A 140,548-nucleotide genomic window follows, 5' to 3' on the forward strand; every position below is an offset into this window, starting at 1 on the left:
TTCTGCAGCACCCCCTCCCGCTCCCCCCTCGGCCCCCCGCGAGCCCGAAAGACCTTTCGGTGGGCGGGTGGGGACTGGCGTAGGTTCGAGTTCCACACACATCCCACTCCGCCCCCCTCCTCAGGGGGTCCTGTTCCCTGGAGGGGAGGTGGAACAAGAGGATTTTCTTTTATTTAAAAATGTCCTGCCCACCGTCCTCCTCCCCCTCCAGCGCTGCCAGTGCACGCGGAGGAGAGCAGTGTACAAAAACGCCGTTTGCACGTGTGGCCGGCCTGGACTGCGGGTGTGCGCCCGGGCGAATGTGTGTGTGGGTGTGTGTGCGCGCGCGCGCCAGAGAGAGTGTGTCTCTGTATGTGTGTGTGTGCTTTCTTGTTCTCTTACAGGGTACAATGTTAAAAAGCCACCGCTAGTCGCCCCCAGTGCTCCGACTCTCTGGGTCTTTTTGTCTCTCTAGTGCAGATTAAACGTCACGTCCGCACTTGAACTTGAATTTTATCCCATTGTACAGAGGCAGCCCCAGCCATAGAGAGACCGAGAGCTCCCAGAGAACCCGGACTCCGCCATCTTCACGTTGCAATCTATAGCTCCCAGTCCGCGCCCGCACCGACCCAGGCGCACTGGGCGAGCCGCCCCTCGGCCCAGCTCCCCCCGGGCCCGCGGCGCCAGGGGAGCGCGGGGGAGCGCTCGCGGGGACCCGGCAGCCTCTCCGGCCGGCGCCAGCCTGCCAGGTGAACTGGGAAGGAGCCGATCCTGGAGTCCCCCCAGAGCCTCGGAAGGGTCAGGCTCCGAGAAAAAAACAGGCAGCCCGCAGAAAACCCAGAAACAAGCAAACCCGGACAGTTTTACATTGCTTCGGGTTTTTTGAGGGGGCGGGGTGAGGGGGTACGAGACAAGTCCCCAAGTTTTCTTTGCTTTCTTTTCTTTTCTTTTTCTTCTTTTATTTTTATTTGTTTGTATTTTTTTTTCTTTCCCCCTCTCCTGGTAGAGGTGCGCTTTCCACCTACCAGACCCTGAAAGAAAGTGTCAGGAGCCGGTGCAAAATCCGGTTTAGTTCAAGAAGACATTTGGAAGTCCAGGAGGCCAAGCAGTTTGAAGAAGTGCAAAGGATTTTTTTTTCATTCTAAAGAACATATTTTTAAAGAAACCAGCCAGTCGGCGGCAAGCAAGCAACAGCAGATTTTTTTTTTGCCTCTTTCTCATATTTTAGATCGAGGGTTTGCTTTCCTTTTTATTATCTTTTTATTTTTGCAAACAAAGCAAAAAACAGCATAGAAGAAGGAGCAAAATAAAGAAGAAGAGGAGGAAGAGAGGGCAAGAGAGGAAGGGGGGAAAAAGCCAAAACACCAACCCGGGCAGAGGAGGAGGCGCGGCGGCGGCGGCGGCAGCGGCGGCGGCGGCGGCAGCAGCTCGGACCCCCTCCGCCGGCTCCCCTCATCAGAGCAGCTCTCCGGGCGATGCCAGAATAGATGCCGGGGCAATGTCCCGCCGCAAACAGGGCAATCCGCAGCACTTGTCCCAGAGGGAGCTCATCACCCGTAAGTGTCTGCGGCGTGCGCGCGAGGAGCCGGAGGATGGGGCTCCGGACGCCCGGGGCTGGGGACAGGGAGCCGGGCGCAGCCAGGCCGGGCGCCCGGGCGGCCCGCGAGATCGCGGAAGCAGCGGCGTCGGCCCAGAGCCTGGTGGGGGACCAGGGGGGCCATAGGAAAGTTTCTTTGCAGCCCGGGGAGTCGGGGCGCTGCGCGGTCAGACGCGCCCGGGGCTCAGGGGCCTGCGGAGCGGGTGCTGGGCCAGGGAGGGGACGCGCAGGCTGGAGGAGGTGTGTAGGTGCGCGCGGAGCCCGGCTGGACCCTAGTCCCTCCGAGCTGCGTGTGTGTGGCGGCGGCGGCGCTGGTGGCGGGGTTTGCAGAGGAGGGGGAGGGGGCTGGCGGAGAGGAGGGGGAGGGGGAGCCGGGAAGTGGGGAAAAGTTGGCGAGCGCGTGGGTCCGCGCGGACGGCGCGGGCGGAGGAGCGCGGGGTGCGCTCAGGGCCGGGGGAGACGCAGGTCGCTCGGCAGCCGTCCTCCCCAGGGCTCCCGGCCGCTGCACCAGGCCGGGCAGGGCTCCGGCGGCGCGGGTCCTGGGATTCCGCAGCCGCTTTTCTCGCCCCTCCTCTTGCTATTTGCTAAAGAATCCAGCTGCGCGGCTGTTTGCCGGGCTCTAGCAGCACCCCCACCCCCCATCTCCCCACCTCCGCGGTCTCCTGGGATGATCTGTTCTCCCCCCCCCAAAAAAAAAGAAAGGTGGGATTGGGGGCCGATGAAAAATCCTCGCCATGGAGGGGGGAGGTTGTCAGCTAGGAGTGGGAAGAGAGGGATGTGCTTGTAAAATAGTAATAAAAAAAAAGAAGAAAATGAGAGAGACCTATCAATTTCTTTCCCACCCTTCTTTCTCAGTATGTTTCATCTTTTGTATCTAAATAAACAAGGCAGGTCGCAGTGGAAATCCATCGGCCGAAATCGTGTGGATTTCAAGCCACTGGCGGGGCGGGCAAAGTCAGGCGGAGAGGCCGAGAGTTGGGCTGATTTAGCGAAGGGAGAAAACGAGCGCGAGCGTGAGCGGGTCGGTTCGGGGCTGGCCGCGGAGCTCGCCCCGGGTGCCTGCTCAGCGGCACCGGGAAGGTCGGCTCGCGGCGCTACCCGCTCGCCGGGCCGGCCGGCCAGTGCTTCGTGGCGCGGGAACATTTCCCCGCGGTCCTTGCTCTCGCTCTGCCTCGGTCGCTGTTGTTATTTTTTAAAAATTATTGCAGTAGAAATAAAACATCCTCTGGGTGCCATCGAGACAGCGGAAAGGTTGTGTCTCGGCAATCCTCCGGGCACCCCGGGCTGGGGCCAGGCTGCCCGCGCGGAGCTGGAGAGGACGGCGCGCCCAGCCGCCGCCGAGGACTGGCTGCGGGGCGGCCGAGAGCCGAATATTTATGTTATATTTTAAAAAAATTTAAATAAATAAATAAATAAATAAATCTATATATAAAGGGGTTCTCCCCTCCCCTGAAAACCCAGCATAGAAGCCATCTGCTCGGAGCAGTTGCTGCCTCCATCGCTCCTTTGTTACGGCAGATACCTTAGTAAGAATTTGCGGATTTATTATTTTTGGGGGGAGGGGAATAAATATTAAAGTGGGGTTCGCCCTGGGAGAGGGATGCCTTGGGAGGGAGGGACGAGGGCTGCCCTTTTATTTTTCACCATTCCATCCTGAGAGAAGACCCTCTGGCTGAATTTAAAACATCGCGTTTGGCAACCAAATTTGAGCCTGGTTTGACCCAGTCCTCTTTTTGGCCAGTTGACATTTGGTCTTCTACCAATAATCAATCACTTATCCCCCTGACCCCCCCCCCCCCACCACCACCTTAGATGGTGGAGTGGTTGTTAGAATGTCTGTACTTGCAGATGCCTAATTTCTCCAGGAGGCAATTGGCCCCACATAGCTTCTGTATAATTGCAAGAGTTGTTTTTGAGGAGGGGGAAGTTGGGGGGGGGGCGTCGGGGAAGGGGGAGTCGTCAGGGGTGCATTGCTAAGCTAGCAGCTTCGGAAAAGCAGCCAGGCGTATTTGCAGTTGTGTGTCAGGGGGAAGAAGCAGGTAGGTTTGCTGGGCCCTTGCTTGCTCCTCTTCTGGCATTCCTGGGACATCAGGAGAAAGCCCGGACCCGAAGAGCTGGGGGCAGCTGGGTGTGGGGGGTGAGGGGTGCCTGGTGGGCTATCCTTCCAGGCTTCATTGGCTCTGAGTCTCTCTCAGCCTCGCTCAGAGCGCTGCTGGGGAAAGCCAGCGCTGAAGCAGTGGCAGGAGGGCAGAGAGGCAAAGGAGAAGGGAGGTGGGGTCAGGGAGACAAGAGGGCAAAGGGTATCCTGCCTGCCTCTCAGGGCACGGGAGCCCAGTGCATGTGCAGGGGTTTCAGAGGGGAGAGTGGTCCAACCAGTTTCCAGACAAGGCTATTTATTATCAAAAAGCAGCTGGCTTTTCTGTCTGTCCTGTGTCACTCGGGAGGTGGGAGCACAGGCAGGGGAAAGGCAGGAACTGGGTGCCATCTCGGCTGCGTGGCCTGGGGGTGCGCTCCTCCACCCTGATGCAGGAGCTGTGGGGTGAAGGTGCTCTGGAGTCCTGGCCCGCACAGTGGGTGCTGTCACAGCCTTCACCTGGGCTTCACATTTTAGATTTTAAATGTGAAAGAAACCACCTATAACTCGGTACAGCTCCAGCTGGGTGGCAGTCCGCCGGCCTGGGGAGCGGCAGCCTGGGGTTCTTGAGGGATGATGCAACCCTAGATAACGGATGGTCTGGGAGACACCAGGAGCACACAAATAGCCTCGATGATCTTGGGGTGGGTGAGTGGATGGACTCCTTAATGAGCTGGTTAAATTTACAGACAGGACCAGTGAGAAGAGGAGGGAGGGCTGAAAGAGTGTGGGAGACAGCTGGGGAGGAAAACCTGGGCTTCTGGTTTGTTTCAGATGTTTGACCCAGATGGATATGGCTTTTCACATCGGAGGACAGACACAGCTATTAATAAAAACAAACAACAACACAGTGACAATAGTGAAGAGGGGAGAAAGGGGGACCTTGATGACCAGGCAGAGGGAAGGGCCGCGAGCCAGCTGTGCAGGACAGGGCGAGTGGAGAGGGGTGCGAACACTGGTCCATGAGGTCGCTGAGGCTTTGGAAGAGAGTGAGATGTCGATGGTGATACCACCACCCCGGTGAACGCGATTTTTCAACAACCCACCAACAGGTTTCTTGGGAAGATGAGCAATTTTCCGTCTGAATTCACGATTTTGCAAAACAACTAGAGACCTAAGATTTAACTCAGAAGTTAGGTTGTGCTAATTCCATGGTTACCTTTAAATTAGGTTTTGCCGTAGCTGTGTGTTTGGAAGGCGGCCGGGCTCACAAGGATCTTCACTCCCAGGGGGTAGTAGTGTATCTCCAGTTGCCCGCAGATCTTTCAAAATTGGGCCTCCGATAAATTTCATAGGCCCCCTTTCTTTGGTAGTTGGTGGGGTGGGGGGTGACGTTTGTGTCCCTTCTGCACAGAAGGAAACCCCATGTCATTAGAAGTGTGATATAAGTCAGCTGCTCTGATTCCACGGGAGAATAAAATGTGTTCATCAAAGGTGTTATGCCAGCCTGATTTTATTCATTTGTAATTCACACCTGAGAGAAAACAGCCGTGAGCATATTTTAACAACCCCTAATATTTTAAAGGGTATTCTTCGCCTCCCTGAAGATTACGTAGTTGCAAATTTCTTTTTATTTTATTTGATTTTTCCTTTTTTGAGGGGGAGAGGTGGCTCTCTGCCTATGCTCTGGCCTTGGTGATCTTTGGTCTTCAAAATAGTTCCTCGTAGAAGAGGAGTCACTTCTCCAGGGCTGGAGTGAACACAGTGGCTTTGGGGAGCCTGCCTTAGGGACAGGAGGCAGGCCAGGTCAGAGGGCCGGGCATGGTGCCTTGCTGACCACCGCGCAGGACCAGGACCGGGTGGGTCCTCCAGATGGAAGCAACGGCCAACTTTGGGCGCGTTTGACAGTGATCCGCGCGTTTGACAGTTCTCAGTGAAGGTGGAGCAGGCAGAGCAGTCCCTTTGCAGACACAGGCTTCCAAGGGTGGAACGCGCAGGTTTCCGGCGCCTTCTCAGAATCCAGCTCTGGGAGCTGGTTTTTGCCTGAGAACACGGCTTGCACCAGCCTTTCCTTTTTCTTTTCATCTCCCTTCTCCATCGCTTTGCAATCGCTGTTGCTTGTTGTGATAAAAGACTTTCCAAAATAAACTTTCAGTTGCATTGGCTTCTGGTGGATGGCAGGCAAGCCTGAGGAGCCGCGCCGCGCCTGGCGCCACTTGGCAGCTAGGGGGCGCTCGGCGCCCGTGTCATGGCTCGGCGCCTGGGCTGCGAGGGGCTGGGACCGGCCTTCCGCCGGCAGCCGTGGCCCTTTGCGGGGCTGCAAAATGTCTTAAGTGCGAAGTTGTAATATTGATTTTCCTGCAGGGATTTGAGCAGGGAAGAAAATCAGAATATAAGTTTGTGAATCTGTTTTCAAGCTATCAGTACTGATGTATAGGCCCTCACTCGACAGATGGGGGCTTTTTTCTTTTTCTTAAAAAAATAATTAAAATGGTTAGCTTTGAATGGTGTGTTCCCCATCCCCCGCCCCCCATTAACCTGTGGCATTGACTTCCTGAAAATTCCTTTAGGTTGCTGAGGCATCCCTGTCCCTGCGAGGGGGACTGGGAAGTGGTGCATCATTTTGTCCCTTTCTGGGCCGCACGTCGCACAAGTAGGGGACAGCTGAGAACGGGTGCTTCGGGGAATCATGTACCTAAAACAGCTCGGTGAATGGAAATCCTTTTAGCCCAGATTTTATGACACTTGGATTCTCAGTTCCGTTTATCAGGTGATGTTCCCACTGTACTTTGGGAAATGGCACCGCTCCCCAAAGATATAAAGTGCCGACTCAGATAACGTGTGGAACTTTGTTTGGAGGGGGGTTGTGCTTGCTGGACCTGGTGTTGCTGATGCCTTTCAGCCCAGTCGGGGCTCCTAGCGGGTGGCTTTTAAAGAGGCTGTTTCTCCCTAGATGTGCACCCCAGGGCTGGGGAATACGTGAGCTCTCGATCACGGGATTTCTGGGTTATTATGCCTTCTTCAAGTTCAAGGAATCTGGAGACAGCCCAGTTGACCCCGAGCCTTGGACTTGAGTTCAATGTATGGGCAGACGAAGTTCCCCTCCGACAGGAAAGCGTGCTCTCTTTTAACCTGAAAGAGAAATAAATTAGGTCAGACAAAAGCTGAGTGCGGTCCTCCGCTGCAGGAGCCTTCCCTCTCTGGCCGGCACGCTATCTGATGATTTCTCTCCTTCATTTAATGTTTGAACCGAGCCAGTTGCAAGCGTGTTGTGGCCGCGGGCTCACTCGACAACTCCGAGATGAAGCAGCCCTGTCACCTGGCTGCCTCAGGCTGGGCCACGGCCTCTGGCCTGCAGAAAACCATTAAAAACATTCTCTTTAGAAATCCCCAATCCTGTGCTTTGGAACTTGGGGGAGTTTCACGAGCTGTAACTAAACACAGACCACAGACATGACAGAGCTTGAAAAAATATATGTGTCTATTGGGGGAGGGTAAAGATGAGGTTCTTGACCTTGGGGGGCTGTCTCCTGAATCTCCTGTGGCTCAGGGAAGGACTCTCTGGTCCTGCCATTAGCTGCAACTCTCCAAGGACTTTGGCTTCTAAGTTGAATGCTGTGTCACATTTGGGAGGACAAGGGAAAATGACTGCTCTTTGGGGACTGTGCCCTGCTCTGCACGGTCAAGTTATTGATGCCGGCTGAGCATCCTTCTCTGAAGGTGGTGTTAGCTGTAGGAACGCCGACATATTTTCAACGGGGAGAGCACACAGAAGAATACTGGGGATGAATGAGTGTCTCTGTCACCCAGCTGCTCGGGGCATGGCATTGTCATTGAGGCATTCTTTATTTACTGACGACGGGGCCTGGAGTCCTGTGTGTTATGTGGTGCCCCCTCCGCCCCCCTGCTGCTCCCCACTCCCACAGATCTCTCTTTCCCAGGGAGACAGACGTCACCGAAATCTACTCCCCTTCTTCCCCTCCCCAAGAAGAGCTGAGTGTTGACTGCCTCCCCTGAGCGGTGATTTTCCCAAGACGTGAATAGAAAGCGCGGAGACCAGGCTATTTGGAGGCACAGGAGAGCTGAGGGGCACACTTCCTGCACGATCCAGGGAGGGGGGCTAGGGGAGAGGCACCGTTTTCACTGGCAAAAGTGACACCGAATATGAGATTTGATTAATGGTGCCACCTTCACGGAGACTTTTCAGCCGGCCGGCATTTTGACATATGCAAGTCTTTTGTGTAGTTGGTGAAACTCAAGAAATTCATTCGGTTTTTGTTGTTGTTGTTGTTTTGTTTTCTTTTTCTGAGGTGGCTGATAATCTGCTTGGGGGTTGAATTAGGCAGGCTGAGCTATTTCACTGTAATGAAAGCCCCGACCACACAAAATTAAGCAACTTCAAAGTTAAAAAAAAATCCTCTGTTTTACATAACTTTTTCGTGACCCTCTTCCACTGAACTGCTGAAATACAAATACGTTTGTTAATGTTGTAAAGTGAGTTCTGGATTCAAACAACACGCCAAAAAGCGGCTACAAGAAGTCGAGTGCCAGGGGTGTGGCGATTTACGTGGGCTTCGGAAATCGGGGTGCTACCGGGGAAAAGAAACGGGGCTGCGTGTGAGCTCGACCTTGAACGTGCCCTGTGGAGAGCAGCCCTGGCCCTGCAGTCTCCGTGTCTCCCTCAGAAGGTCCCCCCTCCTCTGTGAGCTTGCGGCCCATGTCCTGGATGGAGGGCCCTTCTTTTCTCCTGCCGAGCACCTTTGAGAAAGCAGGGCACTCAAGAAAACAAGCCTCTTCATTTGGCCGCAAACATGCTTTTCCATCATCTCCTTAGGAGCCCCGGTGTGCTGCAGAAGATTTAAGGCACGTGCAGCTTTATGGGATGTTCTGAATGTGTTTCGGAGGATTTCTGTGCACCGTGATCGATCCTTTTTTAAAAGAATGAAATTGACTATTATTTGTCAACACGTAGGTCACTGCATTTATTGGTGTCACGGACGTGGCTTTTTTTTTTTTTTTTTAGTAATCTTTTGGTAACTGACTGGCAGGATCTGTGAAGACACCTGGACGCTGTTTTCCTTATTTATTTGGTCCTTTTCTGCTTTTGAGTGTGTGAGACCCGGCCTCCTGAGCCCAGTTTTGGGGGTTCTGAGAGGTGTGTGCGGTGGGCACAGGGGGAAGGTTGGATTCGGCCTGTGGAGCGAGGTGAGGTGTTTTCCAGGGAGCTGGCTTGGACCAGCCGAAAAGTCCTGGCACCAGCGGGTGGGGTGTAGCACCCTGTGTGTGTCTGGGGCTCTTGGCGCCTTGCCCTAGCCCATCCGGGCCTGCCCCTGGGCTGTGTGGCCAGGGTTCTTCCTGCGCCCAAACCTCTACTTGCATCAGCCGTCTTGACTTGTGGAATGCAGGCCAGACCCAGGCCTCCGCTGCCGCCCCCCGCCCCCCCAGGCCCCGTCAGCCAGACCCCTGGTCCTTCTCCTGGAACGGGAAACCCACGTGGCAGACAAAGTCGTGTCCTGGCTGCCTCTTGGTCTTCTGCCTGGACATCAGAATCCTGAAAATTTCATCTGGAGATGGTGCACCGGTCTGGTCCCGCCAGTAATTTGAGGGTGGTGGGGAGGTGGCCTTTGGAGGATCTCGGGCGGGGGTGTGGGGCCTGGACCACTAGCCCTGGGACACCTGGAAGAGGTGGACGCCTCAGATCTTCTTGAAAGAGGGCAGGTGGTCAGGGGAGAGAGTCCATCTGTACGACGTGTCCTGCTTCGGGTGCGGCCCCGCTGTGCCCTCCCAGCGTCCAGCAACAGCCCTAATAAGCCTTGCTGGCCATGGGAATTCGGGGGGCAAATGGGCTGGGATCTGGACTGCAGCCCCCACTTCCAGATGCGTCTTCACCCTCCGTGGCCTCGGGAGGACCCTCCTATGGCCGGCCTGGTGGGGCTCTTCATCACTCCCTGGGCTGGGAGGACGCCACCCAGCCCCTTGGGCCTTCCAGCGCCCTCTGGTCCTAGATTATCCACTCCTTCTCTCTCCCATCCCCCTCTCCCGCGGTTGTTATTTTCTCTTGGAGCCAATAAATTAAAAATTGACGGCAGCGTGGCAAGTGTGGTGCTCTGTTGAGTGTGTGTGCCGGGTGTGTGCCGGGTGTGTGCCGGCCCCTCCCCGAGCCTTCTCGGGGAGGGAGGGGGGCAATCCCCGAGCAGATACCCACAAGGTGGCGAGGAGTCGTCTTCGCAGGAAGCAGGTGGCAGGTCCCCTGTCGGATGCAGGGCTCGGCGTAGAGATGCAGCCAGTTCTTGTAAACACGCGAGCACACCGCGGTGGTGTCTGTGACGTTGGCGGCATACGATTTTAAGACCCTGGCACCCCTCCCCCATGCCCTTCCCTAGCCCCCCACCCCCTGACTCAACCCCCCCACCCTGTCACTGAAACAACGGTTCCATGTGTGTTTCTCCCGGACTGTGGCTTAGCCATGGAAGGCGCAGATCCGGGTTTGAGTCACCGTAGGGTGAGGGGACAGGGGCCGTGTGCTGTGTGTGCAGCAGTGCCCTGGGGACAGCAGGTGGGGCCTCTCGCTGGAATTCCCCGAGGGCCAGGTGCAGGGGCAGTTTTCAGAGATGGACCTGGGAGGGCGGGGCCTGGGGCCCCCCTTGTGGTAGAGATCATGAGCCAGGTAAGTCCCTGCTAAGCCTGCGCAGCTGCCGGGGGCCTGTAGGCTGCCTGGCTGGGCCTGTGCTAACCATGCCTTTCTGTTTCTGTCTTCTGCCCAAACGCCTTCACAGCCGAGCAGGGGGCACGGGCGAGTGTGTCTTAGGATGAAGCGCTTCCGCGTGCACGTAACAGCCATGTCCATTATTACTTGTGAGTCCTGATTTCATTGCTTCTAAATGCATTCACCTGCTGGGAGGAGGCCCAGCACTGTACATAAAATGTGGTTTTGTTGTAAAAAGAAAATGCATGTGTGTGTAAACACAGAATTGTGTGTGTGCTTGAGGATTTAACATCTCAGGACCCACCCCCACCTGACATGTGGCTTGGGGACCAGGGGCCTGCGCACCCACCCCTTTTTCCTGTGAATGAATCAAACATCGTCGTGATCTCTTTGCCTCAGCAGCAGTATTTTCTAGGGCCACCTGGCGTGGGGCACCTCCCACGATGGCACCCGTCCTCTCCCAGAAAACCTCCTTCTGGCCTTGTTTTTGTGAGGCCTGAGTTTGCCGGACACAGCAGTGGGGCTGGGTGCAGGGCCTGGGGATTCGAAAGGCCGATTCTGTTCGCATGTGGCTTGTCTCTTTCCTGGAGCTTGCTCGTCTGCGGGTGGCAGTTGGGACCGCTCTGCCTGGCACGCAGAGGCTGGCTCTCTGAGGCTGTGCGGGGCCGTGCATCTTGGTGCCCGAGGCAGAGGAGGGAGGCTTCTAGGGGCCAGGTGTGGCCTCATCTTACCCTTCTCGGAGCTGAGCCCAGTGGCTCTTTCTCCTTTTATTTCTCCCATCAGTGATACGGTTCTCAGAAGGGACGCACACACGCACACACACCCAGCTTGGTATCCGCCTGCCAGCGGAAACGAAACCACAGCCTGACTTTGGGGGTGTCTCCCCGCGCCTTGGGTGTGAGCTTTTAAGGCTCAGTGAGCTGTCTTGGTCCCTCTGCTCTGACCCAAACGTTGGACAGTTTGGGGGCTCAGGGTGCCTCTGCTGCCTGGATGTCAGGGATGCTATTGCCACAGTCCTGGGGAAGTGTCTCTTGCAGCAGGCCCCACGCCCCGGGGTGGTGGGGGAGAGGAAGCCCCATTCTTGGAGCTGGGCGAATGCCTTCTTCATCTGGAGTTTTACTTTCAGCACTGAAAGTGGGGCTGGGGAGAGTGTCTGGTGGGTGTTTCTCTGCCTCCTGGCTCCCTGCGGAGGCGGTGAGCTGGATCCCGGATCAGGGGGTGGAGACCCGAGTTCAGAGAGGCCTGGGCACACGGGCCCACGCCGCCGCCTAGGTGGGTTGGCCGTGAGGGGACTGGAGGCGGAACCTGACCTGCGGGCAGCACAGTGAACAGGGGGGTGGGAGACTTTCAAACTCGGTTGCCGGGGCTTCCTGGGCTGGCAGGCAGGCAGGCAAGGAAAATGAAACGGCAGGGGCTGTCCAGTCAAGAAAAGCTGACCAACTGTTACAAAAAAAAGGAGGAGGATGCAGACAGAGCTGTGCAGAGTCCTTAGCAAAAGATAGAAGGGAGCGGGGGAGGGGCCTGCTTCCAAACAGGCGCATGGGACCCTTGCTAATTTATACATCAGTCTGTGCTTCTTTGGAATTACAAAATGAATCTGAAATTATGTAGCTTTACACCCCCCAGCAGAGCGGAGCTATTTGCGCTTCTAGAACTCCTTCCTGCACAGGAGGAGAGCCGGGGTCGAGGCTGGGAAAGTTCATGGAGAGCAAAGCAGCACACAGGCAGCCAGCGGAACTGAAGGTGAAGTTAAACAGCAGGTGACACCTCCCGCCCCCGGGAAGGACCATGGGGTTGGGAACGGGGGTGGGCCCACTGTCACCCTTGTTTATTTGTATCCAGTGGCCTTACGGACGACGGGGCAGCGTGCCCAGCCTGCCCAGGCTGCCCAGGCTCTCAGCGGGATCTCGTCCACCTTCCCCATCACCCAGCTTCTCCTTTTCTTTCTTTCTTTTTCTTTTTCCCTTTTTCTTTTCAGAGCATTTCCTTTGTGCTTCTCTCTCTGTCTTTTTTTTTTAACAAAACAATATTTTGACACCCTCCTTGCATTTAGTAGAGTTCCGTCTCTAGAAATGGCGCACAATACGTCCTTATATTTCTAAAGAACTGTTTTCACAGCCCTCTCCTTTGGCTCTGAAATTACGTATATGTAATTGGTAATTAAAGGTGCGAGCTCTTCAATATCAACAGTATTGCTCAATGTTAGATCATTAAAGGGGGTAGAGGCTCCGAATAATTATCTTTTCCCTCTGACGAACTGTTCACAGGAACCCAGTCCCCCCCAGAGCCGCCGTTTGGTGGGAGGGCTGCGATTACACCCTTAACCATAGCCAAGCATCTTTGCATAAAATAAATTGGTAAATTAATTACGAAGCGTTGCCTTCCAAGCCCTCCGTAAGTGAACTCCGATTTCCTTGTCAGGTGTAGTGAACGGTCATGGAGGCTGCCGGCTTGGCGAGCTCTGCGTCTCACACGCTCCAGGCTCTTTAGGTTGGAGGGAAGCGGACCCTGGGGTTCGGGTCTCCTCCTCGGCGGGGTGGTTTTGTATGTTTGTACGACCATGTGGCGAAGGTGCGTCTACGTGGAGTTCATCGAAGACTCTGCCTGCCTTTCTAGAGCCCCAAGCAGGACCTCAGATGCTCATCCCTCTTCTCAGCGGCGCCTACTCCTGGGCCCGCACACTCCGCGTTCAAGCGTGCTCCGTGTTGTGTGCCGGCTAATGGGGGATCAGCCCTGCACGCGGACTCACAGGCCCTGAGGAAGCCTGTGTCCGGAAAACACAGAGCAGTGATTTATGTGTAGGATGAAAGATGCCACAGAATTTTTCCCTTAAATTATCTGTTCTTTGGCTCTGGCCCGCCGATAACTTCACTGCCACGGAATGTGTTTTTCTCCCTTCCCTTCCTTCCCTCTGTTCTTCTGTGGTTTCCACCACCCTTTCCTAAACATTGCACCCCTTAAAATTTACCTGCCCTCTCGGGTCTCTGGCCTTCGAAGACCCCGACATGCGTGCCGTCTACCCCACCACTGACAGCTGCCCTCAAAAACCTCCTCCCGGATTTGCTTGGACCCAGGGTGGGGGGGGTGCACACAGCCTCCTGGTCCACCTCCCTGATTTACGACACTCTCTCTGCTGCCCAGCTTTCCAGTTCTCCCCTGAGGGGATTGCTGCTTTTAGGGGCATTTATTAGCTCCAAAAATATTTGGGTCCTCTGGCCCCCACAATAAAAAGGAAGTATGTCCACCGTGCAACAAATAGGAAAACACACAACCCGTTGAAAGTGTGGTTTGTCCTCTGCCAAGAAATGCTTTTGAGTCCGAAGAATTTTTTTCTCCTTTCTTTTGAAGGGAGCGAGAGTAAAACAAGGCGGAGCCGCTGAGGAGTGCCGGGAAACCTAGGAAGCACGGGGGTGTGTGCAGGTTCGGGGTGGACGGGACAGCCGGCTGCCCCTCTCAGCCCCCCGCACGCCCGCAGGGTCCCTTCTCGGGCGCTCATTTTCCTTTCAATGTTTCCTTTGGAACCGTCCCTCGCTTGTCGCTTTCTGAGCATGTGGGCTTCTTTCCGAAGGCCTGGCCCGCTGACGCCGCCTGGGTTTCTGTGTTCTTGTCTGGTGTGCAGCCAGGTCTCAGGTAGAGGAATGCAAGTCGGCCACACATGAATGGGGAAGCCATGACTGAAAGGGAGAGGAGAGGGGGGCCCAGCAGGGCCAGATGCCTCCGGCTTGAGGTCCTTGGCCTTGACTGCCCCTTGGCATCACCCAGGAGGCTGAAACAAGGACCCGATGCTTGGATCCCAGGGTCGTTCGTTGGCCTGGGTGTGGAATGTCTTCCTGGCTCCCAGGTGATTCTCAGAAGCTGCAGAGTGTGAGAGACGCGTCTCTGGCCGCTGCCGCCACGGCTGGGATGGCCACGGTGCCTGTGGAACCAGGATGTGCGGTGTGCACACGGACTCACGGGTGTCCCTATGCTTTGAGGGGGAGGGGAGTTGGAAAAGAACGAACTAGAAAGCAGTAAGGCCAGCACCGCTGAAGCCGTGGCCTCAGGGAGCTGTGATATTGCGCCTGGGGCCCCAGTGTGCCCATCCCGCCCGTGGGATGGTGAACCCTCTGCCTCCAGGAATGCTGGGCGGACTCGGTGCACCCTGGCCTCCTGAGGCCGAGGGGGGCCTGCCTCGAGGTGGGGAAGGGTTGGAATGCACGATGGGTGCTTGTGACTGCCTAAGCCCATCTCTGTCTTCTCTGCCCTCCCCTTCTCCTTTCTCTCTGCAGCAGAGGCGGACCATGTGGAAGCGGCCATCCTTGAAGAGGACGAGGGTCTGGAGATAGAGGAGCCCAGCGGCCTGGGGCTGTTGGTGGGTGGCCCCGACCCTGACCTGCTCACCTGTGGACAGTGTCAGATGAACTTCCCTCTAGGGGACATCCTGGTTTTTATAGAGCACAAGAAGAAGCAGTGTGGCGGCAGCCTGGGCGCCTGCTATGACAAAGGCCTGGACAAGGGCAGCCCGCCGCCCTCTTCACGCGCCGAGCTCAGGAAAGTGTCCGAGCCGGTGGAGATCGGGATCCAGGTCACCCCCGACGAAGACGACCACCTGCTCTCGCCCACGAAAGGCATTTGCCCCAAGCAGGAGAACCTTGCAGGTACGGAGCGTCGCCTTTGCTTGGCTGTGCTGACGCAGTCTCCCGTGTTCCATGCCTGCCTTCAGTCCTCGCTGTGTCGGGCAGTTGTCCTCCGACTGAGGGTGTCTGGGTTGGGATAGCTCAGGAGCTACCAGGGTGGCCTCTGGGTGACCACTGGGCGCGCCCTTTCCGAGGCCCTCCCTCCTGGGGACCTTCGGGAGGAGACGGGCCCGGGGTTCAGGGTGGCCTGGCTGGCTGATGGTTGGTTTGCTTTTGGCTGTGGGACTCTCGCTGTACAGGTGCTGCCGGAGGCATGGGCAGCCAGGAGTCGGCTTGGGGATTTGGGAGTGTGGTTGGCCCTCAGTCTGCTGGGCCTCGTGGCCTCGTCTCTGGCTTTGGAACCAGATAGTCTTGGGTTGGAGTCTGTTCTTTACAACTTGGCCTAGTCAGTTCCACATTTTGGGAGGTGACACCGGTGAACCCTCTTCTGTGAGGGTTGTCGAGAGCTCCTGGTCCTGGCAAAGCACCTATGAATGGCACTCACCCCCTCCCTCTCCTCTCTCTGGTCTCAGTTTCCCATCTGTGCAAAGAGGCCCCTTCTGACACTGTCTTTTCCCTATGGGTAGGTCTGGGGAAGGGCTGGTGGGCACTTACTGGACACTGTGCCTCTTAGGGAGGTAGGATGTCACCCTTGGCACACCCACTCGGCTGGTCACTTGGACTACTGGTTCTTACTACCTGAAGACTAGGTGTGGGGCCTGCGTCCTTTAGCCGCTCAGCCCCCCACAGCGGGTTTGCACTGGGTTCCTCTCTCCAGGCCGGGGCCACGGCCGGCCAGACCCTCTCCCGTGGAGCCCAGGCTCTGTGCGCCCCAGAATGCTTGCTTCTGGTTCACCCCTCTGAGCCCAGGAGACCTGGGGGGCAAAGGAGAGTTCTGCCAGCCTGTGTGCCCTAGAGTGGCAGTCTGTCCTACAGTGAGACAGCAGCAGAGTGTGTGCGGAGGAGGTTCAAATCCCCATGGCTGATTTCGGACGTGTCGCTGCTGGACCCCTGCCTCAGTTTCCCCACCTGTCGTGGGGAGTGGTAATGCCAGCACACCTTCGTGTGCATTACAGGAACAGTGGCTTTGGGAATGCTTTGCCAGTGGGGCTTTTCTTGCGGGAGGCCCCCTCTGTGCCGTGGTGTGCAGACAGGTGTAGGTGGCCGGCTGGGAAGATGTGTGGCTCTGTCTCCATTGTGTTTCAGACGTGGAAGCCAGTGGGGATGCTGGAGGGACTGAGGTTTTGTGCTCTCTGGAGGGTGAACCTGGTGAGCCGGGGTCCCCCTTGGCCATGGGTGAGACGGACGGGTGTGTGCGGACTCCCCTGTCACCAGGAGGCAGTGGGCAGGGTGATCCAGCAGGCCCGAATTCTCGGTAGCAGCCACATGGCAGCTCTGGGATCGTGGGCCTCACTTTGCCCATCTGTGCAATGCGATCAACCAGAGCTGTCCTGTGGAGAGACTATGGCGGTGGTTAATGGGGACACTCGCCTTCTGGTGTGTGTCCCAGCGTGAGCACTCACACACTCCTCAGGTACAGGGGCGTTGAGGGAAAGGTCCCAGGCCGTGCAGGCACGCACACTGTGGTTCCGAGACGTGTGCAGGCCCGCTGTGGCACTTCCTCCGCGGAGGCTGCAGCTTTCCGGCGAGAAGGGTGCTGTGTGGTCGGGGTCCCCACCCTTTGTTTCCTCCATCAGGCGCTCGAGGACTGTTCTCACCAGTGGGGTCAACGCCGGGGACCACTCAGGGGTGGCTCTGCCAAGTGGTGTGGGCCCCAGTCCCTGTCTCAGTGGGAAGGCTTTCTGCTGCTCCCTCCGGGGTCCCCGTCTCTCAGGGAAGGGATCTGGCTGCAGACCCCCAGGGGCAGGCTCATTTAAGAAAGCCAGGGAACATGGTTCCACAAAAGGCAAAGGTCGTCTCCAAGGTGCTCTGTCCCCCCCAGCCGCCCCCCCGCCCCCGCACTGGGTTGGGAGGCTGCAGAAGCTCCAGTAGCTTCATTTCCTGCGTGACAACAGGTATCCTTGCCCGTCTCTGTTCAGCAACAGGATGAATGGATTTCTTCGTTCTTGAAGAAATATGTAAAATAATCCCTTGAAGTCAAAAGAGATGTGTTTGTTCAAAGCGTTTCAATGTTATTTTAATCAAAGACACAAAACAGACCCTGCGTCAGGTCAGCTGAAGGCGACTGTCCTGTGTGTCGGCCCTTCGCTCTCTGGTCCCCTCTTTGCCCTCTCTTCTCTCCCTCCTTGGACACCAACTTTTTGTATTTAATAGAAAGGAAAGATTAAAGAATAAAACTTCAGGGGCTCCAATGTATAAAGTCACTTAATAGGGTGGGAGCATTAATTATTCTAGCTTAATTGAATTCCGAGGGCTGCAGTGGCTGCAGTTTTGCAGACGAACCCTGTTTATTCTGTCTCTGTGTAGAGTAGCAGTAAAGGAAACACAGATAACTTCCAGTTATTTATTGTAAAATAAATGTGTCAATTCATGTGTAAAGCAAGCTGCTCAAAGATAATTGAGTCTTTATATTTTAAGAGAGGGACAAGGAATCACAAGCACCCTTCCGCCTGGGCTTCCGGAGCCCCACCTGCGACGGGCTCTGCGGCCGTGCCCAGGCCTCTCTGGGGCCTGCCTCCTGGCCGCGGCTGGCAGGGGATGCTCCAGCCCTTCCCTGCACCTCTCCCCAGGCCCAGCGGCTGATAATTCCTGGGACTTCACCTCTGGCTTGGCCATCTGAGGTGAGGTGCCCACAGTGGCCAGGAGGGCCATGCTTCCCCAGAGGGCAGTCTGCGTGCTGCCCTTCTCACTGCCAGGTGCTTCTGGAAGCCAAGCTCCAGAAATGGATGGGCAGGGCTGGCTGGCAAATAGTTGGCGTCCCTTCTGCTTTTAGGGGTGTCCCCAGGGTGAGAAGTGAGTTGGGATTCTGTCAGTCAGGGTTGGACCCTCGAACGACTCTTTCCCTGGGACGGAATTCTGGAGATGGGGTGAATGGAGTAGTTACTGTTTCTTTCTTTCTTTTTTTTAAATGATAGAGAAATAGGAGAGGAGAAGGAGGAAGTTTCTGAAGCTTTGTCTCCTGTAGGGCATTCATTCATTTATTCATTCAGCACCGGCACACCTATGGCCCCCCCACCTGGCCCTCGTGGGGTGATGAGGGCTGGGAGCGTGTGGAAAGATGGCCATCAAGGCTGCTGTTCTGTCTCTCGTGAAGAACTTGGCCATGGGGTAGGCAGGTGGTGCCCTTGCCCTTGATGGGTGTAGCTATGGGCCCTGGCCCTGCCCCTGAGTGTCCGCCGTGGATGAGGAGGCACCATGGAGACTACGTCTCATCTGGGGACAGTGGGTGGAGAGGGTCAGAGGTAAGGGCCTCGGCCTAGAGGTCCGAGTCAGGCGCTGGCATACTGATTCCAGTACATGTCCGCCGATGGAGGAGTCTCTCTGCTTCTTAAGATCCCTTCCTATGGCCTCTCCCTGACTCTGTGAGTTTTTGATGGCCCTCGGGTCTGTCCTTCGAGGGAGATGGCAGACCCTGGGACGGGACACCTGTGGGCTTCGGGCTTTGCACTGCGCAGGAGTCTCTGAGCTGTTCTCCGGGACGGGCATTTTAAGGAGGGGCAAGGAGACCGGGGGTGCAGGGGTGTGGGGTGTGTGGCCTGCCGCATGCAGAGAGACCCTGCCCAGGGGTGCGCCACCCTACCTCGGGCGGTGAGACTTGACCTGCTGAGCTGCAGTCCCTGCACCTGGGAATAAACCTAACGGTAACTGTGACATCGAGTGGCACGTGCTACATGTGTGAGCGCCCCCCTTTCCTCACTCCATCATTTCCTGGGGTGAGGGTGGGCCTCCCTGGACCGCGTCCCCATCCTGCCAGCTCCCATCTTTGGTCCCATTACTGTCCTCTGGTGAAGCTCTCAAGGTGTGTCGCCTTGGGGCGGGGTCTTGGGGGTCAAAGCAGCAAGGGCTTGGGCCTCGGCCGGCCAGGGTGGAGTTCCAGTGCCCACCCAGGCGAGTCAAGTCACTCTTCTGGGCTGCAGTTTCCACGTCCGCACCTCCTCCTCTGTGGCACGCCGGGTTGCAGCCCAGGGTCCAGCGGGAGGTGGACGACAGAGAAGTGGCCTGGGCCCTGCTTGGTAGCACGAGGTGCTGGCTTTCCTCCGTGAGGGCTGGGAAAAGTCGCCTTCGGACCTCTTGCTCAGCCGTCCTCTCCAGGCGCCTCTTTAGAATTCCCGTCCTCTGGCTGCTGGAGGGGAGGCTCTTGATCGCAGGTAATCCGTTCTTGGGTTCCTTCGTGTTGCCGCCTCTTCCGTCACCAAATGAAGCTATAACGGGAGGAATGAGCCATCAGCTGTCACTCAGAAGTTTGCCTTTTGCCTTTTCTTCCTCCTCCCTCCAAACCCCAAATGTCAGATTTCTGGAGAAACGCAGGAGACAGGCAGCTGGTGACAGGAGGTGGCAGGTCCCCCTGGGCTGGAGGTGGCAGGCAGCTCCCAGCTGCGATGGCCCCGCCCGCCTCTAAAGTCTGCATCTGAGCCCCGAAGGTCAGGGGCGCGCCTGGGGCGGCGGGCGGTTCACGCAGCAGGCAGAGCACCGCTGGTGAATTTGGCTTGGGGTGCCGGTGACCCAATGCTGGGCAAACTGTTGGAGAGAGAAGGACTTCTCATCAGCTGAAGGACTTACGTGCTGCTCTGAGAAGGTTCATTTCAGACTTAAAAAAAATAAATAAAATAAATGCGAAATAAAAAAGAATATTAGCTTGGCCGGTGGCAGAAACGAAATAATTTGCTTGTGCTGGAAATGAGAGATAAACTCACTTGCAGGTTGTCTGGGAAAACTTACATTTGATACATTTAGAGTTGTTATTTTCCCTCCAAATTAAGACTGGTTAAATCCATGTGTCGTGGCATGGATTATCTTTTTCTATTATTAAATCGTGACAGCTAATTACTAGCTCTGTCTACACTAAGGAGAAGTGGCATGTTCCCAGGGATGTGGCCCTGGGCTCACGCTGGGGTGCCGGGGACTGCAGGACTGACCCCAGAGCCTGGGCAGGGCTAGTGGGTGGTAGGGAAGAGGGGACCTGCCTGGAACCCCCACTATGCTAGGGTTATCTGACTTAGATAGCAACTTTGAAACAATACCTCTGACTCCACTTTGAGATAGACATTTCTAACCCTGCTTGAACCTGGGGTTCAGAGAGGTTAGGGGACTTGCCCAAGGTCACCCAGCAAAGTGCGACCCGGATCTGCCTGGGCTCTGTGGATCACACAGGGTGTGGAGGCTTTTAGGGAGAGGCTGGCAGAGCCATTGGGGGCAGGCACTACCTCTGTACCCTTTCCAGGGGGGTCCTTGAAGCTGGTCCCAGGCTCAACCCCTGCCCATAAGGCCAGGAGCCCTCCAGCTGTCTGTCTGCACGCTTCCTGGCGAAGGGGTGGGGTTGGGAGGGGCAGGAAAGAGAGCTCTAAATGTGAAGTCAGACGCACCTGGGCTGGGATTTTGGTTTCCACAGTGACTTCCCTGACCTTCAGCTCTCCAGGTCTCTGTCTCCTGTGAAGTGGAGACAATCTTTCTCATCTTTCAGGCTTATGAGGTTTGATGGAGACAATGTAGGCACGTACCAGGCCCCTGTGTACTGTCGGCTGTTGTCAATAACAGAGAGGTGCCCGTGGGGCGCGAAGCGGGGTTCCGGCCTCCTGGCCTGGGCAGGCAGGACCTCTGGCCCACCCGCCTGTCCTCCCCAGAGAAAGGACTTGTCCGAGCGTGTGCCTCTGGTGCTGGCAGGGCTGCGTCCACACCCAGTGGTGTTGCGTCAGGACAGATGACCTTTGGCCGCACCGGGCTGCCTGGCCCCGTGGCTTCAGACAAAGCATTCCCCCCCCCCCCGCAGAGTTCCGGTTTCCTCACCTGTAAAGGGGGGCGGGGGGGCGGGGGGAGACATTCCTGTCCTGCCTGGCGGCCTCCCAGGAGGGTGGCAGGCTGAAGCTGTGTGTGACCCGTGCAGACTCGGTGAGCTGATCTAGGTGACCATGGTAGCACTGAGCTGCAGGGGAAAGTTTTACTGAATGAAAATGAGGATGGAAAGGTACTGGTCAGCTAAAGGGTCATCTTCGTCGTCTTCTTTCTAGGCCAGGGGCTGTAGGCTCTGACTTAGCAGGTGGCTCCTGGTTCCGGTTCAGGACAGAGGAAGGGAAGGGAGGAGAGTGAGAGAAAGGCACCTGGAGCCTCACCAACATCGGCCTAGCTCCTGTTATTATTATTAGGGTTTTTATTTGACAGTAAATAGTTAGCAGTTGACTTAAGTTTTTTATTAGGCATTTGACAGCTTTTTTTTTCCTTTGGTAATTTTCATGCCTGACTAATGTGTACCCACCAGCCCCGGAGTCTGTCGGGTGCGCGCTCCCTGTCAGGAAGCGCGCTGTCACCCTCGTGCCCTTGGGTTCAGCTTTTTCCAGAGCAGAGAGAGAGATTGAGTTTTTCGTATGAGGATTTTTAATTTAACACATCCTTTTAGAGCTTCCTGTGTGCCAGTCACTGTGTGAAGGGCTTTACGAATCCTAACGAGTTTAATCCTCTAACAGAACAACCCGCGAGGTGGGTGCTAGTATCAGCCCACTTTACAGAACGGGGAAACAGAGATGTCAAATCCCCTGCCCAAGGTCACACCGTCGGTGACTGGGGGCCCTGGGTGCACTCCGCAGTCACACTCTTCTCCACTGTGCGGCGGTGGCGTCCCCTGCGTGTTTCATCGCGGGGTCCCATCCCTGGTCTCCGCCCCACAAAGGAGGTACATCAGATATTCCCTTGTTTTACGGATGAGGAGACGGAGTCACGGAGAGTTTTAGGCACCTTGTACCGTCACGTTGGGAGTGAGCCTCACAGTTCTGCCCGGAAACGAGGCTCCCGGCTTCCGGCCAGTGACCTTCAGAGAGTGGTACTGGGTCTTCACTGGGTCACCTCCTTGGGGTGGTGTGGCCTCTTTACTGTCACCACCCCAGGCTCCCTCTGCTCACAGCCAGGCAGAGTGATTTCCTGTCTGAGGGTGAAGCTCCGTGATGGAACCCTGGGGACTAGTGTGGGGACAAATAATCAGGGCAGCGGGCCTCCACCTGTCCTCCCCATGCCTGTGGATCTCGTGCCGACTGCCATTTGGGCAAAGTGGGTCTTGTTAGGAGCTGACTCCTGCCCAGCACAGTCGGGCGGCAACCGACACGTGGGCATTGTGGATGCACGGTGGTGAGGAGGGGCCGTGTGGACTTGTGGACTCGGGCCCCAGATGTGCAAAGGTGTCCTCTCTCTGTGGCCAACATGTTGTGTGTGACCTTGAACAGATGCTCCCCCTCTCTGGGCCCCAGCTTCCTGAGCTGAAGAGGGAGAAGGTGCCTGCCAGTGGTTTCCGACAGCTGCAAGGGCCTGGCCGGGGGTGGGGTCTTCTGTTCCAGCTTCCCACCTAGATCCCCTTCCCGCCCAGCAGCCCCCACCCAGACCCGCCGGCGTTCCTTGTTTGTTAGATAGCGGGCGAGTATTTTCTTGGAAGAAATTGGTGGCTGGAAATGAAAGTCATTATACTAGAGGATAAACAGGGTCTCTCCGTGCTCCAAGCTGTAAAGATTCTTCTGGGAAGCTTCAGGGCACTGACTGAGGTTGAGTTCAGGCGCGGGGCCCCGAGTGTGCCCAGGCCCTTCCCAGGCACTGCCCCTAATGCTGGGTTTGCTTCGGGATTTGATTTGTCAAGAGGGCCCTCCAAATTGTGCAGACCTCAGGGCCCACAAAATCTGGACCCAGCCTGGCGCCAGCACGGCTAGGTGGCAGCTGGTGACCTAAGGGGCAGGATGTCCAGCTGCCCTAATAGAACCCAGGGAGGAGGTCTGCATGGCGGCCTGCTCAGGGCGGCGCAGGGCGCGGGGTCCAGGGTGGAAAGGCCTCTAGGCCTTGTATTCTTTCAGCGAGTGTCCTTGGGGCCCTCCAGCTGGTCTGCTGCTTTTGATGTGGAAGGGGGTGGTGGCTGAAGGAGGAGGAGCTGTGCTGGGCAGGGAGTAGGGGTGGGGAGGGAGGGTGTGAGAGGGGACAGCCTGGGAGGGAGAGGTGAGACCCTTGATGAGAGACAGGTCTGGGAACGCAGCTGCCTGCCGCTGCTCAGACAGCGTGGAGACTGGGACTCTGGGCTCCTTTGGGTGGAGAAGAGCAGGGACACGGCCTTGCCTTGGGGGACCGCCATCAGAACCTCTGCTCCTGGTGTGTAGAGAACCGCAGCCATTCGAATGGACCACAGAGGCAGCAGTGTTTGCTCAGGGCTGTTGACCCCTGACCTCCAGGGCTGAGACCTGGAGTGGCTTCCGTAGCCTTCGGGCTGCAGGTGTGGACACAACAGCCTTAGACAGGCAGATGAATCAAGACTCAGAGGTGCAAACAGGTGGGTGGGTCAGCACCCACCCAAGATGAACCCACAGTGCAGAATCCTTGGCCTGCATCCCTAGCGCAGGACTGCCATGGGGCTCGAGGGAGGGCAGCTGGCCAACCCCTCCGTGTCCAGAAAACTCGGGGCCGCTTTCCTGGCCTCAGGAGCCAAAGGGATCCCTGAATGCAGTGGAGAAGCCCTGACTTTGTTTCAAAGGCTTTTGGGGGCAGAGTATGGCATCGGGAGAGTGTACCAGCCCCCAAACGGGATCCTAGGGGGTCCTCCCTTGGGGTTGGGGGCCTGTCCAGTGCTCAGTGTGACGTCTGAGTCTTCCTCTCCCTTAAGGAGAGACAGGGCAGACCTTTGGTGACCCCTTCTCACCCCAGCAGCTGGCTAAATCGACTGAGGTTGGTAGACCCCACAAAACTGAGTTCTCCAAGAAAGCCAAGTGGATTCTTTCCCTCCCCCACCGAGAGTTCAAAGCCCGCCAATTAAGCAACCTAAACAGTGTGGTCTTCTCCCTCCATCACTGACATCATTGGCTTGTAAAACTTTCCCTGAGAAGGAAAAGAAGTCTGTAATTTTCCTGACCTGGCCTTTTCTTTGGAGAGAAGGGGAAAGAGAGAACCGTTTCCAGAAACAAACGGGCAAACAGGGGACATCCAGTGTCGCGGCCCTGCGGTCCCCAGCGCCGCGGGACCAGGGCACCGAAAACCACGTGCAGTGCAGACTCCAGACTTGGCGGCTGCCGCGGGCTTCGGGGCCTGGGTTGGCTCCTTCTAGGACTAGCAGGCCGGGGGGAGGGGCGATGGACATCAAAATCCTTCCAGCTCGGAGACTGACCCTGTTCTCCCGCTCCCACGAAACCACCTGCCTCACTAGTACAGCAATTTCCCCGAGGGCTCCGACGGTTGCAGCTCGCAAGACTCGTTTTGTCCCCGACCGGATCTCGAGCGACCCTCCCCCCGCCTGGCCCCCTCTACTCCCCTCGACCTTGCCCACCTCCGGCAAATCATCCCTTCCCCCCGCGGGAGGGGGCAGGGACTGCGCTCCTCCGGCCTCGCGAGGGGGGCGGGGGGCACTTCAGGTTCCGCCCCCTGGAGGGTGCTCCAAGGTTGGGGTCCATTAGTCTCCCTTCACTAAGTCCAAGTCCAGGCGCACGGTGGCCTTTTCTGAGGCGGGTGGAGCCGAGCTCCGGCCGGGGCGCAGGGTCTGCCAGCGACTCGCGCACCCTGCGCGGGGAAGGGTCAGCCATTCTGGCAACGTAATGGTTGCGTCGGGGGCTCCCCTGCGGCCCGTGGCGCTGCCCGCCGGTACCACCCGGGCCTTTGGGCGCGCCTGCCCTGCGTGGGGCAGCCGGCCTCGCCCGCCTGTGCCCCGGGCGCGAGGCTTTGCGACCAGCAGCCACCTCCTTCCGGCTCCCCCGGCCCGCCGCGCACGTTCATTGTGCCTTCATGGGGCGGGAGGGCCGAGGGGACTCCAGGCCCATGCATAATTCGGGGGCTTAATGGGCCAGCTGCCGGAGCGGGGCGGTGAGGGGCGGGCGGGGGCACAGCTGACCCTGCCCGCGTCTGGCCTCTCGGGGAAAGCGCGCTCCTTTCTTCCTCCGGTGACAGCTCCCCTCCCCCTCTCGGCCGGGGTCCGAGGAAGGCGGGGGGCTGGCGAGTCGTAGGGTAAGCCTAGGGGAGGGGGCGTCCATCGTGCTTCCATGCAACTTTTTCTTTGAGGGGCAGGAGGCGTGCAGTGAATCGGACCCGCCCCAGGACCCGGCTCCCGAAGGAGCCGGGGGTGGGAGGGGGGAGCTGGAATGCAGGTTTCTTGGGAGCACTCTGCTGCTCCTGAGTTTTTTTTTTTTTTTTCCCTGAGTCCCGTCCCCTGGCGGCCCCTCGCCCCGCTGCGGCCGGCGAGCTCGCCCCTGGCCCCGGGCCAGCCCCCTTCCTTGGCAGCGGGCGGAGATGGATGGAGGCGGAGACCCAAGGTCAAGGGCGGGGAGCCCGGGGTCCTGGGGCCCCTTTGTGCATGCGGGGCCGCCCCTCCTCCACCCGCCGCTCTCTCCCCGGCTCGTGGGCGCGCACCCGGGCTAATGATGGTCCTAGGCCTGGGGCATTGCATTTCAGTGTCCTGAAAACCTGCCAGAGGCTCCCTCCCCGAAACTGCCGCGCGGTAGGGGGGCGGGGCTCCTTGCTAGGGTAGCGTTCCTGAGTTCTGGAGGGCCCTGGGATCCCCGCTCCTCCTGCTGCCAAAGCACAGAAGGGTCCTCCCAGCTCACGTTGGCCCGACAGAGCCCTGCAGGTCTCAGGATCCAGGTGAGGCCCGGTTGGAATGAGCCTCAGAGTTTCCCCTTTGCATCTGGTGCCCGTTGGGGCAACAGTACAGGCCAGGACGGGTTGTTTTGGAGTTCTCTCCACACTCCCTGCCTGCGGGAGAGGGAACCTACTTTTCTAGAGGGAATCCCTGGGGCTGGGATTTTAAAACACTCAAGAACGAAAGTGTTTTCCCAATTGTGTGTGAATGGAACCCTCCACTCAAGTGGGACACAAAGCCTCGTGGAATTACAGGAAATTATTGTCGTCCTGCCTCCAGCCCCCCCTTCTTCTACAATGTGCTCCCTCCAGGAGAATTTGTATGCTAATGGTCACCTTGCTAAGAGTCTCTATTTTTGCTTCTTAAAAATTGGCCTCCAATTGTTTGAAGCCCTGCAGCCCTTTACAGACCCACAAAAGCAGGGGCTGGACGCCCAGTGGATTTACCACAAAGCTCTGAAGGAAATGTTCAAACATTTTCCCAAAGCTGTTACTCTGGAAATAAAAATGTATGCTATTCGGCTGGAGAAGATTAAAGTTTACCTTCGGTGTGACAGCTTTTCTGGGCTGGAATTGGAACCACGTCTCTATTTTTTGTAATTCAGAAATTTGCTGCAACAAGAGTCAAGGTGATTTAAAAAAATATGCATGTACATATCTATTTATGATTTGGGCCGGCCAGATCATAACAGGATACTGCACCTTCTGTGTTCTCAGAAATACAGTATTTTGTAACCGATGCCTTCGTGGCATTTCGAGTAAGAGTTGATCTTTAACAACAACAACAAAAATCTCACACTGAGTGAACCTGAACCTGGAGCAGCCCGCTTTTCTGTTGGAGGGCTCTGAAGGCATTTGTCAATTTACTTTTTTTGAAAGGCCCCGCGGAAAAGGTAAAAAATTCAGCACTTGGAAACTCAAAAGCTGCTGGCAGTCCCGGGCAGGAAGGTTTTCGTATCTGCCCGAACTTGCTGGGTGATTCTCAGCCATCCATTTCCAACAGTTCTGACAAGACAGAATCTGCCTGTGAATGTCTGCAACGGCGGGCAAAGATCACAACCCAGCCCTCAGAATGGCCCACGAATGAAAAGGCAGGTTCTCGTGTTTGATTAATATTGATGTTGCCAGATTCCTTTGGAGAAAGGGAGAGGAAACACTGGTCATGTGAGTGTGCCAGGGGCCCCGTCCCAGGTCCCTGCAGTTCCCCGACTTAGAAGGATGTCTGTTTTAGGATTTGGGGAAACAAGGTGTCTGGGGGGTAATTGTTTGTGTATTGCCTGGAAGACAGGTAACCTGTGGTTGGCTGACTTCATGGCTGTTACCCAGGGGAGGAGGAAGCCGACTTAGCTGTTTTCTTTCTTTTGATGATTCATTTGTGATAAAAATTACTGGTGAGTTCTGCTTCTAGTTTTAGGTTAAGGCTGGGGGCAGAGTGGTGAGAGCCCCTTCCCGCCTTTTCTTTCTTTGAGAGGCACACACCTTTGTGTCCCTGCAGCAGGGTGGGCTGCCCTGCGGTGTGTTGTTCTGTGCTGTGACGAGTCCCCAGGGTACAGGTGACTTGCCTGGCTTTTGTTCAGGAGCCATGTATGGGAGATTTGCTTGGGAACGGGGGATTTTGTCAGCTGGACTGTGCTGAAATAAATACCAGTGGAATTGGTAGTCAGAGGGATCCCAGCCAGGGAGGCCTCCTTTGGAGGTGTGGGTCAGCATCTTCAGTTTCATTACTTTCAGAAATCTAGATGTCTTTATAGGGTTTTCCATAAGCGTGGCCTCTCAGAGCCCCTGTGACACCTTCGATCAGAATTTGTTGTTGCTGAAACACGAGGGAGGGGCCACCTCAGTGTCGAAGCACCGATTCAACACGTGGACACTGCCTGCTGGTCTCCAATATGTCTGCTCCCCAATGGCTCAGGGCAGACTGGCTCCTAGTTTCTTCATCTGTCAAATGGGGATGTCCATCCCGGTAGGCCCCTCCCACCGTCCAGGTGTGAGAACAAACCTTTCCCTGGGAGGCGAGTAATTGCCGATTTCCAAGACACAGAGTGGGCTGTCATTGTTCAGTCCTCAGGGCAGGGTGACTGGTTTGTGAAGAACAAGGACTCACATGCTACTCGTATAGCAAGTGATGTTCAAGGTAGGGGAAAATTAGGGGATTTAGGGAGATGCATAAAAAAATTCAAGGGGAGTCCTTGAATTTTCAATTTAGTGACCGGATACCAATCGGAAACCTGTCTGTCCCGTTCCCATTCACTTTAGGGAACTGCGCCCCAGCTCCTTGTTTGGGGACCATCATGGGACTCAGAACTTGAACACAGATTGGCTTTGCTGTTGCCCTTGAGCTGAATGCACCAGAGAAGGTGTCTTTCCTGACATTTGGTGTCCGGCTCCAGGGAGATAGGACTTGGGCTGTGGGAGTGGAGCAGACTTGGGTCGGGGAGGGACGCATACAGCAGGTAGCCTTTAAGTGCACCGTCTTGCTCGTTGCAGGTGAGGAAGCAACGTGGCACAGACCGGTGAGAACCCCTTTTGCTGCCACCTCTCGAAGCGAACGGAAATTGGCATTTGTACCCACAGAGCAAGGGCACAGCTGCCTGCTCTGAAACGGCCCCTTCCCCGGGAAAGTGAGAGGCCCCCAGTGTCTTGCTGGGGCTCCATCTTACTTTTGGTGGTGGTTTTCCTTTCGAAGAGGCTTGGATTCTTTTTTCCCAGCAAATGCTGAGTGACCCGAATTGGAGTTTCAGCAGGAATCCCTCTGGCAAGGGCCCAGAACCTGTGGTTTAGACTTGCCACTTAGAAAGTACACATGCCTGCTTTGTGAATTTGGTTGGTTCACCCCCACCAGGCCAAGACCTCAGGCTTGAGTTTTGGGGTAGCGGTGGGGGAGTGTGGCCCTCTGCCTTTTCCACAGGTGACCTGTGGGAGCCCTTGTTCCCCAGCATCAGAGCTGAATTCGCGGGGGCGCTGCTACAGACCCCCATAGCCTTCGTTGGTGCAGGCTTGGAGCCAGAGGCTGTCTGGTGTTCTGTAATTGAATACAGATCTCAGTCAGTTCCATGTGGGCATGCCAGGATGGGCAGGGAGGGCAGGGAGAGTCCTTCCTCTCCCCCAGCTCTGGTCCTAGGAGCTTGGACCGCGCTGACCCTGTCCCCTGACCACCTGGCACCACCTGAGGGGCCTCCGTGCCTGTCCTGGCACTGGCCCACGTGGTTTGCAAAAAAGGAAGGGAGGTGGGCGACAGGATCGTGCAACGCCCATGTAAACACTGTTTGTATGAACTGGGTCTTCTCTCTTTTGTTAGTGGCAGCTCGTTAATTAACCAGCAGATTAGTGCTGCCTTCTTTGACACATGCATGCGTTTGGGGGCAGAAGATTCTTATTCTCCTGAAACTCTGAACGGAGCTGCTCTGGAAGTCCTTGCAGTTCTGCCACCTCTTCTCTGGGTGCCCGTGGTCCTTCCTGCTGCCCCTTGCCATTCCCTCCTCCCCAGCCGTCCCCTTCACCTGAGTGGGTGCCTGGTTGCGTGGAGGACAGACGCATTCAACACAGCTAAATAAATCATGTTTACGCTTGGCGTTCTTGGTAGTGAAGAATCTGTTGGCTGTTTTTACTTCCTTATTTCTCAGCATTTGCTTCCTACCTGTTTTTGAGCTCATGCCCAGAAATAGTAGTTTTGTCAAATGAGGGTAGAATGACAGCCAGCCTCTCTTGCTGCCAAAGAAGCTGCTGGATTTTGCAAAACAGAGTGACGTTTCTTCAGTGACACTGATGCCCCCCCCCCCCGCCACCTCAAAGAAATTAGGACGTAGAAAAAGGTTATGAAAATGCACACAGGGAAGGAAAAATATACCCACCTCCCAATCACCCCCAAGGCACAGGGACCGGCGGGGAGCGGGTCTGGAGACAGGTCTCACTTCCGTCAGCTCTTCGCGGCTCCAGGGCAGGGGGCAGCCGGCAGATCTGGAGGGGCTGCTTCTGCGTCGGCCGAGAGCTGCCTCGGTCCCTGCTCTCAGCTCCAGACTTCATTTTCTCCGCCGTTGCGGATGGAGTGGTGCAAAGATTCTCCCCCGACTCCCCTTATTTCTGGTTGCTCATTTCTGAAGAAATTCTGAAGAATTTCTCGTGTCTGTTTAATTTCTGAGGCCTCCTGAAACAGGGCTTGCTGGATTCTTGCTCTGAGCCTACAGTCAGAGTGTAGTCCCCGCCGGGGTTTGGAGCACGTTGGGATCCAGCTATGCGCTCATTGTTTGTAGAAAGAAAAGCCGGGGAGGCGTCCCTTTTGCTGCCTTTTCCTCCACTGCGTGGTGTTGGGGTATTTGACAAGTCCTTGTCATGATGGGGTGCTGGGCAGAGAATTACAGCCCGATAGAGCCTGCAGACTAAGATTTATTTTTGGTAGGAAAGAAGTATTTATTGATTACTTTACCCTTATTGTTTACACCGTTACAGATGTCCCCATTCTCCTCCCTTTTGCCCACCTCGGGCCCCCCCTCCCGCCACCTCCTCCCTTCCCTCTGGCCATCACCGCTCTGTTGCCTGTGTCTATGGGTTATGCATATATGTTCTTTGGCTAATCCCTTCATAAAATTTTTTTTAATGGTTTCAAAAACAAACACATGCCAGGAGGCGAGGCTTGACTTTTCTGGAGTCTTTGCAAGGCCTCTGGAGCGAATTCAGTCTGAGGTCCGGCACATCTGTTTCAAAGACAGCCAAGGGAAAAAATGACAGCCAAGTCAAAGTCAGCGTGCTGTGACCCCCCCGTTTCTAAGGGGGCTACTCTGCAGTAGAAATGCTGTTTCCACGGAGGAGGACCGCTACCGGTTTCTGTAATGACATTAAATAGCAGGATAAACCTCAGCCGAACGTAAGCCTCTGGTGCAGCCGCGTCGGGAGCGTGGCTCGATTGACTTGTAAGGAGCACTGTTACTCCAGTTAATGTGCTAACAATCTTTATTAAATTAATCCCGCCAAGTGTTAATTTTTACAAATTTTGTGGTGCAGGCACAGTACGTCACCGTCGGTGCGTTAGGAGATGAAAATGGGTTTCACATAAAAAAATAAAGCAGGAAGGGACCTGTCAGACGGCTCCCTTAGAAGAAAATTTGTGATTTCAGTCGTCAAGTGCTACCTGTGCTGAAAGGCAGGCCCGCCATGTGTACGTTAAATGCCATCTGCATGCAGAAAACTCAGTTAGAGGAACGACTTTGTTGGAAGTAATTACAGGCCTGTTCCATGCTTTGGTGACATTTCAGACTTGGCTTGGAAACAGAAAGAGGCCAGAGGAAAATTTTGTTCTTAGGTAATGCAAAGCACTGAGCTTCAATATTCTATATGTCTGTTAGTAAAAGGTAAAAAGAAATGAAAAGGAAAAAAAAAGAATTAACAACAAAACCCAGGGGAGAGTTGGATTTTTTAAAAAATGTATCATAATACGAGAGACCAATTGCATGTGACTCTCATAACTAGAACTGAAAACAAAAAGTGCGTTTAAACTGTAGCAGGGTCCTCTCTTCTGCCGCTTGGTTTCTTTTTCTTCCTTCTTTTGCAACCCACCTTCCAATGACCAAGTTAAAATTTTGTTCCACCTACAAAATTTTGTAGGGGTGTGCCTGTTCCCCTTCTGCTCAGGTACAACTTTACGGTCTCATGTTAAAAAACGGGGAGGATGCCCACAGCCCTGCAACCCCTCACTCCCCCTGCACCTGGGCCTGCACCCCTTTTCCTGGCTGCTCCCGGCTTGCGTCATCACAGTTGCCTCTGCCCGGCACCCCGTTCCTTGGCGTGGTTTTTCCTGGCGGGGCTGCATTGTTTTCACTCCGAATGCTCCCGGATTCTCGGAGTTCAGACCTCCCCCTCCTCCTGTGCGCCAGGCGGCTGAGCCAAAGCAGAGCTGGAGTCTGTGGGGACCACAGCGTCCTGAGCCTGCCTGCTTTTGCACATGATGTCTGAGGGGACCCGGCTTTCCACAAGTGTCTGGGGTCAGCATTTGCAGGTCATTCGGTCCTCGGGTGTCAGGCACTGTGGATGCTGCCGGGAAAGAAAAACATGCCGTTGGATGGAGTGGAGTGATCTTCTGGTTTATTTTGCTCATGTGACATGTGACTTCAGTCTTGACTATGCACCCCCTCCCCCCCAGCCTGCGTGTGTGCACACACACACACAACTACGGGGAAATGGGAACCTGTCTGAGGGCCGCCTGGCCAAGCTGGTCATTGGAGTCTGGCCATGACCTGCCGTCAGAAAGGGGCCGCAGGTTCCTGACCCCAGGCCCCCAGTTCTTCATGCCTGGAACCCAAATGGCTCATCGGGCTTTTTGTTTCAGCTGATGGGCTGTCCTCATGGTCCAGGGGTGAGTCGTGAGGGTTCACGTGGTGGGGTGTTGCTGGATCCCGACACACCCTGAGAGGAAATCGTCGGAGGAGCTTGGATAAGTTGTTTTAGGGCAGGAACTGCTGGAGGTGGAAGCAGATCAGAAGGCCTGAATCAGGAAGAAGGGGCAGTCCCTCTGCGAGGTGTTGGCCCACTGTTTTTGCTGGTGACACTCAGAAACTCTGTCACCTCCAGTTTGTCCTTGGCCCTTATTGATTCCTGGGGATGCGAACAGACACTGTTAGCATGTTCACTTTGCTGATAGACACGCGTGTGTCTGTGTGTGCGCGCATGCATAATCTCGGTGTAATAGGCGTGTAGGCACACAGTTTTCTAACTAGTGAAACTCGTGGTTTCCCCTTCTGTTGTCCCAGGGCTGGCCCATTCTTGGATCAGGGGCCCTGATTAGGTGGGCCCTGACTGATGAGATCGCCCCAGAGGACTCTTGTCTTTTTCCTGTGTGTGTCCCTGAAGCCAGGGTGCTCAGGCCTCAACTTCCGGCTGGAGTCTGAGGCTTCTGTCGTGTGTTCAGGCAGTTCAGAGAGCTCCAGGGATTTCCCCGGGCGCCCAGCATGAGAACAGAGTGGAAGCTTCCTGTTTTCCCCCCGCAGGTGCCTGCTTCGGGGTTGGACTGGTCGGCTCCCTCCACCTTCCCCTGCGTCATTCACAGAGGACGGTTGGGACACACCCTCCGGCCCAGAGGTGTCTGAAGTGCCCTCTGTTACCCCCACCACCGGAGGGCTGGGCCTTTGTGCTGTAAGCTCACTGATCCCTGACTCAGGGTGCAGAAAGGGGACCTGCTGCCCCAGAGTAGCCCCCGGCAGCTTGCATCTTGAGGAAACTGGGGTTGGCAACCTCTTGGACCTGGTAAAAGGCTGTACCCGAACCTGCTTCTAACGGCAAGACGCAGCTGCTGGGGAGGACCTTCCCTTCCTGGCCCCGGCATGGGGGGAAAACAGGTTTTGGTGGTGTTGTTGGGGGCATGATTGTTCCTGGGCCTGGCCTGTCCCTCTCCTGAGATGCATTCAATGTGCAGTGTGCCAGGGAGCCAAAATAGTCGAGGCGGTGATTCACCGCCGCTCACAGATCTCCGTGTGCGGGAGGGGAGGTGCCCAGAGGAAGGCAGCCTGGCTTAAGGTGCTGGGAGGGATGTGCCTGTTGCTTCTTCTCTGTGGCCAGGCCTTCTCGAGGAGGTGGGCAGGCGGCGGTGCCCTGTGGTACACACAGGGTTGTGGGTGGCTCGTGGAGCCTCTGGATGGTCACTGTGGAAGCCCAGAGATATTGTTGGGGGCCCCTGGCAAGCCCACCTCTCCCCCGCCCCTTCCTCTATGCCCCAACCTGGAGCGGCTCTGTCTGAGCCCCGCCAGGCCTAGGTGGCGAGCATGCGCACCAGCTCCCTCCACGGCCTCAGAAGCCCGGCTCTCGGCCACCGGAAAGGGCTGTGCCGCCAGCAGGCAGTCTCGGTAAAGGCTGTGGATTTGAACTGTGTTTCCACGGCTCCTCTGTAATGACTCTGAAGGAAGTCTTCAAACACAGCCGTGCGCGCTCTGTGGGACCCTATTTCCCCTTCCCGTTGCTCCTCTTTTAAAGGACACTTCCTCATGCACCCCCAAACCCCAACCCGTGGCAGCCAGGGCCCCAGAGACTGGTGATGGGCGCTTGACTTAGAAAAGAGAATTTGGGAGTGGGGAGTGGAACGTGGGGAGCCCCACCTCTCTGCAGAGGACTTCCGGGTCCCCCGAGAGCTCTGGTACTGCCCACGGCGCCGTGGGCACAGCACTCACCCTCTGGGCTTGCAGGTTTCACTGATTTTCTGTGCTCACTGAGATGCCTGCTTGCTTTCCCTTTCTGCTTTACTATTCTGTGTGTTTTTATAGTGAAATGAAAAACAGGTTCCCGTTTTTTGCTGGCTCCCAGACCTTGGTAGTTAAAAACTAAGAAAAAGGCGTGAAATAATACCTGTGGATTGAAGGAATTTGTGTGTTGAGTACCCCCCCCCCACACACATATGACTCCTGTAGCTCTGAAATTGAGTAACAAAGAAGGTGCTTTAGAATCCTCCTCTGTTCCTGTTGTCTTGGCCATACCCCTGTCTCCACCTGCCCCCGCCCCCGCCAGCCCCCCCCTACCCCACCAATGTCGGGTCAGGGCCAGGACCTGTCTGGGGAGCACCTAGGCTGTCTCATTTAAGGTGGCACTCCACTTCTTTCAAATAGGAAATTGCCCAAATGGATGTCATCGGCTGCTAATTAGACGTATTTTAACTGCGGGGTCGTTTTACCAGCTGATGCCGTTGCTGTGCTGCGCTTCCTCGGGAAGCGTGCTGGAGCTGGTAAAATGGGAGCCTGCAGCCCCGGCAGACAGCTAGGGGAGCCGGCAGCTGATGGAGGAGGCGCTTTCCCTTGGCGGCAGCTGGTCCCCACGTGGCCCGCCCTGCGATGGCCAGGCCAGACCCCACACCGACGTCTGAGTCCTTTCGGCTTCTCCATGGGTTTTGACGAGGGCTCTAGTCCAGAGGAGGCACTGAGCTCTCCAGATTGGGGTCCCCAAAATCACACCCCTCTCCCTTGAGGGGTCACTGCCCTCCACTGCCCCACCACCCAGAAACAACGAATGACTGGCCGGCCTTGGGTTTTTAAGCCAGAGCTGGCTTCCTTCCCTCTTTTCTCTCTAGCAAACCGGAGAAAGAGCCCCGATTTCCCGTTAGGTCGGGGGGGGGAGGGGGGAGACGGAGGCGGGGGGGGGGGGGGGGGGGGGAGGTGGGCTGGAATCAGGATAATGATCCTTAAATGTGAGCGATGCCTTTGACTTCCTGTGATTTCTCTCTCTCTCCCTCTCTCCCCGCCCCTAGCCCCTTAACACAGAGCATTTTCATCATCCTTAAGACCAAGTAGCTGGCAAAATATTTAAGCGATCTGAAAGAAATGTTTTTATTTGCCCACGTGCGAATTGGGTTATCTGCCTATCCTGTTTATGAAATTTGGGGCTGCCTTTCCTGCAGTCTGTTCGACTCTCAAATCTTTCCCGGCTCCCATTTCCATATTTCTGCGTGCATGTTCTTTGTTAATCACTTGGCAAGCGCTTATTTGAATATTAAAAATTTCTTTAATCATCAAAGGCAGGAGCACAGTCTCATGAATATTCATATTTCCCCCCTCCTCATTACCCTGCAGTAAAAGCCAAACAGCCATCAATCGCCCTCATTACAGGCTCCGGCATTTTGATTGGCTGCTGGCTGCCCAGAGCTTTTTATTTTTTTATTTTCCCCCTTCTCCTATGAGCTGTCTTGTACCTGCCAACAACCAAAAAAAAAAAAAAATCAACAATGCAAGAATAAATTTCTCTGGTTGAAAAACAACTTTGCAAACTTGTCAAACAGTCCTTGTGGCTTGCTGCTGCCAAAGCGACCACCAGTGCAACCCGCACCCCTAAAAAATAAAGACGCAGGGAAAAGTCGGGGTGGGGGAGAGGAAAAATTAAATAAATAAATAAAGAGGGAGAAACTTGAGCCTCGGCGATGAATATTTGTCAAGAGAGTTGACGTAAGTTTCATTTGCATAATGACTTTGTACTTCTGCATTAATAAAATTTGCATATGAAGCCATGTTAATTACTCCTGATCATGCTTTTTGCATTCATGCATAGTAATTTTCTCCGACTTGTGAGAATTAATGTCTTGGCATGGGGGGAGGGGGCGATGGGATCGTCAGGTTTTCTTGCCAGTGGCCTCACTCACAGGCGCTGGCTCCCCGTCTGTCTGTCGCCCTCCTGGATCTATGACTCATTTTTGCACTATCGGTAGGAGTTCTTGGCTTTAAAAAAACGCTATCAATTGAAAGGCACCGGTAGGGAGAAAAATATACATCTGCATGGAGTATTCCGGCACTGCTTTCCTGGCCGGGAGACTGTAACCCTCCCACGTGGGAGGGGACGCCCGAGGAGTCAGCGCTGGGAAAGAATCCCACCCTCTGAAACCCAGGCTGGGGCTCCGCCAGGCGAGTTTTTGTGTCTACCCGCCGGGGGGTGTGGGCGTGTTCGCTGGGGAAGTGCGCATGTGTGAGGAGTGGAGCCGGACCGTCTGCAGGGCCCTCTGGAAGGGAAACGGGGTACAGACCCCCTTGGAATGGATGCAGGGAAAATGACCTCACACCCTCCTCATCCAGAGGTTAGGAAACGTTCTGGGGGGCCTGGTGCTTGGACTTTTTCGCACCTCGCCGTGTGGGGTGCTCAGGGGGAGATTCTGACCCTAGGAGCAGCGTGGTGCTGGGCATCTAGCCTCAGTTTCCTTATTTGTGAGGGGGGGGGTCGTATTACCGACCTCCTAGGAAGGCTGTGGGGCTTGAACCAGGCGATATATGTATTCATTGTTTCTTTTTTCCTAATGAAAGTGAACTTCCATGGCAAGGAATCCGGCCAGCCAGGGGTTTACTCTTAAGCCACCTGGATCCCCCTAAAGCTGGAATGGCGTCTTGCGGCCCTTTGGCCACATACCGCCGCGCTCGTGCGTCTGCTCCAGTTTCAGAGGGGAACCTGCCCAGAGAAAGTGTTTCTTGCAGGAATGATCTGCAGGGTATGAATGCTTCATAGAGTGCCTTTCTGTGGTGGGGGCAGCCGGGGGGGGGGTAGGGAAAGTTCTAGAATGGAGAATACATGAATGATGTATTGAGTGTTTACTAGAAGTGTGGCTCTGGCCAGGCGTGTCCTGACCTCCCTATAACAGCTCTGAGAAGGTGACTTACACTGGGTCACAGGGCCAGGACATGGCAGAGGAGAAATTCAAACCCAGGCCTCTGGCTCCAAGGCCGCATCTGAGCTCCCAGTTTCCTTTGTGCCTGTCAGTCTCTCTCCACTGGGCCTCAGGTGCCCTGCCAAGTGTTCTGGGTTCCCTGGCTGCACTCTGCAAGGCCGACACCCCTCCCTTGAGGAGGAGCAGAGGCTGGGAGGTGGCCTGGGACAGGCACTGAGGCCAGGGGCAGTCCTCACTTTGACCTTTAAAAAAACATCTGGATGAGAGTTACCTAACGAATGGTTCACCACTTCAACCATTTTAAGTTGTCTAGTCAGTGGTTCTGAGCACGTTCACAGTGTTGGGCAGTCACCACCACCACTATCTAATGCCAGAGCCTTGTCACCCCAAAAGAAACCCCCCTGCCCAGGAGCCCTCTCACTGCCTGCCCTGCCTCACCCCTCCTCTGTGTCCATTTGTCTCTGTGGACTGGCCTGCTCTGGACTCTTCCTACACATGCAATCATACAGTAGGTGGCTTCTTTTGAATTCAGCACCTTGGACTTGGGTACTGGCTACAGAAGAGGATTTCTGGAGTTCCAGAAGGTTCTGAAGCTGCTCCAGCCCAGAACCTGCCCCAGAGCAGTGGGCCCTCTGGACACCCCCAAGGGTCCCCTGCAGGCAGTTTAGGATAGGAAGCCCCTTGATCTTGCTGGCCCCTCCCCTGCCTCCACTGAGGGGTGGGGGACCTGGAGAAGGTAGACTTCAGCAAGGTGAGAATTTCTAATTAGGTGTGGAAACCCCTCCGGGGGCAGCCCAGCCCCCACCCCTCCCTGAGTTGGGGATGACTCTGCCTCCACTGACTCTGGCCTAAGCCCAGCCTTTCCGGAAGGAGGCGGCACTGCTGGACCTGCCCTGTGGCTCAGAACCTCGGAGACACAGGTTCTGCTCGATTCCAGCTTGGGCAACGTCACCAAGGTCCAGGGAGGAGCACCTTTTGGTTTTCTCAGCCCTGGTACCTGCTGGTGGCTGGGTTGTGACCTCACCCAGAATCTGGGAGCCCGCCTGGATTTGCTCTTTTGCAATCTCTGATGGTTTGACTGAGCCCTCAGGCCCCCCTTAATCACCCAGGGCCCTCTCTGTCAGGTTCCTGGGGCGCCCTGGTCACTCCACCTGGCTGCAGCTTCCGGTGGAAAGCAAGGCACATGCAGGCTTTGGAGACACAACTGGGTTTAAGTTCCACACCTCCCTGAGCCTCAGCCTCCCCACTGTGGAATGGGGATGATCCACCGTGCTGAGCCGGGCAGTTGCAACAGGCGTTCAGCACAGTTAGGGATGATCCAGAGTCTTCTGCGGTCTGTAAGCAGGGCCTACATAGTGGACAGGGTCAAGCGAGCAGTGTCCAGGGGGTTTCAGGTGGGCATTGGCCAGGGTAAACTTCTGGGAGGAGGCAGGTGACACTGGTCTCAAGTGCTGGCCTTTCTCCGGGGCCCACCTTCCATCTGGGGCATTGCTTTCTGCTCAGCATTTGTGGCTGGACCTGCTTATGAGGTCCTTGGCCACATCCTTCCTGGGCCTTTGGTTCAGAAACATCTCAGGCCCTGGGCCCAGAAGGGCCCATGTTAGTGGGGTCAGCTTTGTTCCCCTGGGAGGACACTTACAGGTCTTTTCAAATGCCCAGATGCCCCTAGTCCCGGGTAACCAAGAAAGAACCCGGTTCTGAAGCCAGGCAGCCAGGGTTGGGGGGGCTGGCGGCTGGTGCGCTGGTGTGTGCAGCTGGCTGCAGCCACGTGGTTTCCTGGTCTGGGCAAGGGGTATCGTAAGCCCTGCCCCGTGGCACAGTGGGAAACTCACTCCAGGTGAACATGTGACTCCTGGCCCGCAGTGGGTTCACAGTGGCTCTTCTGGATGGGGGCCCCCACGTGGGGCCTTGGGCTGGGCGGGTTCCCCACCCCCTTCAGGCCTGCCTCCCTGGCAGCGCCGGCCCAGGGCCCAGCTGCCTGTCGTCTTGTTGATGTTTTCTTTTTGTCTCTCTGATGCTTCCCTGCTCAATTATTTACCCAGGGAATTTGGGCTTCTTCACTTGTGGTTTTGGCAAGGGCTTCACACAAATGTTTTGCCCTGGTGGTCTCTTAGCCATTTAAGATAAACGGTCAAATCAAATGCAGGCTGTGCCGAGGCGAGGCAGGCCCCCAGCCCTGCGTCGTGGCCGTCAGACCGGGGAGTCAGGAGGAGGGGTGCCGAGCAGCGCTGGAGGGTTCTTGGGGGGCATCCAAAACCCTCTGAAAGGCCTCAGGGCCTGGGTTGATGAGGACAGCGGGCAGGAGAGAAGCACCAGCCGGCCCTTCTCCAGGCTGGAGGTTGACCAGGGCCCCGGCCCTTTGAAGCAGACTGGAGGTGTCCCAGGCCTATGCAAATAGCCCATCTCGATAGAGCAAACAGTGGTGTCCAGGAGTTTCCCAGAGGGGGGGTGGCCCAGATTTTTGGGAACAGGTGCCCAAATGGAGCTTGCTCTACAGCCTTTCAGAAGCCCCCACGTTGGGGGGGCCCTACCTGGGAGTGGGCCCCCTGACCGCTCCCTGCATTAGGCCCCCAGGGATGGGAGTCTGGCCCAAGACAGCCCAACCTGGCAGCTGTGGAAGTGGCATCCCTCAGGCCCCTGCCTGTGTCCCGGGGGTCTTCCCTGCCGGGCCTGGCACCCCAGCAGGGCGGCCTGCAGCCCTTCGCCCCGGGCCCCCGTGCCGCACCCTGAGCCCCGAGTACCATGCAGGGCCCGACTGACCAGACTTTTCTATTGTTTTTTCTCCAGGGCCGTGCAGGCCTGCTCAGCTGCCAGCGATGGCCCCCATAGCTGCCTCCTCCTCCCACCCTCACACATCCGTGATCACCTCACCTCTGCGCGCCCTGGGCGCTCTGCCGCCCTGCTTCCCCCTGCCCTGCTGCAGCGGGCGCCCGGTCTCAGGTGACGGGACTCAGGGTGAGGGGCACGCGGAGGCTCCTTTTGGATGTCAGTGTCAGTTGTCAGGTAACAGACGCCGCGGTGGGGGGCGGGCTCCCGGGGGGGCGGGGCAAGGCGGGGACTCAGGGCAGCCCCTGCCCCAAAAGGCATTTCTGGGGGGGGAGGCGCCAGGGGAAGTGGTGAAGGATGCCAACAGAACTGGTTCCCATGGGTTGGGAGGTACCCCCACGCCTCCATCCATTCTGAAAGTCTCCCAGAAGGAGCACCCCCCCCCATCCTCCAAATTCCATCTCTTTGGGCTGTTTAGCTAAAGCTTAATTGGATAACGCTTAACATCTGAGGTTTTCTTCTGCCACCCCCTCCCCAGCCCCCACCCCCGCCCCCTGCCCGACCAGACACGGCCAGAAGAGTCTGTGGGCGTCTGTGTACGTTGCTGAGCCGTCCGGTACGCAGGGTTTCTTCTTCTGTGAGAATGTGTTGCCCATTAACTCTGAGGAAACAAAGTTACTCCAAAGGTGCCTTTCGGGGGGCGTGAGCCCTTGTGGGGCTTGTTGGGGGCTCAGGGCAGGGCCACGTGTTTCCCTGACGGGCTGAGTGCCCACCGTGTGCCTGGCTGCCGGTCCGTGTGGCTGCCCATTTTACAGATGGGCACACAGGGGCAGTGAGGTGACTCACCCTGTCCACCATCAATTACATTGTCCCCCCATTCTGTCCCCAAATAAAACCCAAACTCCTGATACAGCTGGGAGCTCCTGGGCTTCCCCTCCTGGCCTCTCCGGCCCAGGTTCTTGGTGTGGCCTGCCTGGTGTGAAGGGCATCGAGGCCCCCTGAGGTCCGGGTGCTGACACGCCCTGAGTGGTGGTGAGCACCTGTGGTCTGGTTGCCAGGCAGGGGCCGCGTGAGGAGAGGGTGGGTGCAGAGCGAGGGCACCCTGCAGGACTTCTTTTGACTTGGGCGGTGAAAGGAAAATGCTTTTTTAATGGCACAGGGTTTGCTTGTAGTTGTAGCTCTCCCAAGGGAAGGGCCCTTCGGAGCCACAGGTCTGCAAAGGGCCACAGGCAGTCCCAGCTCCGGGGCCCAGAGCTCGCAGGGCCTAGCTGCTGCTGAGGCAGCCTGCAGCCTTCGGCACCCTCCTGTGACAGATGGCGACGTCATAGGTTCCAGACTTAGCTTCGCCTGCACAAAGCAAAGATGAAATCACCTGGGGAGGGCGGGGGTTGCAAAGAAGCAGGCCGGCCTGGGTTCCGGGGTGCCTAGGGTGCCTGTCCAGGCTCCCTGGGTCTGTGCCGTGATCCCTGTTTGTGGGGCGCCGGGGGCTGTCCTGTCTGGGCGGCTGCCCTGCTCTCTGGCTTCCTGTAATTAGTGCTGCAGCCCCACGTGGAGGGACGAGCTCTCGTAGATCAGCCCAAGTGTTTATGACTGGACTCGGTCGAGGTCTGCGGTACAGAAACACGATCCCCCGGGTGCTCGGGGAGCGGCTTAACTCTGTGCTGGCGCTGGCTCTGCCTGGAAGCCACTGTGCCGTGCAGGGGCCGTTGCGTCCTCATCGTGTGCATGGGGGTGTCCAGGCGTGGGCAGCGTGAGCAGCTGGACCAAGGTTGGGGACCTGGAATTTCTCATCAGGATGCCTCCTGGCAGGGCCGCCCCTCCCACTGGGCCATGTGCTTCAGCCTCTGTCCAGGGGACGTGCCTCACACACTCGCTGTCAGCCGCAGTGCCACTCACTTCCTCTTAGGGACTGTGTGTTGAGGGCCTACTGCGCTCGGCATTTTGTGTGCCTTCTTGAATTTAATCCTCATGGCCATTTTATTTTAGGAGGTAGTTCACTCCCTACTTTACAGATGAGACAATGAGGCTCAGAGACTTGGAGGTCTCAGAACTCCACTCATTCATTCACTCACTTACTCACTCCTTCACTCACTCACTCATTCACTCACTCCTTCACTCACTCACTCATTCACTTACTCATTCACTCACTCACTCACTCCTTTACTCACTCACTCATTCACTCACTTACTCACTCACTCACTCCTTCACTCCTTCACTCACTCACTCATTCACTCACTCATTCACTCACTCACTCCTTCACTCACTCACTCACTCATTCACTCACTCACTCATTCACTCACTCACTCACTCATTCCTTCACTCACTCACTCCTTCACTCACTCCTTCACTCCCTCATTTGCACACTCACTTACTCACTCACTCACTTATTTACTCACTCATTCATTCGCCCTTGAAAAGCCACTTCCTGGGCACCTAGTTTGTGGACACTGCAACCAAGGCAGAGTTGGGCACATGGGCCCCTGACCCCCTGTGGCCTGGGGGTGGAGGGAGGATTCGGGAGGGGGACGTGCACACCTGTAAGGAGGACCCTTCGAAGGGGCTGGAGGAGCAGAGGCGGGATTTGGTCCTGGGCCGCTCATCCAGCACCTGGTTCATCTTTGACATCGGCTCCTCTGGCTTGGCGGCCTTTCTGGGCTTCATAACTTGACTCTGCAGGGCTCACAGCTCGTGAGCAGCCCCCACACTTGGTGGCAGTGTGGTATCCGTGCCCGGGGTCCGTGGGGCCTCTCGTTTTGACCCAGCTCTCAGCCTCCGGCACGGCACGCCGGTCCCCAGCACTGTCCCCTCATTGCGGGGTCCCCATTTGCCAGCCTGCATCAGGCTGTACCTCTGTATCTTCTGATCAGTTTTAGTACCGAAAACGTCCTATTCCAGTGGTTTCAGTCCCTTGGTGGCTTCTGTCCCTGGCACTGGGCTCTCTGCTTAAGAGCTCTTAGCGCCTGTTTAATTAGTAGCTGGAGTGGAGCCCTTGCATCCCCAGGAACTGGTGAGGAGGAAGCAGGCCTGTGTACAGCCGGGAAGGGGCCGCTGCCCCTGCTTCGCCTTGCACCTTTCCGGATCGGGACGCACGGGACCTGTCTCTTCAGATCAGTACGGAAAACCCTGTGTCTCTGCTTTTGGCTCAGGTGAACTGCATGCCCGGGAATGCAGTCGTGGTTATTTATAGAAGGGTGTGATTCTGTGGGGAAGGAGACCACACAGGTAGATGTGCTGTGGACCTCTCGGGCCGGCAGCACCCCAAATAGCCCCGCCTCCCAGGGCCCCAACCCTGACCTTCTGCCGACAGTCACGGTGGGAGAGGGCACCTCTCTGAGCTCTGCGCACCTGTTGTGCTTTGCGTCTGCTGAATAACGGGCGGCGGAGCCCAGGCGTTCCTGGACGAGGACGCTCCTTCCTGAGACACTCCGTGCGGGGGCTGCCTGGGGCGTCGAGGAGTTTGGACTGTGGTCCTGGCCCTTACTCTGCCTGGCTGGTGATCTTGAACAAGTCATTTCCTCCTCTCCGGGCCTCAGCTTCCCCTTTTGTGAACATACACACATGTAACATGCACACACACGCCTAGATCTGTGATATGTATGAAAATGACACATACATGTGTATCACACATGTGTGTGATATGTGTGTCCTTAAAAACGAGGCTCCTTGGACTGACCCCTGAAGGAGAGCACGCTGGCCTGTTTGGAGGACAGAGTCCCTGTGGCAGGCTGGGCGTGGGGCTTGGCTCGGGTCCCCAGGGCAGGGGTGAGGTGTGCCAGGAAGAGTTAGAAAACCACTGGGCTTTGGCCTGACCCTGTCTCCGTTCTGAGGCTTCTGCGATTCAGAGGCTGACATCCGCGTGTAGCAGCCTCTGAGGTGAAGGCTGCTCTGTCCTCTGTAACTGTGTGGCCTCGGACAAGTCATTTTCCTCCTCTTCCTCAGTGTCCCCACTTGTAACCAGCGGGTCACGCGAGTCGATGCTTTGGGGGATGGTGATCGGACTCGGTCCCGTGCCCGGTGCTGAGAACAGTGCCCCACACGGAGCCCTGTAGACATCGTGATTCATGCCGGAGTAGTACGGGTCCCACAGCTTCGAAAGGTCCGTGTCTGGCCCCGTGTGGGCTCTCACTTCAAGCTGGATGCCGGGTTTCTGTTCTGAAAGGCGTTTAAGCTCTCGGTCGGCTCTGACCCTGCGTCAGCATGGGGGGGAGAAGAGGAATTGAGAGGCGTGCTGCGTGTTTAAAAGCTGCAAATAGTCATCAGCTCCATTGATTAATACATGAGCTCGGTGAAGTTCAAGGTCTCCCGCAAGAACACACAGGACCTGCCTGAGCTCCGCGAAGTGGGAGTGTTTGGATTTAATAGGAGGAGTCAGTTGCCGTCATTAGTACTTTGCTGCAATCACAGGGCCATCCTGTAAGGTGAAGTTCGGTGTACTTTTCTACGGAAAGCGTGCTTGCCCTGCTATTTAACTGGTCTAGGGTTTCTTGGCTAGGGTTAAGGGAACAATAAAGAGAAAAGAGTACCTGTGAGTAAGTAGTAGGATTTACCTGTCGAATCTGTCGTTTTCTCTTCCTTCAGTTATATCCATCCCAGTGTTCATTTTGTGTCGGGTTTTATAACCGGAGCCGTCCAATGGGCTGCCGTGGATTAGACCACCCCGGCTGTGCAAGCTTGGTGCAATTAATACAGTCTGTCTGGAAAGTGGCCTTATTTCTGGAAGTTTTATGTTAATGATATGGTCTGTGCTTTGCACATTTCATACCAGAACAAGAAGCAAGCTGTAGTTTCGTTCTGGACTGGGTTTGATTAGCACCGGAGGATCAGTGGGAAGCCAAGGGGCGCTGCGGGCCAGGCTGGCAGTGCCCACCACGCCCCCGCCGGCACAGGGCCTCGGTGCTGCCGAGGGGTGCAGAGGCACCCCAGCGGGGTGTGAGAGCCTCCATGGAGACTCTGGAGGGAGGGGTGAGTATGGGGCGAAGAAGAAGAGAAGTGAGTGGGGGTGAGCGTGTGTGGACTGCAGAAGCGCTCGGAGGGGGAAGGTTCGAGACACGCTGGTGCACCTCCCTGGGCGAAGTTGTGTTCGCTGTTGGGTTGTCCTGGGCCCACTGGGGCCCAGGTCGACGGGGATTGGCCCACTGGAGAGAAGGGCTCCCAGGGGAGTTATTAAAAATTTAGAGTCATCTGCACGCCTTGTGATGTCTGCCTCACCAAAGGGGCTGGGGCTCCAGCAGATGCCACCCAGCGGGACTTCTGCATGCCAGTCCCTGAGTTCTGCTCCCGTGTCCGTCTGCTTCTGGGATCACACCACCCTGCACCACCTGCCTTTAGAACCCATAATCAGAGAAAGCGCCGGCAGTCGCCGCGGAGAGCCATGGAGAGCCTCAAGGCCCCGGGACGCAGAGAGCCACCTCTCCGGGCTGGCGGAGGTGGCCCAGGGCTTCAGGGCGTGGGCGAACTCCAGAGAAGTCTCCCGTCTGACGGAGCCTGGAAGCCACGTCTCCGTCTCCGACACCAGCCACCAGCTGAAGTTGCTGGGCAGGAAGTGGGGGGCTAGGAGAGGAGTCGACGCCGCGCAGCGGGGGCAGGGGCACCTACCAGTGTGACTGTCCTTCAATAAAAAGGTCCCAGCAACGTCCAGACGAGACCCGCAGTGAAGCCAGATCCCACCCCACTCTGCGAGCCGTTCTGAAGGCAGAGCTAAATCAAAGAATTCTGTTCAAATTCATACAAGATGTTGCTGTTTTTTCTGCTCTGACAGGAGAGGCATTTGGAAGTGCAGTTTCTTTCTTTTTTTCTTTTTTTTTTTTATAGCTGTCTTAAAAAGGAGTTTGGCTGTTTAGCACAGCTGGCGCTCATTACATTATGCACTGGCAATAAAATAGCATGTGTAATTAATTTTTAATGCAGCCTGGATGCAGCACTTTAAGGCAGTTAGTGGATGGGAATAAGCAGCCCTGGCCACCGGCACCAGAGATCTCAGAGCAAGGCCGCCACGTCCTGCCGCTCTGAAGGCCGTCCGAACGTGCTGAGGGCAGCCGGCTCCACGCGTGGAGCCGCGTGGAGCCGTGTGGCCCAGGACTGGCTGCACCTCGGTGGCCTAAAGGCTTGAATAAGCTTTAATGAGCTTGGACTTGAGGTCCCTGAGGGATCATCTCATCCAGCCCCTTCATTATCTAGATGGGGAAACTGAGGCAAAGAGTGGCGACGAGGTCACGAGACGTGTGTGGCCAAACTGACCAGGACTGCATCCTTAGGCTCTGCCCTCTGGACCACACTGCCCCGTTGAAACGTGGACAAGGAAACCCATCATCTCGCTGGGGCCACGTGAAATGTGCAGAGGGGTCGGGCAGTGGTCCTGCACAGTTAGCCTCTTGGACCCTCCGTTTTGCCGTCTGCCAACACGCCTCTGAGCATCCCTGGCATGAGACACTCTGTGGTCACACTGCCCCATCTCTCCTTGGGACTCTGTGGCATGGGCTCCTGTCTGAAACGAAATGTCACTGTGGGCACATTGGCAGGAGAGCCGCAGGCGCAGCAGGGTACTGGAGAGATGGGGCTGTGCTTGGCTCCTGTTCTCTAGGGCCCTGGGTGTGGCTGTGACCCTGGCTGGCCTCTTCCTGTCTTCAAGCCTCAGTGTCCTCACCTGTGAAGTGAGGACACTGGAACTCCCTGCTCAGCACCCCTGCACCGGAGGGTGCACTGATGGGCCTCCCAGCTGGGGTGGTGGCAGCTGGTCCCCGCACGTGGGGCTGCAGAGGCAAAGGGAAGTGTGAGAGGCAGGGGGGAGGGCATTGCTGCCGAAGAGCCTTGAGGATGGCGGGCTCTGGTGCGGACTAGGCCACCATCTCTTTGAAGGTCTCCTGCCAGGAGGTTAGCGTGAGTGGAAGAGGAGAAAGGTTCAGTGCCGTCACCGCTGCTGTGACTTGCTGCTGTGACTTGCTGCTGTATTCTAAAAGGCCTGCTCTGTGCCAGCAGCGTCCTAGGCCCTTTGTACCCCTTGCTCAGGCACCTCATATCCTCATAGCGCCCCTAAGAAGAGGGAGCCCCCTGCCTTTTCTCACGAGGATACTGGGCTCAGAGAAGTCAACAATGTATCCGGTGTCACACAGCGCAAAGTAGCAGAACTGAGGTTGGGACTCAGGCCTGGCCGGCCCTGCAGTCATGATGGCAGCTCTCGCCTCCTGGTCCCCACTGGGCTGCACGGGGCTCTGCTGCAGGTGACAGGAATGCAGCCTGCGGTGGGGACCTAGGCCGTCTTTGGACCTGGGCGCAGGCCGGTCCCCGAGCTCTTCCTTCATTCTCTGGCCGTGCTGATGTCCGATCATGGGCTAGGTGCAGAGGTTCAGAAATGGGCTCAGTGGGTCCTTGACCTGGAGGAGCTCACGGTGGTGCCGCTGTGCAGCGAACGTGAGCTACATGTCNCCCACTGGGCTGCACGGGGCTCTGCTGCAGGCGACAGGAATGCAGCCTGCGGTGGGGACCCAGGCCGTGTTTGGACCTGGGCGCAGGCCGGTCCCCGAGCTCTTCCTTCATTCTCTGGCCGTGCTGATGTCCGATCATGGGCTAGGTGCAGAGGTTCAGAAATGGGCTCAGTGGGTCCTTGACCTGGAGGAGCTCACGGTGGTGCCGCTGTGCAGCGAACGTGAGCTACATGTCCCGTGATGCTGTTCTCGGCTGAAGACCAATCGAAGGGCTGGACTTATGCGAACTGGGGGACCCAGGGCGCAGAGGGGTTTTCCTGCTGGGGAAGGCAAGGCTGGAGGCAGGGACAGACTTCTTCCAGTGCGTGGGTCAGTGACACATGTGGATGTGGGCGTTTTCTCAGGGGGGTCTGCTGACCCATCCAGCTTTCTCCAGCCGTGGGTGGCCCCTGAGGGGTCTGAGTTGTTAGCGACTTAAGGAGACACAGAGTAACTGATCCTCAGACCGCCAGAGGGAAGTTGTGACATTGAAGAAGAGGCCTGGGGCGTGGGAAAAGCTTTTCCCATCACATTGCCCTCAAATTGGATTTCCGGGGCCTGGGCAGCTGGCCCCACTCCAGGCCCCAGCGGGTTCACACGGGTTCCTGTCTTGGTCACCCCAGCTCCAGGGCCACCGCCACAGCCCTGTAGGTGCCCTGGAGATGCCGGTGGGCAGCAAAGACCCAGAAGAGGTCATGTTCACGTCTGGGAGGGGAAGCAGAACAGGCGCACAGAACGCCGCTTGTGTCTTCATTTTTGTGCATCCTCCCGGGGAGCCAATGTCTCTGCTCAGGAGAAGCTGGCTGTTGTCGTCCTTACAAGCTTGGGGTGCTTGCTGTCGCTTCTTTGGTGCGGGATCAGAATGCGCTTGTCTTTTCAAACCTGCGGGCGGGGCCAGGCTCTGCACTGTGCATATTTCACAATCAAACCCAAATAGTCCAAACGTGAAATATCGTTTACCCAAACAGCGAAGGCTGCCCAATGTCATCTGAAAAGCAGTGGGAGAAACCTCTGGTGGGCAGGGGGCCTGCGGGGTGGGGTTCCACATGCAGCCCATCTTCACCCCTGAGGGGACTGTGGCCTGCTGGTTCCTTCAGCCCCCTCCTTGGGGTTATCTGACAGTAACCAAGGGTGAGGGGCTGGTGTGTGGCCACAGTGTGTGCTCAGTGAGGATGGAAGCATGAACCATGGTTCCCTCTCCCTGTAGGCTCCTTCTCACACTTGGCAGTGGAGCCACCAGGTCACGGTCAGGTTAGCATTTCTATGTCCCCACTGTGCATCAGACCCCCCTGCAGAGGCCTTTTCAGATGTGTAAGCTCCCCAACAGCTTCTGCCTGAGGAAGGTGACCTTCTGTAGTTCACAGGTGAAGAGACTGAGACCAGAGAGGTGACATGACTTGCCTGAAGCCGCGCAGTTTGTGGGCGGCAGAGGTGGGCTTTGAACTCAGGTCTCCTTGGGTCTGGGGGGCCACAGCCTACTCCTCTCCTGTCTTCCTGGCTCCCAGTGGCCCTCCCAATGGCCTTCCTGGCAAGCATGAGTGGCTGCAGCTGAGAGAGAGAGAGAGAGAGAGAGAGAAAGGGAGGGAGGGAGGGAGAGAAAGGGGGAGAGAGACAGAGAGAGGAGCTGACGGCTCGCAGAGCTGCTGCGTCCTGGCCCAGCCAAGCCCGGGATAACGAGAAGGCCTGCCTTTTATGATTTCAGCGAAAGGGATCAGAGGGCTGGGACTTCTCCAAGGAGGTTAATGCAAACACGGAGCCCCTACCTGCAGAGACGGGGGCAGTTGGAATCTTTTCATAAATCTGGATGCTTTTAAATCATTGCCTTTGTTAATAAGAGGCAAGGGTCGGCCGGTGGGAGGAGGCCCTCTGGGCCACGAGTGTATTTAGCCAGTTCTTTCTGACTCGGGCTCACTTTTCTCTCAGTTCCTGCCACTCGATTAACAAGCACCTGGTTTTGTTCTTGCTGTCGTCGTAAAAGCAGCCATTGCTTGTGGGCCCACTGTGTGCCTCGGCCCCCGTCTAGTGAAACTGCCACTGGTACTCACGATGGCCCGAGGGCATGCTCCTGGCACGGTTTCCTTGTGTAAACTGCACACGCGCGGAGCTGACCACTGTGACCGTTTGTAGGGGCACAGTTCAGTGGTGTCAGGTCCATTCGCCGGGTTCTGGTGCCGGCACCACCATCCACTGCCCCCAGAACTATTTTGTCGTCACGGACTGAAACTTAGCCCCCATTAACCATTCACTCCCATTCTTCTCTCTGTCCCTGTGGGTTGCGTGCCCCCGCACTGGGACCTCACAGAGATGGAGTCGCCCAGTGTTTGTCTCTTGTGTCTGGCTTATTTCACTCAGCTCATCCTCAGGGTTCAGCTCGTCCTCAGGGTTCACCCACACTGCGCAGACGGGAGGACTCCCTTTTCAAGGCTGCATCATATTCCACCACGCAGGTGGACCCTGGGTCCTCTGTCGGTTCGTCTGGTGATGGGTACTGGCCTGCTTCCACCTTCTTGCCATTGTGAATGACATTGCCATGAACCTGGACACACCGTGGTCTGAGGTCCTGCTTTCAACTCTTTTGGGGGCACACTCAGAAGAGAAATTACTGGGTACGTGGCACTGCCGAGGGTAGCTCACCGGGGAGACGCCCATCCGTCCTCCACAGTGGCCCCACCATTTTCCATTCTCACCAGCCGTGCACCAGGGGCCGTTTGTCCACATCCTCACCTGCCTGTGGAGTTTGTACTTGAGGATGCTGAGTCTCAGGGTCATGGACCATGATTAGCCTAAGTTCAGCGGTTAGTACACCTGGGGGCCTGGGATGGGACAGCTCCCTCGGACTTCACACTCAGTGCCTGCAGCCACGGTCCTGGGCACCTCCTTCGGTGCCTTCGTCTGGGGGTCTCTTCCCCGTGGTGGCCCTGTCTCCCAGGATGGCTGGTTTTCAGCAGTCAGCTCTAAGCATTTCACTAGCATGAGTGTTTGGCGAAGAAAATTCTGCAAGTGGACAAGTTTCACTTTCTTTTCTGCTGTGCCCTCAGGGCGTTGATTTGGGTTTGGTTTAGCAGGAGGAGCCACGTAGGTAGGGTGGGGACCCCAGGGAGCACCATGGACCTGGCTGGTCTGGGGGTGCACCTTGTCCCCCTCAGAGCCCCTTGAGGGGGTTCTCCTAGTCGCCTGGGGCCCAGCATGCCGGCCTGCCTTCTTTGGCCGGACTGGGAGGGATGGGGGTGGCGTCTGTGTGTGCAGCTCTGATGGGGTACCATGGGCTCCTTGTTGAAGGGGACAGTGACCATGGGGCTATGCTGAGGGCTTTCTGGGGCTTTGATTGCTTTCTGTTGCCCTGTATGTGTCCCCTAGGGCTGCCCTAGCAAATGACCACAGGGTGAGTAGCTTCAAACAACAGAAATTTACCGTCTCAAGTCCAAACTGAAGGTGTGGGTGGGGCTGCACTTTTCCTGGGGTCCCTGTCCCTGCCTCTTTCAGCTTCTGGTGGCCCCAGGTGGTCCTGGAATTGTGGCTGCTTTTCCCTAGTCTCTGCTTCAGAGCCCCTCTTCTCCTCCCCTGGACAGTTAAAATCAAAAGGACAATTGTCATGGGCGTTAGCCGCCCACCCAGATAATCCAGGAGGATCCCAGATTCTGAACTTAGTCACACCTGACGTGGCCCTTTTCCCGAAGAAGGTCACGGGCACAGATTCTAGGCATTTGGTTGCAGACTTTTGGTTTTGGGTGCCACCCTTCAGCCCACTCCATGCCCCTTGCTGTATTGTGGGCCCCTGCAGGGCAGGGACCCTAGTTTGGTGTTCTCGGTGAACTCCTGAGGCCTGGGACCAGTTCAGGCGCATGTGGGCATGCCCCAGGTGTGTGCTGGGTCAAACCTGGAAGTGGTCTGTCTCCACGTGCCCCCCATCCCCAGGAATTCTGGAATGCTTAGGTGCTGCCACCTCTGGGGAACGCCCAGACCACCATGGTCAGAGCACCGTTATTAACAGAGAGCGGGGTGGCTTCACCGTTGTTATGAAGAAAAATTAGCAGAGTTGAGTAGGAGCTAAAAATAGCTGGACACATACTTGCCTATAATATAGTTTTTTAAAAAAGAAAATGTAATTATTTTTATGAACCGACTCTGAGAGGCCAGGAGTATTTTTAGTCTGCATCTTCCAAGACGTCGTGCCTCTTCGTGAAGAGCAGCGTGGAGCGCCGTGTCACTGAGTCAGGCTGCCCAGGCCTGCGGAGCAGGGTCGGAGGGGCGGGGGCCTGGTGCTGGGTGTGTATCTGATGGGAGCATCGTCGACGAGCAGCCTGGCCTGGCGGCTTGGGGTGTCTGGCCACCCCTGGTCAGGCGGCTGGTAGCATGAGGAGGACTGGGGCTGCTGGGGCTCAGAAGCCAGGAGGGTCGGGGTTCCCTCTGGGGAAGGTGACCTGACCCGCTGTCCCAGCGATGAGCTGGGCCTGAGCAGACCTGTGAGGAATAACCCAGATTTGAGGGAATGCATTCCATGGCTTTTTCGCTGGAAGCCAAACATTGCCTCATATAATTTTCTCCCCAGTTTTTCCCGTTGCCTCTGCCAGGGTCCTTGGGCTTGCCACAGACCCTGGAATGAGGGCCTGTGTGTTTGTGCATGTATGTATGTACTTGCATGTGTGTGCACACGGTGTATGTTTGTGCATGTACATGCACACACGCGCACAGACTGGCATGTGGGTGTGCCTGTGTGTGCGCACACATGCTTCTGTGTGTTGACTCGGGGGAGCCATCAGCACAGAGCCCTGCACTGCCCCTGTGTGTCCAAGGTGGGGGCATTGTGACGACTCTGTGCCCTGCCTGTCGTCGCTCTTGAGCGACATCCCTGTAGCTTGAGCTCATAGCGCGTTTCAGCGCCCAGGCCCCTGGGGCCTTTGCTTTTGCAGGCGCTTCTCTCTCTGGGGATGGACTTGCCTTCCCAGTGCTTTCTAGGGGAGACTTTGTCCCCCCACCCCACCCCTGCCTCGCAGGCCTGTCCCATGTGTCACCCCCGCCCGCAGTCCCCACAGGAATGTGCCGGGGAAGCTCTAGCTTTGGAGGCGGGCTCTGATCCTGCCTCCAGATCCTGGCTCTGATGTTCATGAGCTCTTTGACCTTGGCAAGTGACCTTGAGTCTGTGTGAGCCTCAGTTTCCTCCTCTGTGAATGAGGATGGCAGCAATGGAGTGGGACAGGCGGCTATGATAATGGGGCACTTGGTCAAACGTGGGCTTCATTCTGAACAGGTCTTGCCCCGACTCTGCGGGGAGGGCACTGCTGTCCTCCTGTGGCAGGTGCGGAACCTGAGGCCGTCCGAACTCAGAGCCCTGGGCGGCTTTGTTGTGTAGTGGAGAACCTTCCCTGCCCACTGGACTGCCCTCAGCAACAGCTGGTGCGCGAACTCGGTGAGCAGTAGCAGGTATCGCTGTCGCTGTGGCGGTGATTATTGCTATTATTACCGCCATCATCATTGCCGTTGCCCTGGGTGGAGGTATCCCAGCGTCTGCGTGGCTTTGCCCATGGTGGCCAGGACCTGCCCGGGGACACCTCTGCTCCGTGGGCCCTTTTGGTTCCTGCCATGGGGCAGGCACGGCACTCTTACCTGGCACCCCGGGCCCCCTCTGCCTCATCCTCCCTCCCCACTCGGGTTTATGCACATTTGAGGCCTCACATAGTCTTTCTCTTCCAATTGAGATAATGAACACAGTATTTCCAGAGCCGCTGCACTAAAAGTCAAGTGCAAAGTGATGGTTTTCATTTGTTGTCCCCTCTCTCTCTCTCTGAATATGCATCTCTTTACGGAGGGATTGGCTGAAAGCAAACAGCTAATAACCTATGGATTTATGGAGCCAGCGCGAGCCGGCTTAATAAGCTTTTATACCTGGAACCAGCATTCTGGCCCTTTAAGTTGAAACTCCGACTTGCTCGGTATTTTACAGTGCCTGGTTTCGTTTATGCTGGAGCCAGACTCACTATGTGAGAGTCGTCCACATGCTGGAATTAGTCTTAAGCTTGCTTCTGTGGCGTTGCCAAATTCCATGTTTGTGTTTTATTTAGAATTCTTTTCACGGCCAGCCGATTCTGTTCCGGCACACACAGGCGCTGTTGCGCCCCATGGAGAAAATAAGCAAGCTTGCGTTTTCTTTGGCAGAGGCCGCGGCCACAATAGACTGCGGTCTCCGAAACATTTTTTAAAAGCTATTTTAACCCATAACAGATGCATAAAGTCGGCACAGGCATGCCAGTTTTCTTAGTTTTAATTAAAAAATAATTACAGTCTAATGGGATGTTAGTGACACATTTGGATGAATGGCGAGTGACATTATCTGCCACTTATAAATGAGCGCCTCTCCCTTGGCCGGAGCAGGGGTGGGGGGAGAGTTGGGGTAGGCGGACTGGGTATTTGTTCGCCCTTGCAGGGTGGGGGCGGGGTGGCAGGCCCCGGCCCGGGCACGGTGGGGTCCTTTGGAGGCCTGGGTGAACGGTGTGCAGCACTCAGAAGGGACATTCCGCAGTGGCCAGCCAGGTGACAGCTGCTGGAATGAGGCTGCCATGTCCTGGAACATCCTCCACGCTGCAGTGCCCCATGGGAAATTCTCACCCGAGGGGCCCCTGGGTGGCGTGATGGTGGGATGACCATGTCTGGATGCCATGGCCTCAGGCCAGCACCTGCTCCTTGGCCCCCAGGATTCCTCCTCCCCTCCAGGAACTGCCCATCAGCCAGAAGCCCTGGGGACCGAAGGGGGACCATGTCAGTAAGAATGCACAGCCGAGAAGGTGAAGAGGCAGAAAAGTGGTGTCTGGCCAGGTCCTGCTGCTTGCGAGAAGTATGCACCCCACAAGCTCACCCTAGGCCTGTTTTCTGTGTAAAACTTGACACTCGCTGGGATTTGGAGTGGGGTGGGCTGGACAGGGGACTCCGGGCAGGGTTGTGAATCTGGCTCGCTGGCTGTGCCAGGAGGGAGGGGCCTGGTCTGAGAGGGGTGGGTCTGAGCTTCTGCAATGTGTTACTATGGAGGTAGGGGGGTGTCAGCCCCTCTGGGGTGAGGACTGGGCCTTGGGCAGAGGGGGGGCTCAGTGTCCTGGGGCTCAGCCCCCCAGGAGCCAGTTCTGCTCAGAGGTGGATGCTGCAGGGTTGGGGTGCTGAGGCTGTCCCTCTTCGAGAGGTGCTGGGAGCTACGTCATATGGGTGGGCAGCCTCATGTCCAGCCCACACAGCATCCCCTGCCCTGGGCCCTGTGCTTCCAGGTGGGCACGGCCCCCAAGCAGGGCCCCAGAGACTGGAGGGACTGGCCCCAGGCCACCAGCTGAGTTAGGACCTGCCTGGCTGTCCTCAGGCCCCATGCTTTCTGCTGAGACCTTGTGCTCTGCTCAGGCCCGTGGAGGACCCATCCTGTGGACAAGGGGCAGCGCGGGGGACCTTTGTTTTTCCCTTTGGGCTGGTGGTCCACACTGGTGTCGGTGCAGGAAAATGAATGTTTCTTAGACGATGCTTCCCGGAGCCCAGATTCCTCAGAAGTGAGAATTGGGCTCCTCTATTAAAACCATGAGTCATACCAGCCCAGATGAGAGCCGTTTTGGCGTTCCTCGAATTTTTGGAAGGGAAACGTGGCATTCATGCTAATCCTTTCAATTATACCTTATTGCTGAATAATCCACCGGGCGCTTTGCGCGGCAGCCCCTCTGCAGTCTGGTTCCAGGGGAGCTCTGCGGGCAGCCCCGGGAGGAGCGCTCTCGGGGCCCGTGCTTGCCTTTCCTGGGCTCGCCTAGTCGGCGGAGCCTGGCTGCTCAGTGCCTCGGGGCTCCCTTCCTTCCTGGGGCGCATCGGATGCCGCGCACAAGGTCTCGGGGGGTCTCATGGTGGCACATGATGGATGTCCAGGGGAAAAGGTTCCGCGTCTGTCTTCTCGTGTGAATTGGAAGCAGGTGGGAGCGGGGTGGGGTGGGTTCCTGCTCCGTGCCTGGCCTTGGCACAGAACCCCCGCCCCTCTCCCTGGGGGCTTTCCCTGCTCAGGTGAGGTTGCGGGCTGGCGAGGTGCTGTTCCCTCGGAGAGACTGGTCTGGAGATTTGCTGTTACCGTGTCTGTCCCGGAAGCCTCCCGTGACCGGGAGCCATTCAGGGAGGTGTCACGGGAGGGAGGGGCAGACCAGACACTTTGGTTTGAAGACCACGTGTCCCGCTTTGGGGGAACAAAGCTGGGAAGGAGGGGGAGGCAGGAGAGCGTGGTGAGGCAGGCTCTGCCCCTTGGCTGTGGGGTCTGAACCTCACTGTGGGCCCCAACCAGCCTGGGCTGCAGGTGAGCTGACCTTTGTCCCCAGGTGCAGCTTGCAGGGGGCAGTGGGGGACGGATGCCCTCTGGGAAGTGAGTGTCTGACCAGAGGAAACTGCATTTTTAAGAGACGTGAGGCTTGAGGCTCTGCCAGACGCAGCTGTCTGACCAACCCGGAGTCCGGCTCTCTGGCTCCGGGCATGCCAGTGGGTTTGTCGAAATGTAGCCTTTCGGCGGAGCCCATTGTTCTTTTGCTCCTTACTTGGCAGGATGCTCCAGCCCGCCCACCGCTCAGGTGAATGCCCGGTCTGGTCCGGGTGGGAGGAGCAGTGCCTTGGGACTGTGCCTGTGGGGCCGGAGGGGTGGGGGCTGCGCCGGTGAAAGTCTGCTCCCTGGAGGACGGCCCTGGCCCTCGGGTTGGATTGCGTGCAGAGCATGGCTTCTGAGTTCGGAACTATCAAGTGGATTTTGGGATGTGTGTGGAGGAGTGGGGGTGGACAGGGGTTCAAGTTCATCTCCTATTAAGTTGAAGTTTTCTCTTTTTATGAGGAGCAAAAAGCCCACATAGATGATGACAAGTGCCGGTGGGACAGGCTGGGTTTGTAACTCCTTAAATTCCCCAGACAGTAAACGAGGGTTTAGCACCAAAGGACCCGCACTGGGGGGCTCCGGAGGGTAGGAGGTGCTTCATGACAACCCCCACCTGCAGGTGTACTTCTGTACAGGAGGACAGGTGTGGCCTTGGGGAGTGAGGGCAGCGGACCCGACTGTTTGGAAGGAGGGGTGTGTGTGCACATGAGTGTGCCATGAGTGTGCACACACCTGCACACCCATTTTGCACATGTCTGTGTATGCCATGTACGCGCACATCTGTGCATGCATGTGTGTGCATGTGCACCGCCAGCCTTTCTGCCCTCTGTTCTGGGGCCCAGGCTCCGCGGCCTGCTGCCCTGCGGTGCTCTGTGAGGAGCCGGGTGGCAGGCGCACAGGACCGGGAGGGAGCAGGCGCCGAAGCACATGGAGTGTGTGAGCGCAGGCTCTCTTGGGCCCGGCCCTCACTCGCCTGGCACGCAGAGGCCGCCCTGATGCTATGTCAGAGGCAGAGCTGGGTGGGCAGGGGCCCTGCTGGGAGCCGCCAGGCCTGAGGTGGCCTGGCTCTGCCCCTTCCTAACTGGGTGACTGTGGCCCTTCGCTCCATCTCAGAGCCCGGGTTCCTCTCTCGCCGAAAGGGGAGAATGGTGTCCCCAGGTTCCAGCATGTTCCTGGTGGTGAGTACAGGGCCTGGCACCCGGAAGGTCCCAGCAAAGGGAGGTGGTACTGATCTTGTTACGACAATAGTGGCTGTCTTCAGCAGGAGGGAAGGTGTCCTCTCCTTGGTGGCCCCAGGGCAGGCCGTGCGAGTGGCTTTGTGCACTGCTGTGCTCACCTGGGCCCAGCTCCTGAGACGTCATTGTCCCCGGGGTGAGCCCTGCGCTCAGTCTCTCTGTAGGGCCTCCTGGAGCCCCTGCCCTGTGTGGCTTCCTGCCATGGCTGGGCGCCCTCTCTCCCCAGTGGCCCTTTGGACCTCGCCAGGGATCCAAACTTCAGGACGGCAGCTTCCTGGTCCTCGGGCATGAGGGGCTCGGGCACCTCCTTTGGGGGCCTGTTTCAGCCACAGAACAAAGGGGCTGGAGCCGGGCGGAGGCTAGGCGAGTAGAGATCTCTTCTCAGCTATTGCTCCCTGGAGGAAGCCTTCTAGTAAACACCTCTGTAGTCAGGGTGGACTGGAAAACTCGTGGCCTTGACTGTTGCTGATAAAGCCCAGAGAAGTATGGAAGTCCTGGGCCATTCTCCTTCCTCCTCTCCCTGGGTTGGGCCATTCTGTGGACCAGCTGTCCCAGCTTTCTTATTTTCTATGGTTCTTGCTCCACCTTTTTTGGCTTGTCTCTCACCGAAGGAATGGGGAGCTGTTGTTCAGAGATGGGGTGGGCAGGCACCTGTGTCTCACGGGCACCTTTGTCGCTCCTTCCTGTGCCCATGGCAGACAGCACTAGTCGATTGCAGCATCTCTGCACTCCGTGCCCAGGCCTGTGCGTCTCTCGGAGAGGCACTCGCTGCCGACTGGTTGCACAGGCCCAGAAGCTGGAATGTCGTTTCCATCCTGGCACCACATTCCTGCAAAGAAAGGTTGGCAGGGAAGGCACTACCTCGCACCCGTCCCCGAGCCGGTGAGGCGGGTGCCTGGGGGCTCGGGGACGGCGGGCCTGGTCCTTAAGCCCCAGGGCTCTCACCTCCCCGAGCATCACTCTGGGGGTACTGGCGTGGCCTCACCTGGTGGTATCACTCTGGCTTGGCTGCCTGCACTGAAGTGTGGGCCTGGCTACTCCAAGGCCAAGTTCTCCTGCCTGGCTGGGCCCCTGGGGACCTGAGTTCTCTGGTGCCTGGTCGAGATCGCTGTGAGTGTAAAGGGCGGTGTGAGGTTGTGGCCGCCTGCTTCTCCTCTCAGCTGTCCCGGGTGCTGCAGCTGCCGGGCTGGCCACCCTTATGCTGACCTCGTCCTGGCCCTAAGCTGGCCTGGGCTTGGCTCGTTCCATCACGTGGCCTCCATGGTCTCCATGGGTTTCCACCCCAGGGCCGCGGCCTGCTCTCCGGTCGCCTGAGAATTCCCACTGATGTCCGTGGAGGCCATGTGTTTTGATCAACAAGCTGTGGAGCTTGGGTCCAGTAGGACCGGGAGCTCTCCAGGAGGAGGGAGATGGGGGTGGGAGCTCACCCCCTCCTTCGTCCTTGTCAGGGCTCCTGGAGGTGGGATGGCCACTCCCACCTCACAGATGGGGAACCGGAGGCTCAGGAAGGTCAAGGTTCTCCCGCAGAATCGCAGGGCTGTGAAGTGACAGAGGGAGGGTCGCGCCAGGTCCCCATGGCCCCAGCCCTGCTCTTCCTGTCTCTGGATGTGGTGTGAAGCCTCCGTCCTGGGCAGTGGGCGGAGCCCTGGCTGCAGTCACTGTGTGCTGCCCCCTCCCCCACAGCACGCCCTCCTCCCTCTCGGGCCCTCGCTGTCCCCACATCTGTGCAGGTCTTGACCTGGAGGCAGCATGTGTGTACGTCTGTGTGTCCCCCACACCAGCCTGAACCTTGGCAGAGGTGGGGACTGAGGGTTGAGACCTCTATTCCCTGATAGGAGTGTCCTGCCTACCCACCGAAGGGGCCTCATGGAGTCTGGCAGATGGGTAGGTAGGCACCAAGGTGATTCTTCCAGCGACTGTCCCTCCACGCCGACCCTCTTGTGCCTCAGGACAGGAGGCCCAGATGAATTCTGGGACAGGATGGGGGCAGGCAGAATTGTGGGGTTATGAGCCAAAGAGCCCCGGAGCCCCATGCCTCTTGTTAAGGGCGGCCCCACACTTGACTTTGCTTCCTTTGGTCTCCTGTTCGAAGCGGGATGGAGCTGCCCCTTCATGACGTCAGTGTTCCAGAGACCCAGGGGAAGCCAGATGTCAGTATTAGCGCCTGCCCACGGCCTGTGGGGCAACCGTCTAACGAACTCCGAGAGAGTAAGGCGGTGGTGAGCGGGGCCACGACAGCCTCCTTGGGGGCAGGTCCCTTGCCCACACCTGGCAAGAACACTCAGTGAAGCCCCGGGGCCTGTGGTGTGGTCTGGCTGACACCTGGGCTTTTCTGTTCGGGGAGGGGACAGCAGGCTTCCGTAAGGTCAAGGTCAGACTGTAGGACAGAATGGTGAGGGCCTAAAACTGCCGGCTCCCAGGTGCCCTCTGGGAAAGCAGCTCCCCACTGCACACGCACGGCCTCGGGGGCCTCCGCACTCAGCTCTCAGAGCTGTCCGGTGCACCCCAGCACCCAACCAGGCCGCCTGTCTTAGCTTCCACTGATAAAGTGCCCCCTTGGAGGCGGGCCCGCTGTCTCACGCCCTCTGAAAGGCTGCTGCTGAACCATGCATGTGAGGAACGGAGACTCAGGGAGCCCCTGTGACTTGCTCGGGGTTGCCCAGCTTGTATATGCCTCATTTCCAGGTGGAGCAGTGGGTGGGACTTGGCCAGAACCCTCGTGGCACAGGGCTGGTTGTTACTGATCTTAGTGTCATGGGCTTGTTCCCGGGCCCTGGGTACCTTTGAAGCCCAGCTGGACCCTGCCCAGAAAGTCCCTGGGTCTCTCTGAGCATCGGGGATCCTGTTTACTCCCTGAGACCCAGGTCCCTGCAGCATCTCCAGGAAAAACTCCCTCGGGTGGCCCTCAGCACGCACCTGGGCTCAGCTGATCACGTGGTACCCTGCTTGTGGGAGCAGGAGGGCCCCCGGGGCACGGGTTGGGCTTCCAGTGGGTCTCAGCATCCGGGGCAGGCCTTGGGGCCCAGGAGGGTCTGGGTGAGTGAGAGGTGTCTTTCTTGCTCACCAGCAGCAGGTAGGACACTGGGAGTGACCAGAGCGAGTGCCTGAAGCTTGCCCAGCTTCATGCTGGCATTCCCAGCCTAGAGGACTCAGCCGGAGGGAGTTCCTTCCGATTGGCCAAGAAGGAAGTGGGGTGGGAGGTGGGTCCTTGCTCCAGGAGTATTTTGAAAGTGGGGCTTGCGAGGCCTCATCAGATGCAGAGGGACCCCTGAACTGCAGCGCCATCCTGTCTCTGCACGCTTTCTCGTCCCTCTTTATACTGTAACTGCTTCCATAATAAAGGAGTCTGAGGCTTCTTACTCTAAGTAAACTGGTAACAGAAGCACTAAAATGATGGAGCCGTACCGTGAAGGAATGGGAAAGGTTGTTCCAAGAACCTACCCTGCAGTGGAGTGTAGAAGTTGGCGCTGAGCTTCCTGGGAGCCTTGGCAAAAAGGGAACTACGGTGAATTCTGATTTGCTTATAAAAGAAAGAGTAATGGTTCCGCATAGATTTCTGCAACAACCTCAAGCCCGGGAGATTGCCTCTCATGGCTTTTTACGTAGGATGGGGCCTCTGTCGGAGGTGGAGGCCCCCACAGCCAATGTTTTGGGCTCTGTGAGCTGAATGGTTTTGTGGCAACTCCTCAGCCCTGCGGTTGCCAGGCTTGAGCGTACACGGCCCATGCACAACAAATAGATGTGGCCATTATTCCCACAAAACTCTGTTTACGGAAGCAGGCATCCTGCCCTTGGCTGATTTTTGAGAAAAGGAATTGTGAGTGTTGCTCCGAGGAGCCATCTCGATATTGGCTCACAAGGCCACAGACGTCCTCTGTCGACCCTGATGGCAGGTGAAGGCGGAGGGTCTGGTGTTCTTGTGCCTTTGGGGTTGGCCTTCCTTCAGCACCTTGTTTCTGCAAAGGAAGGTGTTTGAAGCAAGGCCTTTGTGGCTCCCCAGGGGGTCAGAACTGACCTGCTCTTGGGAACCGATACATGTGGGCTGGCGTTCTCTTTTAATTGTTGGAGGCAAAATAGGGGACGAGAAATTGCATGAAGTTTGCTCATTTCCCCTTATTTTTAAATCTGTTTCTTTACTGACTCCTGACCTCATTCCACAAGGACCATGGAAGGGTGAGACTGCGAGGGTGTGTGTCTGAGCTTTTTTCTCCCCCTCCTGAGGCACGCGAGGCGGGCCTGGCAGGAGATGTGGAGGTCCGTCTCGTGTCCTTCCCTGCCAGTGTGGCCACCGCCTTGCCCTGGGGCTGCAGAAAACACAGTTGGTAGAGTGGGAGCGTGCAGCTTTCGGGAGAACTCCCAAACTGGATAAAACGCGGATCAGGGCACCAGAGTGGGTGGGTTCTTTTGGGGTGTGCCTGGGTGCTTGTTTTTAGGGTCTGGGGCACCTCTGGCCACACCACCATGAAGAAATGGCCAAGGACAAAAGCACCATCTCTGCCAACTGCAGAATTTTCTTGGCTGCCCAGGTGGCCTTACTGGTCCTTCAAGGACCTGATTCGTTTTCCTCTCCCTCCCCATCACTGTGGGAGGTCCTGTTGCCCCAAGGTGATGGTCAAGTTGCCCTCCCTTCAAAAGGAATTTAACTATAGGTGCATGTTCTGAACGCCTGCCCATAGGTGACCTGGAACCTGGCCCGCCTGTCCTGTCTCAGGTGCCCCTTCAGGAAGCGGTGGCAGGTGCTGGGTTGTCACACCACGTGGGCTTAAATGAAGGCCCCAGCCAAGCAGCTGTGTCTTCCTTCACCCATGTGGCCTTATTGTGGGTGATGTCATTAATTTCTTTAGGTTTTTAACATTTGGGGGCAGGAAATGCCCTTCATGAGGACTGCCAGGGACCCGAGGATGGAACTAAAATGGCGGTGCTCGGTTTTGTCTGAAAGTCCCCTTGCATGCTTGGGCCCAAGCTCTGCCCTCCCTGTGTTCAGGGAAAGAGAGAGATGATTGGGGAAGGAGAAGCTTCCAGACTCTGGTAGGCCAATCTTGGCCCTCTGCTCCCAGCTGCTCAGCACTGGCCCCAACAAAAGGGGTGGGCGGCTGCGGGGTCGCTGCTGGGCCCTGGCAAGACATCTGTGGGGCAGTACCTCCGGGGCGAGGGCCCTGTGCCCCCTGCCCAGCACAGAGCAGGCACGGAACCTCTGGGCAGCAGACCCATTCGTGAAATCAAAGAGCAAATAACAAGTGAATGAATGAATGGGTTAATGAATGAATGAATGAGTGAGAGAACGATCTCCTCTAAGGCAGGGGACCTTGGTAGGATCCCCACAGCGTCGGGCACGTAGTAGGTGCTTAGGAAATGCTGTGTAACCAGTGAGCGCACAGAACCCATTTTGAACGCAAAGCCATGGCGCAGCCTCTGTGTTCCGTCCGCCACGGATGTGCCAGTCAGCGTCCCTGCTGCTGAGAGGGTGTCTGGTTCTTCTCATCATGGAAGTGCCCTGTGTCCCGAGGATGTATGTGCTGTTCCGCCTGCGGAGGTGGGATTTGCAGGCAGGGACCTGAGCCAGGTGGGGACCCTCAGCCCGTGCGTCTCTTGTAGCCTGTTCCACCCACCAAGGCCCTGGGGGTGGGGTGGGGGGAAGGGGTCTGCTGGGCAGTGGGGCGCTGCTGCCTTCCTGCCCTGTGACTGCAGAAGCTCCCTCTTTACTCTGAGCCTGTAGAAAGTGGGAGCTGATTGAGATCCCATGTGCAACAGCCCAGCCTGGTGCCTGGACAGGCTGGGGGCTCGGAAAAGCAGCTGCCGTGGGTTTTGTCCAGCTGGGCTGTGGCTGTTGGGCTGCTGAGGACAGGGCTACGGGGGCCCCTCTCCAGTCTCCATGGACATGGCTTTTCAGTGGTCACCCCTGCCACAGAGCACCTGGGCTGTGAGGCCCTGGATCCTTGGTGGAGGGCAGAGAGCTTTCTAGCCTGACTCCCTCCAGGAATGGAGACCCAGGCCCAGAGAGGGGGAGGGTCTTGTTTGGGTCACTCAGCAGGGGTGGAGCTGAGTTAGACTCTGGGCTTGTGCCACCCAGCTGCCTTGCTGTCCCCTTCGTGAGCTGGCCTCTGAGGTGCTATGGTCTAAATGTGCCCCTCTCCAAATTTGTATGTTCAATCCTAACCTCCAAGGGGATGGATGGCATTAGGAGGCGGGTCTTCAGGAGGTAATTAGGTCATAAGGCTTAGTGTCCTTATAAAAGAGGCCCTGGAAAGCTCCCCGTGTTCCTCTGCTGTGTGAAGACGCAGTAAGAAGTTGGTGTCCGTGACCGGGGAAGCGGGTCCTCCCCAGACACTGACCATGCGGGCGGCTGCCTCTTGGACACACGGCCTCTGGACCTGTGAGGATGTGTAGCTGCTAAGCATCTGGTCGACGGTGCTCTGTTAGAGCAGCCTGGACGGACTGGGATCGGGCTTCAGGAGGGAGCTGCGGGGCCATTGTCTGTTGCCCCAAATTACCGCCAGTCCCTCCCCTGCTCAAAGCGCAGCTGACTTGGTGAGAGGAGAAGGGGAGGGCCTTCCTTCTTCCGGAGTGGGTTGGAGGAGAGCCCCCGTCCGCTCCCACCGTGTACAAAGCCTTCACAAGAAACAACCAGCACCAGCCATGCTCATAGAAAAGGACAGTGTGTCCGGCTGATGCTGGTGGCGCACGCCTGTCTGTGCTTGGGACCCCCTTGGGGCCCTGCCCTGTTCGAGGCCCCAGGCCACAGGGGCACCGTCCGTTGGTGGAGGTCACCAGGGACCGTCAGGGGAGGCCAGGAGCTCTGGAAGGGGTTCTGAGCCCGGACGTGAAGGAGACAGAGACATCCCCTGGTGTATGGAGGATGGAGGGCCAATCATGTTGGGGCGCCTAGGAGAGGGTGCAGAGGGGGTGGAGGGGGCCACAGGCAGCGGATGAGGTGAGCGAGGGCCTCAGGGGGTGGAGAAAGGGTCCACAGTTTCCAGGGGCAGCCCCATCATGGGAGGCCGAGGGCTCCCAGCTGTGTGGCCTTGGATAAATCACTTCACCTCCCTGAGCCTCAGGCAGTCATCCATAAGCCAGGGCGAGCACCCCAGGGGGATGACGGTGATGGCGATATCTCAACCGGTCGTTGCAAGGCTTAGCTCGGGGTCCAGATTTGAGCATGCCTAGTACAGGGGAGGGTGTCCCTGTCCCCATTTACGTCCCCACACCCAAAAAGACTTCTCCAGTGTTTGATGTGTTAACTGTAGGTGACGCTCTGACTACTGGCCAGTTTTGGGCAGTGGGTGGTCAGCTTGTTTTCTTTACAGTGTCTTGCTGTGCTTTCTGGGATGGGCATCCCAGGCTAGAGTTGCTTTTCTTCTGTGGGAATATTTGCACAGGCTACTGGCCACCAGTCTTAGGAAACCGGGTGACCTCTGGTGTGGTTCCTGCCCTTAGGAAAATGCTGGGGCCCTGGAAAGTTGGGGTGACGTGTGATTACTCTCCAACCTGCCCTGATGCCCCCACCATCCTGGGCAAGGCTGTGCCCACTTCCCTATGACAGCTAAGGCTGGCCTGGGAGGAAGGAGGTCGGAGCGCTGCCTGAGGCCCCCGCTGTGGCTGCTGGACTCTGGCAGGCTGCTTCACCTTCCTTTTGCCTTACCTGACAGTGACTGAGGGCTGCTCTGTGCCGGGCCTGGGGGAGAGCCCCGGGCCCTGGTATGAACGACACACAGGTCCTGTAGTCCAATGGCTCCCAGCCTGGGCCTCCCTGCTTCTGATTCCATTCTGGGTTTGCCCAGCAGTGACTGTGCCAGCCTCTTGCTCTGTGCCAGGGGCGTATGGCCTGGTGAGTGTGGCCTGGCCCTGGCGCAGGCCTTTGCAGGGGAGTTCGGAGCCCTGGCTGGAGGGGGGCCGTGTGCACCCAGATGCCCCTAGCCCCAGTGTCATGGGTGAGGTGGCTTCCCTGGGCCTGCCCGGGAATCCTCCATCTTCTGCGGGGAGCAGACAAAGCGCCAGGGCCCCCAGAAAATGTGGTTGGAGGGCTTCCAGATGTGGGTTTCCCAGAACAGTGCTTCGAGTAGCCCCCTTGCCCCCGTGGCCGCTGGGGCTGGACCTCAGCACCACCCGCGTTTCCCGCTCTGGCTGTGGTATCCGCCCTCCAGGGCTGGGCTCGCTTAGCCGTGGGCTTTCTGAGCAGGGATGACAAAGCTCCAGATAGGATTCCAGCCGGTGCCCCTCCCCTGCCCACCGGGCCCAGGCTTTAGGCCCAGGGAAGTGGGCGGGCTCTGTGCCCTGGGACCTGCACCCCTGTAGCACCCGATTCCTAAACCCTCAAGGGTGGGCCTCATGGAGTTTGGCTGCTTACCAGTGCTGCGTGTTCATAAGATTGTGAGCGGAAAAAAGGGCAGGCGTCCCCATGGTGGCGGAATCTGGTGCTGTGGAAGCGGAGGGATGGAGAAGTCAGGGGGAGCTCTTTCACAAGAAATCAACTTTCCTATCTTGGGATTTGGGGGAAGAGAGCAGGAGAGGGTTTTTTTTTCCTTCCCAGGCACTGCGTATTATTAAGACACTCTGTCTTATAAGGGATGTTGGATAATTAATCCTGTAGTGAGGCAATAGCAACAAGCCTTCGAATATATTTAAATAATGAGGAAGCGCTCTTACATGGACCCGGCAAACCATCGCGGCTGTGGTGTGGTGGAGGGAGCATCCAGATTTATTAAGATGGACTTTCCCCCCTCCGAGGATGGGCCCTTTGAGTGTGCCCCCCATACGTGTGTGTGCGCGCACACACACACACACACAGACGCACACACAGAGCATTTAGCCAGAATCCTGCTAGGTCTTTTCCCTTTTCAGTGGAAAAGAATCAATTATGCCTTGTGGTCGCTTTCCAAAAACCACTTTTGATGGTGTGATTTTGTTCCAGTCGAGAGTACTCCAGTCAGCCCCTCAGAAACAAGCCGGGGTGGGGGGGCAGCCCCTCTTACCAAATATCTGGGCGCCTCGCAGATTCTCGGCAATCGAGAATATTGATGGCAATCAGAGTTCCGCGGCTGTTGAAACTTCGCCTCTAATTGAACTGGGAAAGGTAAACCCAGATTCAGGGCTCTGCACGCTGTAATTGCAATAATTTAATTTAGCTATTTAACCTGTAATTCAGTGGTATTTATTAAGAAGCATGGGAGAAAATGAGGCCATTAGGAGCCAGAGATGAATACATTGAAGTGAAAATGAACACTTCTAACTGCCAGTTGACCTCTGGTTTGTAGCAGTTTTTATTAGGCTGGTCACGGTAATTACCGGGACGTGAATGAGGGAGGAAAGCGAATAATTCCGTAATGAACATTTTTATTCATTATCTCGCATTTTCAGGAAGCGGACAAGCATCGTGCAAAAGTATTAGCGACATGCTCGTTCTGTTTGTTTTTTTAAAAAATGATTGTTTGTGGACAATAGCCCCATGCAAAGCGTCGTGCCTTGGGGAAGGAGTTGGTGTCCAGGGAGAGAGAGAGGCCCAGGTGTGTGTCTTGGGTGCGGGGCGTGCTTCTGGGGTGCGCGGGATGGCCGGCTGTCCTGGATGCAGGCGGCGTGGTCACCTTGGTAGTGAGTGGCCAGGAGAGCCCCAGGCAGGCCGGCTCAGCGAGGGAGGTTTTCCCTAAATCGTCCATTAAATGGGAAGCTTTCTTGATGCTGTCTGAGAGCGGGGTGAACTGGCTAAGCTGGGGGCCGTGAGGTTGGGTCGTGAAGCGGGGCAGCATTGGAGGGTGGGGCCACCGCAGGGAACGTGCTGCCGGGTCCTTCCCACCCGCACCCCCGGGAATTCTGCCACTGTGGATAAGTGCAAGGACACCTGCGCAAGTGTGCCATGTCCTCGTGACAGCGGGAAGTTTGGGGGGGGGAGCAAGTGGATTCCAGCAGGAGGAGCGTGGCTCAGCGAACAGGGTCCTGGTGTAGGATGGAACGTCGCAGAGCGATTAACTGGAAGATTTCACGGCCTTCCTGGGGATGTGGGAGAATGCTCCCAGTCAGTACCCAGGGAGAAGAGCCAAACGAGGATTGTAGACAGTAGGCGCCCCATCCATTGGTAGGCGGGTGTGCGCTCACAGCAGGGGGCTGAAAGGAAGCACCCACATTCCAATGCAGGTGACATGAATGGTTTCTGTTTTCTTCGTATGCTGGTGTGTATCTGCAAAGTTTTCTGCAAGAAAAAAGTGTTCCTTTAAAAATCAGAAGCTGCAGTAATATTGATTTCAAAAGTTGTGACTTCTGATTGGACAGAGAAATTGCTAGTCCCGCCCCCTCCAGCGGGCCTGGCCAAGCCTGCGGTTTCCTAGGTCCCGCCTTCGCTTCCCAGAAAAGCCTTCAGCCCTAGGTGGGCCCGGGACCCGCACTGAAAACGCCCCTGCCAGCCCAGCTGTGTGAGGGCCTCCCCACGCGGAAGGCCGGCCTCGCCTGCGTTTGGAGGCATCTTCTTATGGGCTTTATTTCCATTCACTGCTTGTTGGTTCCAACTGGGAATCGGGGCCCACATGGGGGCCCTGATCCTCCTCCCCCCGGGCTGGGGGTACATGGTCCAGAAGGGTGGGCATTTGTTGAGTTGATGGCCCCAACTTCTGCATCTGCTCCACCCCATCTCTAGCTGTAGGAAGAACTTTCTATTCATGCAGCTAGAAAGAGTGAGTAGTGTGTGTGTGTGTGTGTGTGTGTTGGTATTAGATTCTGAGAAGATATCCCCTCCCCCACCTAGGGTCTTCCTCCCTGGGGTGCCCCTCCCTCACCCTCAGTGCCCACAGGAACATCCTGGAGGCTTGCCTCCTGGAGAAAAAAATTATTCTCTTTCCAGTTTTTAATTTTCCAACTTCACTCATTCTCTTTATTGAGTGCACCGTGGGTCTCAGAGAAAGGGGTGGCTCGGCAGCCTGGCCCTGAATTCAGAGCGACTGTACCCCGCTCTGCATACAGATGGTGGCAGGCCAGCAAGGGGGAGCCGGGGGTCCTGAGGCCCCAGGAGGGGCCTGGCATGCTCCGGGCCCTCCTCTCACTGTCTGTGTCTGACCCACGGCCACCAAGTGTAATCCCACACAGTGTCCTCAAACAAGATGGGGGCAAAGGCTCTGGTTGTTAGCCCGGGAAGGGTGCGGGCCAAGGGATCAGAGAGACGTCCCTGGACACCCGGGTCAGCACCTGGGGCCTAGGTGTGCATCTGGATGGGGGAGCGAAGTTCACGAGGTCATGTGTGGGAAACCTTTGGCTAAGTTCCTCGCCCGCAGTGGGTTCTTGGTCAAGGATGTATCTGCCGCTTCCAGCCCCGAGCCCTGAGCCCCAAGCCCCTCTCACAGCGTGGTGATCAGAACACCTGCCCAGCCCCTGCCACTCGGCCTGGTCTCGGATGTGAAAACGCCTGGCATGTGCCAAATGCCCCATGTGAGAGGCTTGCTTTCGAGGAGTCCGATGTGGCCTTGGAAGCATTTTGAGTTTTCAGCGTGGAACAGCATACATGCCTTTGGCAGACAAAGCTTCCATTTCCTTGAACCTGAGACCCTTTTCCTCTTCCCCTCCACCAGACCCAAGGCATTCTCTCGGCCCAGGCACGTTTCCCAAGAGGCAGCGGACCCTGCCGCACTCCTGAGACTTTGGTCCCCTGGCATCTTGGGAGCATTTGTCCAAATAGCTGCAGACGGCCAACGGCCGAGGGGGACGGGCCCTGCAGAGTGTAGGCCTTACTGGAAAGGCCGTGGTCTGGGGCCTTTGGCTGCCGACCTGCTGGTGCTGTGGTTGTGGACACTGAGCCCTGGCCCTGCCCTGCTGGCTGGCTGGTGTGGCCAGGGCAGAGAAGGGAGAACGCCACGACACTTACGTCTTCACAGCGGGCGAGCAGCTAGGGTACCCTACCCCCTGTTTTTCATGGTATGGAAGAGGGTGTCATGTTGCTGCCATTCAGTTGCCACCAGGAGTGGGACGCGGCCGCCCGTGTGAGCTCCTGTGCAGGAACTCTGGGACCTTCCCTCAGCCTGGTTGCCTGGTTACGAGATCATCTGTCATCAGCTCCCGAGAAGGGGGCTTGGCTGGGAGACGCGGGAGGGGACGATGGGAGATAGTGTCTGCTGTTGGGGACGCAGTGAGTACATTTGATCATATCTAATTCCCATTTATATTAAGCCGGACAGCCCCACTGCCCAGCTGCCCTCTTGAAGCCTCGGACCGCTGGGGTTTTTTTGATGCATGAATGAAGACTGGGAAGTGGGCCAGGACTTGGCTCATGGGCTTCTTCATCATTTATTAGCTTCTAGTTTTAATTGTTTCCCGACTTCTTTCCAGATATTTATCTAGGAAGAATTGTCAGTTCTTGCTGCGCCGTGCAGACGCGCAGGGCAAGTGCCTAATGCAGAATTTTAACGGCTCTTCTGGGTGGCCAGCAGGGGGGCGTTTCAGTTCAGTCCAGCGGGTGTTGGTAGAGCACCTACTATGTGTTGGGTGGTGCCGTGGGGCAAAGGGCTGTAGGGATGGATGGGACAAGGCTCCTGCTCTGGAGAGGCCTGTCACCCCAGGGGCGTGGGGCAGGGTGCTGTCACGCGGAAACTTATTTACATTTGTTCTGAGCCCAAACCCATCTGGGCTGCAGGCCTTGGATGGGTCCGAACTGGGTGGCCTCAGACAGGTTGCTTTACCTCTCTGAGCCCTGGATTGTCCCTCTGGAATCTGAGGTGAGGGTCCTAGTAGTGGTTAGCAAAGGCATGCTGAGACCGTCAGCAGGTTCCTGGCAAGGGCGGGCCCTTGTCCCTCGGGTGCTGTGTCCCAGGGAAGTGTCCTGGGTCTCAGGGTGAGGGGATTGTGAGGTGGAAACTGTAGGCTGTAGGCGTGTTTTTTTCCTTCTGTGTTCTGGTCTCATCAGGGACATGGGTGTACTGGGGGGAAATGCCAACGACACTCAGAGGATGTCTCTCCTCCTTTCCTTCTAGAAGGAGCACTGGGTCAGAGTGGGCCAGCTGCGTTGGCATCTGTGGTGTGTTTGGTGGCGGGTGGCGGGGTGGGAAGAGGTGGCTCAGAAGGCTGGCTCAGGAACCAGGGCTTGGCTTACTCAACAAGTGCGTGACCTTGGGAAGACCTTTCTTCCTGATGGCAGCCTCAGTTTCCCCATCTGGTTCTGTGGGAGAGCTGGCGACCTTGCCCATTGCCCGCCCTTTGTTTCATGGTTTGGGTGGCCCTAGGCAGAGGTGAAACCCCCAGCCGCAGGCTCGTCTCTGAACTGCGGGGACTGCCGGAGGGTGAGACTGGCTGCTGGGAGCCAGGCGCGGGCCTGTCGGCTTCCCCTGGGTGGTCACTGAGGGCGGTTGTCGTGGTTAAGATGTCAGGCTCCTGAGCAACCTCATCCAGGCCTGGGTCCCTGCTCCCTCACCTGACACGGACCCTTGGCCGGCCCCACAAACCCTTCCATGCTCACTCTTCTCCCTGAAAGGCTCGGAGATGTGAGCTTCCTGTTGGCATCTTTGTGCAGCCAAGGAACGTCACACTGAAGGACAGATTGGGAGAAGCCGAGCGCCTTGTCCCCAGGGCCCCGGCTGAGAAACACAAGTCAGTGCTCCCTGGGAGTGGACATCAGCATGTCGGTCCCTTAATCAGGGGCAGGGAGCTGCGCAGCATGGTGTCCTGGGTGGCCCAGAGGACAGAAGGCAGGAGTGTCGTCCCTGCTCCCTGGTCTTGGGCTGTCTCTACCGGGCACTGACTGCCAGAAGCCCAGCTCCTTGGCAGGCCCGTCCCACCAGATCTGGGCAGGTGTTCAGAACCTGTGCAGCTCTGTGAGGCTCGGCCATTCACTGTCACCTCTGCTGCTGGGGACAGCCCGAGGCTGGAGCATTTGCTTTGTGCTCAGGCCCGAAGGTCGGGGGGCAGGCGCGAAGTGTGGCCGCCCTGGCACTGGCCCTGCGCTGCCCTGATTGTGCTGCTTCTCCGTCCCCTTTGGGAGAATCGCGCTGAAGACCAGCGGCTTCGTGTAGGGGACATACACGTGTCACATAGATTTCCCCTTTTCTTGGGAACTTGTTGAATTTACAATTTGTGGGGACACGGGGACTGGCAGAAACCGTCAAAGACCACGGCGCCTCATTCCCGTTGATGGGCCCCGGGGCCCATAAAATGGCTGGGTCTGCCTGGCGTAGGGAAGAGGGAGTCAAAAAGTGCTTCGATTTGTCTGTGTGTTTCCGACCGTGAGATTAAAAAACCCATTTCAGATTTAGGGTTTTTAAAGACAGATAGATCCCTTCCGAAATTTGGCCAAAATGATTTCAAGCACCATAATCCCAGACTTGATTAAAAAGTGGTGATAATGGCTTCTCTTCCTGGTCCGCTCCGGAGCTTCTGTGAATGGTGGGGTTTGGGAATGTGTGTGTGTGACTATTGTTTCTTCACTCAGTTTACACTTATTATGTTAGGCTTGGGCTCCACCATTTATTTTGTTTTATTTTTTAAAAGGGAAACATTTTTATAGAAGAGAGTGGTAAGGAGATGGAGGGGAGGCAACCCCGCAGCCGCCGGAATCTGAGTTCCCCAGTGTGCTGTGCTGAGTTGATGGTTGTTATTCCCCCAGAAAATAATGTCCCATTCTTTTTTTTTTTTTGACTTGCTTTCACCATGCTGCCCTTGGCATCTGTGCAGGCATTGCGGACGAGCGCGGCCTGCGCTCTGACAGCGGGTTAGAGCGAGCACTTATTGAAAAGCATTCTCTACTTAATTACATTTCCTTCTTCTGGAAGCTATTTTAATTTTTTTTATAATCACATGTTAATTGTGTATTAGCGGGGCCTTTCTGATTAGTTGAAAACATAATGAAACCTTTGTAAACAACACAGAGAGAAAGAAAGAGGAATGTGTGAAGCAGAGACAGTGAGGGTGGACCGCTCTGTGAAGGCTGAAATAACTACGTCTCTTGATGCCAGGGAGGGGCGGAAATTGTACCTGGAAGTCCCTTTTTTTTGAGTGACAACTTCCCTGACGGGGAGAGTGGGGCCACAGCTAGTAATCAGTGAAGGAGAGAGGTGGGCTCCTGAGCAATCCCTCTCCTTCTGCCTCCTAGCTCCCCCCTGCTGCCATTCATTCACTCATTTACTTGTTCATTCAACACCCACTCACTCATTCACTCACTCATTCACTCATTCATTCATTCACTCACTCACTCACTCATCTACCTTCTGACCAATCAATGGCTTCTTTCACTGAGCCCTGCGGGAGGCAAGGTTCCTTACACACACTCCAGGCCTTCGGTAGAGGTGTTAACCCCGGTTCTCAGAGGAGTCGAGCTCTCTCTTCCATTCCTGTCCGGCCAAGGCTGGGAGCTGGAGGACCCAAGCTGTCAGCCCTGGGACCCAGCCCTAGTGTGGTTCTGAAGTCCCCCTGTCCTTTCCCCTCCAAACTTCAGCAGGTTCCGGCAGAAGGGGGGTGGGAGGGGCCATCGGGGCTGGGCCTGCGAGTGTGTTGAGGGTGGGGTGGGGGGGTAGTGGGGGGGAGTTGGCAGGCAGGCGAGGTGAAAGCCTGCTGCTCTCCCCGGGGGACATGCTAGCATTGTTTTATTTTCTGCCTTTTAAACAGCTTTACTGGAAGCAGCGTCTCCCCCCTCTTCCCCCCCCCCCCCCGTTTACGATCCCTGTTGAGGGGAGAGGGTCCCCCAAAGCCCTGCTCTGCTCCGTTCCCCATTTACAGGGCTGGCCTGACAAGGAAGGACTGGCGGTTTCCAGGATGTTAGTAGGGAAGCGTGGCCGGGCACTTAAAATGAAAGTGCTACCGTGTGCGGAGCGCCAGGTCCACTGCGCGCGCTCCAAGGGAACGCCGCCAAGCCAAACACACGCACCCGGCCGGTGGAGCCAGCTCTCTTCTGCAAACAGGGGAAAAACTGACTTTCTGGTTCGGAGTGCTTCTACAACTAAGAAGAATCACTCCAGCGATTGTTCTAAAAATATTCTGGAGAAGGCACGTTCTCCAGGGCCTTGGGATTCTGAGCGGTCCTTAATTGTACTTTTTATGTCATCTCCCCGGCCTGTGTTAAAAAAAAAAATGTTTCCTCAGGCTTGCGTGGTCATCCTCCCCGCCTCCCCCCACCTAAGTGTTGCAGCAGCATTCAGAGCGGCGTACACAGCAGAAATTGTATTTTTATCTCTTTGGCTTCAGGAAGTATATTTGGGTTTTCGTCTCCTGCAGCCGCTGTTGCAAGGCACACATATGAGCAGCCGAATGTAGGGCAGCCCCTGCCCTGCCTGCGTTGGTGGCCGAGCCCAGTGGAGGGAGAGAAGCATCCTTCAGGGACTTTTTTGGTGGGGTGGTGAGCCGGGTGAGGGGGCACGTCCCCGGAGAATGCTCTGCCTTGCTGCCTGCTCAGGCTGGCTGGCACCCCCTGCAGAAGGCACAGCTCCCTGGAGCCCCCATTCCACAGCTCCAGGCAACTCTGGAATGCAAAGGATTTCTATAAGGAAGAAACTGACTGGGATGCCACAATTCACTTATTGCCAAAAGCGGATGACGTCTGCCCCTCCTCCCCGTGTCCCAGTTCCTCTCCACCCCAGGTCTCCGTCTGCCTCCCCCCAGTCTCGCTCTCTCCCTGACCCCCAATTCCGAATTTCTCTCTCGCCGTCTGTCCCGCAGGTTCTAGCTGAAGTGCCCACCAGCAAACCCGGCCTGATGCAGCCCCAGTGCCTGGTGACATTGGGGCTGGGCTGTCCTTTGTTGTGTGCCAACAGTGTCCCTGCCTCTACCCACTAGATGCCAGCAGCAGCCCCTCCCCACTGTGGCAATCAGAGATGATTTAGGGCACAGCCCGAAGTCCCAGGAGGGGCAGAACAGCCCTTGGCTGAGAGCCACTGGTGTAGCCTGCCCCCCAAAAGAATGTGCCACCAGGAAAAGGCCTGGAGAATATTAACATTAGCCTCTATTTTTAGGTTGACGAATAACCAAAAAAAAAAAAAAAACAACCCCAAAATGAAACAAAAAACCAAACAACAACAGAGTGGAATCAAAGGCCTTGGAAATGGAGAATGAGTCTCCAGTGTTGAATTTTGCCCCCAAAGTATATTTAAGAAAAACGTCACAGGACCATCTGGGTTTGAGGGCTGACCAGGCGTGGCCAATGCAGTCCGTGACCTGTGTCTCACAGTCGTAACTGTGACAGAGTCCGGACGGTCCGTCGGGGCTGTGGCCAGAGCTACATCTTCCACTAATCAAGGACTTTTCTTGAAAACATGTCCTATGCTGAGCTTGCTTATAAGATAGATTTGCTAGAATGGGGTAGCTGATGTTTTTATTGATGAATGGACACTTTGGGGGAGTTTGCCAGTGTTTTTGGCTGTGTATGTCAGGGCTTTCTTGTTTTTTTTTGTCCGTCCTTTCATCTTTCTTTCCTTTCTTTTCCCCTTTTCTCCCTGTCTTCTGTTCCCTGGGAGATATTTTTTCTCCCTAGTCTGTCACCTGCAAGCACCTCACCTGGATGACATGTCCTGTGACCATGTACTAGGTTTATATTCTGTGGCTTTAAATGTTGCCTCATTATTGGGGCACCAGTAGGGTCAGGCGACAAACCCGTCTTCGAGAAATCTAGAGTTGGGTGGTCAGTGGGTTTGTGCTGGGCTTCCTGGGCACGTCGTGTGGCCAAGCACGCGTGCGGCAGCCTGAGAGTGATTTCCTGGCTTCTGCTGGCTCCTCCCCAGCAGCAGGCCCGCCGAGCCAGCCTGGAGGTGCTGTGGCCATTTGGAACTCACAGCATTCAGTCTCCCCTGGGGCCTGGGCTTTTCGGTGTCAGGTTCTCCAGCGCGAACCCAGCAGCACCATCCCGGGCGCCTCCCTGGTCCAGATCCTATGGTCCGTTTGGGCTGCAGTTCCCCAGCTTCCACTCCCCCTAGCGTTGTCCCCACCTCCTCCGTCACCTGCCTAGCCTCCTGCCTTTCAGAGTCACAGCCCTCTGATGCCCAGTGGGCAGTACCTTGAGACCCAGCTGGTGCAGTCTCTGTGGGCCATGGTCAGGAGCCACTGGGCCACCCAGCCACCACATTGGGCCTGCTGGTGTTTGGACAGGGGCCATGTCGGGAGCCTGGGTGTGATTCTCTCCCCACCACCTGGGTGTGTGTGTGCATGTGCCAGCACATGCATGTGCGCGTGCGCACACACACTCATACACCCTTGCATTTTCGTGTGAACCTGGGCGGGGGTGAGGGGTGCTAGGTTTCTGTTTCCTGTAAGCACCCGTGGCGGCTGATACATCTCCGAACGCTCTGATTTCCTAATCGCCGGGCAGCTTGGCCGGGCCTCGGGCCCGGAAGCTCGGAGACTGTAAGCCGCGCCTGGCGAGGATGACCATCTCCCGCTGCTGGCGGGCTGGAGGGAGCTGGCACCGCAGCGGAGGCTCAGCGCTGTGCCGCAGGTTTTTCATATGGAAATGTGAAATAATGGGGTGATTAAATAGAGCTGTATATTAAAGTACATCTGACATTAGAATTACCATAATGTGCTGTAGCCCTAGGCTGAGTACTTTATTTGCCATCTGCGTAGGCCCAAAATCCCCCGGGGAAGCGCTAAAATATTCTGAATAAACTCAGCTCGAGTTCTTATTGAGAGTAAAATACCATTTGTGGCACGTCGTATTGATTCGTCTTAATTGTGGTGCAGAAAAGAACATTCCCTCGCTGATGACTTTTGTGCTCGGTGACAAGCTGGCTGGAGTCACTCTAACACCGCAGTTGGTTAACCTGGGCGGGCTGGGCGGGCACCTCCGCTCAGGGCAGGAGCTGTGTGCGGCTACGGGCGGGCACAGCGGGGTCCTCCTGCCAGCCCCCTGCTCTCCTCCAGGGGGCGCCTTTGGGAGGACTGAGGAAATTGACTCTGTGCCCCCAAGCCCCTGCGAGCCTCCGGGCCTCCCTTACCGTCACCCCCCCCCCCCCCACGCCCCGCACTGACCTGCTGGGGTTGCCCTAGAGCGACGATGGCCTCTGTCTCAGCCCTTCTTGGAGAGGGTGCTATGGAATTTTAAGAAAACAAAACTGAAAAGGAAAAGGAAAAAATCCCACCCTCCCTGACAAACCCAAGCTTGGCTGGTTCCTTGTTATTGGCGGTGGGAGCTGGTAGCAGTCCCCACAGCCCTCGTGTGTGTATGTGTGTGTGTGTGTGTGTGTTGGGGGGGATGCTTGTGTGGTGCATTAAAGATAAATGAGTCATCGGTGGGAAAACACGCGGCGAACCAGACTGCACTCCCCCATTCGCGAGGTCCAGTTTTTACCCTGTAATTGCCTATCATTATACACAATTTAAATATTCAAACATTCTCTCCAAAGCTTGGGCTAGCATGTTTTTATTACAGATTCAGAACAAGGGAATAACCTTTAACTTCAGAGACAAATGAGACAAATTTACAAGTGCGTGTCTGCTGTTTTCTTGTGTTGTATCAATCCCCGCGGACCGGAACAAAAAATTTTGGCTGTAATGCCGCTCAGAACAATATACATATATTACTACTTGTTTGTGGTGCGTCGGTAACGAGGCCCCTTTGCATTAGCAAACCTATATCACTCGGGCGGAGGCTCTCCATAACGTCAATTATCTCCTCAGGGCTAAACGCACACTCCATTAAAACGAGATTTACTGCCCCTCCAGTGCTTCTTGGGGTGCAAGGTGGAGATTCGTGCGGCTTCCAGGAGAGGCAGGGGGAGGCCTGCTCGGGGGAAGGATGCAGACCGCCTGGGTCGGCGGGCGGCGCGGCCCGAGGCCCGGCGGAGGCGTGCATGCGCGTGCACATCCGCAGGCCTCTCCCGGCTCATCTTGCCTGTTCATTTCTTAATTCACTGTTTTCCCACGAAAGGGTAAGGGTGGTTTGCTCTGTGCTTCCCTTTCATGTTCTCTGCTAAATTCCTGTCCCCAGCACCCTAGAAGCCTTTCAGAAACCCCCCTCTGTGGGGGGTTGAGGCGAGGGGAACAAAACCTCCAAAACAGCTCCCCGGTTTGCCCCCTAAACCACCGCCCCCCCCCCCCCCGGAAAAGGTAGGCCCTTTTCAGGGAACGTCAACAGATAGCAGCTTCAAGGGACTCTGGCGGCGCATGTATCTATTTCTGGGAGGACGAATCATTTCCAGCAGACTGAGTGTCTTCTGCGAAGGAGAACTCTGTAAAGATGAGCTGGAGACACGGGCCTCTTTTTCCGAGAACGTTGCATGTGTGCCGCCACATTTAAAGCTACTCCGTGTGTCCTGCCCCTGGCTCCGGCACCTTAGTGGCAAACGCTGCCGTTCTCACCCTGCCCCCGAAGGCACTCCGCGGTCACCAACGTTGCTTTGTTTCAGGGCTGGGGGCCTGTTTCCTGAGCCTGAACTGCACACCTGGTCTGACCACAGACTTGAGCAGTTGACATTGAGACGGGGGAAATCTGGGGTGCATGGTGCCTGCAGCTGTAGTTCCGTTTTACTGTGTCCCAGCTTCTTCATTAAGAACCTGGACCGCCCCATTCCTGAAGGTGGCTTCGTAGGGGTTAGGATGAGTGACTGGATGGAAGTACTGCACTGCTGGTGTTTTAGAAGCCGCCCTGCAGGGCGGTGATCCTCTGGATGGGAATTTCAGTTCTCTCCATGTGTTTTCCAGCCTCTGGTTTCATTTCTTCAAACGTCATGGGTTTGAAACCCTCTCCAAGGGTTCAGCTACATCATCCTGTCGTACTGAGATTCTGTCTCACCGAACAGTGGATCGCTGAAGTGGTGTTGTGTGTGGGCTCGAAAATGTTCATTACAAAAGTCTTTCTCAGTGCTAGATCAGACAGCTGTGGAATTTGATCTGTACACAGCTGAGTCTCTGCACATTCCAGAGCCTCCTGGGAGGAGTCCCACACCCTCTTGTCAACTCCACCTCCGGTTCCCTGTCCCCTCCGTGGCTCCAGGACCCCACCTCCGTGCCTCGGTTGCTGCAGGTGCCTCTGCCAGGCATGGCCTTTCTCTGTGCCACAGACTCGTTCCTCCTGAACTCAGTTCCAGGGGCTCCTCCCTGGAGAAATCTTCCTGAGCCTCCTGGGCAGGTGGTCTCTCCTTCCTCTGGGTCCTAGACCACGCGGCACACCCTTTACTAGTGACCCAGTGGCCCGAGCCCTTACTTGACGTCTGTGGGTGGATTAGCCTCTTGCCCTAGACTGCAGGCTCTGCGAGGGCAGACACTTGTTGCTGTGTCCCTGTGGACACTTCATGCACCTGTGTGGTTGAGGACGGGAGGAAGGAGCAAGTGGGTAAGGGGGGGGGGTGTTGAGAAGGTCCTTTCACCTTTTGCAACAAGGGAGCTGGAGCTTCTGCCGTGCCAGTGTCGTGTGACCGTGGTTGCTACCCTGGTTCACTTCCTGGAGTTCTTAGGAGGAGCATAAGAGCCCCGAGAGTGGGATGGGCTCCTCCCAGGATCCTTTAGCCCTGGGTTTGGCTGTAAGTGTGGGGGAGCGTGGACAGCCCTGCGATGGGACCCCTGGGAACGGCCGGGGCTGCACCCCTCGTGGAAGTCTCGTAGGTGTGCACCTCTCTGCCGCGTCTCCTATCCCCTCACCGGCCATGACCGGCAGTGAACAGAACTTTCTCTTCTGTGCAGCTCAGATGTCCCGGCACCTCAGGCGGGGCGCCCCACCCTGCCTTTCCTCCTTGATCTGGGCTGGGGCCGTGTTCTCCCCATGTCCGACTTGAACTCACCTCCACGCAGAGTCTCCTGCCTGCCTCCTGCCTAGGGGCCCCGAAGTCACTCAGCAGGTTCTGCTCTGCCTTAGAATTCTTTGCTTCCACAGCTTAACGTGCCCCCTCCAGCTCCTGATCCCCCACCTGTGGCCTCCTGGGGAGAGGGGTCTGGCCCGTCCTCTGCCACAGCTCGCACCGACTGCGCGGTGACTGGATGGCTGTGTGAGTGAGTGGAAGGAGAAAGGCCTGTCCCTAGAGCATGAGGGACAAGATGAGCTCTGCTTGGGTTCACTCCCTTCCAGAAAAGCCTTTTTTGCTGGAAGCAGGATTCGTGGGTGTTCTAGGGCACACCTAGCGGTCTGGGGGGCATCAGGGCGCAAGGTTGGGGCTTCGATGAAGGCGAAGGGCCTCCCACCCCGAGGCGACTGAAGACACCCAAAGTGCCAATGAAGTCCACCAGTCATGCGGACTGGTGTAGATGGACTGGGGTAGGCAGACTGCCCACAAACACTTGGAGGCTAAGCGAGGTTCCTTTACTGTGTAAAGCCCCTTTATTCTCGGCCTGGGCACACAGGGCCAAGCCTGCAGCTGCCCTCACCGGCCAGCTCGCTGGCGGTCACAGTGCAGCTGGGATAATCTGCCGCAGCTGGTTCAGGTCCCTCCCCAGGGCCCTCGGGGGCAGCATTTGCGTCCCAGTGCAGGGGGTGGTCCGGTGTGTGTCTGGACTCAGCTGGGCCCTGGGCTCAGACCAGGCTGTGTGACCTTGGGTCCCTCACGCAACTGTGATGAGCCTTAGTTTCCTTTTTTTTTTAAAAAAAAAACAAAATCTGGATGAATCCCCGTTTCCCAAAGTTGCTGTGAGCGTCCACCTGAGATGCCAACACTGGCACATGCAAGTTGGACGTGTGTTGAACATACCAAAGTCAAGGGCTAAATAGCCGATCCCTACAACGATCAGTGTCCAGCAGCGTTCCCAGAATGCTATGGGAGGAGAGAGGGCTCATACCCGGTCTGGGTCTAAGGAGGTGTGTTGCAGGTGGAGAAGGCAAGGCAGGTGTACCAGGCTAGGCAGGTGACGGACGTGTGGAAGTGCCAGGGCTGAGGAGACGACCAGGGAGGGAGTGGCTGACCCAGAGGCGGGCTGGATCCTGCAGGCTGGGTGCTGGGGGCTTCCTCAGGGGTGGCAGCTGCCATCTGCTCTGTGATTCGGGAAGATTACTGGCCCGCTTGCCCCTCTCCCGAGGTGGCTTCAAGGTGGGCAGTGGCAGTGGCCAAGTGTCTTGGCCTGTCTGGAGTCACCTGGATCCTGACAGAGGCGGTTGGCCAGCTGCCATCTGAGGGCTTGGCGTGCCGGGTGGGGCCTATGCTGGGCACGCCTGAGAAGCGGGGCTGTTTGCTGAGAGTGCCAAGCTGGAGTGGGTGGCTCCGGAGCTGCGTGGGCTCACCCAGACCCAGGCAGATGTCCTTGTCCCGAGGGTGATGACTTCTGTGATGCAGGCCACGGGGAGCAGACAGAACACACCGTTGACACAGGCCACTGACCCTTCTGCAGGCAGTGTGCTGGTGGCCCGAGTCACCAGCCCAGTGGACGAGACTGGCTAGATCCCTGTCCTCCGGGAGCTTGGAATCCAGCCCAGACAATAAATTTTAACATAAATAACCCAAAGCCAATGATGTGGCCTTGAGCAACTCGCTTATGGTTTCTGAGCGTCCTTTATTGCTTCTGTAAATGGTTGCAGTGTGTGGAGTCATGGTGGAGGTTAGAGAGGGTAATGTAAGTGAGAGGCTGGCCTAAGGCGCGTCTAGACCCCCAAATCCTGCCAAACCCCTGTGTTCTTCCTCCCAGCACCTTGAACTTCTCGCTGGCGGCACTCCTGCTTTTCATTAGACAGTTGGGAGGGCTATTACCAGGTGTCCTGTGCTGGCTGCAGCGTGAGCTGCATCCCTGGCTGCCTAATAGGACCTGGTGGATCAAAGGTCCCTGGCGCCTCTGTGTTCCGAGAGTGGAGGAGAGGCAGGTGTGGTCCTGGCCCTCAGCAGGACACAGGCTGCCACCTGGTGTACTCAGCGCTGTCTGTCCTGGTCCCCCGTGTGCCCTGGGGTCCAGGGCTGGCAAGGAGGCAGAGGCCCACCCTCCGAGGCCATGGCTATATGGAGGCAGGGCTGAAGAGGATTCTGAGTCTGGAGGGAGTGTGCGGGGATGGATTGCTAATGTCTGCCGCCAGCACAGGTGGACGAGCGTGGGCCTTGCCAGTCAAGGCCGGCTCCGCACTCCATCACCTGGGGACCGTTATCAGTGGTGAGAGTGCTGCCCAGCACCACCACCAGCACCAGCACCCAGCAAAGGGCATCTGTTACTTGTCTGCAAGAAAGATGATCGGCCTGATTTCTCCGCGTCATTGCCATCCCAGCTGACAGCAGCACGTCTCCACAATTCGGGTAGCACGGGGGCCAGAAGCGAAGGTGAAACGCCAGGGTGCGCTCAGCTGCCCCACGCCCCACCCAGCTCTGTGGGCTGTTTTCCCTCCGGCAGGCTCTCACGAGTCCAGCGAAACATTCAGGAGCTGAGCAGGCCGTGCAGCCTCCGGGAAATTGTTGTCTTCTCCGCTCCTCGCTTTGCTCATCTGTGAAGTGGTGCTGACGACAGCTCTGACCCTAGGGGTTGTTGGGAGACTCCTGTGAGGTCAGGTGTGCTCAGCCGCGGGCTGGCTGGTGGGGGGGGATTTAACAATGGTTCCTCGTTCTGCTGCTGCTGGGATTCCCCAGCGCCGTCTGTCTCTGCAAGTCTGGGCTTTGATGGACTGCATTTCAGAACCAGCAGTGATGGTCAAAGACCTCCTGGATCTCTGTGTTCAAAAATAACACAGACACCAAACTTACAAAGGCCCCCCGGGTGGCCAGTTGACATTTTCTCTCTGGGATCCTGAAAGAGGAGACAGTTTCTTTAAACTTTCTAAGAAGGGGCCTAGACAACTACGGGATAATTGTGATAACAATTATTCTCTTTTTGGAAATGTGGAGACCAGCAATGTCAGCCGTCTTAGATTCTGAGGAAGGCTGAGTGGTGGGTCAGGGATCTTCTGCTCCTGATCTGGCTGCCTGGTGTCTCGTGGCCCCTCCACCAGGTGCTGAGTGGCCTGTTGCCACCTGCAGGATCGGTCTTTCTGTGAAAGGTCCCCCCTCCAGGAGCCAGGCCTGTGGGGGCCCTTCTGGGAGGGTACACAGAGGGTGGCAGGAAATCTCTCTCTCTCTCTCTCTCTCTCTCTCTCTCTCTCTCTCTCTATCTCTCTCGGCTGTTTTCATTGCTAAACAGGCCCGGACAAGCGTCAAGGGAGTGACCTGTCCTGGGTGGGGCTGTGTGCCGGTGGGTGGCTGATGGGGCCTGGGGTCCAGAGCCTGAGGAGGGGTGAGGCCCTACCCTTGCTGGCTGGGGGACTCTGAGCTTGGTCACCCGCCAGCGGGAATGTAGTCCTTGCCTGGCCTCCCCCACAGGCCTGGGGGCAGCTTGCAATGGCCAGTGCACGAGGCAGTGCCAAACCCACTGTGAAGCACCCTGCTAGGGCCAAGGCCCAGCCCCTTCGGCCCAGAGGCAGGATCCTCGCTTTCACCTTCGGTCTTTGGAGGACCGTGGCAGCCTACGCTCCCCCGCTCCCTGCCTGAGTTGGGAGGGAGGGGCTCCGTGCTCCCTTTTGAGCAGAGGGGAGCCGCTGTCCCCCACAGCAGGATGCCTGTCCACTGGTGTCCCTCGCCCTTAGGAGGAGACCCGTTAAACCGGTGCTGTCAGCGACAGCCTGGGGATGGAGTAATGATAACTCAATGAAGGCTGCNAAGCGTCAAGGGAGTGACCTGTCCTGGGTGGGGCTGTGTGCCGGTGGGTGGCCGATGGGGCCTGGGGTCTAGAGCCTGAGGAGGGGTGAGGCCCTACCCTTGCTGGCTGGGGGACTCTGAGCTTGGTCACCCGCCAGCGGGAATGTAGTCCTTGCCTGGCCTCCCCCACAGGCCTGGGGGCAGCTTGCAATGGCCAGTGCACGAGGCAGTGCCAAACCCACTGTGAAGCACCCTGCTAGGGCCAAGGCCCAGCCCCTTCGGCCCAGAGGCAGGATCCTCGCTTTCACCTTCGGTCTTTGGAGGACCGTGGCAGCCTACGCTCCCCCGCTCCCTGCCTGAGTTGGGAGGGAGGGGCTCCGTGCTCCCTTTTGAGCAGAGGGGAGCCGCTGTCCCCCACAGCAGGATGCCTGTCCACTGGTGTCCCTCGCCCTTAGGAGGAGACCCGTTAAACCGGTGCTGTCAGCGACAGCCTGGGGATGGAGTAATGATAACTCAATGAAGGCTGCGCTTTTTATCGGACATCCCTGGCACCTTCACTGGTATTATTGAATTACAGGCATAATGAGGAGGGGGTTACATAAATGCTCATTAAAAAAAACCAGCCAGTGTCACAGCAGAAGCAGGGCAGCATCTCAGTGTAGGGCTCCAGTTGTGCGTCTGCTCCCAGGCGGCACAGTAAAAAGTGATGTTTCTGTGACGTGTGCCAGTGTCGGCTTCCCCGGAGCTTCCCACACGTTAGGTGGGCTGCATTGGAGCCCCTCCGGGGTTTTCTTACTGCCAGAGCTGCACAGAAAGACACCCCGGGAGCAGTGCTCGGTGTGAGCTGCGTCTTGAAAAACAGACCAGGCAGAGCCCAAACTGTAACGTCTGCGTAGCGACGTGCCCGTTTATCTGGGGCATCCACACCCAGGGTCGCACCTCGTCCCTCAGGTCTGTTGTTCCCGATCTACTGATGAGGAAATCTGGGCTCAGAGAGCGTAAGGGCTTGGTGGACGTCACTCTGCTGGGCATGGAGAGGTGTGAACCCACACTGCCATCTCACCCCCGGGAGACTGCAGAGGGGGTTTTGAACTTGACGGAAACACAAGGGGCCCCCTTCAGAGCCCGGAGGGCAGGGGAGTCCAACGTGTGGCCTGAGGGCTGCATGCAGCCCAGGGTGGCTGTGCGTGAGGTCCAACACAAACTCATAAGTTTACTTAAAAGACGATGAGATGTTTTTGTGATGACGTGTTGCAATGTATTTAACGTGTGGCCCGAGACAACTCTTCCTCTCCTGCTGTGGCCCAGAGGCGCCAAAAGGTCGGATGCCCCTGCAGCTGAGAAGACCTATCACGGTTTCTGCCAACTGCCATTAACAATGTCCGAGGAAGGAAGGAAGGAAGGAAGGGAGGGAGGGAGGAAGGAAGGAAGGAGAGAGGCGGGCCCTGGCTCCGAGCCACTCCATCTGAGCCCGATCCAGCGCTTCCACTGCAGTTGACATTTTTAGGTCTGTTGGCCGAGTTTCACATCGATAGGAAAGTTGCTTCATAACAATTGACCCATCAGGTTGCAACTTTAGCATCCTGTCTGGGGCCACCAGTGATGTCCTCACCTCATGGAGACCCCAATTCACCTGGGCGGGTGGACCTGGGTTGTATGTAGCACAGGGTGGCAGTGAGGAGACCTCTGGTCCTGGGAATGGCTGGGGTTGGGGCGGGGCAGCCCTGGGACCCAGGGTTTTCAGCTGCATGTACAAGTGGGCCGTCTGTGACGGTGTGTGCCATGAGTCTGAAATAGTGAGCGAGTGTCCAGATGGAAATATGTTTCCAGGGGCTCTCAGAGACTTTCTGACGTTGCTCGATTCTTAAAAGGGTGCTCAGGGCCACTTCTAGGCAGCAGAGAACCGTGACGTGGTGATGTGGGAATGAGCCTTGCGTTTAAAAAAAAAAGGGAGGTGGAGTGCAAAGGGAGTTGCCTGGAGAAGGCCTTTGAGGGCTGGGAGGGATTTTAAAAATCAGAAGCTGTCAGACCCTGGGATGGCCGGCACCGGCAGAGATTGTTGCCATTGCAAGGAGGGGAGCCCGGGAACCTGGGCAGTTTTGGGGTGCAGGAAAAGAAAGAACTCCCCTGGCATGGCACATGGCCCTGAAATCCGCGATTTGATGGAGACACCTGATGGTGAATTACAGGCAGGTAACTTCCTCCCCAGGCTGCTCCCTGTTGGAGAGTTCCAAGTGTCTTCCCTCTTTTTTTAAAACAAGAAGTGTGCACACCTGAACAGTTTGGAGCGTGTAGCTACACGTTTCCCAGCAGCTGCCATTTTGAGTTTATTTTTTAAAAATGTTTTCATCGGCCATTTCGGCGGGAGTGCAGCCTTCATTCCTGACCTGCCTGGGAGTTCTGAATTTTCTTTTGCTAGCCACATTTCTCACCAGCAGTAGAACTTTATAGAAAATGTGTGACCAGCAGAACAAGAAACAGGAAGTGCTCTGCGGATACCCAAGGAAATGGAGACGGTGAAAAAGAGAGACTGGGGTTGGGGGAGCGTGGGGGTCCTCCATGCTCTTGCACTTGGAAGCCCCAGAGTGGCTGCGTGCCGTAACTCGCCGCGTGAGGCCAAGGTGAAGGGCAGAGAAGCATTCTTCAGCTTGAAGATCCGTGACCTTGTGGGTGGCACTTCATTTGCGTTATTGGCTTCTGTGTCAGAAAGGGACTTTTATTTACCTGCTTCTTATTTATTACTTATTTTTCCCGCCTCACTGGGGAAGCGGGTTTGGGGGTGACTCAAACTGTGGCTTCTGTCCAGCTGTCCTGTGAGACTGTGGGAGATGCAGGGCTCTGGTCCCCATGCACAGCTGCTGACAGGCTGAGGCCGGGAGGTGGTGCGGCACTTTCTCTGCTGGCTGAGTGGTGTGCAGAGAGGGCTGCCGGCCAGCGGTCTGCTGGTGAAACTCAGGCTGCCCAGAGACTTGGGAACACCGCCCCCTGCCCTCTGGCCCCGCCCCAATGCTTTCTAGGTGGGGCAAATTCTCCTTGGGCCCCAGGGTGAGGAACTGAACTACCAGGCGTCCTGGAGAAAAAAAATGGTGTCACTCAGGAGTTCTCCTTGAGTTGTTTTTAAAAGTGGGGCCAGGCTGAACCTCAGAGTTCTTTTTCCCTGTCTGTCCTCCCTGCCCAGTGGTCTCTTCACCAGCACACACACAGACACAACAGGGGAGATGGTGGTGAAATGGTCCCGTAGGGCAGCAAACCTGTAATGCCTGCCCTTGGTGTCCGGACGGGGTGTGCTGGCCCCGGAGGTTCTTGGTCTGGGAGAATGGACACCCTGCCGCCTGGACACATGGCACTTCCCTGGACATTGCTCTCATCACATGGCGGGAGAGGCCTGGCCCCTCGGGAGTCGTCAGGCCTAACTGACCAGTATGGAATTCACGGCACGTGGTCCCCGAGTCACTTGGTTTTCATTGCTAAGGGCGCAGTCCCCCAGAAATACAATTCATGGGTGGAAAACAAAAAATAAACCTCTGCACGGCATTTCACGAGTCCTTAAATGCATGGGGAGAGGTGAGACGAGGAGTGTCCTCTGGGCTCGGCCCCCGCACCCAGGAACTAGCATTGGTCCCGGTCACCAGGGAGTCTGTGGCTACTGCATGCCGTCCGTGTTGAAATCTCCCCAGTGCAGGGGGTGCTGGGTGAAACCGGAGGGGTTCTTCAAGACTGGGACTGTGGTGTCTTGTTCCCTTTCCCTTCCTGGCCCGAGAGCACATCTGAAGGCAGTGAGCAGGGTCCCCCCGTGCCCGTCCCGTGTAGGTGAAGCATCAGGAGAGATTCAGACGGGAGGAGGGCAGCCTCGAGATGGATTCTGGAGGACACGTTTGGCCTCTGTCTTATCATGGCTCCAGCGATGGGCCAGACCTTGGCGTTTGGCTCTGGGCCCCCTGTGTCCGTGGTGGCTGGCTCCCAATGTCACCAGAGCCAGTATGTAACAAATCCACGCTCACCGCATTCATCCCGACTGCCCCGTCAGACTGGACCTTCTTTCATTCCGTTAACATTCTGGCGAAGGACTTCATGTAGGTCGGAGGCCCCCACTCGTCCACCCCCCCGGGGGGTCTGAGGAGGCTGGATCCCCGCAGTGGTTAGGGTGCGCGTGTGAGGCCGTGGCAGGGTAGGCAGCTGTCCACAGCGGCCATCTTCATAACACGCCCGCCTCCTCCTGTCCCCGCACATCCATGTTTAACTTGGACAGTGCTTTCTGCACCGATGCTCGTGCTCGAACCTCGAGAACTTCCTGGAGCTAAAATCCCAAACGGTGCAGGAGTATCAGTCATTTCTCTTGAAAGTGTTTGCAAGGTGGGGTTCAGTTTGACCTGCGTTTTTAGAACTTCCTGGGATCGAATATTACCTTATCACTGGTGGTGCACAAACTCGGGGGTGGGGTGGGTACTGGGATTGCCTCCCAGGGGACATTTGGTAACGCCTGGAGAGATCTGATCATACTGACTGGGGGTGGGGGGTGCTACTGGCTTCCAGTGGGCAGAGGCCAGGGATGCTGTGGAACATCCTAGCATGCACAGAGCAGCTCCATGACAATTCCTGGGGTCTAAATGTCAGTCATGCTTGGTTGACACCACGGCCCGGTGTTGCTGGGTGTGGCCTGGACTCTCCCTTACATAGTCCAAGCTTGACATCACTCCTGTTACTGGAACCAGGCGTTCTCACAAACACATGTCATCTGGCTTTGGGGGGAGACAAACCAAGGTCTGCAGCATTAAAGGGCCCAGCTGAGGTCCTGTGGCGGGTCTGGGCTTTGCCAGGCAGGGCCTCCTCTCCACATAGCCCAGGGAAGCCCGCAGGCAGCTGGAGCATGCACAGCGTGGCTGGAGGGTCTGCCACTCAGCACACAGACCTGGGCCTTGCAGATGCGTTTTCGGGTCAGTGGTCCTGCAGTACACACACCCCAGGCAGCTTCTCATGCTCTCTTCTCTGCCTTTCTGTCTGTGTGTCTCCCCAGGTAAAGATGAGCCTTCCAGCTACATTTGCACAACATGCAAGCAGCCCTTCAACAGCGCGTGGTTCCTGCTGCAGCACGCGCAGAACACGCACGGCTTCCGTATCTACCTGGAGCCTGGGCCGGCCAGCAGCTCCCTCACGCCGCGGCTCACCATCCCGCCGCCGCTGGGTCCGGAGGCCGTGGCCCAGTCCCCACTCATGAATTTCCTGGGCGACAGCAACCCTTTCAACCTGCTGCGCATGACGGGCCCCATCCTTCGGGACCACCCGGGCTTCGGGGAGGGCCGCCTGCCCGGCACGCCGCCCCTCTTCAGCCCGCCGCCGCGCCACCACCTGGACCCGCACCGCCTCAGTGCCGAGGAGATGGGGCTCGTTGCCCAGCACCCCAGTGCCTTTGACCGAGTCATGCGCCTGAACCCCATGGCCATCGACTCGCCCGCCATGGACTTCTCAAGGCGGCTCCGCGAGCTGGCGGGCAACAGCTCCACACCGCCACCCGTGTCGCCAGGCCGCAGTAACCCTATGCACCGGCTCCTAAACCCCTTCCAGCCCAGCCCTAAGTCCCCTTTCTTGAGCACGCCGCCACTGCCACCCATGCCCCCGGGCAGCACGCCGCCACCCCAGCCTCCAGCCAAAAGCAAGTCGTGCGAGTTCTGCGGCAAGACCTTCAAGTTCCAGAGCAATCTCATCGTGCACCGGCGCAGCCACACGGGCGAGAAGCCCTACAAGTGCCAGCTGTGCGACCACGCGTGCTCGCAGGCGAGCAAGCTCAAGCGCCACATGAAGACGCACATGCACAAGGCCGGCTCGCTGACCGGCCGCTCCGACGATGGCCTCTCGGCCGCCAGCTCCCCGGAGCCCGGCACCAGCGAGCTGGCCGGCGAGGGGCTCAAGGCGGGCGGCGACTTCCGCCACCATGAGAGCGACCCGTCGCTGGGCCACGAGCCTGAGGAGGAGGACGAGGAGGAGGAGGAAGAAGAGGAGGAGCTGCTGCTGGAGAACGAGAGCCGGCCGGAGTCCAGCTTCAGCATGGACTCGGAGCTGAGCCGCAACCGGGAGAACGGCGGCGCTGGGGTGGCTGGGGTTCCAGGCGCGGCTGGAGTGGGCGGCGCGGCCAAGGCTCTGGCCGACGAGAAGGCACTGGTGCTGGGTAAGGTCATGGAGAATGTGGGCCTGGGCGCGTTGCCGCAGTACAGCGACCTGCTGGCCGACAAGCAGAAGCGCGGCGCCTTCCTGAAGCGTGCAGCAGGCGACACGGGTGACGACGACGACGCGGGAGGCTGTGGTGACGCGGGCCCGGGCGGCGCGGTCAACGGGCGCGGTGGGGGCTTCGCGCCAGGCGCCGAGCCCTTCCCGGGCCTCTTCCCGCGCAAGCCGGCGCCGCTGCCCAGCCCCGGGCTCAACAGCGCGGCCAAGCGCATCAAAGTGGAGAAGGACTTGGAGCTGCCTCCCGCCGCGCTCATCCCGTCGGAGAACGTGTACTCGCAGTGGCTGGTGGGCTACGCGGCGTCGCGGCACTTCATGAAGGACCCATTCCTGGGCTTCACGGATGCGCGCCAGTCGCCCTTCGCCACGTCGTCCGAGCACTCGTCCGAGAACGGCAGCCTGCGCTTCTCCACGCCGCCCGGGGACCTGCTGGACGGCGGCCTCTCGGGCCGCAGCGGTACGGCCAGCGGCGGCAGCACGCCGCACCTGGGCGGCCCGGGCCCCGGGCGGCCGAGCTCCAAGGAGGGCCGCCGCAGCGACACGTGCGAGTACTGCGGCAAGGTGTTCAAGAACTGCAGCAATCTGACGGTGCACCGGCGGAGCCACACCGGCGAGCGGCCTTACAAGTGCGAGCTGTGCAACTACGCGTGCGCGCAGAGCAGCAAGCTCACGCGCCACATGAAGACGCACGGGCAGATCGGCAAGGAGGTGTACCGCTGCGACATCTGCCAGATGCCCTTCAGCGTCTACAGCACCCTGGAGAAACACATGAAAAAGTGGCACGGCGAGCACTTGCTGACTAACGACGTCAAAATCGAGCAGGCCGAAAGGAGCTAAGCGCGCGCGGGTGGGCGCCCCGCACCTGTACAGTGGAACCGTTGCCAAGCGACAGAATGCTGACCTGACACTTGCCTCCGTGTCACCGCCACTGAGCACCCTGCGTGTCCCCGGGGCTCAGGGGGAGGCGGCCCTCCAACCTAACCTGTGTCTGCGAAGTCCTATGGAACCCGAGGGTTGTTACGGCAGTCAGAATGGTGGAGCCTTTTAACTGTGCAATAATTTCTGTATTTATTGGGTTTTGTATTTTTTTTGGCATGTGCAGGTACTTTTTATTATTCTTCTTTCTGTTTAAATTCCTTTAAAAGATTCTGTTGGGTATCCACCCCTTCTTCATTTTTTTTAACCCTGTAGTAGCCTGAGTAATGACTCGCAAGCAATGTAGAGGGGAAGCATATCTTTTAAATTATAATTTTGGGGGAGGGCGCTGCTTTTTTGAAATTTAAGCTAAGCATGTGTAATTTCTTGTGAAGAAGCCAACACTTAAATGACTTATAAAGTTGTTTACCTTTTTATTCCTTTTTTTGGTCCTGAAATAAAAAGTGGCATGCGTTTTTTTTTGGGGGGGGGGCGATGTACAGCGGATAACAATCTTTAAAGTTGTAGCACTTTGTTTCGGAACCGGAGTGGGGATGTAGCACTGACGATGTCCTGAGTGACAGAGGCCTTCCTTCTCTGTGTTGACTTCAGCCTTTCCATGAATGGCAGGAGGGGAACTCAGAGTGGTGGGGGAGGGGCCCGGAAACTCCGCACTGCCAGAAAAATAAGAGTTTTTGAGGGCTCCTCGTGGAAATGGCCCAGAGGATTCTAAGATTGTGCATTACCAGCCCACACTCTCCCCTTCGTGAAATGCGGGTGTGCCCCGGGATGCCGCTTTGGCTACTTTGCTGTGGAACAGACTAAATAAAATGGGCCGAGGGTACCTTTTGCGGGGTAGATGGTGGTGGCCTGCAGTGACACAGAAGGGGTGTTCTTTCGGCTTCTTCTGGCTTGACAGCTTCTCTCTCTCTCTCTCTCCCCCTCTCCCCTCTACCTCTCCCCCAGCACGAAAACCCCACGACTTATGTTGCTACATGTGATAATTGGTTGATCATTTCTCGAGCAGACAAGTGCCCTGATGGTGAACTGAGGGAAGGGAGTGCTCTCATCTCAATGCACACTGATGACACGGTGCAGGGACGGGGAAGGCTTTCCAATTTCTGCTCCCTTTTACTGGAAGAGTAGGGAAAAGTCCATCCGAAGGTACCAGAGCTACTTTCCGATTTTTTTTCTTCTATCCCATTAGGTTGGAAGGTACTAAACATCGGACTGTTGAGATTAGACATTTGAATTCTGTTGACCCGCACTTTAAAGCTTTTGTTTGCATTTAAATTAAATGGCTTCTAAACAAGAAATTGCAACATATTCTTCTCTTTGGCCCAGAGGTGGGTTAAACTGTAAGGGACGGCTGAGATTGAGTGTCAGTGTTGCTAAGCTCGGCATTCACAATGCTGGCACTATAAAGAACAAGATAAAGTAGTCACTTATTGGACAGTTTTCTCCTGCCAATCGATCTGATGTGAGTGCCTTGAAAACTGATCTTCCTATTTCAGTCTCTTGAGACAAATGCAAAACTTTTTTTTTGAAATGAAAAGACTTTTTTAAAAAGTAAAACAAGAAAAGTACATTCTTTAGACACAAACAAAGCCACATTTACTCTAAGTAAATTCTAAAATTCCTGGTTGAAGATAGAGGACGTGAAAATGCCATAAGACCCAATCAGACGGAGGAACAAACCCAGCACAACCTTGGACACCCAGTACTAGCTGCACCACCCTCAGCCCGTTTCTGTTTGTGGGACTGCGCTGCTTAGAGGTGGAGTGGAGGCGACTTACTGCTGAATTAAAGCTCAGTGACACGAGTTACAAGTTGATGTCGTTGAATGAAAGACAAAACAAAAATTCAGGAACAATGGCTCATTTTTTTTTCCTAAAGTTAAATTTAGTGCACTCTGTCTTAAAAATACGTTTACAGTATTGGATACATACAAGGGTAAAAAAATTGTGTGTATGTGTGTTGGAGAGATCTTTTTTTTTTCAAAGTTTGCTTAATAGGTTATTAAAAAACGCCACAGTGGCTGCGTGTATATTGTTTTCTTTTGGTGACGGGGCTTTAGTATATATTATATATATTAAAATTTCTTGATTACTGTAAAAGTGGACCAGTATTTGTAATAATTGAGAATGCCTGGGCATTTTACAAAACAAGAAAAAAAAACCCCCTTCTTCCTTCTCCTTGAAAATGTTGCAGTAAGATTTAAATGGTGGGTCTATAAATTTGTTCTTGTCGCAGTAACTGTAAAGTCGGAGTTTTAGGAAATTTTTTTCTGCCTTGGGTGTTGAATTTTTATTTCAAAAAAATGTATAGAAACTTGTATTTGGGGATTAAAAGGGGATTGCTACACCATGTAGAAAAAGTATGTAGAAAAAAGTGCTTAATATTGTTATTGCTTTGCAGAAAAAAAATCACATTTCTGACCTGTACTTATTTTTCTCGCCCCACCGCCCTCTGGAATGGATATATTGGTTGGTTCATATGATGTAGGCACTTGCTGTATTTTTACTGGAGCTTGTAATTTTTTAACTGTAAGCTTGTCCTTTTAAAGGGATTTAATGTACCTTTTTGTTAGTGAATTTGGAAATAAAAAGAAAAAAAACAAAAACAAACAGGCTGCCATAATATATTTTTTTAATTTGGCAGGATAAAATATTGCAAAAAAATGTGTATGTTAAGTACTGTTGTAGAGGAGGAAAAGAAACAGAAGGAAGCAGTGAAATGCTTGGGTTCACAAGTCATTTTAGTTGTACACATTTTTGACGGACTTGGCCTGGGCAGGGGAATGTGGGAGCCCGCAGCCGAGCCTTGCATCAGGGCTCCCTGGGGTGGCCGTGGCAGCCCGCACGGGAAAGCCCTGATTTGTGATGAGTGGAAATGTCAGTTTTTGTAAAGGTGTCGGTAACATCTCCCAGAGCCCCACGTGCTCTCACAGGCCATCTGTAAGAAGTCAGCTGCAGAGCCAGCCAGTGGGCCTCTTCCCTCTTCAGTGTCCCTGTGGTGGCCGTCACCACTGCCACCACCACCACCACCACCACCACCACCACCACCTCTCCCGCCCTTAAGAGCAGAAAGAAATGCAAACCGAGCTTTCTTGAGCCCTTGACAAAACATCAAACAAACAAAGAATGTAACAAAAGGAGCTGGCCTATCAGCGAGGCACAGGCAGCGCGATCTGCTGCTGAGACCAGCACAAATTGGGTTGCGGGAGGGAGTGCCCTCGCAACCAGGATCTTTCATTCCACGGAGAGCGTTGGCCTGTTGTCTTTCTTACCTGCTCTGCTGCTTTTCTTTCCCAAACCTACATTCCGTCCAAACGCCTGGGCCCCGGGGTGAATTCCGTGCCTTGCCGTCTCTCTCTCTTTCCTCGTGTTTCCTCCCCATCTTCCACCCTCTGCTGGTCCTGTATCTGTTCCTTTCATTTTCATTTAATTTATTTCCTTTCTCCCCTCCCTGTCCCTTCCCTACTTTTTTTTTTTTTTGTAAAGCCAAGTAGCTTTAAGATTATAAAGTGGTAATTTTTTGGGTGAGGGAATAATACATTAAAAAATACCTATATCAGGAAGCCATTTTTTTATTTCAGGAACTGTAAGAAATCATTATTTCAGGTGATGGAAGTCTAACCAAGCATCCTTTTGGGCAATTCTTGACCAAATGCAGAATCTCTCTTCTGGGGGCTTCTCTGTTTCATAGGCTCTTTCCTCCCTGCCACTAACCTTTGCTAAAGTGAGAAGAAGGGGGAGGGGTGGGAGATGAAGCTAGATGTCAGTTTCCTGCCTGCTTGACCCCAAGACCCATGGGCCGCCCTGGTAAGGTACCCCAAGGGCCACCCTGGTAAGGTGACCCTTCTGTGGTAAACGCGGCCAGCTCTTACCTGCTCACACCAAGTCACCCGAATGCCAGGACTAAGCCATCCTAAAGCACAAAGATTGTGTCTCCGTCCACCGACGGCAGGGGAAAGAGCATTTTGCTTCTCTTTCTCGTGTAAAAAGCCAACACTCCAGCCGATGACCCGCTGGGAGAGGCCCCAGCCTGGCGTCCACACTGCCACAACTCTGTTCCAAGTTGTCCCCAGTTGGAACCTGCCACTTGCCATGAGAGGGTCTTTCGTGGGGGAGAGGAGGAGGCTGAGGTGTAAGGAAAATGTGAACAGTCAAGGAAATCAGCCTCTCATCCTGGTCCCAAGGGCCAGCCAGTCGAGGTCGTGTGGAACACAGGCAGCCCCGTGACTCGGTGCTCTCGGATCTCAGCGCTGCAAAGCAGAGTTCCGTTGCTTTCAGTTGTATTGGCGAGGCAAAACATTTTTATTACCTTTTCTATTCCTTATTGTATGAGCTTTTGTTGTTTACTTGGAGGTTCTGTCTTTTACTACAAGTTTGGAACTATTTATTATTGCTTGGTACTTGTGCTCTGTTGAGGAAACAGGCACTTTTTAAAAAAATTGTGGATAAAATGTTGAGATGACGGGAGGTCATTTCAATATGGCTTAGTAAAATATTTATTGTTCCTTTTATTCTGTGTACCAGATTTTGGGCCTCTTTTTCCCCTTAATGTCACGATGTTGAGTTCAGCATGTGTCTGCCATTTCATTTGTACGCTTGTTCAAAACCAAGTTTGTTCTGGTTTCAAGTTATAAAAAATAAATTGGACATTTAACTTGATCTCCAAACCTTGTCCTTTTCTGTGTCTTTTAAGGGTGGGGGAGGGACAGCTTATTTCTGAGGGCGAATTAGAGGTCTTTCTCCATTTTCCTCCTGACCCAAGCCCTCCTGCCCGTACCCGGGGAGACAGGAAATAATGGCATGAGAGTGTGACAGATTTCTTTATTTACTCCCGTCAGCCAGCGTGATTTAGCCAGCGGTCCTTGGTCCTGGCTGGACACTAGAATCACCTGGGGGCTCTGGAGAACCTCAGTGCCCAGGCCTCACCCCAGCCCAGTTTTCACTGGGACCTCTGGAGCTGGGATCCAGGCATCAGGGACTGTGAAAGTGGTCCAGGTGGTTCCCACGCACAGCCAGGCTTGCAAACAAGCGGTTCACAAGAAAGCACCGAGACTGACAAGTCTCAGGTCAAGTCTCGGGCTCATGTTGCTGGAGCGCCCAGTGAGAGCACTGGGCGAGGCATCCAGGGGTTCGTAGGAAGGGAGGAGGCAGAGGCCCTGCGTGGCTCTGCACCCTGAATCAGGTCCCCTTGGGTCTTCAGTCTGTGGAGCAAGGGTGCTGGGCCAGGCAGCACCTCTGGGCACCGTGAGAGGTCCCAGATCACATAGGAAGACTGCCTTCCCGCCCGGTGTTCTAGGTCAGCGGTTTTCAGCCCTTTTCATCGCATGGCACACGTAAAGTATGGTGATGACTAAAATTGGGTGGCACACCAAAAATATACTTTTGCTGATCTGACCAAAAAATAGGTATCATTTTGATTCACTCACTCAGGACAGCTATTGTGTTGGCTATTGTCTTGTTTTTATCGGACACTCTAAGGGAAAAGAGGTCAGTGCCCCTGACTAAATGGTCAGGTACTGCACATTTTAAAATGTCTTGCGGCCCACTGGTTGAAAATCGCTGTTGTGGGTGTTAACAGATTTGAGGAAACTTTCTTTAGGGATGACGTCACGTATCCAGAGGAGGAAGAAAGGTCTTCCAGCAGGAAATAGCCTCAAACTTGGTTTTTCCCAGTTCTGGGCCTGGAGCAGCAGACGGGATGGAGATGGAAGAAGGCTGTGCTCTACTGGGTGTCGGCCACGCAGGCACAAAGGTCCCTTAGGTTCCCCGCCATGTGTGAGCGAGCCCACCGCTGAGTGTAAAGCCATCAAAGACCCCTGGGGTCCTGACCACTCCTCTCGGGTTTCCTGCTCATAAAGCACATTCCCCTCAAGTCACTTTCTGCACATTCACAGGGCACCAGCCATGAAGCAGGCGCTGAACTAGGCAGCCCGAGAACCTTGGCGAGGAGACCTTGCAAAAGACGAACACACCACACCCTGCTTGCTAAGGTGTTTTGTGGGTTCTGCCCACAGAGATGGTGTCCCCCTTCTGTTCTGTCTTCACCCCGCTCTCCCAAGACCGTATCCAACCACTGGAGGAAAGGGAGTGGGATTTGAACCCCGGCACCCCAAATGGAGTTGGTGCCATTCAGGAAAGACCTGCCCTCTCCTGGAGTAGGAATTCCCAGTGAGGAATTCTCTTCTTCTTTTTCTCCGCGGGTCCTGGGCTCCAAGTCTTTCCCTCGCTGGCTTTAGAACGCGGTGTCTGTGCCTTTCCCAGCCCAGAAAACGGGGCAAATAGCAGAACTGAAGGGCCCTGTCGTCTTCTCCCATCCCAGCACTAACCAGGCCCGCCCCTGCTTAGCCTCCGAGATCAGACGCGATTGGGCTCGTTCAGGGTGGTGTGGCTGGGGACGGCCCCATTGTGTTCCCATTGAAGTACACAGAGGTGCGCTCATTTGGGGAAGACTGCGGCTTCCGGTTGGGGAACAAACACCTAGACTGAGGTCTCAAATTTCTTGCAACGAGTGTGTTAACACTAGTGAGTGCCTGTCATTCACACTTAGAGCCTGTCTCTTTCCCCTATCCTTTGAAGAAGGCCAAACTTGGGGGTTGCCGGCGGGGCCAAGGAGGGGCTCTACCCAGTCCCGTAGCTCTGTGACTTCAGGCCAGTCCTTCCCCGTGTTGGGCCTCAGTTTCCCCGTTTGTGTAATGGACAGGGAAGGTGAGTGGAAAGGACTCGATCTGCCTTCAGGTAGCTGGGCTGCGGTGAGCGTGTCTGCCGCACGGGAAACAGACAATGAAATTGGATGGGAGTGTTGACGTCAGCAATGTCCCTGTTCGGATGATAAAAATCAGGGTGAGAATAGGTCCTTGAACAAACATCCTCATGTTGTTGCTGGTTGTAAGTCGAAGTCTTCAGCCGCCTCGGGAGTCACAGGGCGCCCGCCTTCTCCAGACACCCCCAGTCCCGGGGCGGGGGGGCAGCAGAGGCGGCTGTTGCCTTCCCCACTCCTGAGCTGGAAGTTCAGCAATTAAAGCTAGAAAATATCCCCTTCTGCTTCGGAGATAAAACCAGATGAGTAGAACTTTTTAAATGTTAATGTGATGAAATGTGTAATGAAACTCATGTAACTTTCAAACCAGGGAGAATGAGAATTCTTGAGTGCAGGTGAAGTCTTGAGTTGTTAATTGCCCACACTGCATAACCTTCAAAACAGTTTAATGGGATTCTAGCTGCAGACCGTTTAGGGTGCTCCAAAGATGTCGAAACAGGCTGAGCTCAGAGGCTTGTTTAATTCCCAAAGTGAAGGCTGAGCTGGGTGTCAGGCCCGGGCGCACAGGCACGTCTTGGGCCTGGTCTCTGCTCTCAAAGAGCCCCTCATTCAGCAGGAGCAGTGTGAGATGAAGAACAGACTGCAGGAGGGGGCCGTGTGGGCAGTGAGAGGGTCCCGGGCCTGGAGCAGCTGATCAGCTGGGGAGATGGGTGCCTGGGGAAGCTTTGCTGCTCCATGAAAGGAGAGTCAAGAGTCACTCGGGAGACGGCCTGTCTTGCAGAGGGTGTGACATGGGAAAATGCATGGACGTGGGACAAGCACAGTGAAGCCCATGGGGAAGCAGAATTCTAGAGTTGGGCGGGACTCTTAAAAGTCATCAAGTGCCATCCCACCCAATTTAGGAGGCTCTCCCAAACCCTAATGTATAACATCTCTATCCGTCCACCCATCCGTCCACTCATGTACCCATCCATGTATCCAGCTATATGTCTATCCATTCATTCATCCATCCATTCACTTATCTATCCATTCACAAGTTGTTCATTTAATAAGCATTTAGCAAAGGCCTGTGCTTCGTCACAGACTCTGCTAGGAAGTTACAGGTCAATAAGACTCGCCCCTGCCCTCCAGGGGTTTGCCCTCAGCGGGCACGAGGGACACGCCTCCATATATTGAGTCCTCCCTGGCGCTCTTACTGAATGCCATCCCAGTCTTGGAGCTCGTGCCCTGGGATGACTCCTCGGGAGCCAGGGAGGCTGTCAGGGACCAGACAGCAGGGCTCTGTCCTTCGGATGGGAGCCAGGATCCAGCAGGAGGCGGGAGGAGACACTCATGTCCTTCCTCACAGGTCGGGAACCCCGTCTTCCCCTCATGGTGTCTGTCACCATCCGAACTGTCTCTGTCACTGTGGCTTAGTTCTCACAGGCTGTAATAAAAATGTACTTGTGTTTTCTGTGGTCTTTTATAATTAAAAATGGAAAGCAAAGACTTGTCCAATTTAGGGCACACCTCAGGGTATAAACCCAGGGGTCCTGGTTAGAGGAAGCGAGTGGTCACTTCCCATGTCCAAACTCTGAGATATGGTAATGATGCGGGCATGTCACTCATGGGGCAGGGTTCATGCAACTTTCGGGGGGGCTCAGAATGTGCTGCAGGATGAAGTTTCCAAAGGCTGGGCTGGTCTTCCAGCAAAGCAAAGAGCTCCCCGCCTTCCTTCCGCCCTTCCACTGACAAGCAGGCACTAAGCATTGCCTCCGTGGCCTGTGTGCAGTGTGGCAGCCATTGTGAAGATCCAAGGAGTGAGTAGGAGAAAGGAAGAACGAAGAGGTAAACCCAGGGGACACTCCCAGACCCCAGCCACCTTCAGCACCAGCATGACCCAGCCCCTCTGCTTGCGTTTGGAGGTTCATCGTAATACTAGATTGTGTTATTACCTGCCACAGTGGTCATTTCTGGGGCTGGCCACAACAAGAGTCATTGTCACCTTGTCATTCTCTCAAACAGAAGAGCCAATAAAAGGCGTTTTCTGTTGTGTTGTCTGACGCGCCCTGGGTGTCAGTTTTATGGGCTTCATTCTTTTTTTTTTACTGCTTCTCTTTTTTCAAAATATATTTTATTGATTATGCCATTACAGTTGTCCCATTTCTCCCTCCTTCATTCCCCTCCACCCTGCACACCCCTCCCCCACCATTCCCCCCTTTAGTTTATGTCCATGTGTCACAAGTTCTTTAGATTCTGTTTCCCCTACTATTCTTGCCCTCTCCCCTGTCTATTTCTACCTACCGGCTACTTATTCTCTGTACCTTCCCCCCCTTCTCCTCCTCCCACTCCCCTGTTGCTAACCCTCCATGTGATCTCCATTTCTGTGGTTCTGCTCCTGATCTAGCTGTCCTCTTAGTTTGCTTTTGTTTTAGGTGTGGTTGTTAATAACTGTGAGTTTGCTGTCCTTTCACTGTTAATATTTTTCATCTTCTTTTTCTTATATAAGTCCCTTTAGCATTTCATATAATAAGGGCTTGGTGATGATGAACTCCTTGAATTTGATCTTATCTGAGAAGCACTTTATCTGCCCTTCCATTCTAAATGAAAGCTTTGCTGGATAGAGCAATCCTGGATGTAGGTCTTTGGATTTCATGAGTTGGAATACTTCCTTCCAGCCCCTTCTTGCCTGTAAGGTCTCTTTTGAAAAATCAGCTGACAGTCTGATGGGAGCTCCTTTGTAGGTGACTGTCCCCTTATCTCTTGCTGCTTCTAGGATTCTCTCCTTCATTTTTATCTTGGCTAATGTAATTATGATGTGCCTTGGTGTGTTTTTCCTCGGGTCCAACTTCTTTGGGACTCTCTGAGCTTCCTGGACTTTCTGGAAGTCTATTTCCTTTGCCAGACTGGGGAAGTTCTCCTTTATTATTTGGTCAAATAAGTTTTCCACTCGTGGCTGTTTCTTTCCCCCTTCTGGTACCCCTATAATTCGTATGTTGGAACGTTTAAAGATGTCCTGGAGGTTCCTAATCCTCTCCTCATTTTTTTGAATTCTTGTTTCTTCAGTGTCTTCTGTTTGGTCATTTTTTTTCTTCCTTCTGGTCCACTCCCTTGATTTGAGTCCCTGTTTCCTTTCCATCACTATTGGTTTCCTGTGCATTTCCCTTCATTTCACTTAGTTTAGCCTTCATTTGTTCCTCTAATTTGTGACTAAAATCAACCAGTTTTGTGAGCATCCTGATCACCAGTATTTTGAACTGTACCTCTGATAGGTTGGCTGTCTCTTGGTCACTTAGAGTTATTGGCTCTGGGGCTTTGAACTGTTTTTGAGCCATAATGTTTTGGTCTGTTCACACCTGTTATGTATGAGGGGCAGAGCCCTAGGTGTTCACCAGGGCGGGGTGACCCAGTGGCTGGGTTGTGATGCTGTATGTGGGTCAGAGAAGGGCCATGGCGCTTGTTCCATGCTCTCTTTCGGATCTCGGCCCCCTCTGCCACTTCCCACAAGCAAATTGGGCCCGTCTGGTGCTGGTTCCCGGGTGTGTGGGCTTGTGCACCCTCTGGGACCTCGTCAGTCTCTCCAACAAACTCTCTGTGAGCCTGGTAGCTTCTCCTGGCACCTTGACCCTGAAAGTTTTTTTAATCGGTGCTTTTAGGTTTTATTTCTCGTTGCTGGGGCCCTGGCTTGCGCTGTCTGTCTCACTGCTCGCTCCTCTGCCTGGTTTATCTGAGCACGACTGTGTGACTGTGGTCAGCCAGCCGCCTTGCGCCCTCACTGGGCCTGCCTGTTGCCACTTCGCACCTGGGATCTGCCAATCGCTGCCTGAGTGCCTGGGTTGGTCCAGCCATCTTTTTCTTCTTGACCCCGCTCCGCCAGCCGCTGACTCTGCCGTTCTGGCTGAATGGTTCGTGGTTGTCAGACTTCCGTACAGTTCAATTTTCTTTGTTTTGGTTGCGTTTTTGTTACTAAAACTTTGTTGTCTTTAAACTTGGTTGTGCGAGGAGGCACAGTGTTCCCACCTACGCCTCCATCTTGGCCGGAAGTCCGTCTATGGGCTTCGCTCCATCAGTCCGAGTTCTTGAGTGTTTCGAGGGCTCTCATGGATCTGACTCCTTGGTGGTTCGTGATTTCAGATTGCAAGCTCATCCTCGTGGGCTCCCCCTCTGGGCGAGGCCGCTGAGTCCTGGTGATAAAAATGCCCTTCCCAGCACATTCACGGCTGCTTCTGTGGAGCCCAAGGCTGGCTGTCGCTCTAGACAGGGAGTGTAGGCCTGGATGCCACACATACTTGGCTCCAGGCAGGCCATGCTTCTGCAGCCCTTCAAAATCCAGGCTCTGTGCCCGGGGGGTCCATTGCATGTGCCCAGCCTCACGTGCAGGGACACCAGATGCTAGTTCCCAGGTTCCTGTTTCATCTGTGGGTCTGCAGCCTGGGAGCCGTGGGGTCTGTGCTCACCACTTGGGCTTCCATTTGTCTTGCTGTCAGGGCTTCGTTTTTGTTTGAGTTTAGACACACACACAGTATATACAAGTATATGTTGGGTTGGCCAAAAAGTTTGTTTTTTTCCCCCCAAATGATGGCTCTAGCAGTGCTTAGTTGTCTTTAACGTCATTGGAAACAATTTTGTTAGATTGTATTGTGACAGCTGTCATGTCAGCGTGCATTTAAAAACTTATCAAAGCTGGTAGATTTTTGTATAGCCATTTTAAAACTGAATGGAAAGAAATGCGCAGAATTTTCAGTGCATTGTGCTTTATTATTTTAAGAAAGGTAAAATGCAACTGAAAAGCAAAAAAAGCTTTGTGCAGTGTGCAGAGAAGGTGCTGTGACTGATTGCACATGACAAAAGTGGTGTGTGAAGTTTTGTGCTGGAGATTTTCTCTAGAAAATGCTCCATGGTGGGGTAGAGCAGTTGAAATTGATAGCAATCAAATGAAGACATTAATTGAGAACAATCAACATTCTACCATGTGGATGACAACCAACATACTCAAAATATCCAAATCAATGAAGTTATTGCTGAAAGTGAAAAATGTGTCCTTTATTTTACAGAAAAAACTAAAAAGACTTTTTAGCCAACTCAGTACAATTACTATACATATTATATAAATATATACTATATATACTATATAAATATATATAGTATATATAGTATACAAATATATGCCACATAAATATATAACTATATTCAACTATATATTACTAGTTATATAGTTCTATACATGAACAACTATATAGTTATATATGCATATTTTATATATATAGTTATGTGTGTGTATAGCAGTATAACAAGTGCTTGACATTTATCTGGAAATCTTATCCACGATTTCTAGGATTTAGCATTGGAAAATAAATGTCTCTCTTGATAAGTTAGTGTGTTTCACGTTGTAGCTGAACCATGTAATCATGTAGCTTGCTGCATTTCTCTTTTTGCCGCAACCGCCAGGGAGCTCACCGTTAAATTTAGTGTTCGATCATAGTATCCCCATTAGTTTGAGACTTTAAAAGAGGATTTCTCCTCTCCACTATTTTTGTTTTTCTGTTTTGACAGCCTTATTGTGGATGTGATCTCACTGTGAGCGCCCCAGGACTCTTTAGAAGACAGTAGAGCAGACAGTTAAGTAGAGAGAAAGCGCGCTCCGCCCATGAAGCCGTCCCAGGACACGCCGCCCACGCCACCCGGCTCTCTCTGGACTCCGCTGCGTCCGCTTCCCTGTCCAGGAGCAGTCGTGGCTGCCCTGCCACGGCTCTGCTGTTGCCACATTGCACTGCTGAAAAGAGCCGTGCGATGTTCTCTACCTTCTTGTGGACTTGCCAACTTTAGTGCAGTGAGGAGAACATGGAATCTAGAATTGGATGCACTTGAGGCTGAGCAGGCACCTCCGTTCTGCCTCTCCCCGGCGAAACGCCCAACGTCTGCAGTTCCTCGGCCTCGGTCTGCAGGTGGGACAGGTCTGTGCATTCCAGAGCTGCTTCCGGGATCAAACAGGAAGATGCTGACAGAACTCCTGGGACGCGGAGGGTGCCCACCAAAATTCCAGTTGAGATTTCAATCTTTCCTTTCCCACTGTGCTCCCAAGTTCCTAACTAGTCCTATCCCTACCCCACCTCCAGCCTCCTTGCTCCCTGCTTCCTACCCCCGGCTGCCCGCACAATGAAGGGGACCCAGCAGCCTCTCACTTGCTTTGCCTCGCTCGGTTGTACTCAGCAGGGCTCACTCCATCCCGGTCCCCCCCCCCCCGCCCAAACATGTGTGCTCCCTGGGGAGCCTCGCCTGGCACAGCCCGGAGACACCCACTTGGCACAGCCCCAAGCACCTGGCAGCTAGGCAGGGGGTGGCTGGACTGTGTGGAGGGGACCAGCTCTGGAGGTGGGTGCTGATCCGGCCTGGTCTGCCCCTCACTCTAGGCGGGGCATTGGAAGGCCTGGCAGATGGGAATGACTCATGTCACGTGGTCCCCTTTTGTTTTCTGATCTCTTTCTCTGGCTCCACCTTTTCTCTCCCTCCACTTTCTCTGTCTGTCTCTGAGTCTCCCTGGCCTTTCTCGCCAGTCACTTTCTCCCTCTCTCTTTGCATGCTCGTGTGTCCTTTACTGCTGGACCCCCCCAGGCTTACACCCAGGGCTGCTGACAGCACCTCTCTGGGCAAAGACGCTGGTCCTCCCTGCCTGGAACCCACCTGGGCCATTCTGAGGGCTCTAGGGAGCTGTGACCATGCCCAGAGGCCTGCTGCCTCCAGGGGAGAGGCCCCCAGGGTCCCTGAAGGTGGGGAACCCGAAGGCTTTGTTAGTCCGGTAGTCCCCACACTTTCACTAGTAAAAGACTTGTCCACCAGCTTCCTACATGAGGATTCCTGGTCTCGTGGCTCAGAGGTTCTGAGGCAGTAGGTCTGGGACGGGGCCTAGAATACCCTTTTTAAACACGAGTTCAGAGAAAGTCTGAGGCAGGGGTTTCCTGGGCCACATGCAAGATGCCTCCTGTGGTTGAAGGATGCCCCTGTGTAAGCCTGTCCCATGCTGCGTCTCTGTCACCCCCAGCCTCTGGCTCCTTGTCCCTCCCCTTCCCCTGCAAGCTGGGGTGGATGAGCCCGCCCTGCTGCATGACGGGGGGGGGGGCGGGGGCGGGGGATGGTTGGTGAGTGATGTGGGGGGAGGTTCCGAAGGGCTTTCACATCAGCAGTGACGGCTGCGTTACGTAAAGCACCAAGGGAGTGATGTTAACCCCTGGTCCACCTCATCTTCCCCCAAGTATCCCTCAGAGGACGTCCCCTGCCCTGGGGACAGTGCAAGCCCTTCCCCAAGCTGTTCCCTCCTTTGGAAATACCTGCTCCTTCCCATCCAAACTAGAGGGACCTATTGTTCAGGGCCATCTCCTGCCCCATCTCTTGGACTTCCTGCACCCCAGACTCTGTGGGGCTTTCTCACCCATGGGCACGTTTGCCCTGACTCACTGCCTGTAGGTTTTAGCAGGATGGTGGGGGCAGGAGGGACTCTGAGTGGAAGAGGAGAAGTGTCCCTGCTGTGCTCGGTGAGGGGACAGAACTCTGGGGAATCAGCAGCTCCCCCCTCACAGGTACTCTCAGGGCCGCATGGTGGGAAAGGAGTTCCAAGCCAGAAACAAGAGCACCAGATGCCTGGCACCTCTTCTGCCATGAAGCCTACCTTCTCTGAGCCCCCTTAGATTGTGGAACTTTTGGGGGTTCATCTCTCTAGCTACCACCTTCATTGCGGGTCCCTTGGTTTCAGCCTCAGAGGGGTTCTGGAGGCAGAGCCACCTGGGTGGAACCCCATTCAGTCTCTTTCTATTGTGTGGCCCCTCTGCACCCTGGCTTCCTCATCCGCAAACTGCGCTCCATGCTTGCACTTGGTCTACAACATCGAGTTTAATCGCCCCAACAATGGAAGTGCAGCTGAACTGCGCAGAACCTCCCAGCATGTCCTCGGGGCCTCAGGACCCTTGCTGGTCAACGCTCCGACTTTTTATATGACTGGTCACTTCGGTTGTTCCAGCAATGAGTCTGCCCGGCTCACGCTTCCTCCTCTTTCTTTTTGGATTCTGAGCTGCTGGGCCCTTCCCCAGCTACTACGCCTGCTTAGCAGTCCTGTCCTTCCCCGTCCTCCTTGGCTAGGCTGCAGCATTCCACGTGCTTTTTCATTTTTCCCTTCCTCTCATGAAAGCAGAGCACTTTAATTATTTGTTTGTTTGTTTATTTATTTATATAGTCAGAGACGCCCAAGCATTTAGCAGTTATCAATGATCAACGGTACATTCTGTAAACAAGTAATAAATTTTGACTTCCAGTCAAGATGGCGGTGTAGGCAGACATGGCTTGCTTCTTTGCACAACCATTTCAAAATGACAACTAAAATATAGGACAACCATCACTCAGAACTGTCAGAAATCAAGTTGAGTGGAAGTCTGAAAACTATGGAATTAAAGAAACCACATCCATCCAGACAGGTAGGAGGGGCGCAGATGTGGAATGGGCTGGTCCCACACCCACGTGTGGTGGATAAAAATTCAGGAGGGACATCTCAGGGGTGAGGAGTCCCAGCCCCACACCAGACTCCCCAGCCCAGGGTCCCAGTGCCAGGAAGGTAAGTCCCCACAACTTCTGGCTGGGAAAACCAGTGGGGACTGAGTCTGTGGAAGAAACTCCTGGAGCTCCAAGCAGTCCCTGTTAAAGAACCCACACACAGACTCACCTACTCAGACTGACTCCCTCTGAGCTCCAGCACTGGGGTAGCAGCTCGAAAGGCACCAGTGATATACTGGGAGGAACAGAAGTATCTGGCATCAAGATGAACAGAGGTCACTGTCACTTTTCTAAATCTTCCCCCAACAGAGCCACAGAGCCAGCAAGCTGGTGCCATATCTAAGACTCCATTAACCTGGCTAACACTGTTTGACCTGCCTTGGAGATACCCAAAGATCTGCCCCACCCGGCCCACCTGAGCTGCTTTTCCATATGGATGGCTGGTCTTGGCTCATGCATCGCAACTTCCTAAACAAGCAGCAGCTGGCATTAGTGAGCCCCAGGCCTGGCACTAGGGCCCAGGAGCTCCGTGAGCTCCTGCTTAGCAGCAGCCAGTCTAGAGTCACAGCTTGGTTTTGTCTGGGAATCTCCAAGCCCAGCCCAAGTAGCAGCCACCTCAGATTGCCTTATAGCTCAAGCAGGGTGGCCCCAGGCAAAACACAAGTAGGGGATGACCTTGGCCTGCACCACTTGGGAAACCCCAGGGCCAGCGCACCCAGTGGACAGCTACAGACCGCAGAGGAGCACCACCACCTGCCCCTGCACAGCGGATCCTCCATGGAGGGCGGAGGTGGGTGCTCAGTGGTCACAGCCAGTCCTTGCAGCTGACTGGCCTGGGTAAATTTCTCCCATTGATCTGCCAACAGCAACCAAGGCTCAACTACAAGAGGAGGGTGTACGCAGCCCACTCAAAGGGCACATCTCAAGTACTCAGCTTAGATGATAGGGGAGGCTGTGCCACTGGACCCTACAGGACACCTACTCCATTTGGCCACACTACCCAGACATGAGTCAAAGCAGCTCTACCTAATACACAGAAGCAAACACGGGGAGGCTGCCAAAATGAGGAGACAAAGAAACCTGGCCCAAATGAAAGAACAGATCAAAACTCCAGAAAAAGAGCTAAACAAAATGGAGATAGCCAACCTAGCAGATGCAGAGTTTACAACACTGGTTCTCAGGATGCTCAAGGAACTCAGTGAGGACCTCAGCAGCATCAAAAAGGTCCAGTCAGAAATGAAGGGTACACTAATTGGAATAACGAATTGACAGGGAAACAACAGTAGAGTGGATGAAGCTGAGAATCAAATCAATGGTTTGGAACATAAGGAAGCAAAAAACCAAATAAACAAACACCTCCTCCCCCAAATAAACCCAACCAATCAGAACAACAAGAAGTAAAAAGAATCGAAAAAATGAGGACAGTGTAAGAAGCCTCTGGGACAACTTCTAGAGGTCCAGTGTTCACATTATAGGGGTACCAGGAGGAGAAGAGAAAGAGTGAGAAATCGTAAATCTATTTGAAAAAAGAATGAAAGAAAACTTCCCTAATTTGATGAAGGAAATAGACGTGCAAGTCCAGGAAGCACAGAGAATCCCAAACAAGACGGCTGCAGAGGCCCGCTCCGAGACACATCATAACTAAAATGCCAAAGGTTAATGGTAAAGAAATAATTTTAAAAGCAGCAAGAGAAAAAGAAGTTAGTTACCTACAGGGGAGTCCCCATAAGACTGTCAGCTGATTTCTTAAAAGAAACTTTGCAGGCTAGAAGGGACTGGCAAGAAATATTCAAAGTCATGACAAGCAGGGACCTACAGCCAAGATGGCTCTACCCAACAAAGCTATCATTCAGAATAGAAGGGCAGATAAAGAGCTTCCCAGTGAAGAAAAATCTGAAGGAGTTCATCATCACAAAGCCATTATTATATGAAATGTTAGAGAGACTTATTTAAGAAAAAGAACGTCAAAACTATGAACAATGAAACGGCAAAAATACATATCTATCAACAATTGAATCTAAAAAATAAATTACACAAACAAGAACAACAGAGACAGAATCACGGATACAGAGAGTCTTTTGGTGGTTGCCAGATGGGAGGGGGGTGTGAGGGGGATGGATGAAGAGGTGAGGGAATTAGGGAGCACAAATAATTACAGAATAGCCATGGGGACATACAGTGCGGTATAGGAAATGGAGTAGCCAAAGAACTTACATGCATGACCCATGGACATGAACAATGATGGGGGTATTACCTGAGGGATTAGGGGGTGCTGGGTAGAGGGGGCAAAGAGGGAAAAATTGGGACAACTATAACAGCATAATTGATAAAAATATTTAAAAATAAATACATTTCAGCAACAATTTGTCTATGAATTATAACCTTTTGATGATTTGATTCCCCCCAGAAGCTGAACTTCTCTGTCACCCAACTTTGATTCATATTTTAATTTCTTAAAAAGCAAATAGCCTGTATAACACGTTGCCACGTCGAGCTGATTGCAAATGCTGTTTGGGTTGCAGCCAACCGTTTTAATTTATGCTGTTGGAGATGCCGGGGAGCCCCCGGCCCACTTGGCCAGCAGCTGCAAACCCCCACCTCTCTGCCCCTGACATTTTATACTCCGTAGTTTTCTTGACGTTGGATAGATTCTTTGTTAAAGGAATTGTACATAATGTGCACCAGCGCCTCTTACCGATGCGCCTTTACCCGAAGATAGAGCTGAATGGTGCTCCCTTTGGGCCTGGGTGTTGCAGCAGGTCCTCCTCTTCCTGTGGAAAAGGTTCTGGACCCCGATATCCACCCCCTACCCCCCACCTCCGGCCCCCCATACACACACTGGTGCATTCCTTGTGCTAATGACCTCAGGACAGGACAGTGGCTCAGAAGCAATCATCTTTGTTTGTTAAGACACCTTAGCGGTACCACTGCTCCCCATAAATAAAACATCACTGACATTACAATGTCATGTTCACCAGGACCCCAGCCCCTGATAGGGGCTCTGGGAGGAGGCGGAAGATGTCCCTTGGCAGTGGGTTCAACGGCGGTGCGGGCCAGCGGTCATGATCCCTTCTCAGTGGCAGTCCCCTCACGCCCACCAGGCCTGGTGGCATCTGCAGGCCCTGGTGTTTGGAGGCTGGGAGGCTGGCAGGAGGCTGACTGCATCCCCTCTAACTTAAAAGAGGCTTGTGAGCACCTTTTAAGTACCTTGTAAGTACACGGTCGTAGTTTTAGCTGCTTGGAAGGGGCCCGAGTGGATGCACAGGGTGCCAGGCTATGGTCAGAAGTTTAGCAGGCACGACTGTGGGAATATCAGAAGGGACCCTGAGACACTTGTCCATTTCTTTACTCATGCTAGTGCTTGGTTCTGCACACATACACAAATAAAAAAAAAAAGGAGATGGCCGATAAGAAATATGTTTAATAAATGAGAACAATATAAATAATAAGATTAGGACCAATGTCGATATGAACAGAAGAATGAAGACATTCAAGGCACAAGGTTCTAATGTGTGATTTGCAAATTGGCTTTGAGCTTCCTGGCAGTCAAAGAGAAAAGGGAAACAATGAATGTCATCATCAGGGTGGAAAGAACCACAGTATTGCTTTAGGGGAAGCAGAGTGTTTCCGATGTGAGTCTGGAAGCAGTTTCTCCCATGGAGTTGCGTTTCTCAGTGTGTGGTCCACTGTGGGGGGGAAGGGACCCCTGCAGACTCAGAGACCGAGTGAGCACGCACATTCTGAGTCCAGTTTCTAGCACTGCATGACGCACGGTCTTACTTATTTTTGTTTTGTATGACTGATGTCTATTTCATATTGAATACTCATTGATTTATTCAAGGTTACCAAACACACTTCCCATAAATGACATCTAGTGTTTTACTGGAGTTCACTAAGGACTTCATTTCAGCATTCCATCAGGAAGTCTGTCTTTCCGACCAGATTGCAAAATTCCTGCAGATCGGAGGTGTAGGTGAAGGAGTTGAGACTTCCTGATCATTGGGTAAGGACACTCTGTTACCAGTGAGTGATGAATACGGTCTTGAATCTACGTGGGTCTTAGGGGTTTCTTGTCTCGTAGTGGTAAGTGTATTGGTAGAATAGCTTTTAGGTTTTAATCTTGTCAACCTTTTCTTTTCTTGGTAATTGCTTGGAAAATGGGAGGGGTCAGGTAATGAACTACAAGCTCGTTTGCTCCACCTAAGTGGGGATGATAATCCCAGTGCTCAAGCTTCTAATAACATAACTTTAAACTCCATGTAGCAAAGCTGACAGAACCAAAGAGAGAACCAGACACACCCACGATGGCAGTCGGAGAGCACGACAGTCCTGTCTTGCCACTTGGAAGAACGAACAGACAGAAAACGAGATGACGCAGGGGACCCAGAGACCCACCGCACTACCAGCTCCTGCGGCATTTGCAGGGCACTCCCCACAACACAAGCAAAATGCACACTCTTCCCAAGGGCAGAGGAACCCTCGCCGTGACAGACCGTATTTTGGCCTATGAAAACAAGTCTTAATAAATTTCAGTGGTTGGGAATCATAAAAACATGTTCTCTGACCACAGCAGAGGGAAGCCAGAAATCAATAACAGAAAGATCTGGGAAGTTCCCAAAAACAGTTGGAAAGTAAACATCACACTTTTCAATGATTCATGCACCAAAGAAGGAATCACAAGGAGAACTGAAAAACATTTTGAAGTGAAATGATAACGTACAAAATATCGAAAGCTTGTGGTGCAGAAGCAAAGTTGTGCTGAAGGAGAGATTTACAGTGCTAAATACATAGAAAAGGCCTCAAATCGGGATATATGATCTTTTACTTCAGGACATTAGGAAAAATAGAGCAAAGTAAACCCAAAATAATAATAAAACGAATAATAAAGATAGAGTAGCAAGCATCAAAATAGAAAACAGGGAAACAATAGAGGATATTAATAAAACCAAAATCCAGTGTTTTGAAAGACTAATAAAATTGGCAAGTCTCTGGCTGGACTGATTAAGAAAAGAAAAGAGAAAACTCAAATTACTGATATCAATAATGGAAGGCAGGCCATCACTACATGGCTGACCAACATTAAAGTGATATTAAGACAATACTGCTAACACCTTTATGTTAAGAAATGCCACAGTTTACGTGAAATGGACACATTCCCTGAAATAAACTACCAAAGCTCACTCAAGAAAAAATGGACTACCTGTATAGCTCTATGTCTATTAAAGAAATTACATGAAAAAATAGTGAAAAACTTTCCCACAAAAATCAAACAAACGAAAAACTCTCTAGGCCCAGCTGCTTTCACTGCTAAATTCTAGCAACTATTTAAGAAAGAAATATATTATTTGTATACTAACTCTTTCTGCAAACAGGAGGAAGAAATAGTGTGATTTATGAGGCAGGCATGACTCATAACTTACGATATCTGGACCATACAATATACTCTCTTTTTTTGTGGGAGGAGGTAAGAATTGGAGGGTTTTTTTTTTTTTTTGCATTTGGATATATAGTTGTTGTTACAAGAAAATAAGACTATAGATTAATATTCCTCTCAGACATTAACCCTGGCTGGGTCAGGCTGCGAGCTGGCCAAGGTCCACCAAGAAACCCATGCTCCCTCTCCTCCTGTGCTGCGAGGACTACAATGAAGCTGTTCTTGGAAGAACTACATTTCCCAGAACACCCTGCGTCCAGGTATGGTTAGGTGACTAGCTCTCAATCAGTCAATGTCTTTCGGGAGACCAACCAGTGCGATGTTGGGCCTCAGAAGAACAGGAGCCTCATTACTCTTCCACAGAGAGCTCTTTGCCCATCTGCACAGGGGAAGTCTGAGACCTGGGGTGCTGACCAGACCTGGAAAAGCAGGCACGTGGGTCTCGGAATCCCCACCTGCAGGGAAACCCCCCCTCGGCCACCAGAGCACTTACATAAGTGAGAAAAAAAAGCAGCAATAAAGTTCTTACATAGTAGAAATAAAGTTCTGTTACGCTAAACGTCTGAAATTGTGGCCTGTGTTTACATCAGCAGTGGGCCTCGTCCTGGGGAGGCTGTGGGGCGAGAGCGGCCTGCTGCTGATGGAGAGAGGGGAGCAGTGGGGTGCAGGAGAGGTTGGGGGGCTGGCAGGTGCTGGGTGGCCCCCCTGGATGTGCACCTGGCTGGCTGGAGGGTGGGACTGGTTCCTGCACCAGGAGAAGGGGGCACATTGGGGTGGCTGGGGCCAAGGTGACAGGTTTGGTCCCGGCCACACAATGGGAGGCACCTGCGGAGCATCCAGTGGAGACGCCCAAGAGGCAGCAAACAGTCCTAAGTTCCGTGGAGAGGCCGGAGGAGCTGGGGCTGGAGCCAAAGCCTTGAAAGCAGTGTGGGGGCGCGGGGCGGGGAGGATGCTGGAATGAGGGAGCCTGGGGGGAAATGCCAGGACCTTGGTCCTGCAGGCTCCTCGGAGGCATTGGTGGGCTCTGGGCTGGGCGTGCTGAGGCTGGACCTCTGTGCTGCGAAGTCCGTTGTGGAAGCCAGGAGGCAGCTGAGCTGGATGCGGAGTCTGGAGGGAGGCAGGGAGGCCCATGCAGACCCTACTGCCGCAGACCTGGGTTGGATGGAGCGGGCCGTGTGCAGCGGGGCAGTCCACTCGAGAGCTGGCTGTGCTGGTGGGGAGAGAGGGTCAGGACGGAGTCCTCAGAGGGGAGCCTTGCCGCCAGCCCATCCCGGTACAGTGGTGGTGGAGGTGTTGATTTAAAACGGCTTCCTCGGGCCTGTTCTTAGAGCTCTCTCCTCCTCCCAGAACGTCACGACAGTGGCCCGTTTCACTTGGGCTGGGCTGAGCATTGGCATCGAGTGGCTCTAATGGGTAGTTACCCTCCAGCAACCAGACTTTCTGAGTGGAGGAAGTGGTGCGTCCAGGCTCTGTCCCTGAGAAACTGCCACTCGAACCCAGCTGTGGCCTTTGACACAGCACAGCCCCACTATTGATCCGTCTGGCTCCAGACTGACTCTCCACCCTGCAGGCTGGGTTCGGATTTGGTTTGAGATGTAGAACCTGCTGCCTCGGCTCCTTCTCTGTCACCTTCCTGACCTCAGGCAAGAAGGTGGCCGTGACACCTTTCCCCATGACGAAGTTCTTCATCCAGACCACTCTGCCGCCTAGTAGGAGCCAGGCATGCTCCGCTTCTGAGGGGCCTGGAGCCCCAGCCTTTGACAGGGGGAGCCAGTTTGACGGTGGGTGATGAGCTCCCCATTAAGGGGTCTAGAGTTTCCCATGAGCCTCGCTGCGGGGAGCTGGAAGATGGAGGCCCTGCTGAGGTGGCAGCAGGACCCCATGACCCAGTCTCTGGTGGCTGAACCTCTGCAAGCCTCAGTGTTCTCATTTGTCCAATGGAGCCACGTGTCCCTGCCCCGACTGCGTGACTTGCCACCGCCTCCCAGCTGGCCCTCAGCCCCACCTCTCCTTATACCAAGTCCCCTGGGGGCCAGGGTCTGAGCTGGCCTCCCCAGGCTCTTTCACATTTGGTGTCAGCCTCTCATGGACTCTGTCCTCATCACCGCAGGCTGCTTGTGACACCCTGGGTTCATCCGTGGACATGTCCTCAGCCGAGTTGCCGTTTTACATTTACTTGCATGCTTCTGATGAATACTTGTTCGCTCTTAGACAGGAAGTGCCACAGGGACAGCGTGCAGTCACCACTGTGTGCCTGGCGTGCAGCAGGCGCTCCCCCAGGAATGCTGAATGGTGTGCCGAATAGGGACGAACAGTCACCTCCGACTTCCTCTTCCTCCTTTGGCTTTGGTTTTGAGCCTCTTCTGGGTCACAGAACACTCTGAGGACTGGACTAAAGTGCTCCAGGAACATGCACGTGGGCACAGCCATGCCAGGAATTTTGTCCCTTCCAAAGCTGTCCACAGTCCCCTGGTTGAGGGCTGAGGTCAAGTGCCAGGCTCCATTGGGCCCCCATTGACATTGTCCTTGACCTTCAAGGTCCTGCCCATCTGGGGTAGGGCCTGCAGAATGACCTCTAATGGAGGCAAGAAGAGAAGACAGGGACAGAGAGAGCGCACCGCACGGAGGCTGGAGGTGGATGATGACAGAGGCTTTGTGGGAGATGGGGCTGTGCCTTTGCTTGGAGACAAAGGACTGGGTCTGCGTTGCACTGGACGTGCCTTACCCCCGGGCTTTACTCCGAGCCTGAGTTTGAAACCTGTCCCCTCTGGGAGTTGAACTCAGAGGGCAGAGTCTCAGAGTTTTTCAGTAGAAAGGAGCCCCAGACATCCTTTGGCCAGGCTGCTCTGGACCAGTGTGAACAGTGTGGTCCACAAATCGGACTGGTCTGCCTGGGGCAGACAGTCACCGGAGAAAGGATGCAGCCGAGTTCCCCTGCAGTGGGAAGACGCTCTGTGAGCAGCGGGGCGCAGACAGGACAGTGGTGCCCGGTGCGCCGTGCGCCGTGCGGGTCACTTAGCTGCAACCCTCTAGGGGGGCCCTGCCCGGTGGGTGGGGAGCATTGCTAGTATCAGGGGGACCCCCTGGGTGCAGCGGTATGCGGACAACACTGGATGGTCTCCTAACCCGTGGTTTAGCAAGAACGGCTCACGGGTGGGTGGAACTTGACCAAACCCACACTCCAGGACTAGAGCTCCCTGCAGTTGTGACGGGCTCTAACGGGGGTCAGGGGACTTGGTCAAGGGCTCTTTTCTGTCCTCATCGAGGAGCCAGTGAGGCCTGCTTGCCTGAGGACCTGGGAAAGCTGCTCTGGGCCCATCCACATCACCCCACGGCTTTGGCCTTGAGCAGAAGGCCTGGGTCTGTCCTTGGACCTTGGCTCTGCGTCCCTATGCTCCCCCTGCCCACGGCAGTATTTCAGTGTCCCCTGCAGCAACCTGCCTCTTGCATCCGAGGGCGCTGGTCCCCAGGAGGCTTTCTTCCCCTAGTGCTGGTGGCAGAAGACTCAAAACCCTGTCCTAGGCCTGAAGAGGCATTTATTTCATTTCCTGCTGGGAGTTCCGTCTGAAAACACACCCCCCACTGAGCACTAACAGGGCCTCTGTGCCCCTTCCTGTGTAACACCACGAACTGTCCCCCCAGGAGCATTGGCCTGGAGCAGCTCAGGGCCTGTGCTGTTTCCACACTTCATGTCTAAGGCTGTGAGGGCTGTAAACGCCTCTGTAAACGACACCCCTGTGCGAGTGGTTTGAGCAATTATGCCTGGCCTTGGAAAGCAGTAAGGGCTCGGGCACCTTTCAGGTGTGCCCGAGGGGGCAGGGGCAGGGAAAGGCGAGCGGTGGGAGCGGGCAGGGCACCTGGGGGAGGCAGGATGTTGTGCAGACATCTGGATGCGTCTGGCTCTGGCTGGGAGGTGGAGTGGCTAACAGCCGGTGTCCTTCCCTGATTGAAATCATGTGGAGTCTTGCTTAGCTCCTCTTGGGAAATGCTGTCCTAGTTTGACTGTGGGTCTCCCTCCCCACCCCCGCCGGCTGCCTTCCAAGGAGCCTGTTTTGTAACAGTTGGCCCCGGCTCTCCTGTTCTCACCCGGAGCGGAGAAGAGACTGTCATCCTCGAAACAAGGCCTGGTGAACCTGTGGCAGAGACAGGACAGGGTTTTCACTGGAGTGCTGACTGAGTGCGGAGGGCCAGCTGGGAGGCTGCGCCGTGACAGCGAGATCCGCTCTCCCTAGAGAGAAGTCAGTGCATCGGGAGACGGGGGAAAGCTCGGAGAGGAAGAAATCCTTCCATTCAGCTGCCACTTCTGGTGACGGCAAAGGCCACTGCTGGCATCTCCCTCGTTCTTGGTGTGAACACAGTCTTGCGAGGGAAATATGACAAGTTCTTTTTCCCTCCCAAGAACTTCTCATGCAAATGGAGCTGTGATCAGAGTCAAGTTCTCCCCAAATAAGGAACTGCTTTGGGAGGAGAAAAATGCAGGAGGTGCTTTCACACCTTTGATCCCTGCTCCCACCCCCCAAAACCACACTGCTCCCCCCCCCAACCACAGGGACTCCCTTGCCTTGGCTTCATCGTACAAAAATGAGTAAGGACTTTTATTTCTGACTGTGGGCAGAGGAGGGAAGACTGAGGCTGCAGGAGCTCTGCCTTCCTCTGCCAGTCTCCGAGACACCCAGAGCAGAGTGAGGGCTGTGACAAGACTTCTGGAATGGAGTTACGGATCTGAGACGTGCCAGGACCCTGCCCTGCTGCTGGGGACAAGAGAGATGCCTGAGTCACAGCCTTATTATTATGGTTTTATTTTATCTTTCTGGGAAAGGAAGAAGGGAACGCACTGAGCTGGGGAGCCAGAGAATGAGGTTCCTTGCCTCCCAGAGTGACGCCGCCCCCTGGGTCTCTGCTTCCCCATCTTTATTGGGAAGGTGCCCAGCATCCCCTTGCCTCTCAGCATGGCTCTCAGAATGAAAGAAAAAGAGATAATTACTCGAGGCATCACCTGGTGCAGGATGTGAGCTGTCGGTGTGAGTCAGACCCTAAAGCCCAGAGACTCGTCTGTCATCACAGACTCACTCGGGCGGGCGGTCAGTGGAAAGCTCAGAGGTCTAAGGCCTTCCTTTCTGGGGGGACCAGAGGCCCAGGGAGGTGGAGGGACTCGATGGAAGAGAATCTGAGAAGCAGAGAGAGGTGGGCCTGGGATTAGAAACACAACTCCTGACTCCAGGTGGCTTTGGGGCCACCACACACTCATGCGTCTCACCCACCTCCCAAAGAAGGGAAGGGAACCTCGCGGCTGCCGGGCGCCTGCAGGGTGCCCGCTCCAAGCTGGCCACTGTGTGAACTGCCTTCGTCAAACGCGCTCAACAGCCCGAGGAGACAGGGCCCAGTGCGGTTCCATTTTATAGAGGGGGAAGTAAGGCCCAGGCAGACCCAGCGGCTCATTCAGACCAGGGAGGGCCCGACTGGGGTTTGGAGGCAGGTCTTTCCGACTCCGACTCCCTGGGCGTCCGGCCGCGGGGAAGGAGGACCAGACGGTTCCTGGCAGGCAGCCTTTCCCCAGAGCCTGGGACCGGGCAGAGCTGCTCTGGTGGTGGCGCCAGGTCCAAGGCCCCAGCCCTTCCGACGCCTGCTGCCCCTTCGGCAGGGACGTGCTCACTGCCTGCTGCCAGCCGTGGAGCAGGGAGTTGGGTATGGGGATGCCCGGAAGGTGTTCGGGGTCACTGTGGGCTGTTTCCTCCCTGCAGGGTGGCTGCTGCGGCGAGGCTAACCCCCAGCACCCTGAAACCCCAGACCTTGAACTAGAATGCAAGGCTGGCTGCCTGATATTTCCTCTGCTCTTCTCCATCAGCCTTAGGTTCAGACCCACCCCTCATTGAAAAGGGCATTCCGGCAGGGCTCCCTTCTCAAGTTCCCCCAGCAGGGCAGCCCCCAGGCTGAGAAGGAAGGGTCCCTGACCCCGTGCTCTGCACTTCCCTCTCCTGGACAAGGCTCCGCCTTCAGGCAGCTCTACCCAATGGGCAGCCCATTGGCCTCTGCTGATCCCCTCCTGCCTGCCAGCTCAGTTTACATTCTTACAGTGTTCTCACTTGCAAACTTTTAATGTTTTAATTATTTTATACATACATATTTATCAATTATTTATAGATAAAACTGTATATGCCCACAGATTTATGTGCTGTGTGTAAATTCTATTAAATCACATATGTAAAATATCAGTGGAAAGATATTACACATCACCTGTGTGCTACATATGTTCTTATGTATGTTCTGTAATATAACCCAACATATAAATATTATATGCACTTAGATGTATGCTTTATATATTTCAGATACTTTTATAGTTTTGAGTGTTTGAACACCAGCTCTGCTTCTCACTAGCTGTGTGTCTTAGGGCAAATTACTTAACCTTTCTGTGCTTAGGGCACAGAAAGTATAAATAACATAAGCTTTTTATTAAAATAATGGAAAATGTATCAGTAATATTTATCTTAATAACAAAAAATCTTACTGTGATACTCACTTAGGAAAATAGTCTTACAATATCCGCCCGTTGCCGTTATCTACTCACGTCTCCCAACTTCCTGGCTAAGCCCCGGAGGGGCCTGTGCTTCTGTCCCACCAGCAACCCGGGGCCTGCACAGCCCCTGCTCCCGTCCGGGCCGGATGCTAAGGACGTCTGCAGCTGTGCCAGCTCTCTAGGCCAAAAGCAGCATCGCTTTCTGTGTAGCAGAGGAGTTATTCTAGAAACCTCTACTGGCTTAGCTCTGGGCATTGCTCTGTCCTGGGGTGAGCGACGAGCAAAGGGGAGACAGCCTCCGGTTTGCTGAGCACCTGCTGTCGTGAAGAGACGGGGAGGGAGAGAGAAGAGGAGACGGGGCAGAGGGAGAGACGGGATGGGGTGGGCGTGTGGCATCCCCGCCTCTCTCAGATCAACAAGTTCACCTTTCTGTCAAAGGCTACGAAGGGGCGGAACCTGGAGGTGAACTTGAGCTTGTCTGACTCGGAAGTCCCACAGTGGCAGAGACCAGGAAAGGAGCAAATGAGTGGCCCATCCCTGGAGAGAGACCTACAGAGGAAAGGTGGAGTCTGCTGGAGAGAATCTGGGGAGAGAGAGAGGCAGAGAGGAACCCAGAGGGAAGAGACGGGGAGGCAGAACAGGAAGAACAGAGGTGCTTAGAGACGCTGAGAGAGGGAGACCTGGAGAGAAAGACGTGCTCGGACAGAGGAAGAGGGGCAGGGGAGAGAGGGGCGCAGGGAGGCCAGAACAGCTCAGAGACCTCCCCAGAGGACCACCTGCCCAGCTCATTTCAGCCCTGGGGGGCCTCTCCGGTGGCCCCTAGTCTTCTAGGAAGTACCCAGAGCTCCATGTGCGGAGGCCCGTGGAGAGGATTTCGTCTGGACCTGGAGCTTGGGGGACCTGGGCGGGAGGGGCAGTCCCAGGAAGCTGAGCTCAGTGCCTCCAGTGGGAACCTGCCTGCCCACCTGCCCGGGCTTCACGGCCTTGGTCAAAGCCACTCAGCTTAAGCTGACCAGGAGATTCGGCCACAGGGCTGTCTGGAAGGGGATGGGACAATGGTTACACCTCGCAGGCGAGCTTCATCGCAGCTGACCACAAAACAAGCCACCGAACCAACACCCCCTCAGCCCAGCCTTGGATCAGAACAGCCCTCTGTGCTGTGACTGGGAGGAGAGCTGGATCCTGAGCCCCCAGAAGCTGAGTTAGAAGGACACTGAACCAGGAGCCAGAGGCCTGCGTTCCTGGCTGTCTCCCACCTGCCCCTAAGAGCGATGGACAGACAGGCCCAGAGTCAGAATGATCTGGCTTCGATCCTGCCACCTCTCGGCTCTGTCTGTAACTCAACTCTCAGTGTCCTGGACCCCTCATCCGCTCACTGGACACCTGTCTTACAGGACTGTCTGTCACAAGACCCAGGAAGACAGTGGGTGTCTGGCTCTCCACACTCCGTAGGTCCCAGCTGGGGCTGCGAGCCCCTTTCCCTATTTCCCTCAGTGTCCTCATCTGTGCAATGGGCAGTCTTTTCTGAGCTCCTTCAAATCCGCTTGACTGATCTGATCCCCTGAAGGGTTTGCCAGACTCATTCAGTCGGTGGCTCCGGGCGCTGTCTTTATCCGACGCGATGTGGCAAACTACCTCTCCTACACGTCTCCGCCCTTTAAGCCTCCTCACATTTAGTGTGGAACAGCTGGGAGGGGCCCAGGGTCACCTGCCCCAAGGGGCTTGGGAATGAAGGTCAGTAGGGAGAGGAGGAAGGGCACTTTGTGGCCGGGGGTGTGTCTGTCTCTCCAGGTCAGGGTTGACTCCTGACTCTCAGCAGTGATGTTCCCGGCAGCGGCTCCTGGTACGACACCCTGGTCCTCTCACACGGTACACACTTCAGTGTACACACTGCTGGTGCACACTCACACACGCTCCCGCTCTCACAAACACAGCCGCGGGTGCACACACACATATGAAGGAGAGGAGCAGGGCCTGGTTTCGCAGGCCACGGGGTTGGCGGTCCTCCCCTCTCCGAGTAGCTCCCTGTTCCGACCCCGTGGGCCGGGAAGGTGGGGCTGCAGGGTTCGTCTCGTGTCCCGTGATGGGGGTGGAGGGGCAGCCAGAGGGCAAGTTGCCATGGCGGTAGACGTGCGCCAGTGTGGGGCGAGCAGGGCAGCGGGGCTTGGCAGGGACCCGCGCGGAGCCGCTCACCCCTGGGGGTCTTTGTTGATGGTTTGCACTTCGGGAAATGGTGTTCTTACGGTTGATTGTGTCAGCTCGGGTTTCTCTTCCTTCGACTCGTGGGCCGTGCTTCCGGGGCGGCACGCCAGGCTTGCTCATCTGCCCCTGGGAGAGCCCGGGCGCCGTCCACGCAGTCCCGCTCTGACGGCCAAACCAGGACAGCGGGGCCCAGCTTCTCAGTGCTAATGATGGGGCCCACGTACCGGGTCTCTCTTTGCTGGGCCCACAGCCCAGTGGCCACAAGCCCGATCCTTCACTCGCCAGTGTGACATCCTGGGCCATTGACTTAATTCTTTGTGTCTCATTTCCTTACCTGAAAAGCAGGGATGGTGGCACTAGAGCCAGTCACCGGGAAGGCTGGAAGGACTATGCAACGGGCCACGTGAAGGACACGGCGGGCGGTCTTGCCTCCTGCCGGCTCGTGGCTGGGAGGGCTTGCCACTTCCACACGGCAGCCCAAGGGGGAGACAGTGGTCCTTGGGCATTGAGGTTCCCTCTACTTCACTTGAATGGGAGGCAGTAGTGATGGTAGGAAGTTCCTTGTGGCAGGAGGTAACCAAGGAATAGATTCACACTCATGTGAAATGAAAGGCCTTTCAGAGCCACTCATGCTGTGCGGTGTAGCGATGTGTGGGGGGGCACATGGGAGGGCCAGCGAACTGACTTTGCAGAGTGGCGCGAGGGTAATGTGCTTATGTGAAACCAGCAGACCAAAAATACAGACTGAGAAAACTCGAAGACCACACAATTAGTAATGAGAAACAAACATGCTATTTCCTCTCATTTTCTTCCCTGACGTTGCCATGAAGGTTTCCTGTCACTCACCAGCAGTAAGGGCTGTCAGACCTTCCCCCGGGCCTGGCGCTGCCTGTCGCTTGCTGGTCCTGACCCCAGGCTGGTCCGGCTGAATGTGCAGCCCATGCATCGTAACTTGGAAGATGTCACTGCCTCCCCTGCCCAGAGGTTTTGTAACAGGCGGATGAGAAACACAGGTGTGTGGGGTACTCGGCAGGTGCTGATTATTGTGTGCTCATTAGGCATATGGCACTGTGCTCAGTGATGGTGATTCAAAGAAAACTCTCAAACCACCCAACTAACCAACAGACCAACCAACTTAACAACACATTTACCAATCTACCAACTACCAACCAACTTACCAGCCATGCTGCCAACCATCTTAGTAACCAGCCTGCCAACAAACTAACCAACCTTGCCACCACCCAACCCACAAACCAGCAACCAAGTAACCAACGCGCCAATCAACCTACTAGCCATCTTGCCAACCAACTTAGTAAGCAACCTACCAACTAATGAACTAGCCAACCATGCAACCCCCTACCTACCAAGGACCAAATCAACCAACCACCTAACCAATCAAACAGTGGCAGCCTTTGTGTTGCAGGGGAGAGACTGTCATTGAGAAGTCCCATGAGTGAGTGTGAAGTGGCCCTCTGGTAAGGGCTGGGAGGCAGAGGAACATGTCACCCGGAGAGCTTAGAGCAGGGAGCACTGAGCTGGCTGTACTGAGCTGGCTGGGAGGTCCTGCAGGCTTCTCTGGACGTGAGGACTGAGCCGGGATTCGGGGGAGGAGCTGGCGTGAGAAGCAACGGGATATGTGCTGACGCCAGGCGCAGGAAGCTTGGCTGGGCCACGCTGGCCCTTCGCAGTTCCTCCTCCTTAACTGCTGGACCCCTAGTGGGGCATCATCCACCCATTTGGTGGTCCTGGACACAGCCGCAGGAAAATGGGAATCTCATTTGAGGGTGCTCTGGCCTGGTGGCCTTCTCCCGAGAGGCACAGAGCGAGTGAGGGGAGCAAAGAGCATCAGATCAGGGGCCCCACAGCTGCGGGTTCAAATCCCAGCTCCTCCACTAAATAGCCATCTGTCTTTGAGAAACCTATTTCTAGTCTAGCTTCCTCATCAGTAAAATGGGAATAGTTGCAGCCACCACAGAGTGACAGCTGTCCATCCCGCAGTGCCCCCGCGATGGCCACTGTTCCTGAGGCAGCTCCCCAGTGGAGGGGCGGACAAGGGCGTGGGCAGTGGCCTGGCTGCCCGCCCTGGGCTCCCTCTCAGGGGGAGATACGTTTGTAAGAGACCAAGGGGCTTAGTGGGTACTCCGGATCAGGCCACGTGTCCAAAGCTTCCTGTTTTATTTAACTCCAGAAAATTTGCAAAACTCGTCTGTGCCATTGGTGACACATTGTTCTCATCAGCTACTTTTTTCTAAAAGAAACACACCGACCAGCAGAAAACCGTGACAGGTTGTTAAACGGGAGGTTCCCACGGAAGCATTGAGGTCTGACAGATGTCGCCTTTCTAAGTGATGTTCCGGCTCGAGTGGCAGATTTTTGGAGGGAAACTGACCCGGGTTTTAAAGTCTCTGCTCACGCGGAGTGAAGAAGACGGGAGTGGGGGAGTGAAGGGAGAGGTCTGGGGGAGAGAGCACTTGGTGAGAGGAGACACTTGCCCTCCCGGAGTCTAGTGAGAGGCGTGTCACGTCTGTCCTTTGCAGAATGAACATGTGGGACCTGTGGTCCAGCTCCTGTCCAAGAAAAGCAAAAGTTGTGTGGTAGCCGTCAGTGGGGCCAGAGCTGAGCTGGTGGCATGGACCCTGGTCTGCACGCCCACTGACCAGAGCCAGGCACCCACACATGGTCCCTCGGACCCAGGGGCCATGCACTGGGAGGGGCCAGCCTTGAGCCACTAGGGCGGCTAGAGCAGGCTCAACAGGGGTAGGTGCACGGGGCTTCCTGGGGCCGTGGACGGGAAGTGACCAGCGGGCAGAGGGAAGCCGCGACCCAGTCCTGGTGGGGTGGGGGGCAGTGTCTCCCGCTCTGGCAGTGCCGGGCAGGTCAGACTTTTCCGTTCCATTTCTCTGCCTCCTGGACTCCCTGCTGTGTCACGACCCAGTCCCTGGAGGGGGGGGTCCCACATAGGGGCCAGGACATGGGGAGTCATGGGAGGTGACAGGAGACAGAGAAGCAGCACCAGGCACCAGGCAGGCCCTCTGCAGTCAGCGACCGGGGGGTTAGGGGTAGAACTGAACTTTCAATCTCCTCCGAAGTTTTGATTGTGGTGAGACACACGACACTGTTGATTGCCAAAGTGACTCTGCTGATGACTTCAAGTGATGATAGCACTTTTATGGCCTGTGTGACCTGCAAAGTCAGAGGCCTTCTTCTGGTCATCCAAGGGACCGAAGGAGCTTTCCCATTGAGTGGGTTTTAAAGGAACAGAAGGAGGAAATGTAGGGTTGCCTGAGGTCATAGCCCAGGAATCCCGCTTGCCTGGCACATCGGCACATAGGCACATGGGCATATCGGCTCACACACCCACTGAAGACCAGGAGCAGACCCTGCCTGTGACCCCGGGGTGGCCTTGAACTGGTCCCTTGCCCTTCCGGACCCTGTGTTTCTGGTCTGTGGGGTGAAGCGCAGTGCCCTGGTTCGAAGGGCTCAGGCACCTGCCTGGTAAGATGTTGGCGGCAGTGACCTCTTCTCCTTTCTTCCCAAGACCCTTGGTCTTCAAAGACTCTTAGGCCACTGAGACCCTGCTCTCCTGGATCTCACGGTGCGGTGAGGAGAGGGAGGAACTGGACGCAGACAAGTGTCCTTGGATAATGGGTCAACCACCGACCGCCAAGTCCTGGGAGCAGGTGGGACCTGAGGCAGCGAATGGTGACTCTGTGAATACCCTGGGGGAAGGGTCCAGCAACAAATGTGAGGCGGGGCCTGAAGGTGGCAGACTGGAGTGTGGGGGAAGGGCCACGGGGCGTGGAGCTGGTGGGGGCTGGGGCAGGAGGCAACCAGAGGGGCAGGTGCCACTGGCACAACACACAGTAGGGGGACCTTAAAAACCTGGAATTTCTTTATAAAAATTGCGTACTGATTCTTACATGTTTCAACTTCATTCACCATCCAAGTCCTCTCCACGTGATGTACCACACCCACTGAGATGTTTTTTCTACTCTCACAACAGTTTTCAGCTCGTCGATTTTGAGGCCTTTTAGTGCTCCTGCTGTCTATTGTTTCACCTCTTCCATAGCGGCAAAATGTTTCCCTTTGAGGACTTTTTCATCCAGGGAACAAAAAAAAATTCACGTGGAGTGAGACAGAGCACCCCACTCTCCCTAGAGTGGGGCACGGGGGTCATGCCTTTCTTGGTCAGAAACTGAACACTCAGCAAGGTGTGGGTGGGTGTGCTTATAAATCACCCGTCATGAAATGGCCAAATATGTTGAAAGAGTCTTAATAAAAAAAACACCTACTGAAGCTGAATGCAGCGTCTCACAGTAACACCATGCGGTACACTGATGCGGACGGTTTCCTAGAACATTCACCTGTTGGGGGAAGCCTGTCCTACAAGGGGCCCACCCTCCAGGAGATAATCTGTGTTTTTTGGGTCTTCCCTCACAGAGCCTTGAAGGCCGAGGTCAGGGCCAGTTTGGGTTTCTGCATGAGGTGACTCGATGGGTAGCAGGTTCTAGGCAGAGGAGGGAGCAAATTTGACTTTGCGGGGAAAGAGAGTAGTTGTGTAGGTGGGGAGGCACCAGCCGTGGCTCATGCTGGGTCCCGATGGAACAAACTGGGGTAGATCCTGGCTTGTGTTCTCACAACAGTGCCTGCAGGTGGGCTCCATTTTTGTCTCCAGTGGACAGTTGGGGAAACTGAGGCATGCCTCCCTCGGGCCCCAGGCCAGTAAGAGGCAGAGGGAGATTTGAGCCCAGGTGTGGCTGGTGGTAGGACCTTTGCTCCAAACCACTTCCTGCCTGGAGGCCCACGGTAGCAACAGAAATGAGCGAGGGGAGGGCTTCATTTTCGTCCTTGACCCAGCTGGGTGGACGGGGCTCCACCTGTCTCGGAACCACGGGGCTGGGGCGGGCACCCAGCTCTCTCCAGGGCAGCTATTGCCACAAGACCTGCTGAGCACCCGTTAGGAGCCACACCCTCTGCTGGGCTCTGTGGGGAATGGGGGTGGGTGGGAAGTGTTTCTCAGACGCCCCCTGTCCTTAAAGTTTTCATTCAGGAAGATATTTATTGATGGGCGAGATGCTTATCAAGAAAACATTTATTGGGGTTTTATAACGTGATTACTGCTAATGGAAGCCCAGAGGTGGATTTTTTTATGTCCATTTTACGGATGGGACAACCAAGGGCAGGGAGAGGCACTGAGCGGGGCCGGCACTCAGCCTGCTGCACCTTCCCAAGTCCCGAGACCGCGTGGCGTGTGCGGAGCGCGCGTCCTCTCCTCCTCCTAACGGCACGCAACCTCCGGAAGGGGCTTGCTGTTCCCGCACATTGGCTGGGCGCCCGAGCTCTCCATGAGATGCGTTCAAACTCGGGCTTTGGCAAATTTGATTTTTACTGAAAACCACCCATTTTTTAACATTTAAAATGTTATCGAGCCATGTGGCCATAGCCGTCTTGGGCAGAAAACATCTTGGATGAATTTGCATTTTTAATTCTTGGCATTTTTAGTTTGCTTCAGTTCCCAAAAGAGCCTTTTTTTTTTCTTCTTAAAAAAAAGCAGAGAAAGGAGGCAGCCCGCCACAGGGCCAGAGCGGCGAGAGAACATAATAATAACAGCAGTAATGCATGCTCCCTCGTGCTAATTGCACCGAATTCCAGGGAGCGCTCCCACTGCAGAGTCTGCCCGCTGCTCTCCACCCAGCGTCTCCTGCAGCCTCTTCATGGCGGGGAGATAATCGCGCCTTAATGGGCCGGCTCCTCCGGGGGTGGCTGCCTGCCTCGAGGCCAGACTTGCCTGGCAAGGGCTGGGGAGGCAGGTCTGTGGCGCCTGAATTCGACAGCATAGCTTGCTTTCTCCTCCTCTCTGCCTAGGGCCTGGCTCTATGGCTGGCCTAGGACTCTTGCAGGGCTGCAGGAGTTGGTCCAAAGAGTGTCACAGCTGCACAGGACTTTAGAGATTTGAACCATATGACAGAGGGGGAAACGGAGGCTGAGAGAAGAAGGAAGGAATGAGGGCTCTTTATCTATGATTCTGTGATCATTTCTCGAGCATCTATTTTGTGACAAGTAGCAGAGAAGAAGGCGGACTGGCTGTGCGGTAATCCTGGGGCCAGGGTCGGCAGGGCACACAGAATAGGTAAATGCAGAGGGCCAAGTGTAAGGAGCTTGGATACACAGGTGCCAGGGGAGGTTGAAAGCAAGGCCCCGCCCTGGCCCTGCTCCCCAGGTACCTGAACCCTCACATAGCCCCAAAGGCAGGTAGTTGAGCATTATTTTATAGACAAGGAAACCCAGACACAGAGGTGGGTCTCACACCCAGTTTATAGATGAGAAAGTTGATGCCTGGAGTGTTGGGCTGGCCTGGCCTCCACCCCCCATCACTGGAAATTGTGGAGAAGGCACCAGGAGCCTGTCCTGGGGGGAGCCCACAGTTTGGTGCGGGGAGCAGAGACCACAAACAACTTGTCAGGAGGATGGTTTCAGATTTGATCAGGGCACGGAGGGAAATGCAGCAGGACCCCGTGAAAGAGGGTGACCCAGTGAGGCGTGGAAGCTGCCTCAAAGGCCTGGACGGGAGCTCTGTTTCATTTAGGGATGGAGAGGCCCCGCAGGAAAGCCTGCAGGGACGGGGGCTGAACCCCCCGCCCTGCTTGGGATCCGCATTCTGCTGGCTGTGTGGCCATGGACAAGTTAACACAGCCTCTCTGGACTCCTGTTTCCAAGTCTACCTAGTGGAATAGTAACAGTATCTAGCACCCAAGACTGCCGTGCAAATTAAAGAAATTATACACGCGCACCATACGTGTTCCACACACACCTACACCCACCTTTAGCCAAGGGTGCGCACTGGGCGGGACCCTTTTTCCACCTCCCCAGAGACAGCGCACAAACCCCAGGCTGCGTCAGTCCGCTCCCTCCAGCGACTCTGACGTGTGGGGGTCCCTCGGCCTGCTTTGAGAAGTGAGAAAGCCACATTTGAATTTGCTAAAAAAAAAAAAGTTAGAAAGAAAAACAACGAAAAACAACAAAAGCCCCAAACCAAACAAACACGGCGCGACACGGACTCTGTTTCCTCCAGCCCGCGCCTTCCGCAATATGGTGCTGCGGGCCGGGAAAGCTCGGCCGCAGATGGCGTGCTCGGGACCCTGTTTTCTAAATAGCCGGCTCCTCAGTGTAAATGGTAGCGCTCAGACACATGGTGCCGCTGGCTCCCAGAGCCTCCTGCAACGTGCTTTTCTTGGCCTGGTGCCCTGGGTCCGGCTTCCTGCCTCCAGATGGCGGGCATCAGAATCCTTCAAGACGCTGGAGGAGGATGCTGGCTCTCAGGTTAGAGGTAGGGGCCCTTCGCGGTGCCACTGTGTACAACTTACTCTCCCACCTGTGGCCTCGTGGTACAGCCTGTAAGATGGGGTGCACACAGGGGCACCCGTGGGGAAACCTACAAGGGACGTCATGGTGAGGCTGGGACTCGAACCCAGTTCTTCCACAGCTGTTCTTCAAGCTTAGTGTACATTCTAGGAGGACTCACTGAGCACCCACCTCAAGGGCAGCTAAAGGAGGTCAAGGGCAGAGGCGGGGGCTCCCATTTCTCACCTGAAGGAAGAGATCTCTGCTTTTGCACCTTCAGGCTTGCAGGCAGCCTGGCAGAGGAGCTCCCGGCGCCCTTGAACTTGAATTCCTCCTTCACTCCGTGCCAGTGACTCCACATCGCTGAGCCTCTCCAAAGCTCACTTGCTTTAGCTGCAGAATGGAAATAATGTATTGAGGGCAGGGCTTGGGGAAGCAGGCAAGAGAGGGATGCACTGGCTGCCGGGAATTAAAACAACCATAAAACTGACTCAAACTCAGACGTGAGTTGCCTTTGTATAATGCTTTGCACTGGCAATTGCGAACAATGGGGGTGAGCCAGTCCTCCTCCCTGAAATCTTCTTTCGTTGGCCTAAAATTTCAAACAATTGGTGCAGTTGAGGGTGACTCTCCACATCTCCTGCAGTGTCAGGTTCACACGTTCTTGTTACTTATCCTTCAGCATCAATTGTGTTCTCTACGGAGGTTACACTGTTGGCCCCTGACAGGTGGTGGGTGCGTGGACTCAACTCCATGCATTCAGCCGCACGGTCCCCAGCAGCTACTTGAGCTCACCCAGGACACGCCACAGCCCTGAATATGCCTGCATTCAAGCAGTAGATTTGCAATATAGCAGCCACCACCCTGTCTTTGGAAAGACAGACACAGCGCTGGAGTCATTGGGGTTAAGTGACAAGGCCTGGGGACTGCTCTCCTCAGGGCAGCACCTGGCAGGCTGCAGGTTAACCAGGCGGACTTACCGTTCACGTGGAAATACGGGCCCCTCAGCTGTGAAAGCGGGCACGACAGTGTCTTCCCGCACTTTTGGTTCAAGCCCCAGTTTCCTACCTGTTGGCATATCACAAACACCATGAGGTCTATTTCCTTCTCGGAAAAGTGGGGGTCACACTGTGGACTTCGGTGGGCACTGGTGAGCTCGCCTCCACAAAGAGCCTGGCTGAGCCCTGGGGGCCCCCGGGTGGGTGGGCAACGGCCCACTCAGCTGCCGCCTCCAGGGTCCAGGCCCCGTCCCTGGACTTCATTCTTCTGGAGCTTCACCTGGTCTTGGCTCCCAACACTGGCCCTTCCGGAGGACCTAGCGTTTCCCTCCCTGTAGTAATCTGGGGTCTCGCCCGCAGGACACACCCAGCCCGTGGAGCACGGGTGGAAGGATATCAAGGGGTGTTTGGTGTCGGGGAGGGGCCATCTGAAGTGGGTGGGAAGCCCTGGGTCAGACGGGGAGCGTGCAGACGTCAGAAGGGCTGGAGCGGGAGGAATGGAGGGAGCAGGGAGAACGGACGTGGGCCCCCACCCTTCACAGCTGCCGCTGCCGCAGGGAAGCCGCCATCACTCGGAGGTGATGATTCAGGTAAGATTCAGATCCTGGGAGGCTGGTCCTGGGGCGTGGGGCTTAGGCCATAGGGTCCACCCCTCCATTACCAGGGCGGGGACAGGCATCCAGGGTTCGGGCATTGCTATCAGAACACGTGCCGAGGAAGAGGTCTGGTTTCCCCAAGGAGGTCCACGTGCACCAGGAAGGTGGCGCCACCCAGATACAGAGCAGTGGAAGACAGGAGTCCACCATACTCAGTGTCTCCTTGGCTCGTTGTCCTTCCCGGGCCTTGGCAGGGCCCGTGGCAGGCCGCCTCTTGGTTTGCCAAGAGAGGTTCTGGGGGTGTCCGACCTGCGGCCTGTGGCCAGGTGTGGCTTAGAATGGCTATGAATGGGGCCCCAAACGATGAATTTGTGTGATTTACAAAATCGTAAATTTACTTAAAACATTATGAGATGTTCGTGTGATTACGTGTCCTCATGTATTTAATGTGTGGGCCAAGGCAACTCCTCTTCTTCCAGTGTGGCCCAGAAACGCCGAAAGGTCGGACAAAATCTCATAGCAGCTGCTGGACTTGAACACCTGGACTTCCAGATGGAGGTCCGGGATGGGAGGTGCTTCGGTCGGAGTGACTGCGAGGCTGGCATGTAGCTGCTGCTGGTGGGAAGTGAGGGTGAAGAAAGACAACTTTACTTAATAAGCTCCTGGTACCTGCGAGGGCTTGTACTGTACACTCCACAATCCTTTACCCTTTTCTCATCATAGCTAGAGCCCTCGGCGGGCGGGGGTGGTGGTGGTCATTACTGCCATTTTGCAGATGGAAGACTGAGGTTCGGAGGACTCGGGTGGAACTACCCACCGTTTTGTTTCAGGAGGTTGCATGTAACTGTCAGAAAGGGACCGGAGTTAAAGCTATAGGGAACGAGATGGAGTAGGAAAGGATAGTACTGATCTCTGTGCTTTGGTCGCAGCCTGTTTTCCTGTAATCATAAGCCCCCCCAAATGATACACTCTGTCTTTTATACTGCATGTTGCAGACTGGTCGTCAACAGGTGAGAAAGGGAAAAAGAAAATGAGAGCCTTGTACACACACATGACGGCAACCTGCTTTTAGGCGAGGATTTCTGGTGACAAAGCTCTCTGTATCTGAGGTAAAAAATAGACAGAAAATAGTTATTGAAGTTAAAAACCAAACCTTTCAGTAGATGAATGAGTCACCAACCAGACGCAGAAAAGGACAAATGAAGTAGAAGAGTACACCAATTCAGTCTCCAGACGAGTATATGGAATTGAAGATAAAAACTATTTAAGCATGGAAAATAGAAAAGAGAACTTAAAAATATAGAAGGCAAAATGAAGCATTTCAGCATATGACTAATAGAATGGAAAATATGGGAGAGATGGCAAGTATTAAAAATAGCAATTTTGAGGGAAAAAAGAGACATGGGGTATAGGATGAGAAGCTTCAGCATAAATCTAATCGGAGAAAAATTATTCACATAAAAATATAAAAGAGAATGTAAGAGTCATAGAAGATGGAAGAGAGGGAGAGAGAGAGAGAGAGAGAGAGAGAGGAAGGAAAAAGTCTGGGGTAAAAGAGACTTAAAACAGTAATAGTTGGAAAATGTTCAGAACTGTGGAAAACCCTGTTAGGCTCCATGTTTAGAGAGTTTATAATGAATCTGCAGAGCATCAAGGAGAGAGACATCTTAAGAACCACCAGAGAGTAAAACACAAACTGCCTTCAACAGAACACCAATCAGATTATTAGCCCAATGCTCATGACAACAATATGGGCCAGAAAGAAACAGGATAACATCTTTGAAGTTGAGAGAAAATAACTGTGTACCTATAATTCTATACCCAACCAAATTACACTCTAAGGGCAAAGATGACAACGGTATTTTTAGATAAATCAGAACATAGAACAGGTCCTCCCTAACATAATTATCAAGTGAATGACGTAAATAAGAAAGAACTTTCCAGAAGGAAGAAGTGGGAAACAAAAAATTTATATATTAAAATTTAAGGACAGAGATTAGAATGATAGGATGTACCACTTCTGGATGAGTAGTAGAAAAGAAAAGAAATATAAAAAGCTTGATCAATCCAACAAAGAAAATAAAGTGAGAAAAACAAAAGAGGCAAAAGGAAAGTGAGAGTATAGACATAAGTCCACATATATTACTAACCACAATAAATGTAAATAGGTTAAACTTACAATTAAAATCAGAGACTCCAGGTCAGGTTTAAAATATGAACGTATATGATAGTGGTAAAAGACATACTTAAAAAATTCACAGAATATTTAAAAATTAAGGTATGTAGAGAAGATATGCTAGACATTTACTAACCAAAAGAAAGCTAATGTGTTGTTCTTTTTTTTAAAAAAATTTTTTAAGATTTATTTATTTATTTATTTATCTTTAGAGGGGAAGGGAAGGAGAGAGAAGGAGAGAAATATCAATGTATGGTTGCCTCTCGTGAGTCCCCTGCCGACAACTGGCCTGCAACCCAGGCATGTGCCCTGACTGGGAATCGAACCGTGATCGTGTGGTTCACAGGCCCGCGCTCAATCCACTGAGCTACACCAGCCAAGGCTAATGTGTTGTTCTTAATAACAGGCAAAATAGAATTTAACATAAATAACATTACAAGTAGTATTTAAATTAAAGGGGGCTATTTCAGATTGATAAAAATAGCCCATTAGGATGACATAATGATAATTAATTTGTGTATACCTAACTTACAGCCTCAAAATATAAAGAGCAACAACTGTCAAAACAATAGGGAATAATTATTAAAATGTTTGACCATGATAGGTTTAATACCCATCTCCCAAATAAGGATCATCAGACAAATAATGATTAAGTAAATAAATATATAGAAAAACAAGCTCTGTCTGGCATAAAATATATAGAAACTTGCTCTTTGGAGAACATGTATTGTCTTCAAGCACATATTGAATATTTATCCAGAATGATAATGTATTAGATACTAAGAAAGTCAAAACACATTCCAGTAATAGGCATTATACAAGCCACATTTTCTGAGCACAATGAGGTAAAACAAAATATCAATAATAGGAAGGGAGTTATTTCCCATGTATTTAAAAACCTTAAGTACAAAACCTAACTCCTAAATAATCCATGAGTGAAAGAGAAATCATGAGGAAAACGATTAAGTATGTAGAACCGATGATAAACAAATAATATGTAATAGCTTGGGAGATGCGGATCAATTTGTTGTTAGAGAAAAATCAATAGTTTCATGTGCATTTATTGGTAAATAGAAGAGTCTGAAAATAAGTGAGTAAAGTGTGCAGTTTAAGAAGCTGCAGAAAGAATGCCTTCTCCCCGGGGGACCTCCCGTGAGGGGCCTAGAAAGAGTTGATGACAATTGGGTTTGTCACCTGATCAAGTTGACCTGGATCCAGCGTGCTCTCCAGTTCATCTGTTTTGCATCGACGGAAACCATAGAACGGAGTATCGGTGTGATTATCATCAAATATTCGATGACTGCAATTCTCCCAGGGAGGTGGTATTTCATTTTTATTTTTCATTTTGAAATAATTTCAAACTTATAGAAAAGTTGTAAGATAGTACAAAGAACTGCCCTTGAACCATTTGAGAATAGGTTGCTAACGTCATGTCCCGTCACCGGGTATTTTAGTGTGTATTTCCTTAAGGAAAAAAGGCTGTGCTCATACGGAACCACAGCGCAGCCACAGAACCACAACACGACCATCAGAATCAGAAAATCGTTTCTGATACGTTACCACCATCCATCCATAGACCCCGTTCAAGTTTGCCCGTGTCCCCAAAATGTTCCATATAGGGAAAGAATCCATGATCCTAAGTTGTGTTTAATTGTCATGTCTCTTTAATTTCCTCGAGGCTGGCGTAGTCTCAGTGTTTCCTGAACTTTGGTGATGTTGGCGTTTTAGATTACAGGTCAGAGGTGTGGTGTGATGTCTACCATGTTGAAGTTGTCTAATGTTTTCCACCGACTAGATTTAGGAACATCACAGGAGTGGGGCTCTGTTCCCCCGTTTCCTTGCTGCGTGAAGCCATTTGGGCTGATGAAACAAAAGACCATAGACTGGGTGGCTTCAACAAAAAACGCCTATTTCTCACAGTTCCGGAATCTGGAAGTCCACGATCAAGGCTCTGGCCAGTTTGGATTTGTGGCATTGGTGGCCACCTTCTCACCGTGTCCTCAAAAGAACGTGCTCTGGTCTCTCTTCCTTTGCTTTTGAGGACATCTGCCCCGTAAAAGTAAGGCCGCACCCTGATGGCCCCATTAACACACCCCTTTCTTGGAGGCTCTGTCTCCAAATATGAGATGTAGAGCTTAACATGTGGATTTTGGGGGCGGGGGACAGAACGTTCAATCTGTGACATCCAGCTTCAACCTCTCTCTTCCAACCCACGGCAGCGAGCTCTTCCCTGGCGTCGCTGCTTCCGTCCTCCGCCCGGAAGTCCCTGCCTCGCACTGTCCGGCGGTGTGATTTTGATAAGGCCTGCAACGGGCTTTGTAAACTTTTCCCCCTGGTGGGGCCTGGCAAGTTTCTCTATTGCAAAGTTCCTCCTTTGTCTTTCGTAACTAATAAGGATTTGGGGGCGAATCTTGGAAACCGTGAAATATCCCCCTCCTCGTTGAGTATTTGTTACAAGTTTCAGCATCGACTGATGTTTCTTGGCTGAATTAATCATTGCTACCACGACTGCCAAACGGTGACTTTCTAATTCTGTCATTCCTTGCACATTTATTACTGGCACGCTACTCTAAGGAAAAAGCTTTTTCTTCTTTCCACTTATTCATTTATGTTAAAGTTTTTAAAAGAAGATTTAATTGTTTTTTGAGAGAGGAGAGGGAGGGAGAAAGAGAAGGACAGAAACATCTATGTGTGACAGGGACATCGATCAGTTGCCTCTCACATGCCCCCAGCTGGGGACCTGGCCTGCAACCCAGGCCTGTGTCCTGCCCGATCGGGAATCGAACCTGTGACCTTTTGGTTTGCAGGCTGGTGTGCAATTCATTGAGTTACACCAGCCAGGGCCCATTTATTTATTTATTATTCACAGAAGAGTAGACACATGGGTTCTATTTTATCCAGTAGATGTAATCTGCTAGCATTATTATTTTATTGATTCTCAATTTGTCCCTTATTTTGTCTTTTCCATGAATAAATAATTGGTGCTGGACAAGTTCCTCCCCCATAAACTACCAAAGCGCAGGAGAAAGCATAGAAAACCACGCTTCCAGATATTTGACAACGGGCAGAGCAGAACTGCGCTCATTGGAGGAAGCGAAACAAACAACACGGGCCCTATCATCACCCCGGCTTTTTTCCTGGAGGAATTTTGTGTCCATGCTGCAAGGAAGGGGAACTCAAGGTAAGCATGGCAGAGCTGGTGAAGTAAGGGCAACACCAACCAACGCTGAAGGAGGACTGAGGTGGCTGGAATTCGTGGAGCAGAGGACCAGAGAAGAGGTAGCTGCCCGGTGAAGGATCTCCAGGAATCTTCAGAGGTCTCCTGAGTCTTTGGTGGAATGCTGATCTGCGCACGCACAGGGTGAGGCTCGGTGAGCTGGGCTAAGAAAACTGTGGGAGAAAAAACACGCTGTTCAGCGGTAAGGCAAAAAAGTTACCTGAATGCACACAGAGTTGTGAATCACTCAAGTTCTTACTAACGAGGGCGGAGAGACTTGTTCGGTCCTGGGGAATTTGGTAGGGACCCCAGAAAGGCTGTGTCTTAAGAGAAGTGCTTCACGAACCATAGCACACGGTCAGCTCTAGACTCACTTCGACAAGGTTTTCTAACGCGCTTCAAAGGGGGTGCAGATCTGTAAGTGAATTAACTGCCTGACAGAAGAAGATCCAGCCGGTCCACAGCGCAGCAGCCCCAACGTCCAGTATCCAGCAAAAAAATTACCGGACACGAGATGAGGCAGAAAAATTGTGGCACGGAAGCTGGAGGAAGAAAATCAATAGATTCAAAATGACAAAGGTAGTGGGATTACAAGGCAAGAACTATATAAGAGCTCTTATAAGTATGTTCAAGAATTTAAAGGAAACAGACATGTAATGAGAAGAAGTAGAAACTATAAAAAAGAAGCAAGTGGATCTTCTAAAGCTGAAAAGTGCAATTTGTGACTTAAAAAAATCATCAGATCAGCTTAAAAGTATCTTCGAAACCCCAGAAGAAAAGACTGAAGACAATCTTATAAACTGTTCAAGGTGAAGAACAGAAAGTCAAAGACTGGAAAGCAAGCAGAGTCTCCGTGGCCTGGGCACAGTAGCCTGACCTCTCACAGAGCTGTGATTGGAGTCCCAGAAAGAGAAGAGGGAGACAACGGGGCAGGAAAAAATGCATAAAATTAAGGCCAAAATTTCCTCCAACTTTGTGAAAAACAGGAATCCACACATTCATCAATCTCAATGGACCCCACGCAAAATAAATAAAAAAAACTGCATTAGGTCACTCTATAACTGAATTTCTCAAAGCCAATGACGAAGAGAAACATTCTAAAAGCCTCTAGAGAAAAAAGGACATATTACATAAAGGAAAACAGTGATGACACACACACACACACACACACACAAACACTCCCGCTCCCCGTGGTCTCTGGCTCCTCTCAGAAGCCATAAAAGCCAGCTGATGCTGTAAAGTGTTGAAAGGGGAAAAAACGCATGACCCCCTGGCCAGCTAGAGTTTTATTTCTAGCAAATATCCATCACAAGCAAAGGTGAAATAAAGACATTTTCAGTAACTGCAACACTGTTAAACCAAGTTTTTCAGACTGAGAGAAAATGACACTATGTCAAAACCCAAATTTACGGAAAAGAATGAAGAGTGCCCAAGACGTCAACTATATAGACACACAGAAAGACATTTGTTCTCGCTTACGTGTTAAAGCAAAGCTAATTGGCTGTTTAAATAAAAACAACAACAGTCCACCCAGGGATTTATAATACACACAGAAGTGAAACGTATTGTAACAGCCCCCCAGAGGAAGGCGGAGGAAACGGGTGTGCATGCCATGGGCCCTTGCGTTACGGTGAAGTTAAATAATTCCACCTGAAGGTGGATGGGGCTAGGTTAAATATGCGTAGTGTAAGCTCTAGAAAAACCAATAAAAATAAATCCAAGATGTATAGCTAATAAGCCTATTGATTTGATAAAACTGAATACTAAAAACACTCAATTAACCCCCCCCCCGAAAAAGGCGTGAAAATAGAGGAAAAGAAACAAAGCACAGATGGAACAAATACGAAAGAAATAGCAATGTAGTGATTTAAATCCAACCACATCATTAATTATGCTAATTGTAAGTGGATTAAATACTCCCATTAATAGACAGATATCTTACCGTAGACCAACACAGAGCATCCAACCATATGCTGCACATGAGACGTGCACTTTAAATGGGAAGGAATGCATAAGCGGAAGTCAAGGGGTGGAAAAGGTATCACAGAAAACTGATACCCAGAAAGCGAGAGGGGCTATGTTAGTACCAGCAAAGGAGACTTCAAGAAAAGGGAGGGCATCTCTGCAAATTGTGAATGTCTTCACGGAAGACACAACAGCTCCAAATGTGTGCGGCCCTACCAACAGAACCTCCAAATGCGTGGAGGAAAACCCGGAGCAGACTGAGATGAGAAGTGGGCAAATCTGTGGCTTTAGCTGGAGATTTTCGACACTCTTCTCTCAGTACTGGTAGAACAGAAAATAAACTGGCAAGCTAAATAAAACTTGAATAACACCATCAACCTATTTGACCTAATTGACATCTGTCCAGTACTCCACACAACTGGAGAAAATAAAACGCGTTCTTTTTAAGTGAATCGCTTGTTAGGACAGCCCATGTGCTGGGACACAAAATAACTCTCAGTAAGTCTAAAAGATTGCAATCAACAAAGTATATTCTCTGACCACAATGAAACTAAATGAGAGTAAAGTCATAAAAATAAATCTGGAACATCTCCAAATATTTGGAAATTCAACAAGACAGTTTCAAATAACCCATGGGTCAAAGAAGAATCGTAAAGGAAATTAGACAACATTTTTCATGGAAGTAAAATGTCAAAATTTGTGATGTTCATATATCCTTTTTAGAGAGAAATGTTTATCTTTAAATGAGTATTTTAGAAAAGAGGAAATATTTAAAATAAATCATCTAAAGTTCCATGTTAAGAAATTAGGAAAAGGAGAGCAAGTAAAATCCGAACTAGGTAGAAATGGGGAAATGAAAAAAGATAAAGCAGCCATGAATGAAACTGCAAATAGAAAAACAATAGGGAAATTCATGAAAACCTAAGATTATCCCTCAAAAAATTGTGCAGTTTGATAAATCTCTGGGTTGACTGGTCAGAAGAGGGCATCTCTGAATGTTTATCGACATTAGGAACAGAACAGAGGATATTATTGCTACAGATGCTGCAGGCACAGGACACATAGGACACATAGGACACTAAGGACCTGTCACGAAAATCTTCATGTCACTAATTTCAACAGCTGGGAATGGTCAAGTTCCTGAAAGACACAACTTATCAAAACAGACAAAAGGGAATACAGAAAATACCAACAATCCCATAGGTATTAAAATTAAATTAGTAATTTAATAATTAGATAATTAGTAAAATAATAAATACCTTCATGATCAGATATTTAACTGGTGAGTTCTCTCAAACAAATAATAGCAATATTATGATAACTTTTTCATAAAATAGAGGAAAAGATAACATTCCTCAACTGACATTACGATACCACAATAAAAAGACAAAGTAAAAAGCACAGGCTAATTTACCTCGTGAATATTGAGGGAAAAATCCTTAACAACATATTATTAAATCAAATCCAAAAGTATTAACTCGCTACAATTAATATGCAAATTTGGGTGGACATTCAAAAAATAGTGTACATACAATTTTACCAGAAAAATGTAGGGAAGTCATATCATTAATTCATAGATGTATAAAAATTATTTGACAATATTTAACATGCACAGATGGTCAAAACTATGGAACAGAAGGAAGCTTCCTCCACGTGATAAAGGGCATCTATCAAAACACACGGACAACACCACACTCAATACTAAAGAGTGAATGATTTTCTGCTAGGCAACAGTGGTCATTCTTACCATTTCTCTCTCTCTCTCTCTTTTAAAAAAATTTTTACTGGCTACATGCTCTAGCCAGTGTAATAAAGCAAGAAAAAGAAATAAAAGGTATAAACACTGGAAACAACAAATAAAAGCATCTTTATTTATAGATGGCACATGAATCTGCAAAAATGCTACAAGGTGAATAATTTTACAGGGTTGCTTGTTACAAGTTCAAAAGGCAAAACTTTATTTTTATGTACTAGTAAGAATAATTGGAAATATAAAATATTTAGCACTGAATTTAACAAAGGTGAAAACGTTACCCTTTACAAAACATTCCTGAAGGAATGTAAAGAAGACCTAAAAACATGGAGAGACAGACTCCGTGGCGGAGAGGTACCTGGCCAGACTCAGTGTTGCTGAGGATATTTAACCTTCATCCGAAAATTCCTTCCTACCTGGGAACATGCCCAACACTGAGTATGTGGGGGTTTCCCACAGTGTTTCTCCAGCGACTGGGTGTCAGACCACCCAATTCTGACTGCAGCCCCTGTTGTTAGTGCAGACCACACAGGTTAAAGGCTCAGTCCCACAAGGTTGCCCCCAACGTCACACTGCAGCTACCAATGAGATGTCCAGCCACCCACATTGGTGCTTGGCTGGCTACACATTTGGGGGCTCCCAGGACCCTTTCTCAGGTTTGACAATTTGCTGAAATGGCTTACTGAACTCCGGGAAACACTGTTACTTACGTTTACTGGGTTTTTTCAAATGAGGGGTGCAACTCAGAAACAGTTAAAAGGAAGTGATGCACGGGGCAAGGCATGCATGGGGAGAGGTGCAGAACATCCGCGCCCTTTCCAGGTACACCCCTCTCCTAGTCCGCACATCTCGCCACCAACCCAGAAGCTCTCCACGCTTCCTCGCCAGGGTGTCTTAGTGAAGCTCCGTCTCCAGCCTCCTGCCCTCGCTCCAGGGCTCAGTGGGTGGGGCTGAGCATTCCAATCATCTGTCTAATCACTTGGTCCTTCTGGTGACCAGCCTGCTCCTGAGGCTATCTTAGGGGCACACCCAAAGCTACCTCACTTGCCTAAACTCAGGGATGACCAAAAAGGGCTTGTTATCAATAGCAAAAGAAACTCCTATCACGCAGAAAATTCCAAGGGGTTCAGGAAGTCCATGGCAGGAACTGGGGACAAAGGCCAAAGATATTTTTTATTACACCACAATATCATTTCTACCCAAATGTATAGATTAAATGTAATTAATGTAATTAAATGTAATCTCTAATGTATAGATTAAATGTAATTCTAGTCCATATATCAGTAAGTTACTAGAAGATATTGACAAAGTGATTACGGAATTTACATGGAAATTCAAAAGGCCTAATTTTTAAATAGTAGAGCAAATTTGGAGGACTATAATATCAAATTTCAACTCTTGACCCAGAACTACACTACTCAATTCAGTGTATGTGTAGATGTAGAGATTAATAGAGTAGAATCATACATACATTATTAATTGATTTTTAACCAGGGGCAAAAGTAATTTCACCAGAAAATGATGATCTTTTCAGCAGGTGATTCCAGGACAACTGAATATCTACATGGAAAAAAATAACATTTGACTCCATCTCGCTATACTCACGTGAGCGAACTTCAAACACATTGTACATGTGAGCACGAAGACTTAAATGAAAGACTTCAGAAGAAACAGTAGGACAAGGTATTTTGACCTTGGAGTAGGCAAGGGGGGCTTAGGACACGAAGAACACAAACCATAGAGTGAAATGTGGCCGAATGGACTTCAACAGAACAAAAGAAACAGACGAAAAAACTCCTGCTCTTCCAAAGACACCCGTGAAAGGAAGGAAAACACGCTGTGATGGGCAGAACGTCCTTGCCTTCCTATGCTTGGCAAAGAGCTGGTGCCCAGAAAGGTGCCTACGACTCCACATGAAGAAAGGTACCCAACTAATGGGCGCAAAAACCGGAGCAGGTGCCTTACAAAACAGTGGTGGGAGTGGCCAGCATGGCCGTGAAAAGATGCTCCACACCATCAGCTGTTAGGAGATTCAAAGTGAAACCACAGAGACGCGGCTGTGTCCCTGCTGGAGCGGCTACAGTGACAAAGGCTGAACCTGAGGGTCGGCGGGGAGGTGGGGCGGCGGGACCCTCCGACATGGCTGGCGGGGACGTGAAATCGTACAGGCGTTTTGGGAAGCGGGGAAGAAAACTGACTACGGAGTTAAATATAATGTTATCATAGAACCCAGCAATTCCTCTTCTAGGGATGGTCTTAGTGAAATGGATACATATACTCACACAAAGATATACATATGGATATTCAAACAAGCTTTATTGATAATATCCAGAAACTAGGAAGAACATAAATGTCCATCAAAAGAGTGGATGGATATACCAGGATTTTCATAAACTAGGGAACTCCCAGCATTGAACATGAGCAAATTCCTGATGGGCGCAGCGTGTGGGTTCATCTCAAACACTTGAGACAAAGTGGGCAGACCCCGAAGAACACGCACCGTATGAGTCCATTTATATGATGCTCTAGAGAAGGCAAAATTAATCTTCCGTGACCGAAATTGGACCGGTGGCTGCCTCTGGGGAGAGGTGATTCAAGCAAGGGCCTGAGCAAATTCTGGGGCTGATGAAAATGTTCTGTCTCTTATTTAAAGTGGTGGCCACATGGTTGTGTATATTTATTTATACATTTGTCAAAAGTCATTGACCGGTAATTAAAACAGGTGCATGTTGTTGTGCGCCAGTTCTATCAGAATAACGTTGATGGAAAAAAATTTAATTTCCAGTTTTGGCCAGTGTGTACCTCTGTCAGCTGACTGCAGTTCTCGCGTGCTCCCACTGTTTCCAGAGCACTTCCTCACCTTCTGGCAAAGGATGGTTCAGGTACATCTTGTACTTTCCCCGCCCCACCCTTGGAATCATACCCGTTTCGGAGGAGCCGTGTGCCTTTCCGTGGAGAGTGATATTTAGAAACCAACATCTGGGTGCTAAGTGTGCTCATCGCTGCTGGCATTGACGGGCCCTCCCCACGAACACACACAAACACGGGTCTACATGGACAGTCCTGTCTGTCTCCACATGTTCAAAACCTGGAGGTCCAACCGACACTTCCAGCTCTCACCCAATCTGTTTCAAGCCAGACCCTCCCTCTCGAGTCTTCGAGAGTCCTCCATCTGGTAACTTCACTGGTGGTGTCCCCTATAGGTGACAGCTGCTGTGAGGTTCCCACTCCGAATGTGAATCCGCATCCCCCTGGCCAGACAGCCACTTCAAGTTACCCTGCACACTCTCGAGTTTCTTTTGGGTGAAGATTCACTCTCTGCCATTGACTTCTATGTTGGTGAGGGGTTTTTGTTTATTCGTTTGCAAATCACATCTCAAAATGTAACTAGTGAGCAGAAAGAGCATTTACTGGAAGACCGAGTGGCTCACAGGATCTAAAGGAAAGGGGAGGAATCTGTATTGGGAAGAAAGAGGAACCAGAGAAGGTCTAGGCATCTGAGAGCAGAACCAGCTGGCCTTCTTAGAGCGCCACAGCGGGGTGAGCCAGGGTGTGCTCCAAGGTGTGCTCCCGCCCCCACAGGTGGATGCCCAGGTGGGGTCTGACAGCCACCTGGGGTCAGGTGCCTGTTTCTCGGCTGGATGAGTCAGGGCACTGAGACTGGTCACCCACGGAGACTGAGCCGTGAAAGTGGGGTGTGGCTGCCGGAAGGAAGAGACAGTGCTCAGTGGGCAGAATGACGGATGTCCACAAAGGAAACTCCTTCACCTGCTGTTCCAGGTGCCCGGGATGCCCTTTGATCTCTGGCTTCGTCTCAGCTTTCAGGTTTTATCT

The 140,548-nt window shown here is 54.3% G+C and overlaps 1 protein-coding gene across 5 annotated transcripts; it reads left to right on the plus strand.

Moving 5' to 3' along the window:
- The first annotated feature begins 517 nt into the window (after nt 1-517).
- BCL11B (BCL11 transcription factor B) lies at nt 518-91,653 on the plus strand. Of its 5 annotated transcripts, none has more exons than XM_037031224.1 (4): nt 518-1,535; nt 14,625-14,993; nt 39,610-39,825; nt 87,108-91,653. In XM_037031224.1, exons 1-4 carry the CDS (start codon nt 1,478-1,480, stop codon nt 89,147-89,149), a joined length of 2,685 nt encoding a protein of 894 aa, XP_036887119.1. In that variant the 5' UTR covers nt 518-1,477; the 3' UTR covers nt 89,150-91,653. The 5 variants fall into 5 exon arrangements, with proteins under 5 accessions (XP_036887119.1, XP_036887120.1, XP_036887121.1 ...); XM_037031225.1 differs by having other exon boundaries at nt 14,628-14,993; XM_037031226.1 differs by lacking the exon at nt 39,610-39,825.
- The last annotated feature ends 48,895 nt before the right edge of the window (nt 91,654-140,548 follow it).

Source organism: Sturnira hondurensis, unplaced genomic scaffold (assembly GCF_014824575.4).
Source record: "Sturnira hondurensis isolate 20B ecotype Veracruz unplaced genomic scaffold, ASM1482457v3 Scaffold0021143, whole genome shotgun sequence".
Lineage (NCBI taxonomy): Eukaryota > Metazoa > Chordata > Mammalia > Chiroptera > Phyllostomidae > Sturnira > Sturnira hondurensis.

Bases quoted from the DNA above. Each gene is read 5' to 3' on its own strand.
- BCL11B (XM_037031224.1), top strand. From the start codon at position 1,478: ATGTCCCGCCGCAAACAGGGCAATCCGCAGCACTTGTCCCAGAGGGAG. The intron at 1,536-14,624 runs GTAAGTGTCTGC...TTCTCTCTGCAG, and splicing joins CCAGAGGGAGCTCATCACCC to CAGAGGCGGACCATGTGGAA. The intron at 14,994-39,609 runs GTACGGAGCGTC...TTTTTTCTCCAG, and splicing joins CAAGCAGGAGAACCTTGCAG to GGCCGTGCAGGCCTGCTCAG.